Source organism: Panthera uncia, chromosome B1, assembly GCF_023721935.1.
Source record: "Panthera uncia isolate 11264 chromosome B1, Puncia_PCG_1.0, whole genome shotgun sequence".
Lineage (NCBI taxonomy): Eukaryota > Metazoa > Chordata > Mammalia > Carnivora > Felidae > Panthera > Panthera uncia.
The window spans coordinates 67352230-67496408 of record NC_064811.1 but is presented as its reverse complement, the minus strand read 5'-3'; the positions used below and the strand labels follow the sequence as shown (position 1 = coordinate 67496408).

The 144179-nt window shown below is 37.4% G+C and overlaps 1 long non-coding RNA gene across 2 annotated transcripts; it reads right to left on the bottom strand.

Moving 5' to 3' along the window:
• Positions 1–54480: 54480 nt before the first annotated feature.
• Positions 54481–114016, bottom strand: LOC125922893 (uncharacterized). Of its 2 annotated transcripts, none has more exons than XR_007457821.1 (4): positions 113923–114016; positions 107221–107305; positions 104157–104255; positions 54481–54620 (listed from the first exon to the last, which is right to left on the bottom strand). It is a non-coding gene; the product is annotated as an uncharacterized LOC125922893 (long non-coding RNA). The 2 variants fall into 2 exon arrangements; XR_007457820.1 differs by lacking the exon at positions 54481–54620 and adding an exon at positions 93191–93764.
• Between the last annotated feature and the right edge of the window lie 30163 nt (positions 114017–144179).

The following is a 144179-nucleotide window of genomic DNA, read 5'->3' as shown; positions in this document are numbered from 1 at the left end:
TCCCCATTTTAATTAAAGTACATAAACTATGGCCTATCTTGACAGCTACAACCAGGAGGAGATGGTATTAAAACTAGTAATTTCCTGGCACCATTCCATTGAAACTAGTCTGTTTAATAGAGGGTTGGTACAGAGCTTCAGAGCTGAGCGCTCTTCTTAGAAGAGAACTCCCATCTGACAGGTCTCTGAAAATCCAATTAGCAACAACCATCAGGAATTAGTTATTGAACATCACATCTATATAAAACCTAAATGCTCCTGTCCTTGCTAGGTTTGCATATAAAATTAAATCATACTTATTTTCTCCTGGAGCCTCTACTTGCCTAATCTCTAGAAAACATCTCCCCTCAAAATATCCCCTTGCTATTTCTGAATTTCCCAGAAGGCTATGCTCAGGGTCTGCTCCTTCATGTTTTTCTGTTCCTGCCATTCATACCATCAGTGGTTGCCTCTGTTATTAACAAGCATCATAAGATCACTCTCCTGGTGCACTGTCTTCTGCTGGTGATAGCCACTGACATCCCATGGCATAGTCTCTTCCCTGTCCCTTGGCCTTCCCCCATTTAGTGACCCCACTTCACTTCAAGGGATGAGCATGCTCCAAGCTTCTTCTGAACTAAAAGTCCAGCCCCTTTCAGAACTCCCATCCCCTCAAGCTCAAATAGAAGAGAAAGGCCCTCCTGAAGCCTTTCCCTCCACAAGTCTAAGCCACTTATGATGTCTTGTCCCAGTGCTAGCCTATTCACAAGATAACTGACAATTTGCAGATATATTCCTTCCAAGAGTAAACTTCTATTCATAGACTAGAATGTGGTCTTAGAATAATCACACAATTAAATTAGAATAACTTCCCCAAAGCCAAAATTGTTGAGTCCTAAAATGCTGACATTTGCAATGTACAGAGTCTGGTCTAATTTGTACTGTTTTCAGCTTAAGACATATATTTTTGCATTATTTCTTCTGTCATGAACTAAAGAACCTGAGCCTGTGTGATTTCTTGCTGGTTTCGTCTTGGCTTCCAGACTCTTGTAAACAAAAAAATTAAATACTCTGAGGTGAGAATTGGTTGACTTCTATAACTAGGAAGTCCTGGTATGAAACTCCCTAAAGATACTACACACTCACCCATTGTCATATCTGGGTTCCCTCTTTCTCTACCTTATGTTATGCTTCTTTCTCATTTTAGGAAAAATTCTTGTAGCAGGTAGGACGTTGAGTGTTCATGGCTGCAGACAACTCTAGACCAGTTGCAATCCCATCCTATCCTAGAAACCCCAAAGAGCAGCAGGACTCTGAGCCACTATTGGTCACTTGCTAATTCCTGGCCAATCATTACAGTCTCTCTAGAAGATATAGATGGTTCCTCTAGAACCAAATGGGGTAATAGATGAGGCCAAAGGAAAGGACATGCTGTTCCAAGAAGAAGAAAGCAGGCATGATGGACAAAGAAAAGCAAGGGATTAAGGCAGTCCAAATCAAATTTAGGGACCTAAAAATGAATTTTCTACCTCTTCAAAAGGTCTATACTAAAACCTCCATTTACATTATTAAACAAAACTCTTAATATCTTAGTCTGATAAATTGCAGTTAGGCAACTTCATTGAATTAAAGACCATTTTGGTAAGTATTTGCCTCCTATCTTAAGTTCTAACTTCCCCACCAGGGTGATGCTTACTAAAACAAGGAGAGTATCTGCTCCAAGTCCAGTGCCTGTCTCCCTCCTAGAAGGCAGAAATTGCTTGTAACTCTAGTCTGGAGATTTTCCAGTTTGAGACTATTGGTCCCACTGGAAACCCTGTTATGTATGTGGTATTGGTGATTAAATCACATGTTTTAAAACCAGATAACTCTGGATTTGGATCCACTTTCTACCATGTACTATGTCCATGACTTTGGGCAGATTTTCAGTCCCAGTTTCCTTGCAAATAAAATGGATATAATTCTACTTCACTAGTTTATGGTGAGGATTAAATTAAATAATACTTTATAAGTGGTTGCTATTAATAATGGTTATTATCACAGTGGTTTTAGAATCAATTCAACTTTTACCTTCATTCAAACTGATTCTATATTTTATATCAGGAAGTGAAAGCTCTTTCTAATTAAAAGGCCATGTGGACCATCTATTTCAATCATTTAAAGGGTTAAAAAAACTGATAGTGACATCAATTTTAGATACATCCCATCATTTCTGAAGACAGTGTATTCACAATGAGATTTTGGAATGTATACAGCAAGAAACAACAAAAGGAAAAAGAATGAAAAGAGTGAGGAGTGAATAGATGTGAGACACAGTGAAGTTTGTGTTGTAAAGTCCCAATTCTAAAGGCAGGGGGTTTTCACACTAATTCCTATCTTAGAACTTGGACTAAAGGCCTCACAGGATGTGAAAAATGTGAGTTTCACAATTCAGGAGATTTGGGACTCAGATAACATTCATTATACAGTTAACTGTAAAGATCTGAGTTGACCTAGGTCAAACCCTGTATAAGTAGAGAGCCCACCATGAGAGACCCCATTGAGATTGATTCCTCCTAACTAAAACAAAGCCACTAAAAATGAAATACTATTAAGGAGCCTAACATCCCTGAGAAGGAGCAGCCTGAATTCAGCATAGCAAGGAATAGCTTCACAGGTCCCAGTCCTAGAAGATTTTCAGGTTTCAAAGAATCACGGTTTGGAGAATCAAGAGTGTGGTGCACTAGGAACATAGAGAGAATGTGTTAAAATTCAAAAATTGGGAGAAAGTTTAAAGAGTCTTCAAAGATAACATGATTGTGGTCCAGTAAGTTCTTTCCATGAAAAAGTAAGTTTCTATACTGAGATATGAGTAGTATATTCAAGAGAAAAGCACATGGGGAGAGGAGAGAGAATGAAAAGGAACAGGAAAGGGGAAGGAGAGAGAAAGAGAAAGGAGAATGAGAAGATGAGAAATTAGAAAGTACTATATGGAAAATAAGAAAAGAAGGCTCCTTTACCTGCCACACACACACACATACCCATCACCGCCAGAAGCAAATTTACCGTAAACTAGTAAAGTTTAAATTTAGGGCCTCTCTTTGCTCAAGTCCCCTTCCAAGACCCAAAGGGGTGGCCCAAACTATCTGTTCTCACACATTTTGTTAAATTTGCAAACCTAAGATCTGTATACCACAATCAGTCAAGGCCACTGGCTCTTTCCACTCTACTTTCCTCTCCAACTATATAGTATTGGAGGGACCATGCACATTGGGCATGAGACTAAGGGGAAGTTAAGGTACGAATACTTTTGGTTTGAATTCAGTGGGGTATTTTAGAAAGCTGACAGTCTCAGGGCCAGAGTTCATACTGCCATATGGATAATCCCCCTGGTATCAGCACTGGGAAAGATGTGGCTGGGGAGGAGAAAGGATGTTTAATATGGACAGAGCTAGAAGCTATCTTTGGAGAAATTATACAAAATATTGCAGCTCATTTTGGAAAGAAACTTGATATAGGTTTTCCCAAATTGGACAATTCTAAAATTTTGCATGACATTACCAGTAGCAAATTATGAGTCTGCAGAAAAACTTCTGAATTACCAGTAATCTAAAAGTTCTTTGACTCATTATTCCAGAGGAAAGACTAAAAAGTTTTTCTATTCTTCTGTAGAAAATGATATTACTAAGATTGCCAGATAAGATACAAGGAGCTTGGTTAAACATGAATTACAGAAAAACAAAAAATAATTTTTAGTATAAGTATTCTACATATTGCATGGAATTAAAACTTAACTAAATATCATGTATTTTTATTGGCTAAATCTGGCAATCCTACAAATTAAAAAATCACTAGTATATGAAGAGATGACCAAAACATACACAACCAAAAAATCTAGGAAAATAAACCTTAGAGAGGGTGTCAGGCAATTAAGAAATTATTGTTACTTTTTGTGATTTTATAATACAGTATTTGCCAGCTCTACCCTATAATAAATACATTTCTACTTAAATTTATCATCTTTTCTTGTAAGGGAGCCCATAGACCTGAATCTGCCGCTGCCCCTACCGCTTCCTCTATAAGATACAAAAATCTATCAGGACTCTCAGGAATGGAATGGGAAGGACAGCCAAAAGGAGTAATGAGCTAATGCTGGCCAAATGCATTAAAGGGAGTAAGGAGGTGTTTTACAACTGTACCAGGGAAAAGAAATATTTGAGCATATGTAGAGCCATTAACAAATAAAGAAAGAGTGAAATTAATAATGACTCTAAAACAGCTGAGATAATGAACTCCTTTTTCAACTCTGTCTTTGGCAAGATAAATAGGAAATGGAATTTGCAGAATTAGGAAGTAATGAAGACCTTGTAAAAATTGCTATTAATACAGGGTAGGTAAAAAATGCTTAGAAAACCTGAATAAATCAGGGTGACTTGGAAATATGCATCCTGGAGTTCAGAGGTCAGCACATAATGAAGTTACTAAACTACAGACTATTGTTTTCAAGAATTGTGAGGTCAAAGAGAGGAAATTGAGAGCAGGGGGAGGGAAATGGAATGTAGCAAATATAAATGGAGTCAAGGAAAGAATTTGAAAAAAAAAAAGATCCTAGCCACTATAATGTACATTTGAATTATTTAATAATCCAAAGGAAACAGAGCACTTGTTAAGGAAAGCCAATGAAAATATTTATTAAGCTTCGTAAGATTGTAAAATAAGAAAAGAGTCAATAATTTATATGTACAGTAAGAAGACTGCCAGATAATAAAATAAGCATATATAATATTACATATCATAACAGTTTGTACTCAAAATTATTCTTGATAGGTTGGATAAAGAATATAATTGTGTAATTAACTAAAGAGTCATAAATAACAACACTAAAATATATGCTGGACTAAAACTAGTGGGGACTAAGGGAGTGGATTGAGCAGAAGCTATTCTAATTGCCAGCCAGATTTTTAAACTTCCTTTTAGACATTCCTAGGGCACCTGGGTGGCTCAGTCTGTTGAGTATCCGAGTCTTGATTTTGGCTCAGGTCATGATCTCACAGTTCATGGGATAAAGCCCCTCATCGATGCAGAGCATGCTTGGGATTTTCTCCCCCCCTCTCTCTCTGCCCCTCCCCCGCTCAAGCATGCTTTCTCTTGCTTTCCAAATAAATAAACTGAAAAAAAAACCTTCCTTTTAGAAATTCTTAAAAGAGAGATAAACAAGATCTATAACTGATAATAGTTTCTCACTAAATAGAAGCTTTAACGTAGACCTCATGAAATCACAAGGTCAAAAAACTGGAAGATATCTAATATAAGGCAGGTGAAATCAGTGTTCACAAGGCAAAAAATAAAATCCATAGAAATACAAATCAAATAATTGGTATTATTCACTTAATTAATTTTAGAGATAGGAAATTTGAGGTCCAGAGAGACTAAACTACTCATTCAAGGTAACTAGAGGCAGAGCCAGGATTGGAAACCAGATCTTTCTGATTTTGTGTTTAATAATCATTATTTTATATTTTGTTGTAAGCTCTATGAGGACAGAGACTAGGTTTATTTTAAATTTCTGACACTCAGCATCTCACCCTGTGCCTGGCATTACACAAACTCAATATTTGCTAAATTATTTAATAAGCATAATACAACCACTATTATCTTTACTTTTATTTCTTGAATTTTACTTGAATATTACTTGAATTTCTCTCCATCCCTTTCTTTGATTCCTAAAGTCCTATAAATAAGGGGTCTTGGTACAGTTACTGAGGTGCACAAAACAAATAACTACTTCTTCATTCTTGAAAATGGTGTTAAGACCATTAAAGGCAACAAAGACAAACCCCAAAGACATTGGAGTTTGCCCAAAAGTTTTGCACTGAGAGGTTTGTAGATTCATCTTTGTGACAACTCTTTCAGGAATGCGTGGGTTTATATTCATTCAGAGGGAAAGTGATCTCTAGAGAATTCAGATTATGTATGTAAAAAACCTAGCCAACACCAGGCTTCATATATAGTGGAATCATGGACGTTCAGGTAGTGTCTAATTTCTTTTTTTCATCTTTGAAACAGTAGAGGCATTTACAACCACTACGATCAGATCACTTCTGATGCATCATGGAGACAACCTGGAATACCAGCAGATGTTAATGCAAATGGAGAAGGTGACAGAGAAGGACCAAGAAGTCTCAGTGACATAAATGGTCTCAATCTACTCTTTTTTCTTCTTCCATTTAATTTTATTTTACTTTATGTATGTATTTCACTGAGGTATCATTGACAATTAGTGTTATGTTAGTTTCAGGTGTACAACATAGTGATTTGACAATTCTGTACATTATGCGATGCTCACCACAGTAAGTGTAGTTGCCATCTGTCACCATACAGTTATTAATGGTATCATTGACTACATTTCCTATATACTGTACTTTTGATCCCTGTAACTTATTTATTTAATTTAAAAATTTTTTTAATTAATTAATTAATTAATTTTATTTTTAATTTTTTTAAATTTACATCCAAATTAGTTAGGATATGGTGTAACAATGATTTCAGAAGTAGATTCCTTAGTGTCCCTTACCCACTTAGCCTATCCCCCCTCCAACAACCCCTCCAGTAACCCTCAGTTTGTTCTCCATATTTACGAGTCTCTTCTGTTTTGTCCCCCTCCCTGTTTTTATATTATTTTTGTTTCCCTTCCCTTATGTTCATCTGTTTTGTCTTAAAGTCCTCATATGAGTGAAGTCATATGATTTTTGTCTTTCTCTGACTGACTAATTTCACTTAGCATAATACCCTCCAGTTCTATCCACGTAGTTGCAAATGGCAAGATTTCATTCTTTTTGATTGCCAAGTAATACTCCATTGTATATCTATACCACATCTTCTTTATCCATTCATCCATCGATAGACATTTGGGTTCTTTCCATACTTTGGCTATTGTTGATAGTGCTGCTATAAACATCAGGGTGCATATGTCCCTTCAAAATAGCACACCTGTATCCCTTGGATAAATACCTAGTAGTGCAATTGCTGGGTTGTAGGTAGTTCTATTTTTAATTTTTTGAGGAATCTCCAAAACCTCTGTTTTCCAGAGTGGCTGCATCAGCTTGCATTCCCACCAGCAGTGCAAAAGAGATCCTCTTTCCCTGCATCCTCATCAACATCTGTTGTTGCCTGAGTTGTTAATGTTAGCCATTCTGACAGGTGTAAGGTGGTGGTATCTCATTGTGGTTTTGATTTGTATTTCCCTGATGATGAGTGATGTTGACACATTTTTTCATGTGTCAGTTGGCCATCTGAATGTCTTCTTTGGAGAAGTGTCTTTTCATGTCTTTGGCCCATTTCTTCACTGGATTATTTTTTGGGGTGTTGAGTTTGATAAGTTCTTTATAGATTTTGGATACTAACCCTTTATCTGATATGTCATTTGCAAATATCTTCTCCCATTCTGTCAGTTGCCTTTTAGTTTTGCTGATTGTTTCCTTCACTGTGCAGAAGCTTTTTATTTTGATGAGGTCCCAGTAGTTCATTTTTGCTTTTGTTTCCCTTACCTCTGGAGACCTGTTGAGTAAGAAGTTGCTGCAGCCAAGATCAAAGAGGTTTTTGCCTGCTTTCTCCTCGAGGATTTTGATGGCTTCCTGTCTTACATTTAAGTCTTTCATCCATTTTGAGTTTATTTTTGTGTGTGGTGTAAGAAAGTGGTCCAGGTTCATTCTTCTGCATGCTGCTGTCCAGTTTTCCCAGCACCACTTGCTGAAGAGACTGTCTTTATTCCATTGGATATTCTTTCCTGCTTTGTCAAAGATTGGTTGCCCATATGTTTATGGGTCCATTTCTGGGTTCTCTATTCTGTTCCATTGATCTGAGGGTCTGTTCTTGTGCCAGTACCATACTGTCTTGATGATTACAGCTTTGTAATATAGCTTGAAGTCCGGGATTGTGATGCCTCCTGCTTTGGTTTTCTTTTTCAAGATTGCTTTGGCTATTCAGGGTCTTTTCTGGTTCCATACAAATTTTAGGATTATTTGTTCTAGCTCTGTGAAGAATGCTGGTGTTATTTTGATAGGGATTGCATTGAATATGTAGACTGCTTTGGATAGTATCGACATTTTAACAGTATTTGTTCTTCCTATCCAGGAGCATGGAATCTTTTTCCATTTTTTGCTGTCTTCTTCAATTTCTTTCATAAGCTTTCTATAGTTTTCAGTGTATAGATTTTTCACCTCTTTGGTTAGATTTATTCCTAGGTATTTTATGGTTTTTGGTGCAACTGTAAATGGGATCGATTCCTTGATTTCTCTTTCTGTTGCTTCATTGTTGGTGTATAGGAATGCAACTGATTTCTGTGCATTGATTTTATATCCTGCAACTCTGTTGAATTCATGAATCAATTCCAGCAGTTTTTTTGGTGAAATCTTTTGGGTTTTCCATATAGAGTATCATGTCATCTGTGAAGAGTGCAAGTTTGACCTCCTCCTAGCCAATTTGGATGCCTTTTATTTCTTTGTGTTGTCTGATTGCAGAGGCTAAGACTTCCAATACTATGTGGAATAACAATAGTGACAGTGGACATCCCTGTCTTGTTCCCGACCTTAGGGGGAAAGCTCTCAGTTTTTCCCCATTGAGGATGATATTAGTGTTGGGTCATTCATATATGGCTTTTATGATCTCAAGGTATGCTTCTTCTACCCCTACTTTCTTGACGGTTTTTATCAAGAAAGGGTGCTGTATTTTGTCAAAATTCTTTCTCTGCATCTATTGAGAGGATCATATGGTTCTTGTCCTTTCTTTCATTGATGTGATGAATCATGTTAATTGTTTTGCAGATATTGAACCAGCCCTGCATCCCAGGTATAAATCCCACTTGGTCATGGTGAATAATTTTTTTTAATGTATTGTTGGATCTGGTTGACTAATATCTTGTTGAGGATTTTTGCATCCATGTTCATCAGGGATATTGATCTATAGTTCTCCTTTTATTGGGGTCTCTGTCTGGTTTTGGAATCAAGGTAATGCTGGCTTCACGGAAACAGTTTGGAAGTTTTCCTTCCCTTTCTATTTTTTGGAACAGCTTCAAGAGAATAGGTGCTAACTCTTCCTTAAATGTTTGGTAGAATTCCCCTGGAAAGCCATCTGGCCCTGGACTCTTGTTTTTTGGCAGATTTTTGATTACTAATTCGATTTCCTTACTGGTTATGGGTCTGTTCAAATTTTCTATTTCTTCCTGTTTCAGTTTTGGTAGTGTATATGTTTCTAGGAATTTGTCCATTTCTTCCAGATTGCCCATTTTATTGGCATATAATTGCTCATAATATTCTCTTATTATTGTTTTTATTCCTGCTGTGTTGGTTGTGATCTCTCTTCTTTCATTCTTGATTTTATTTATTTGAATCCTTTCCTTTTTCTTTTTGATCAAACTGGCTAGTGGTTTATCAATTTTGTTAATTCTTTCAAAGAACCAGCTTCTGGTTTTATTGATCTGTTCTACTGTGTTTTTTTGGTTTCAATAGCATTAATTTCTGCTCTAATCTTTATTATTTCCTGTCTTCTGCTGGTTTTGGGTTTTATTTGCTATTCTTTTTCCAGCTCCTTGAGGCGTAAGGTTAGATTGTGTATCTGAGATCTTTCTTCCTTCTTTAGGAAGGCTTGGATTGCTATCTACTTTCCTCTTATGACTGCCTTTGCTGTGTCCCAGAGGTTTTGGGCTGTGGTGTTATCATTTTCATTGACTTCCATATACTTTTTAATTTCCTCTTTAACTTCTTGGTTAGCCCATTCATTCTTTAGTAGGATGTTCCTCAGTCTCCAAGTATTTGTTACCTTTCCAAATTTTCTCTTGTGGTTGATTTCAAGTTTCATAGTGTTGTGGTCTGAAAATATCCACGGTATGATCTCGATCTTTTTGTACTTACTTAAGGCTGATTTGTGTCCCAGTATATGGTCTATTCTGGAGAACGTTCCATGTGCACTGGAGAAGAATGTAGATTCTGCTGCTTTAGGATGAAATGTTCTGAATATATCTGTTAAGTCCATCTGGTCCAGTCTATCCTTCAAAGCCATTTTTTCCTTGTTGATTTTTAAAATTTTTTTTAATATATGAAATTTATTGTCAAATTGGTTTCCATACAACACCCAGTGCTTATCCCCAAAGATGCCCTCCTCAATACCCATCACCCACCCTTCCCTCCCTCCCACCCCCCATCAACCCTCAGTTTGTTCTCAGTTTTTAAGAGTCTCCTATGCTTTGGCTCTCTCCCACTCTAACCTCCTTTTTTCTTTCCTTCCCCTCCCCCGTGGGTTTCTGTTAAGTTTCTCAGGATCCTCCTTGTTGATTTTTTGATTAGATCATCTGCCCATTGCTGTGAGTGGGGTGTTGGAGTCTCCTATTATGGTATTAGTATTGATGAGTTTCTTTATGTTTGTGACTAATTGATTTATATATTTGGGTGCTTCCACTTTTGGCATATAAATGTTTACAATTGTTAGGTCTTCTTGGTGGATATACCCCTTGATTATGATAGAATGACCTTCTGCATCTCTTGATACAGTCTTTATTTTAAAGTCTAGATTGTCTGATATAAGTATGGCTACTCCAGGTTTCTTTTGTTGACCATTAGCATGATAGATGGTTCTCCATCCCCTTATTTTCAATCTGAAGGTGTCTTTAGGTCTAAAGTGGGTCTCTTGTAAACAGCATATAGGTGGATCTTGTTTTCTTATCCATTCTGTTACCGTATGTCTTTTGATTGGAGCATTGACTCTATTGATGTTTAGAGTGAATACTGAAAGATACAAATTTATTGCCATTATGATGCTTATAGAGTTGGAGTTTCTGGTGGAGTTATCTGGTCCTTTCTAATCTTTGTTGCTTTTGGTATGTATGTATGTATGTATGTATTTATATTTTCATCTTTTCTCCTCTCAGAGAGTCCCCCTTAAAATTTCTTGCAGGGCTGGTTTAGTGGTCACAAACTCCTTTAATTTTTGTTTGTCTGGGAAAATTTTTATCTCTCCTTCTATTTTGAATGACAGCCTTGCTGGATAAAGAACTCTTGGCTGCATATTTTTCTGATTCAGCACATTGAATATACCTGCCACTCCTTTCTGGCCTTTCAAGTTTCTGTAGATAGGTCTGCTGCAAACCTGATCTGTCTTCCTTTGTAGGTTAGGGACTTTTTTTCCCTTGCTGCTTTCATGATTCTCTCCTTGCCTGAGTATTTGTGAATTTGACTATGATATGCCTTGTTGATGGTCAGTTTTCATTGAATCTAATGGGGGTCCTCTGTGCTTCCTGGATTTTGATGTCTGTGTCTTTCCCCAGGTTAGGAAAGTTTTCCACTATGATTTGTCACATAATCCTTCTACCCCCATTTCTCTCTCTTCCTCTTCTGGTACCCCTATGATTCTGATGTTGTTCCTTTTTAATGAGTCACTGATTTCTCTAATTCTTAAATCATGCTCTTTTGCCTTAATCTCCCTCTTTTTTTTTCTGCTTCATTATTCTCTATAAGTTTGTCCTCTATGTCGCTGATTCTTTGTTCTGCCTCATCCATCCTTGCTGCCACGGCATCCATCCATGATTGCAGCTCAGTTATAGCATTTTTTTTTATGTCAGACAAACTAGATTTTTTTTTCTCTTATGAAATTTATTGTCAAATTGGTTTCCATACAACACCCAGTGCTCATCCCAACAGGTGCCCTCCTCATTTTTTATTTCATTCTGACTAGTTTTTACTTCTTTTATTCTGAAGAAAGGGATTCTAATCTATTTTTGACTCCAGCTAGTATTCTTATTATCATGATTCTAAATTCTGGTTCAGACATTTTGCTTGTATTTGTGTTGGTTAAATCCCTGGCTGTTGTTTCTTCGTGCTCTTTCTTTTGGGGTGAATTCCTTTGTTTTGTCATTTTGAAGGTAGAAAAGGAATTAATGAGGTAGAAAAATTAAAAGTAAAAAAATTAAAATTAAAAAAATTAAAATTAAAAAATTAAACACACACACACCCAAAATTGAATAAATGATGCTAGATAATAGGTGTGCTTTAGCCTGGGTGTTGAAAGTGGTTTGACAGATTAGAGGAAAAAGGGGGGAAAAGGGAAATCGTTTAAGAATTTGAAAAAATGAATACACTGAAGTAGACTAAAATGAGATATGGGAGTAAAATACAATTTGAAAAAATTTACACAAAAGTAAAAACTATATAAAGAAAAGTTAAAGAAAATTATTTTTAATAGAAATTGAAAATAAAAATGAAGTTTTTCTCTTTCTGCATTCAAGAAAAAGAAAAGAAATGAAAAAGAAAAAGAATGGAAATCATTTGAAAATTTGAAAAAATGAATACACTGAAGTAGAATAAAATAAAATGATGGGAGTAAAGTAGAATTTGAAAAAAATTTACAGAAAAGTAAAAAAATATATTAAAAATTTAAAGATAAATATTTTTAATAAAAATTGAAAATAAATATTAATTTTTACTTCTGTATTCAAAAAAAAGAAAAGAAGTGAAAAAGAAAAAAAAAACAAAGAAAATTGAATAGATGGACCTGCTAACAGATTGAAATAGGACGGAAATTACTTCGTTTTCCCCCAGAAGTCAGACTATGAAGCGCTTTATAGTCCATAAACTAAGCAGATGGTGAAGACTTGTGTTCTTTAAGAGTGAGATTGGCCCAAAGCATAAGAGACTCTTAAAAACTGAGAACAAACTGAGGGTTGATGGGGGGTGGGAGGGTGGGGAGGGTGGCTGATGGGTATTGAGGAGGGCGCCTTTTGGGATGAGCACTGGGTGTTGTATGGAAACCAATTTGACAATAAATTTCATATATTGAAAAAAAAAAGAGTGAGATTGGCCCAGTTGGGTGGGGCTCAGTGTAACGGCTCCACTCTCCACTAGATGGCGCTGCTAGCCTACTGGGGTAGAGTGTTGTGGAGCTCATAGGTGCGTATGCGCTTGCACAGGAGCGGTGAAAATGGCGTCACCCAGCTACCCAGTCTCTAGTATCGGAACTCTGTTCTCCCCGATGAGCAATCACGCACCCATCCTCTGTATTCAGCTTTTGTCCACTCCCTGCTTTTTCACTGTCCGTGACCAGGCCCCAGGCAGAAGCTCTCTCCCTAGTTTTGTCTCAGATGCAGCTGTTTTCCCCGGCCCCTTACTTCTGAAGGACTACGGCTTTGACCCCTTCTGCCCCTCTGCAGAGGGTCTTACCACGCAATGGCCGGAACCCAGGAATGCTTGTTGGACCCTGCTGCTGCTGGTTCCCCGAGACTGTGGCCAGGTGCCAGTCCACCCCAGAAAAAGTTCGTGAGATAGTGTAGCAGCAGCTTTTCAGAGATTATGGAAAATCGCAACGCACATCTGGCACCAGGCTTCACCCTCAATGACCTTGTTCCAGCACCAGCGAATGTGGCCATTCTCTGGGGTCTGCTGGGACCAGGTGGCTTCAACAGTCTCTACCAGATGTCCTTCCAGCAGTGGAATGGCTTTTCCCTGTGTGGCCCAAGAACCTCCCAGACCCCACTCCGCTCCTGGGGATTCGCCTATCCCACCAGAGCACCGCCAGATATCAAGCTGCAGAGTTGCAGACTTTGCTCTCCCCTTGTTTACAGTCTTAATGGAATTTGAACCCTCTCCCTTCTCCTTTCTCCTTTCTCCCTTTTTAGTTTAGTCCCTGCGGCTGTTTCCAATTTTCCACTTTCTCTCCAGCTGCTTTTGGGGAGGGGTGCTTTTCCCGTATTCTGCCCCCCCCCAACTGTCTCCATCCTCTCTCCACCCGCAAAAGCACCTCCCTGCCCACTGCGGCTCCTCTCTCCCCAAGATCACCTCTCTGCTCTGCGTACCTGCTGATTTCTGTGGTTCAGGTTGTGCAGATTGTTGTGCTAATAGGCCAATCAGTTTTCTAGGTGTGCAGGATGGTTTAGTGTTGGTCTGGCCGTATTTCATGGACGCGAGACACACAAAAAACTTCCATGCTGTTTTGCCATCTTGGCTCCTCCCCTCTCAATCTACTCTTAACTGAGCCCTCCAACTATATCAGTACCTGATTTCAATGACAATTAACTTTGTGACATTAATTAAAGTGCCTTCTGTATCTGTAAATGAATCAGAAGACTGTTTGGTGAGGACTCCAGACTTCTGACAGAGAAAAGGCTATGGGAAGAAATGTTTCTCAGAACTAGGAAAATTATGTAGCAAAGACAATACTTTGCCTTAGACTGTGTATTTACTTTTGGTGGCTGGTGATTGGAAGAAGGGTGGCCTGGTCTTGGAGATTTTCAGTATTTTAATGTCCATCTTCCTCCCTAGGCCATACTTTGGGTTCGTGTTGCCTCTGTCCTTAAAAATAATAGAGACTCATCTTGAGCACCTTGAAATGACATAGGGATGCTCTAATGAGTTTGGCATGGCAAAAATCCATGTTCATTGTAATTCACAAATAATTTTTCTCTAGGGAACACTGCACATGGAATAAAGTAAAAAGCAGAAGAAATGGGAATGATTCATACTAACTGCACCACCAGGCTGGGAAGCAGACCAGAGATGATCCTAAATCCAGTACAGCTAAAGAATCTCAACTCTGGAAGTAAGAGAGATAAAAAAAAAAACCCACACTTTTTAAATGTAGTCCTAAGTGCTGCCAGTTCTCAGAGACAAACTCATCATGGTTAAGGATGTTTGGAAAGGAGTCTTGTCAAAATGTTGGATTAGAGGGTCTATTGTGATCTTTTTAACACGGAGATTCTTTGTTTCTTGACTGCAGATGAACAGTAGGTCATATTCCTCATCTGTCATCTAGATGCAAGTGAACAGCTAAATTCATGTTTAAATATTCTCAAGTTACTCAGATGTTTCTTTCACTTGAGTACTTTTCCTAAAAATTATTATGGCAGGCATGTTCCTCTTGAATATCCAATCTTTCTACTCTTGGAAACTAGATTTGGGTCACTCTGCATTAATTCTCAGCATTGTATTAAGAGAGAGCCTTGCTAGGAAGACAGATGAGAAGCGCATACTCTCAGCTGACTTAGAAACTAATTATAGCAAAATGCAGAGACAGTGTTCTTAGAGACTCCAAGATTATCAGAGCTGAGTTCAGACATGTTCCTAAAAGAGCAGAGGCATAAATTCCATTCTATCATGGAGAAAATTCAGTCTTCTTTTCACTCAGTATTTTCAACTCAGATTTAAAGTTCATCTTCTCTTAGCAGAATATTGTTTCAATAAATCCTTTTTTGATAATAATTCAAGCAGACAAAAAAATTTTGTTACTTGATAAAAGAGGCAAAGGTGTAGTTGTTTTGGCTATGGCTTTTTAAGGAAATACACCTTTAGAAAATCACCCCAAGCAATGTCAGTTTGAAAGTGCAGCATTTATGCTCCAACTTACATGAGAGGCACTGTGATGAACAAAGTGATTACAGGGATAAATAATACATGCTTTGGGATAAATCTAAATACTTATAATTAGGAGAAGGGAGAGGCATATTTAAAAATAACCATGATCCAAAGCAACTATAATAAGTCATGGACCTTGAATTCAATATAAGTCAATAGATAAGGGCCAGCAGAATATCTATAAAATATTACACTATATTTAAAGTGGTAAAGATGTCCAGAACAATGAACAGTTTTGTTGTATTTCGTGGTGATTAGATCATATTTATATTATTGGGTTGAGCTCTGAGTATCATATTTTAAAAGGGATATAGACAAACTGAAATACTTTGAAATGAAAAAGAAAGGATGGTGAGGAAACAAACAAAACATGTCCTGAAGAGTAGCTTCAGGAACTGAGGCCGTTTAGCCCTGGGAAGGGCAATAAGGTACATGACAAATATTTTTAACAACTAAAGGACTGTCGTGTAAAGAGGGAGTGGACTCCAGCAGGCAAAGCCAGTACCAGTGGATGGCAGTTGAAACAGACAGCTCTGGAGATATATATATATATAGATATCTATATATCTATATATCTATATATCTATATATATATAGATATATAGATATCTAGATATATATATATCTCCAAGCCATTGGAACTGTCTTTAATTGGAACAGGTTGCTTCTGAAAAGTGTGAACTGTATGCTCATAGAATTGTTAAAGAAAAGATTACCCGAGGTTGTTGAAGAAGGGTTTCTTGTAACAGTGAGGCTTGGGCTAAAAGACTTGTCAAATCTTTCCAGTCTCTAAGATTCTATGTACTATATTAGAAGAGTAAAAGTGTTCAAATTAATGGGCAGGAAAGATTAATGCTGATGACAACAATTTGGGGAACCCTGTACAGGATGTGGGACTTGAACTGAGATTTGAAGAACAGGTAGGATCTCAGGACATATTGATGAAGACAAACTGCATCCCAAGTATAAGAAACAGTATAAACACTTGTGTTATCCTTAGGAAATGGCAATGTGGGTCATAGACAGAATGTGGACTTTGGAGTTAGGTTAACCTGAATGCAAGTCTCGCCTGACCTCCTTTCAATGACCACATCTTCACCATGACTTCAGCTAAGACTTAATACTCTCCCTACCATATGGTTATCCTTTTCCTAGCTCCAGACCAGTCTAAGAGACATCCTCCGTGGTCTTACACACTTTTTAAACTCAATGTGTTTCTAACTAAGCTGGCTGTCTTTCATTTGAATTATGCACCTCTTTCTCTATTCCCTATTTCAGTGAAAGCCTCACTGAATACTCTAATTATCTGGCCAAAACATAAGAGTTAGCTTAGATTCATCCTTTTCCAACTGTTCATACCCATTGCCAATCCCCACATCTGACAATCTTCTAAGTAGATTTAGGTATTTCCTCCTCCTTTCCAGGTCTGTCACCTCTTCTTAGTTCAGAGGGCTGTTGTTTTCACCTAAGCATCTAAGTGGTCTGTCTAACTCTATCTACACACACACACCCCACTGACACTTTTGCTTTCAGCACATATTCCACCTCAGAGTTAAAATTCCATCATAATCACCAATCTTACCTCCTATGCCCTGTGTTTACAGATGTCCTCAAATCTTAGCATCTACATGACAAAACCCAAGCTACTTAATGTGGCACACAAGGCCCTCCATAGTCAAACCTTTGTTGAGTTCTACTCTCAACTCCAGCCTTAGTAAATTTTTTGCAGCTACCTGTTGTACCACATTTCTCCAGGATCCACCCAGTCTTTTGCTCATGGAAACTCTTGGACTAGAAGTCCCCTTATCAGTTATCCTCTTGATTCACTCTTCTGTGAAGGCTTAGATCTGGTATCAACACTCTTGGAAGCCTTCCCTGAGCATATTTTCCTCCTCCCTCCTTTAGTTTGTTGAGAGCTCCCGTAGTATCCTGTAACCACCTTTCTCATAGCATTGCCCACACCCACTGTGATTGTCTGCTTATTCTTCCATTTTCTTTTTTTAATGTTTATTTATTTATTTGAGAGAGCGAGAAAGAGAGTGTGTGTGAGCATGTGAGCAGGGGAGGGGCAGAGAGAGAGAGAGGGAAAGAATCCCAAGCAGGATCCATGCTCAGCATGGAACCCAACACGGGGTTTGGTCTCACACCTGTGAGATCATGACCTGAGCTGAAACCAAGAGTCAGATGCTTAACTGACTGATCCACCCAGGTTCCTCTATCCTGTCATTTTCTATACCAGTCGGTGAGCTCCTTGAGGTCAAGAATTGAGTTTTCTCAGATTGTATCCCTGGCACCTTGTAAGTACAGAGCAAGTACTTGTGGAATGGATTTCAATTTTCCTCACTGGTTCTACAATATTTTTAAACATTTTTTTTAATGTTTACTTATTTTTAAGAGACAGAGACAGAGTGTGAATGGGGGAAGGTCAGAGAGAGAGGGAGACACAGAATCCAAAGCAGGCTCCAGGCTCCAAGCTGTCAGCACAGAACCCAGCGCGGGACTTGAATTCACGAACTGCAAGATCATGACCCGAGCCGAAATCAGAGGCTTAACCGACTGAGCCACCCAGGCGCCCCAACAGTCTTGAATTTATCTTCTATGAACCTCACTTTAATAACCTGTGGAGCAGATTTCACTGGGGTTTTGTGGGAATAAATGAGAAAATAAATTATTATTATTATTATTATGAAAATTTTGTGGTGGGATCATGGAGTGTTTGGAAAGTCATAGCTAGTAATGAAGCTGGTGAAGGAAAGGTGTTAGATGTCAGGCTAAAGAAGCTTGGTTGAAATGTGGAGAAATGAAATGGTTCTCCTCAATATTATTCTTGAGGTTCAACTCCTATACTAGGAACACAATAAAACCAGAGACATAAAGCCAAGAATATCACTTGGTTCTCTTTCAGATGTTTCCCTTTCCCATTTATTCTCTCATCCTCTCAAAGAATCCAAAGATGCTTGCAGGTAACTTGAGTAAGTTGCTGGCTGCCAGCATGGAAACAAGATGTTCACAACTCAAGAACCAGCCAAGGAACTCAGCCATGTGGAGTACAGGTCCATAAAGTCATTCAATGTGAAGCACTGTATGGCTGGGTCAATGTTCATGGGAATATTTACCAGGGAGAATAGCCACTGAGAAGAGGGATGGCTGAGACTGCCAAGTTTGGTGTCTCACCTTTTTAAAACAAGCTCACTCCTACACAGTTTGGGTGAGTGACTTACTACATTCAAATGGCAATATTCTCATTTCAACTTTTCAAAAAGGAAAGCTACCAGTGGAATCAGAGATTGGAGGAATTCTAAAACACTTTCCAAGTAAGTCTGTGTCTTGGGAGAGGTTGTGGGTTTCTCTCTTATGACCAAACAGAGGGTCAACTCCACCAAAGAACAAAAATAATCTATTCACTAAATTGATAGTGTAAGTTTGGTATGTGGGAGAGAGGCCTTTAAAAATAATTTCTCGGAGCATTTAAGAGTCCATCTCTTGTTTTTGGCTCAGGTCATCATCTCATGGTCATGTTATCAAACCTGATGTGGGCTCCGTGCTGGGCCTGCTTAAGATTTTCTCTCTCCCTCTCCCTTTGCCCCTCCCCTGCTTGCACTCACACTCTCTTTCTCTTTCAAAATAAATTTAAAATAATAAGAATAATAATTATTTCTCCTTAAGGATTGTTACTGATCCTGATGATGATGATGATGATGATGATAAGAATAGTAATAATAATAATAAACAGAGGCTACCATATAGTTCCAGGAAGACTCCTAAGCACTTTCTGTGTTTTAATACACTTAACCCTCGGAATACCCTATGAAATTGGTTCTACTATTATCTCTATTTTACAAGTGAGGAAACTGAAGCACAGAGAGGTCAAACAGTTTTGCAAAGACACAGAGCTGGCAAAAAAATGGAGCAATGGTTATACTTACACAGTCGGGTTCCAGGGTATGGTCTTTTAACTACTATAATAGTTTAGTTGGGTAAGACACCCAGCTATCTAAAATAATTCTGCATGGAGGACCTGAATAGACATTTTTCCAAAGAAGACATATAGATAGAAAATACACACATAAAAAGATGTCAACATCACTAATCATCAGGGGAATGCAAATAAAAACTAAAATGAGATATCACCCTACACCTGTCAGAATGGTTAGATCAAAAACATAAGCAATAACAAGTGGGCAATGATGTGGGAAGGATCTCTTGTTCACTGCTGATGGGAATGCAAATTGGTGCAGCCACTGTGGAAAACAGTATGGAAGTTCCTCAAAAAATTAAAAATAGAAATACCTATGATCCAGTAATTTCACTACTGTGTATTTACCCAGAGAAAATGAAAACACTAACTCAAAAAGATATATGCACTCCAGTGTTTAATGCAGCATTATTTACAATAGCCAAAATAGGGAAGCAACCCAAGCACCCATCAATAGTTGAATGGATAAAGAAGATATATATGAAAAAAGAATGAAATCTTATCTGCAACAACATGGATGGACATAGAGGGTATAATACCAAGTGAAAAAAGTCAGACAGACAAAGACAAATACCATATTATTTCACTCATATGTAGAATTTAAGAAAGAAAACAAAGAAAAAAGAGACAGACAAACAAAAAAGCCAGACTCTTAAATACAGAAAATAAACTGGTGGTTGCCAGAGGGAAGGTAGGGGAGGGAATGGGTGACATAGGTAAAGTACACTTATGATGAGCACTGAGTAATGTATAGAAATGTTGAATTCTTATATTGTACATATGAAACTAATATAACACTGTATGTTAATTATACTTCAATTTTAAAAATATGATAATAAAATGATTCTGTTTTCACGTAAATATGTTGTTATAAAATCTAAGTTCCAAAATTAGCTTAGAAAGGAATATAAAAGATGAGTGAGGGGTTTAAATGCATAGTGAAGAGACCATTGTAATGACAATATGTTATATATGAGTAAATTTATACTGATGATTTTCATTCAACTCTACCATCTACTGCCTGTGGGTACTTTTATTTCCTCATCTGTAAAATAGAGATTATGGCACCTGCCTCGTAGCATTATAAAATTATATGAACTTTTGCAGGTAAATGCCAAGTGCATAGTAAGTATAAATAAATGGTATCATGGTGCATATTCGGTATATTGGTAATTTATCTATTGTCTATCATTCTATGCTCACTTCTTTTATTCTTGTGATTACATTGGGCACATCCAGATAATCTAGAATAACCTCCCTAAGTGCAAAGAGACCCTAAGTGCAATCACAAAGTTGTGGGGATCAGGATGTGGATATCTAGAGGAGAGGGGAAGCATTATTCTGCTTACCACAGAGACCATGATCAGATTCTGACCGAAAAGATAACTAGTGGAAAAATCCAAGACCAGTTGTAGAAGAAATAGAAGAAGAATAATAAAGATCAATAAATCATTAAGTCCTAGGCTTCTCTCTTTATAAGATTATAAATGACATATATAATATGTTTATGATAACAATATTAACCTCAGTGTTCCATTATGTTAAATCTCAAACTCTTCTACTTTATGACAATAGACCATCAATTGGTGACCACCAAAAACAGGGATGGCAACTCAGATACACACAGGGATAGGTAGATAACATAAATGAGTGAAGATTCGGGTATTGGATTAGGCAGATACTGATAAACTGAAGAAGTTTATGGCTTGTCTTAAAGAGTCAGCTTCTACTTGGTTGCACTCAATTGTTGCCATACCAAATGACTCTTCAACAAAATTTATAAATCCATATTTTTATGTGAAGACCTTTTGTTTTAAATAATTATGCAAACATTTTTTTAATGTTTATTTATTTTTGAGACAGAGAGAGACAGAGCATGAGTAGAGGAGGGTAGAGAGAGATAGGGAGACACAGAAGTAGGCTCCAGGATCTGAGCTGTCAGCACACAGCCTGACACGAGGCTTGAACTCACGAGCTATGAGATCATGACCTGAGCTGAAGTCGGACACCCAACCGACTGAGCCACCCAGGTGCCCCACAAACATTTTTAAACCCTTATTCTAGTCAAATTGCTAATCATCCATTTGTAACTTCTGCCCCTATGTCTCATTATTATTTATTTCCTCCCTTGCAGATACCTAATACAAAGTAAACCACAAAGTCCAAAACCCTCAGACTGAAGTCCAGATCTAACTGCTCTTTACTTAAGGTCTAGACAACCTGGAAGAATCACCATTCCACACCCTCAACTTATGAGTCCCTTCTTCACTTTTCTTTTCTGTGTTCCAACTGGAATTCTTACCCTGTCTCCATTTCCTAATCATCCCCCGCTTCAAGGCCAAGCTCCAGTACCACTCTTCTATGAAACCTCCTAGGTGCTCCCAGCTGGACATGAACTTCTCATTTTCTGGTACTCCCCCAGCACATTTGGCCCTCTGCTCTTGTTATCTGATTCCATGCTTTACCCTGCACCTAAACAGTGAACCCCCTGAGGTTAGGAACTGTTCCTCACCTTTAAGTCCTCTACAACTCTGTACAATTGTCCAGCCTACATTTGTTGAATGAGTGGGCCCTGAGAGAATTAATGAGAGTAGGGGAAACTACATTCTATTCAGGTGCTTACTAGGCAGTGTGATGGAAGGTGGCACAGGGGACACAGTGGAAAGTGCACAGACTTGGAGTCAGAGAGACCTGGGTTCAAATTTTGATCTGGACACCTACTAGCTACCTGACCAATTTACGCATGTTGCATAATCTCAGTTTTCCCAAATACCCACCTCACATTGATCAAATAAAAGACATAACATGTAAAGTACTTAGCATAATGCTCTGAGCACCCCATATGTATGTGCACGCATGCACACACATACACACATGTGGGTCTAATCAGAAGTTTCCAGAAACTTCTTTTCTATACATAGCTCTCCTAAACAACTTTGTGAGACAAATTTGTAGGCAGAACTTCCTTCAACCAAATAGAAAGATTGGAAAATTCTAGCAGAATTCCATGAACCTTCCTGGGAATTATGAAAGATCCTTTTTCATAGGATTCTCACATTTTTTCCATGTCTCTTGGGCATTTTCATGTTATCCTAAGAAAACCAACACATCCCCCTCCAGCCCCCCTCACCCCAAAAAGAGACACAAAGACACAGATCAAGTTTTGTGATAATCTTATTTGGCCCATTTCCTTGAAATCTTTATGTCCAGCCTGTGCTTGTTTTTCCTATCGATGACATCAAGGATCAGTTCCTGAACTATGAAGTATTTCAAGGAGACTTGCAATTCTGACCTCTGAATGCCAGGCTGACTTTCACAATTCATAGGCTGGCTTTGTGGAAAACAGCCTTTGATCATCTCAGCTGGGGGGAACTTTATTAGGAGTGCTTACTGAAGACTGCACATGCTGTCATTTTTGCCCACCCACTGTCTATCCAAGGCAAGGTAGTGGCACATGCTCTCTTCTGACTCACAAGAGTAGTGCCTAAGGTTTAGTTTATTTCTTTTTAAAGTCCAGCTCCCTTCATAATGACTTGTCAGGGAGCAGTCCCCATCACTTAATTGTCAAAAGAACACCATACCAAGATCAAAGCAGCTGTGGAGATGGAAGGGAAATATAACAGAAAGGAAAAGAAATAAAGGAAAAGGAAGGAAAGGAAAGGAAAGGAGAAAGGAAAGGAAAGGAAAGGAAAGGAAAGGAAAAGCAGAAGGAAAGGAAAGGAAGGGAAGAAGAAAAGCAGGAACAAAGGAGGGAAGAATGTAGGGAGGGGTGGGATTACAGCATCACTCCTGGGCATCCCCTTCTGCCCTTCTTGTTTATGTCTATTAAATGTTCACAGCCATGCATCTTATGCATCTAGATCTACTGGCAATGTGGGGCTCTGGGGCAAGTTATGCTTCATATTCCCAGAGAGGCCAGTAAACTTTCAGGGGCTCAGCCATGACCGCAGTCTCTGGGCCTTGAATACACATTTCACACTGGGTTCTGTTTGGTCACTGCCTGGCTTCGCAGCTGTGCTGATTGCTCAGTGGGGAACACCATGTCTGTTCTCCAAAGGAATTTAACAAATTAACTATGAACAAAGTCGCTTGGACATGACATAGATTCACACATGCTGTGTCATGCCAAGGAGAAGCTTGTCAGCTTGCTGTTTTCACAGATATGAAAAGCAAATTCCCAGGACCCACCAAATAGATGGAAGTACAACTATGTTTAGAAAAGAAAGCAGGAGATGAGGTGAGGGAACAGGGAAGCACCACAGGCCAAGATGAAAATCCCTAGAAATACCCACATTAACAGGGTCACAAAAGTAGTTAATTACTGAGAGAGAGGAAAGCTTATTTTAAGTAAGTCCTCACAGATTAGCGTGGTATCTATTCACATACAGAAATATATGCAATGCTTTAAAACCAAACAGTGAAAGAGAAACAATTGGACAGCCTGGATGGCTCCAGGGTTTCTGTTTAGTATTTTATGTACCTCATTTTAATTCATACAATGATCCCATAAGGTACATGTTAAGAAGATGGTGGGGGGAGACTGAGGCTCAAAAAGAAGTTAAATAGACAGAAAAGGTCACAGATTGTATGATTCAACTACATGCAATATCCAGCATAGGTAAATCCATAGAGATGGGTTTCCAGGGGCTGGATGGAAGGGGAATGGGGAAGGATCTTTAATGAACACAGGTTTTCTTTGGGGGTGGTCAAAATGTTTGGAACTAGATAGAAGTAATGGTTACACACAATTGTGAAGGCATTAAATGTCATGAAACTCTACACATCAATATGGTTAATTTTGTGTTATGTAAACTTCACCCCAATTAAAAAAAAAGAAGTTAAATAAGTTTTGTCTAGATTGACACAATACTAAGTTGGTAGAGTCTAGATTGGAACCCAGGTTCGACTAAATCAGGTCCATAACAGATGAGTAGTCTGTAAATTCATCAGTGGTTCATATACAGGACTAACTGTATTTGTAAACATACGGTGTTCTCTTTTTAATTCTGGCCCCTGGTACATACTACTTCTTCCATATCCTCTTTCCTTAGTTCACCAGCCCCAGACTTTTTACTTGATTAACTTCTCACCCTTCAGGATTCCTTCTTCACCACTATGACCGTATCAGATGCTTGAACATATTACTTATTATGCTAAATTTTAGCCCTGTTTGTGAGACAGAAGTTTTACCATGTAGTTAAATACAAGAATAATGCTGGTGAGGCACTTTTCTTAAAGAAAGGCAAAGTTAAATGTCTTGTTTAGTTTAAATCAAGAACGTAGGCAAATGTGTTCATAATAAGTATCTCTGGCTGGTGTAAGATTATTTTTATACGTTTTTGCAGATTTATCTTTATTTTACAAATTTCCTAGGCCAAATACAAAACAACATTAGACTCAGAGAAAAAAAAATCTTTCTTAAAACCTACTATTAACTTTAATAAATTCACAGTGTACAGAAATATTCTTTAATTTTGTTATTAACCCCATTCTCATTATCTTTTGTTTTCTGAAACCTCATCACCAAAAACACAAGAGAAAAAAATATATATATATCTTGCTTTCCTTTATTGCATTTCTTTTTCAGTTAATTTCTATTTCTTCAATAATATTTCCCTTTTTTACCTTACAGGTAAAAATATTTAATTCATTAATCCTGAATTCTTATAAAAATATCTTATTTTTTTGCTGTCTTATGGGTTTAAAAGTCTTTGTGAACTGGATTGAAATCCAACTACCACTTATAAATTGCTTATGTGGATAAACATATTCCAAAACTTCAATCCATGTAGGAAATGAACAAACAAACAAACCTCTGAATCTAAACTGTCTCAACTTAGGAACTGCCTTTCCTGCCCTTCTCCTAAGGACCCACTGATGCTAATTCACTTATCCACAGCAAGATGTTGACAGCCAGTGGCAGGCATTATTTCCTCCATGTTCTAGATAAGGAAACCAAGCTTAGAGGGGTTAAATGATGTATGCAGACCTCACCCCTAACATTGCCAGTTTAACTCTCAATCAGTCAGGAGTGCTGATTTCCAATCAAAAACTTAAAACACACCCAATGTGGGGAAGTGACATTTCTTTTGTTTTTAAGAAGAGTCAGAACATCTTCCACACACTAATATCCTAGAAGCCTAGTCCCATGGAACTGTGGACAGTCTGCCACTTTCTAGTCATATTTAAGTTGAGCCCAGTCAACTTCACTGATGCAGAATGCTGATCTCCTATAGACCAGGAATGGTTTTTCATGAAGCAATGATGGTGGCAGGTTACAGATACACTAGCTAGAGATCACAGATGACATTGAACTGTTTGTGGGAAACTGCATAGCCACAGTTAATACTCTGCATAAATCCCTTGATTCGGCACAAATAGAATTTTGATTTATGACATTAAACCTTTAAATGAAAAAGCAGTATGTTTTTGTTTGACTTAATTTGAAGCATACTAAAATTGTACTCTATTTCTAGAAGGAGTGGATAGCATGAATGTTCAAGGGGCTCAGCCTATTTTTTAAGCTGTCATTAGAAATGATTAATATTTAAGAGAAATCAATAAAAATTGAATTTGAAAAAAATCAATATTTAAGCAAAAGCATTACAAATCACATGACTAACATTGACACCCTTCATATATTAAAAAGGTTTGTTTTCCTGTGGCATATGGGTAATGCTACAGCTGTATGAAGCAAAATTTTAAAGTGGTGATGTATTAGTATGAGCCATAGGGATAAATCATTTTGAAAATCAACCTCAGTCCTTTAAGACAAAGAAAAACATTGGAGTAAATGCCAGCAAATATTAAATCTCACTGTCAATTATATATTAAATGTAAGTACATATGGATTTGTATATATCTATTTTTAGCAATCTTTATTCAGTCCCTTCTTGCTCACACAGTAGCTATATCAAAAAAGCAGACATAGCTGATTGAAATGGCAAGTATAGTTGTGTCCCATTTTACTTGTGATAGATGAAAAGAATATCAGTATCCTTAAATTCAAAAATTCTGCTACAATCACAATTCCAAAGGATTCTCCAAAAAAATATGTACTCTTTGTAACTAATTCTACATTTATCTCCAGTTCACTGTAGGATTTTCTCTCCTGGTGACCTAGGCCAGAGCATGCATGAGATTTACAGGCTCTTCTTGTCCCCTCTAGCATGGCTGTCCTCAAAACTGGACCCACCTCTTCTTCCTACTTGGTTTTTCAAGAGCAGCCTAAGTCTCATTCCAAGAGACATGCTACTCTAGTCATGTCAGACTGTGTTAGCTACAAGTGCACTGAGTAAAACAGTGGAAGAGAACATTTGCGTAAGTCTTCTATTTATAATTCTTTTCTACACTTGTCGTTGAAAGATCAGTCTTATCCTTTCACTCAAATACTTTCCCAACTCCATGTCGTGTCACACTTGCCCATGTTCATTCTATTTTAGCCAAACTGGCCTGAACATACAAATAGTTCTCTGTGGCTTGCACAAAAGCTGATCAGTCTACCTCCTTTGTGACATGTGGAGGTTTACTAAAAGGGTTAGAAATCCAAATTTCTCAAGCATTAGCAATGTACAGGTGTTACTGTTACTATGTATGAGTCTTTCTGTTAATTAAATATCATCTGTAGTTAAATGCAAATCAAAATCGCAATGAGATATCACCTCATACCTGTCATAATTGCTAAAGTAAAAAACACAAGAAGCAACATGTGTTGGTGAAGCTGTGGAGAAAAAGGAACTCTCATGCACTGTTGGTGGGAATGCAAATTGGTGAAGTCCCTATGGAAAGCAGTATGGACATTCCTCAAAAAATTAAAAATAGAATTACCGTATGATTTAGTAATTTTACTACTGGGTATTTACCCAAAGAAGATGAAAATGCTAATTCAAAAAGATACATGCACTCCTATGTTTACTACAGCATTATTTACAATAGCCAAGATAAGGGAAGCAACCCAAGTGTCCACCGATAGGTGAATGGATAAAGAAGATGCGGCTATATATATCCAATGGAATATTACTCGGCCACAAAGAAGAGTGAAATATTGCCATTTGCAGTAACATGGAGGGATCTAGAAGGTACAATGTTAAGTACAATAAGTCAGCTAGGAAAAGACAAATACCATATAATTTCATCCATATGTGGAATTTAAGAAACAAAACAAATGAACAAAGTGAAAAAGAGACAAGCAAAAAACGGACTCTTAACTATAGAGAAGAAACTGGTGGTTACAGAGGCGAGGTAGGTGGGGGGAAGGGTGAAATAGGTGAAGGGGATTAAGAGTGCACTTAACTCTGATGAGCACTGAGTAATACATAGAATTGTTGAATCACTATATTGTACACCTGAAACTAATGTAACACTGTATGCCAATTATACTGGAATTAACAAATAAATTTCAAAAGTGTGATCTCTATTTAACAAGTGGGCTAGGTCTTGACAAAATAAGAGCTGAAATACATACTCAATTTAAAGAAAGCATAAAGATACTTCTAATATGTTAGAAATTTTACTATAATTGAATAGTTATACAGAAAGAATAAAAGGGATTGGAGCAAATTTTAGGATTGTGAATAAAAACCCATAAATTGTCTAACATTTCTTTAAGGTACTTTCTAGAAGGTAGATTTATATTTGCTAATTTTTCTTTTTATTCTGGAAGCTAGTTAATTCCTTTCAAATACTATACACAGTTGGGTTAGCCCAGTTTCTTTTTACTCAGAAATTAATCTTTGAGCCATCAAATGGTTTGTTCAAATGGACTGCTTTTCTAAGAGTTTGTATAATTTGGAATGAATAACAAAATGTGAAGTTGGTTAATTCCTTTGTCAGGAACAATATGATCAACGTCTATTTCCTGAAATATTGTTGAATAACCTGCTTACAGTTCTGCTCACAGAAAACAATGTAAACTGAGATCTTTTTCCTCATGGCAAAGTACACCATATCTAAGCCTTCAATTAAGGAAGATCACATGTAGGATTGTGGAAGGGAAGGTACACCTATCCAACTAGCAAAATCAGATGAATCAAATCATTCAGACAGCAGAGTTTCCTGCTCATCTCTTATACAGAATCAAATAAAATGTATTTCTGTTGTGTCTCTGTTCTATGCCTGTTACTACTTGTTAATGCACTCCTTCATTAATGAATTTCGTGAATTTATGCATTCATTAAACATATATTTATTGAGGGATTACAATATATCTTAAGAAGATGCACATTTAAACAGATAACTAGAACAATGTGGAGAGTAAAATGGGAGAAAAACCACAAGATATTTGGGAGGGAGGGAAGAGATATTTAATTCACCCTGGAGGCTCCCTGGAAGCCTTTTCAAAGGGAAATACCTGATACTATGAAGTTTGACAATGAAGAAGGGGCAGAGGAAGCATTAGCAAAGACATACATGTGAAGCACGGCATACTGTGTGTGCTAGAGAGGTTTTGTGCCATCAGAACACCTATTTCAAAGCAAAAAACTGCATGCAGCAGATGAGGCTAGGGTGATAAGCCAGGACCAGGGCACCAGGGGCTTCTTGATCACCCCAAGGAACTTGGATTATATCCCGTAGGTGATGTAAAGTCATCAGAAGGTTTTAATTAAAGGAGCATTATAGATTTGAAATGTAGATTATTCCCTATGGTGCCCATGGGGAGGGATGGGATGTGAGGCAGACAAAACTAGAGCAGTTAAGTGATTCAAAGGTTGTGGTAATAATTCAGGGAGAGATATGGGGAGAGTCAGGACCTGGACAGAGACAGTAGGGTTGAAGAACATGGGGTGGATTCAGCAAATATTTAAGCTCTAAAATGTGCAAGACTTGCTGAGTAATGAAAAATGGGTGTTGGGCTTGGAGGATGAGGAAAAGGGCAGAGTCAAGAATGGCAGGTTTCTAACTGGGGTATCTGCTTATGTCACTCATATAGAGAAATACAGTCCTCAATGGGAGACAGGTTTAGAGAGAAGGAGTTCTTTTCAATCAGTTTGGACTGTGCACAGTATGAATTGTGAAAAGATAGAGTATGTCACCTGAAAGATACCAGAGGATCGAATAAGTGGACTCTAGGAACTTGGAATAGAAATTCTGGGCTAGAGATAAAATTGTGGAAATAATGTCATAATAGTAGTTTAAAATATAAAGCAGATGAGATCCAATCCTCTACTTTGACAATGAAAATATAGTCTTGATACCATGAACACAGCTACCAGTAATTGTTATTTTATCTGACCTTTTAGAAAACTCTCTGGGTCCTGGAAAATATCAAAGGCATTCTCCCTCTCTCGTGTGTGTGTGTGTGTGTGTGTGTGTATGTGTTGGGTTGTAGTGTTTGGGCTATGGTCAAAAACATTTGAAATCCCTGGACCAGACTGAGAGAAATTAAAAATGGTCTCTTTTATATAGGGATGAAAAGACAAAATAAAGATTACTCTAAAAATAGCAAGCTAACATTTAACAGTCTGTTCACATTTGTATTGAGGGAAAGAGCTAGAATTAAGGCAGAGGCAAACAAGTTATGGGTTAAGAGAAGGGCCAGGAATTACATAAAGGTAAAATAAAGAATATGCCTAGGTATATAGAGTTTGGCATTAAAGTTTAAGTAAAAATGTAGATATCAATTAAAAATATGGTATAAAAGGGAAAAAGTATTGGATTCAAGATGAGGGAAGAGAAGTACATCCAAAAAGAAAAATATATTGGTGAAGCACGGAGTGTCCACACAGCAATTTGAGAAGGAATATTTAATGAGGTACAAGGAGGGGCGCCTGGGTGGCTCAATCAGTTAAGCGTCCCACTCTTGATTTCAGCTCAGGTCATGATCCCAGGGTCATGTGATCGAGCCCTGAACCCTTATGCTCAACATGGAGCCTGCTTGGGATTCTCTCCCTGTCTCTTTCTCTCTCTCTCCCTCTGCCCTTCCCCACTCATGCTTTATTTCTCTCTAAAAACCAATTTTTTAAAGGAGATATAAGGAAAGCCAGGAGAGTGGGCTGTCATTAAAGGGGTGAAGCATTTCAAGATCCCCAAACTCTACAAAATTCCCACCTCTAAAATTTCTTGGGGGAGATTGCTACAAAAACTTCAAAAAAGGAGAGGTCTAGTTTGATTTCCTCCTCTTTTGTAAAGCCTCCCTTTTGACCTGTGTTCTGTACTTTAAAGTAAATTAAAATTAACTTTAAATTTAGAACTTTGCCAATCTGGGACAAATAAATATTGCAAAACTAGGATGAGTAATCATGCTCTAAGGTCTGGATTTTCCTCTGATAATGAAGGAGTTGAAAAAATCATCTTTCTTTTAAAATTCTTTACTGTCATATCAGAGGATTTGATTCAGCTTTGTGGAACAGGAAAACCTCAAATGACAGCAGCTTTACAAATCAAATATTTACCTTCCTCTCTCAGTCAAGAAGTACAGGGGTAAGCAATCCAGGGCTAATATGACATTCCACAGGGAGGGACAATGACCCTGGATCTCCTGGATGTGACTCTCTTCCCCAACATTACTTCAGTATCCAATATGGTTGCAGGTACGGTAAGTAAGGCACATTTCTTCCTTTTAAGGACACTTCCCAGAAGTTCCATTTGTGACTCACATTTATGTCTCATTGTCCAGTCCTTAGTCACATGACCACACCTAGCTGGAAAGGAAGCTAGAAGACACAGTCTTTATTCTCGGCTGTTTGGTGCCAAGCTATAAATTCTATATACTTTAAGAAAGTACAAGAGATTGTAAGATCAATATCATCCAAATAAAAATACAGTTGACCCTAAACAACACAGGTTTGAACTATATGGGTCCACTCACACATAGATTTTTTGTAGCATAGTATTGTAAATGTATTTTCTCTTCCTTATGATTTTCTTAATAAGATTTTTTTTCTCCAGCTTACTTTATGGTGAAAACACATTATATAATATGTATAACATGCAAAATAGGTGTTAATCTAGTTTTTATGTTATCAATACGGCTTTTGGTCAGCAGTGGACTATTAGTTAAGTTTTGGGGGAGTCAGATTATATGCAAATTTTTGAATGGGTCAGGGTCAGCGTTCCTAACCCTTGAATTGTTTACAGGGTGTCTGTAGTTCCCTTCCTGGGGTGGTCTGTCTGCTCAGTTTTCTTGGGACTGAGAGGTTCCCTAGGATGCAGACTTTGAGTACTAAAAGTGAGAAAGTTCTGGGTAAACCAGGATTAGGTATCACCCTATCTTTGACATAGTCAAAGATTATACACTTATTTTTAATAATAGTGCCAATCCTAAAACCATGCTTGGAATGCCTTTTTAAAATATAGTCCTCAAAGCCTGAAGTTGATTTATGAAAATGTCCTGTGTGGTAGAAAATCTTCATCTTTGAGGGCAGATCTCATTTCTCCAAATAGTGAAGACTCATTCAGAGAGAAACTTGATAAGGAAGATCAAGTAGGAAAATTCTGACAATAAACCAAAATATATTTTAAGAAATATTGTAAGCATTGATAACATCGTTGAAATGAGACTCAAGTCTTACCATGGGACTACATTGAAGGGAGATAATTGCAAAGGAAAATAAGTTACTAGTTTACAGGCATAACCAAAATTTTTAAAATCAATACAGCATAAAAAATTAATATAGTATAATTGACATTAATTAACCAAAGTCCCAAAATACTAAGAAAATATATTTAATTCCTTTGAAAATAAGATTTTTTTCAAGTATATCTGTATTTGAATTCTTTTAAAGGGCATTTCAATTTTCAGTAAACCTGCATTACTTTTTAATCGTGATTCTGCACCAGTATTGTCCAAGAGATCATTTCCCCTTACAGTCTCTTGAGTTGTCCTTAGCTGCTTTTATAACAAATGATACAAGCCAAAGAGTGCTCAACAGGTGGGGAAATCATTTTGATGGCTTCTCTAATAAGAAGCCCTGTAAAGCCTGCAGTGTTGTGGGGTTCTCTTCAGCCATGAGGGGAGCGGAGGCCAAGGACCTGCTCCAACTTAATCTTTACTTGTCAAATCTAGACCATATTTTATTTCAGGGAATCAGAAGCAATGTCTTAAGACACTTGCTGCAGGGGAGGACTTCCAGATTTGAGCAGATAGGGCAATTTCATAGGACATTTCAATCAGGCAACAAATTTGTACTACAAATGAAGAAGTTAACAAAAACAAGTCCCCCAAAAAAGGAACTCGCTCTGAGTCAGTATTTTAAAACTTCTAGCACTGAAGAGTTTGCTGTTTTCATTGACAGGTAGGCAAAGAAAAGTCATTCTGCCTTTGAGAAAGGAAAATGCATTTTATCACCCTTATCATACATGAATACAAACTTCTTCTAGAAGTGAAAACATGAGAAACTAGTAAGCAGCTATTTGGCAAAGAAAGAGGAGGCAACATTTAGGCCTTAGAAGATTTTGCTCCTAAACTAAATTTCATCTAATATTCTGCTTTGCATAAAATGGATGTCTTCCAGGGCACCTGAATGGCTCAGTTAAGCATCCTGTTCTTGGTTTTGGCTCAGGTCATGATCTCACAGGTCGTGGGTTGGAGCCCTGCATTGGGCTGTGTGCTGACAGTGAGGAACCTGCTTGGGATTCTCTCTCTCTCCCTCTCTCTCTCTTTCTCTCTCTCTCTCTCTCTCTCTCTCCCTCTCTCTCTCCCTCTCTCTCTGCCTCTTTCTGCTCACTCTCTCTCTCTCAAACATTTAAAAAATGTATCTGTTTCTGTTATCCACTTAAATTATTCTATTTATCAAAAATGAATGAAGACCTTCAGCCTGACTTCCTGGTTTCTGTGATGTGCCCTCATCCACCTCATAAAAGAGTTTGGTTTGGGTTGGCTTTGCTCTGATGAGAGTCAGTGTGGGGAATGCTGGCAGGGCAGAAAGCCTAGAAACTAAGTTTCTTAAGGCACAAGAAAGGTGCTTCCTACTTCATCCATTTGTTTCCACCACAACATGAATTAAGATTTTCTCTTTCATTTTTCACATCTCTTTGCATAAAATATAGGTAGTAAAGAATAATTACCATTATATAGCAGTTTATAATTTGCAAAGTGCTTTCTAAATCAACATCTCATTTTACTCTCTCAATAACCCTCCTAGATTAATATTTTTCTTATTTTAAACAGAGAAAGAAATTGAGTTGTGATACATTTAAATATCTTGCCTGAGATCTCACAGCTATGGGGTGGCTAAAAATTCAGTTTTTCTGAGCCTAAATTCAAAGCTTTTTCCCCAGTGCCAAAAATTCTGCTTGAAAGGTTGTCAGAATTCCTTCATGCTGCTCATCAGAGGACAAAACAAAAACAAAAACCAGCTTAATGTTTATTTTCTGCTAATACGAGGAAAATACACTAAATATCAGTATTCTTCAGCAAAGATCTGCAGGAGCCAGAATCGAGAAATGAACTCACACACGCACACACACATACACGCACATACACACATCAAACAAGAGGAAGAAGACAGTCTACCCTCTTGGAGAATATATAATGAAATCTGTTGAGTCCTTTCCACAGAAAAAGGCACTTGCCTACATATAAACTTTACAGACAATTTCTGGGAATTTATTGAGTCCCCTTAGCTCATCTGTTGAATGCCCATTACACTGGAGCTTTTTATTTTTTTAATGTTTGTTTGTTTGTTTGTTTAGAGCACGAGTTGGGGAGGGGCAGAGAGAGAGCAAGACACAGAATATGAAGCAGGCTCCAGGCTCTGAGCTGTCAGCACAGCTCAAACTCAGGAATGGTGAGGTAATGACCTGAGCTGGCCTGTCGATTAACTCAATGAGCCACCCAGGCACTAGAACTTTTTAGATGCCATGAACATCTAAATCTGTTTTGCCAATACATCAGATAGGCATTTTCTAGTTCTCCCATTACTGGGTTCCTCAATAACATTAGACACTGGTTGCCATTCCTTCATTTTTGAAACATTTTCATTCTTTGGCTTGTGTGATATCACGGGAGGTTTTCCTCCTACTTTTCTAGCTGTTCCTTCTCAGTCTTTGCTAGCTCATTTCTTTCTATCTTGTGTCAAAATGCTTCAAATTTTTCAGCGCCTAATATTTTTCAATTTTATTAATATCCTGAAAGAACTAACTTAAACTCTGTTGATTTTACGTTTTTCATCTGATTTCTATTTCACTGATCTTGACTATTAGTATTTCCTCCTATTTAATTTAGGTTTCATTTTTTTCTTTTCTACCTTCTTAAGGTAGAAGTTTAGATTATGGATTAAAAACCTTCCTTCTTTTATATACTAAGCATTTTAAGATTATTTCCCTTCTAAATAAAGTTTTTGCTGCATCCTACAAATTTTGATATGCTGTTTTCATTTTCCTTCAGTTTGAAATATTTTCTAGTTTTCTTTATAATTTTTCCTTTGAAATTTAAGTTATTTAGGAGAATATTTTAGTTTCCAAGTATTTTTGGATTTTCTGAAAAAATTATTCTTATTAATTTTTAATTTAATTCCACTGTGATCACAGAATGTATTCTGTATGATTTAAATTCTCTTAAATTTATTGAAACATATTTTAGATCCAAGCATATGGTCACATGTGCATGTGAAAAACTGTGCATTCTGTATTGCTGGATGGAGTGGTCTACAGATGTCCATTAGGTCAAGTTGGTTGATAGTGCTATTCATGTCTTCTGCATCCTTATGGATTTTTTAGGTTCCATCAATGTCTAAAAAAATATGCCTATTTTTCTGCCTAGTTCTTTCAAATATTGCTTCACATATTTTGGAGCTGTGTTGCATATATACTGTTTATTTCTTCTTAATGAATTGAACTTGTATTATAAAATACCCTTATTTATCTCAGTTAATGCTCTTTTTTCATATTTAATGATATGAATACAGCTATCTTACAATTAGTATAGTATATGCACAGTACATCTTTTTCCATCTTGTCACTTTTAACTTATCTGTGTCTTTACATTTAGAGTGAATATCTTATAAACAGTGTATATTTGGATCTTACTCTCCTGTTTAGGCTGATGGTCTCTGCCTTTAATTGGCCCTTCTTTAAAGCAGAATGAAGTAATGGAACAATATTATTTTAGGGTTTGTACATAACATGTGAAGTGGCATAACATTATTTCAAATTAAGTTGTAAAAGGTTTAGAATACCTGTTTTAATACCTAGAAGAGACTCAGAAAATAAGACAAAGATGTATAGCTAGAAAAGATCAAATGGAATATTAAAAATATATTTACTTAGTCCAAAGAAGAAAAGAATGGAATAATAAAGAAGTAGAAAAAATAGCAAGACGGTAGACTTAAACTCAACTACATCAAAAAATTATATTAAATTTAAAGACTATTTCTAGATACATTACAAACCCTACAATACAGTTTTATTACTTTTGCTTTCGGACACTCACATATCATTTAAAAGAAATTTTAAAATAGGAGGGGTGCCTGGGTGGCTCAGACGGTTAAGCGTCCAAGTCTTGATTTCAGCTCAGGTCATGATCTCATGATTGATGAGATCGAACTCCCTGTCAGGCTGTGTACTACCAGTGCAGAGCCTGCTTGGGATTCTCTCTCTACCTTTCTTCTTGTCCCTTCCCTGCTTTCTCTCTCTCTCCCTCTCTCTAAAAATAAATAAATAAACTAAAAAAAAATAAAGAAATTTTAAAATAAGAAATAAAAGACACATGTTTAATTTAATGGTATATTTACCATTTTTAGTATTCTTTATTCTTTCCGGTAGATCGAGATTTCTTTCTGGTTACATATCTTTTCAGCCTAAAGACTTCATTTAGTCTGGTAGTTCTGGTCTGCTGGTATTGAATTCTCACTTCCATTTGCCTAAACTATCTTTAGTTTTTGCTTTCATTTTTGAAGGCTATTTTCACTAGATTCAGAGTTCTAGGTTGGCATTTTGCTTTCTTTCTCACTATAATGATGCTACTTTACTTGTTTCCTGGCTTGCATCATTTCTGAGGAAAAGAAAGTCATTACCTTTATGGTTGCTACCATCTATATAATATGTCTTTTTTCTTCCACTGCTCTAAGAGTTTTTCTTTATTTTTGGTTTTCAAGAATATGGTTATGGTGTGCCTCAGTATGGTGTTCTTGATATTGATCCTGCTTGAGATTTGTTGAGTTATTGAATCTATTATTACTTTGTATCATATTTGACAATTTTCAGCCATTATTTCTTCAAGGGATTTTTTGCCCCATTTTCTCCTTCTTCTCCTTCCAGAATTCCAAAGACTGCTTATATTAACTCTGAAGATTTGTTTGCCTGTGTTTGTTTTCAATTTTTTCTTTTCTTTTTCACTTAGGTATTTTTTATTGATATGTCCTAACATTCAATTATTTTTTTTCTTCTCCTGTCCAATTTAATGTAAATTCCATCCAGTAAAATGTTGATTTCAGATATTATTATTTTTCACTTCTAGCATTTCCACTTATTTCTTTATGGGAATGGTCATTTCTCTCTGAAATATCTCATATTTTGACCATTACACCCTTCTTTTTTCTATAAATGTTTTAGTATTATAATAGTTGTTTTAAGGTCTTGTCTGCCAATTCAAATAACTGGGCCATGTATAGGTCTTCTTCAGTTAAATGTATTCACTTCTGAGTAGGGTTCATATTTTCTTACTTTTTAATATATATTATAATTTTTATAACATAAAACTGGAGACTAAAACATATGTTTTCTTTTATTTTGCTTATTTTGCAGAAATTGTAAGCCATTTTCTCTGTGGCTAAAGTCAAGTTGCTTTAGAACTGAACTTCAACTCTCATTACATTGAGTTCATCTAGATTAGCCCCATTTCTAACCTTCTATGGCAAAAATTAACTTTGTTATCTTGTCAATATTTTAGCTGGAATGAAATTGGGATTTAGTTTCAGACACTTTTGTTTTTTCCTTTGATTCAACTTAAGCAGTGCCCTCAAATTCAAACCCTAAAAATGTATAGACGTCTGCAATTTTTGTTTTCCAGATCTTCACTTATTGCCACCTTATTGGCAAAATTTGTAGTGGGGAGAAAATTTTCAGATTAGGTAATTTTGGCTTTTTTCTATCTGTGACTCTTTCAGCTTCCAGTCTGTTTCCCTATTTTTTTGTTTTTTTTTTTGGTTTTTTTTTTTGTTTTTTTGTTTAAGGCTCAGCTAATCTCTCTTCATCCCTACAGAGTGTCTGTGTCAGGATGGTTCTTTTGTTCATCCCACCCAGACCAGGAAACTGCCCCCTGCTCTAGAAGCTACCATAGTTTTCTGCTCACCTGTAAAAATCTCATTTCCTTCTGAAATTCAATTTATCAGGGCTTCCCATGACTACTGTTCTTTCCTAGCTCATAAGGGAAAAAAAAAGAGTTTTTATATATATCTATGGGATTCTTGTTACCATGAGAGTAAAGGTCTTTTGCATCTTTCTACATTTTAACTGGTAGTAGAACCAAGATAATGTATTTTTTCTCACCATTAAATCTCTAGTGCCTAACGCAGTGACAGAAACACATAAAGCTCTCTAAAATATCTTTAGTGCATAAATAAAAATGGAATGAAGGTGATTCAGATACGTGGAGCAAATAAAATATGATATTCACTGTTTATGGGATAAAATAATACATGGTAGTTCAGAACCGAAATACTTTTAATGATATTTTAAACAAGGGCGTTATTGTCTTAGAAAAGTCAAGTGATGCTTGGTGATAATATCCATGACCTCGCACTATTCCTAGATCAAAACAAGTAGGTAGTTGGAGGAATTCTCTGAGGCAACAAACAACCTTGGATACAGAGATAAAAATCTAGGTCTTGGGAAAAGAGGCAATTACTTTTGAAATTCAACAGATTAAGGAATAAAAAATATCATTTGGGAAATACTCTTAATGGAGCATTTATTCAAAGGTCTCCACTGGCATAATCTTTGTCAATAAAACAGATTGTAATATCCACAACTGGATGGGGTTCTTTGTTTCTTGTCTTGCTTGGGTCCCAGCTCCTCTGTGTTTATCCAATTCTCTTGGAACACTGAAAATTTTTGGATTAGACCTAAAGGCTGAGAAGAGATCTAGCTTGCAAATGAAGATCAAGTGTCCTCATGATGTGTGGCAAGAAGGTCTGTAAAGTCTGGGAATCAGGCCAAGGTTGGCATCTCACTAGGCACATGGAAAAGGCATTAACCTACTGGTAGCAATGCCTAGAATTATACTCCTTATTCCAAGACTTCTCAGGTCTCCAAATCTAGAAAGCACATGTGGATTAAAATAACAAAAGAAATTCAGTCTTTCCATTACAGTTTGCCATATTATTTTATTAAATACATTTTTAAATATTAAATACATTTATTAAATATATTAAGTACATTTTTAAATACCTGCTAGCAAGAAAAGGTATAGAATATGGATACCATCAAATAGTGTTGAAGTGCCCATTTTTCTCCCACTTATGAATTGTGCCACATGTTCTGACCCCCATAAGGCATATTATGAGTGACTCTGAGCCAGCAAGGGGTCTAATGGCCTATATTAGGTCCATTTTCCACTAGTGCCAATGATATTACTCAAATACTAAAATGCTGATATCAATGGCGTTGTGTTGCAGTTGATGTTGTTATATGACATTGCATCATTTTGTTGGCATTAAGCCTGTTGACCTAGCTCCTCTATACACAGTCATTTTTGCATCCAAAGGATTTATTCAATGCCTACTTCATTGTATTTCTCTATTAGACCTGCCCTTTAAGATGTGACAACATGTGATAAAAAAATAGTGTCAGCCAAAGACTCAAGTAGTGAAGTAAACTTTGAATAAATATGTGTGTATGTGGATATGGAAATATGTTTATTGCAAAGGGATGGTTGAATATAAAATTATGCAAGGAATGGGGTCAAATAAAATATTCTACTTTCCAAAGGACCCAGAAAGTTTTCTCTGAAGTAGGAAGATATCAGAAGCTCTTAAGAAGAAAGGAAAGTGTGAACATGTGTGATGATTCATTCCTAAGCAGCTTAGAAGTTTAATGTTTAAAGGTTATATTTAACAAAGAGTGTTCAAGTAGTATAAAAGGGAGAGTACATGATTTATGGATAATGGGGAACAATCACTCCATCTGTAAATGATCACCCCAACTAATTAATAGATCATAAATATGTTTCAAACGCATAGGTCCTTACTAATTTATCATGATCTTGTATGATATGATTCTAGCTGACTGATGAGGCTAGATATAAGTTATTTTTGAACATAAATGATGCAATTAGACCCATTTCCATAAGACAACCTTCTTTGCCCCAACTCTTCAACCCTTACTCCACACCATGCCCTCAGCTTTAGGCATTAAGGATAGTCCCCTGTATTTCTTAGGTCAACTCTCCTTTCACAGGCCTTACTCCCTTTATTTAATTGACAAGAATACAAATTTTAGTCAAATGCTTTGTCCAGGGCTTTGATTTAATCTAAAGTTCATGTAACTATAACAAAATATTAAGTACTTAGGGATAATTCTATTAAAATGTATAAAGGATATATATGTAGAAAACTACAATGAAAGAAATAAAAGAAACTTTTAAGAAATGGAGATATGTTCCATGTTCACAGATTGGAAGACCCAATATTGTCAAGAAGTCATTAATTCCCCCACTGACTTATATAGAGTTACTGAAATCCCAATCAAAATTCCAGTAAGTTATTTTGTGGATACAAACTGATTGTAACCTGTATATATGGAAAGCTGAAACACCCAGAATAGGTGTTTCTCTTCAATACTGAAGAGTAAGACAAATTTGGAAGACTAACATTACCCAACTTCCAGACCTGCTATAAAGCCACAGTAATCAGGATAGCATGGTATTAGGGTAGGGCGGCAGGAGACATATAGATCAATAGAAAAGAATAAAACCCTAGAAAGACACCCACACAAATATAGTCAACTCATCTTCAACAAAGAATGAAAGTTAATTCAATGAAGGAAGAATAGGTTTTCAACAAATGGTGATGAAACAATTGAATGTCCATATGAAAAATAATGAATCTAGACACAGACATTACGCTTTTCATAAAAATTAACTCAAAATGGACCAGAGACCTAAAAGCAAAACACAAAACTACAAAATTTCTAAAAGATATCGCAGGACAAAATTTAGGTGATCTGCGCTTGGTGAAGAACTTTTTAGATACAATATCAGAGGAATGATCCATGAAAAGAAAAAGGTGGACTTTATGAAAATTAAGTTTCTGTTAGGAAAAAGACACTATTAAGAGAATAAAAAAACTAACCACAGCTGGGAAAAGATATTAACAAAACACATATTTGGTAAAGAACTTGTTTCCAAAAAATATAAAAGACTCTTAAAACTGAACAATAGTAAAACAACCCAATTAAAAAGTAGGTAAAAGATCTGAATGACACAGCTCCAAATAAGATATATAGATAGAAAATAAACATATGAAACAAATGCTCAATATCATATATACTGAAGGAACTGCAAACTGAAGCAATGAGATAACATTACATACCTATTAAAATGGCCCAAATCCATGGGGGACCTGGGTGGCTCAGTCAGTTGAGCATCTGACTCTGGATTTAGGGTCAGGACATGGTCTTGTGGTTGTGGGATTGAGCTCCACATCAACCCCGCGCTGGACTCTCTCTCTCTCTCTTTCTGCCCCTCCCCCTCTCATGCTTTCTCTGTCTTTCTCAAAGTAAATAAATAAACTTTAAAAACATTGCCCAAATCCAAAAAACTGACAATATCAAATGTTGACAGGATGTGGAGCAATAGGAATTTTCATTTGCTGTTGATAGAAATGCACAACAGCACGGCCACTTCAGAAGACATTTTGACATTTTCTTACAAAGCTAAATAAAATCTCACCATACAATCTAGCAATCATGTTCCTAAGTAACTATTCAAATGAGTTGAAAACCTAGGTCTATACATTTTGTATGTTTCACATTACGTGAGTGTTTATAACAGCTTTATTCATGATTGCCACCAAAATGTCCTTCAATGGTGAATGGGAAACAAACTGTGGCACATTCATACAATGGAATATTACTCAGTGATAAGAAGAAATGAGCTACCAAGCCACAAAAAAATCATGGAGAAGCCTTAATTACATATTGCTAACTGAAAGAAGCCAATCTGAAAAGGCTGCATACTGTATGATTCCCATTTCGTGACACTCTGAAAAAGCCAAAACTATAGAGACAGTAACAGTATCAGTGGCTGCCAAGGGGAGGGAAGATAGGGAAACATATTTCCCCTGTGAAGTGCAGGGGATTTTTAGGGCAGTGAAACTATTCTGTATGACCCTGTAATGGTGGATACATGATGCTATGCATTTGTCAAAACCTATAGTATGCTACAGCACAAAAAGTAAATTTTAATGTATATACATTTTAAAAAATCACTTAGGAGGTCAGAGGATCCCAGGAAAGAATAAAGATTGTGGCAAGAGAATCTAACTGTATGAAACAGGTTGGGAAACAAGGTGCCGACTTAAGTAACTTTGGAAATCAATGGGATCTATAAGACTAAAGACAAATGAAACTGCCCATAAGTGTAACTTACTTGATAAAGTTATTTTCCACAGAGGTATGGGTTAACAATCCTGACACTGCTATACGTACACACAGGAATTGAACAAAATGGATAAAACATGGTGTAATATAGGTTTTTCACTGTTGGCATGAGAATTTACAGAGATTCACAGAATGATCCATGTGCTAATTGATTAGAGCTGGAGACACCAGTAAGACTCATGTTTAACTTAATATTGAGATTGTTACATATAGGGAAAGATTTTTTCTGTGTGTGTACGTGTATATATACACAAGCTAATATTTGCATGCATATTTTTTACTGAATTAGCTGAGAGGGTTGAAAAGAAACAACACCCAGTAACAACAAGCATACTTAGAACCCAGATTTTGGTTTTTAATGCTATTCTTAGAAAACAAAACAAAACAAAACAAATCAAAGCAAAACAAAACAAAACAAAACAAAACAAAACCAGAATCTATTCTCCTTGGCAAAATGGCTGACTCTAGTACTGGGGCAACAAATATACAAGATGAGCCTTGAGCACCTTGTAGGGCCAGAAAGTAAGAAGGTGCTCAAAAACAAACAAAAAATTGATGGGTGTATGTCAAAGAGCCATGGGAACCAACTGAAGGAACTCCCAATGGCCAAAGCTGGAATAATTTGAGCAAAAATTGAATTAAATAGTGTTGGATTATACCTCAAAGCATAAAATAAATACCCATGAGTCTTTAGTAACATAAATGATTGAATAAATTAACAAGTGGGGAAGAAGAGACAAATCTCCCTTACACAAGCATTCCAAATAAATTATATAGAGACTCTACCCTAAAGTAGGGGTGCCATATCTTACCACCCCTTAAGTATGTGCTGTGCATAGTGACTTACCTCTGAAAAGTAGATTATAGGAAAAGGTATTTAAAAAAATAGTAATTTTACAGTGGAAAAAACTGATGAACACTCTTTCAGCCAGGTGAACAAGGTCAACATAAATAGTCACAAATCACATTCGCAGTAGGTACACTTGATATTGTTAAAAGTTCAGAAATAGCCAAAGTAAAACCAGTGAAACACCAAATTAGCGATTAGTAAAAGTTTATTGTGCACACAACCAAAAAGACAGTTTGCAAACTGGGTGCCCTCCAACCAAAACATGGATCGAGGCTCAGGATTATACTGTTATAAAGCACCTTTATATAGTGGGAAGACAGTGACTATTTATTCTTCACGGTGATTAGTTAACAGTGGAGTTTTCTTAAATAATAAGGAATTGGTCATTGGTTACCTCATATCAACCTTGGGAAACAGTTCAAGTTTTGCTTAGAATTTTCAGAAGCGTAAGGAAGAAAAGACCCAGGTCAAGTTAGTCTTGCAAAATAAGAAATTTAAGTTTGGTTTGTGTGACCAAACTAGTTTTGTCCATGTAGGGAATTCTCAATGCTGTTCTCCATCTGTTTCTGATTTCAACAATATGATGTGATGTAAATGGCAACTTACCATTGTGGTCTTCCTCTCTAAAACCCATAATCCCAGTCTAATCATGAAAAGTCTTCAGACAAATTCTAATAGAGAGGCATCCTACAATATATTCAACCAGTACTCCTCAAAACTGTCAAGGTCATCAAAAATGAGGAAAGTCCAAGAAACTGTCATAGCTAAGAGGAGCCTCAGATATGACAAGTAAATGCAATGTAGTGTACTGTATAGATCCTGAAACAGAAAAAAGAACATTATGTAAAAACTAAGGAAATCTCAATAAACTAGAGATTTCAATGAATAATAATGTGTCAATATTGGTTCGTTAACTATGCTAAATGTACCATATCAATATAAGATGTTAATAATAAGAAACTGTTGGGGGAGGGATAGTGTTATATATAGGATGTCTCTGTAATATCTGCTCAATTTTTCTGTAAGTCTAAAACTATTCTAACAAAGTTTGTTAATAAAAACTTTATATTTTATATTTAATATATTATGTTTATATTAAAAAGTAGAAATGAAAATATATTATCATTTACATAGCATTAAAAACATGAAATATGGAGAGATACATAGTTTCAGAAATACTGAAAACTATAATACATTACTGAGAGAAATTTTAAAAGTCCTAAATAAATGGAGATATATTTTGTTCTGGGACAGAAGTCCAAATGTTGTTAACATGTTAATTCTCCTGAGATTGATCTACAGATTCAATAGAATACAGTCAAAATCTCAGTTTTTTGTTTTCTGGGTTTTTGTGTGTGTGTGTGTGTGTGTGTGTGTGTGTAGAATTTGACAAGCTAACTTTTATAAATATATGGGAATGCAGTGTATTTAGAAAAGTTAAAACAATTTTACAAAAGAAGAATAAAGTTGGAGGACTGATTTTAAGACATACTATAAAGCAACAGCTTTGAGGCAAGAATAAAATTTAATGAAATGGAATAGGGAGTCCAGAATTGACCACACACATGTACATGGTTAATGGATTTTTAACAAAAATGTCAATGTAGTTTAGATCAGAAAAGGACACTCCTTTAAAAAAAAAAAAAAGAAAAGAAAAAGACTTTCCTTTCAACAAAAGGTGCAGGTAAAACTGAATAGCCATATACAAAAAAATATGATGTTTGACTCATACCTCATACCATATGCAAAAGTTGATTCAAAATGAATCATAAACCTAAATGTTAGGTATAAAACTATAAAATTTCTAGAAAAATAGGGTTACATAAAAATTTCTTAAGATACAAAAAAATAAACTATAAGAAAAATTAATGTATTGCATTTCATCAAAAATAAATTTTTCTTTCTAATAAACATTGTTAATATAATAGAAAGCAAACCACAGACCATGAAGTAATATTAGCAAAAAAAAAGTATTTCATAAAGGATATCTTCTTTTTAAAAATTTTTTAAAATGTTTTATTTATTTTTGAGACAGAGCATGAGCATGAGCAGGGGACGGGCAGAGACAGAGGGAGACACAGAATCTGAAGCAGGCTCCAGTCTCCGAGCTGTCAGCACACAGCCTGACACGGGGTTCAAACCCACAAACCGTGAGATCATGACCTGAGCTGAAGTTGGACGCTTAACCAACTGAGCCACCCAGGAGCCCCAATAAAGGATATCTTCTCATTTCCAGAATATAAAAAGAACTGTTAGGAAGGCAAACAACCTGACTTTTTAAATAATAGGAAAATATTTTAACAAACATTTCACCAAAACAATATACAAATTCATGTAAGTTCATGAAAACATGTTCAGTATCATTAGTTGTTAGGGATATTCAGGTTCAATAAGATCCCAGCACACAGCTTAAAGAATGGCTAACATTCAACAGACTGCCAATACCAAATGTTGGTGGGGATGTGGAGAAACAAATTCTTATACACACTGATAAGAATTGAAAACTGTACATCTACTTTGAAAACAATTAGGCAGTTTCTTATAAAATTAGACATACACTTACCATGTGACCCAGCAATTCTTCTCTTTGGTATTTACCCAAGTGAAATGAAAACATATGTCCATACAAAGACTTGCATATAAATGTCCATAGGAGCCATATTCACAATAGCTCCAAACTGGAATATCCAGACAGGTGAATGAACAAATTATTGTACATAAAAAAAAAAATGAAAACTAATCAACAGTTACAAAAAATGGGCTTATACAATATCTCAAAGTCATTATGCTAAACAAGAATATCAGATGCAAGTGTATGTAATGTAGGTTTCCATTTAATGAGATGCTAGAAAATATAAATCTAATCTGCATGGACAGCAGATCAGTGGTTGCCTGGGGCTAGGGTTTGGGGCTAGAAACTGCATGAGGTGGGGCACAAGGAAACTTTTCAGGTGATGGAAGTATACTGTATAATGATTATGATGGTAGTTACGTGGATGAGTCATTTGTCAAAACTCATCAAATGTACATTTTAAAATGAGTGCATTTTATTGTATATGAACTATACCTTTTAAAGTTAGTTTTTTTGAAAAATACAGAAAACCCCTTTCTATGTGTTCCTTTTGCATTTAAAGTAAAAAAAATGGAGGGAGGAAAAAATAAGGAAAGGCTAAGAGATGCACCAAATACTACCCACCCAACACTCCTCCACAACTAAGCAGGACATTTTTTAAGAATCAGAGAAATTGTGTTTAATTGGTTACATTTGTCTCATATGGTTCACAGGAAAAATTTTCAATTAGAGCAAGAGAATTTGTAAATGTAACCCAGGCCCAGGAAAGAGACAAATTGCTATTTAGTATAATAAGGCCAAGGTTTTTATTTTGGAAGAAATAACATATAAATTTCAGGATTCTCGAGACTAAGTAATCTTGAGAAAAGAATCCATTTTTTTTTCAGTAGCTAAATGTATGTGTTCTTAGACTATTAGACAGCAAAATGAGCGACAGCCATTGCTGATGGAGAATTGGAACCAGACTTGAGGTACCCTTTTCCTCCTCTGCATCCTCCATTAGTGACACCCCAGAGCACATTCCTTTTTCCTCCAGAGCCCACTGAAGCTTGGGCAGCTGACCATGTTTTGATATCCAAATACAGCCTGAGTGGGCAAAAGGAAGGAGGTAACTGGAGTTAAAACTTTATTTTAGAATGAGCCAGAAATGACAACATGCCAATAAATCATGTGACCACAGGGCAGGAACCCAGCCCACAGAGGGAGGAAGGACACTGCAAAATTTGATGGTGAACAGGGTGTGGATCCAGGGAGTGGGGAAGAATTGGGGCCATTAATAAATTCATTGCAATCAGCCCTCGTGGGTGTAGTTAGTCATGTCCCTCCCATGTGCAAAATCTGCTCAGACCCTTTCCAAGACATGTAAGTTTTTATCAGGTATGGCCTTGGGCTCAAAGTTCTGACACAAATCATGTCAGTTCCCTGAGCAAAAACTTCTAGTCACTTCCCAGTGCATTTAGAATGGTGGACCATATTCTTCACAATCTGGCCGCAACCTCCTTTCCAACATCAATCCCTACTTATATTCAGCCTCCTCCCCAGAGAGCCAATATCTAGCATTCCTTGATTACTTAACCATCAACTTACCTAACACATCATGCTCTTTCGTGTGTTCATGCCTCACACTGGCTCTTCTCACTTCCTTTACCCCCTTTGGGCAAACAGCAGTTCATTTCTATCGCTATACCATGAGCTCTGTGAGGGAGAGAAATAAAACTGATTTGTATTTGTATCCTTAGTGCCTGGTACAGAGTAAATACCCAGTAGATGTCTGTTAAATGAACTGAAGTGCTCAATCATAAAAAATGGAGGCTTTTGTTCGTACAGAATTTAACTGAGTCACATGTCATAACTCTCCCTCCCTAGGTCATCTGGAAATCTGGAATCAGAAATAAAATTCTAACGTAAATATTGCTTAGTAAGTAAGCGATGGCATTCAAGTTATAATTTATGCAACTAGATATAGGCGTTCTTTTGCTGGACTATCATATCTCTATGCCTGTTGTTTCTACTCACTGTCTGTTTATCCAAGAGGACTGAGAATCAGTTTTTAGAAGCCCCAATCTTTTTGGTTTGTACTTCAGTGTACCAAGTTTGGGGAAAGAAATGGGGGAGGCTTAAAACACAGTTATAACATGACAGAGAAAGAAAGGGAACAAAAGAATGTGTAGGGGATGATTAAGTGCTTCTGAATTTACACAGTGAAATATGGACAGTTTAAATGTCTTTGCTATTTGCTTCTTTTCAAACTGTGAGCGGTTTCAAACACCCCATGCTGCTCCAAGATTAATTGAGTTCTGCATGCTTTTGGCTTGCTCCGGGTACCAAGGAGAAAGGATTTCCACAGAACCTCTATTTACCATAGCAAAGAGATTATCTCATTAATGTATGATTAATAGCCATTTGTGAAGTGATTAATTAGTCATTTTGACAATAAATGGAGCCTCGGTATGCAGCTTTGCTGGACTCCAAGTTTCACATGTAGAAGAAAAAGAGGGAATGTCTTGCTTCTCCTTGTTTCCTTCCTGCACCAAGACTGGAAAAATCCAAAGGCCTTTGCATATTCTGGTCTTGTCGGATTTCATCTGGTTTGTCTTTAAGAACAACAGCCCTGAAATGGAAGCTCTCCAGCATGATTGATGGCTTCTTTTTCTATCTGCAAGTTGGAAATACAGAAAAGGATTTTCCCCCCGTAGATCTTACTGCTTATTGGTACAAGAGTTATTTCCACTTTGCGGCAGAATTGATTTGCAACATTGGTGTATGAGTTTGTATATTTTTCTCACTGGCCCGTCACAAAGTATAAGTCAGCAAGTCTCCTGCAGTATGATGGATTATGTAGCCAGGAGCCTCCTAGGAATGTTTCCATTAAAAGGATGAGCATATTGTCATTAACTTTTTGGGACTGGTATCATCCAAATTCTGTACCTTGACATTTCACAAACTATATCATTTACTAGTGCTCATTTTCCTCACATCCAATACTACTCGTTGGATTTTGGGTAGATTCCTACATCTCTGATTGCACACTCTGTAAAATAAAGACATTAGAAAAACACTAAAGGATCAATAGCAGTAGGCCTAAGTTTGCTTCTTGCTTCCTTCCAAATAAAGCCATTTATTTGATGCAACAGAGGAAAAGAAAAAAGAGAGTGGGGTGGAACACCTGCTTATCTAAACCGTTACAAAGAATCACTCATTTCATGGTAAACTGCAGCTTCTTAAGAACTTAATTAACCAAAATTAACATAGGAGCAGAAAAATCAAACCTAAAACTCCTGCCTTCTAGTGTATAGTTAAAACCACTTGATAGCATAAAAACTCTCATCCCCTCCTTTCTTTCTATCTTACCTTTCTTCCATCTGTATATAATTTGGTGTAGGATGATGTATGTGTGAAGGAGGGAAGGTGCACTACCAGAACAAATTTGAGTAAAACTAAATAAATAAAACAATGTAATGGAATACATATAAAAAATAAAAACGTGATGTGTCTGAGAGAGGCATCCGAGTGATTAAAAAAACAACAACTATCTTTGGATGATGACAAAACTTGGTTGGGATCTTGGGTTCACCAGTTTCTAATTGCATAGCACGAACACGTAAGGATTTCTTAATCCTCAATTTCATCTGCAGACATACTAGTAGTATCTACTTCACAGGTTGTCATGAATATTATGAGATTAAGATTAGGGGCGCCTGGGTGGCTCAGTCGGTTAAGCGTCCGACTTCAGCTCAGGTCACGATCTCCCGGTCCGTGAGTTCGAGCCCCGCGTCGGGCTCTGTGCTGACAGCTCGGAGCCTGGAGCCTGTTTCGGATTCTGTGTCTCCCTCTCTCTGCCCCTCCCCCGTTCATGCTCTGTCTCTCTCTGTCTCAAAAATAAATAAACGTTAAAAAAAAAAAGATTAAATAACTTGTATTTAATTTTGTAGCAGTATTTTGCATCATTTAGAGACACAACATGCCTACATAGCTTCTTGTGCGACCATGTAGATGTAGTTAAATGCAACAGTCCAAGGGCTCTGGGGGCCTCTCGGGACTCCTGAAGAAAGATCTACAGCCTCTAAACAACCAAAGTCTAAACTGGCGACAGATGGAGAAAAGTCCTACTGTTCAAAACATCTTATACACAAGCCTGACTTTAGTCAACACCTTTCTGGAAAATATTTCAGACTGAAAAATGTATTTTTAAGTAAGTGACCGGTTATTTTTTCCAGGTTAACAGTTACACAGAAAAGCACACTCTACATCGCCAGTTATTCCAAATACACATGGCCATATTACCATTTTCCAAAACTGTATGACTCAGGAGGGGAAGTGAGAGGCCGTGGGAATAAAGAACTCAAAGACTATAGCTAATAACTTTCCCTATCATTTGAAGATATATTTTCTTTTCACGTTTTAACACATCTGACTGAAATCAGAAATGCCTTATAATCAGTGGCGGGTCTTAGTTTAATTGGCAGCATCTTTTATTCCTTAATGGAACATAAACCATTAGTGTGGTTTATAATTGATGAAGTATTAGATTTGATGAAATATATTAAGTGGCTTGCATCTACACGAGCTGATACTGCCACAGAATTCTCAGGGGTTCCATTAGGTGACCTCTGAAGGGCACTATCTGAAAGGACCACCATGGGACAACAGAGCACATGTCTAGCCTCTGCAAACCACTTGCCTTTTTGTAATCAATATTTTAAGGTGAAAGAGCTGTTAAGGATTTTGGTGGCAGAATATGCCTCAATTTAATAACAATCTCATTGGGAAGAGTGTTAGATAGAGTAGCAACTTTTTCCAACATCTAATAATAGCTTCTATACAAAGCCCCAATGAATATGTATTACAAAGCATATACTATCATGCCATCTTCTGAGATAGGCATGGTAAACTTAATAAGAATTAATAGACTATTTCATTGTCACTTGACAACTTCCATTACCAAATTTGCCATAAAACTACATTATATATCTCCAAGAAAACTCAATCAAAATCATATCCAAGTCATGCTGTTATTTTATGTAACTCCAAGCCAGCAATAAATATCTTTTGATTTTTTTGACTTGCTCTAAGTGTTTGAAATCAAATGAAGTAAGTATTGCCGGTAAAGCATCTACTTGACATCTTCCATTTTATATTTAACATTTCTTAAGCCTTTGAATTCAGTCCTCCAGGAATTTTTCTTTAACTTAAGAAATTTCTAGCTGTATTCTTACTTTTTTTTTTGCAACTGATACAGATGACATCATGACAGGATCACATACACTATTTATAAATGGATAAGAAAATGAGCTTTATCTTTGGCATGAACGATTCCTGCTTTGTTACAAGGAAGAATTTTATAGCAGTAAAGATTTTCTAATAATGAGACAAGTTGGTGAAGAATGTGTTCAATCATCTTTTCTTTCAAATAGAATTTACTTTTCATATCTAGTACTTAGGATTTATCTAACTATAGGTAGAGAGTAAAGCAGGTTTAAAATCTCTATCTAAATCATTACTACGTTTTAATTCAATGAGAGACATTCACTTACCAAAATCTCTAGTAAGTAGAACTCTCAGAAAACAAAGAATAAAATTTGTCTTTCTTGCATTATGTAACTTAAATAAAAACTGGGAAGATCAAATAGACCCCAAATTAGTAATATATTATACTCCTTAAAAATGTTCAGAGATGGGACTCCTGGGTGGCTCAATAGGTTAAGTGTCCGACTCTTGGTTTCAGTCAGGTCATGATCTCATAGTTGGTGAGTCTGAGCCCCCCCATCAAGCTCAGCACTGACTGCGTGGAGCCTGCTAGGGATTCTCTCTCTCTCTCTCTCTCTCTCTCTCTCTCTCTTTCTCGCTCTCGCTCTCACTCTCGCTCTTCCTCTGCCCCTCCCTGCTCTCTCTCAAAATAAATAAATAAAGTTAAAAATGAATAAATATAAATATGAATGTTCAGAGATGGGAAATAAAGAGGGATTCTCCTGTTAAGCTAGAAAGCAATGATAAAACACAATAAGCCAATTTCAGTCTTATATTTAAAAGGCTGTCCTTAATAATAGTAAAACTAGCAGGATGAGTGGAATTAAACTGTGCTCAATCAACAGCAAGAGGTTGCCACTCCAAAATCAAGATCAAATTTAGGAAAATGGGAATTCCAGAGTCATTTGTAATTTGGATAATTATCTACAATGGACTTGAATTATGTAATTACTCTATGGATCACCCTAATCTTAGTCATATTCACTCATTCAGGTATTCACTGAGAATATTTAAAATCACTGGAGTGGCATTTTCAATATTTGCTATGTTTGTTTGTTTGTTTGTTTTTTTTCATTAGAAAGTGTATTTGTGGGATGCCTGGGTCAGAGCATCCGAATCTTGATTTCAGCTCAGGTCATGTGCTCACAGGCTCTGCCCTGACAGCATGGAGCCTGCTTGGGATTCCCTCCCTCTCTTTCCCTCTCTTCCCCTCCCCCATAAATAAACATTTTAAAAAAAGAACATGTATTTGCAGGGTGCGGTGTGTGTGTGTTTAGCTACATCAGTCATGTAATGATAACAAAACTCTATCCACCACTCAAAACCCACTTGATTTCCCACCCAATCACTCAGAGTCACTGACAAATGATGAATCTCGTTCACTTATGACTTTATGATCTGTTTTATCTTAGTAATCTTCTCTTGGTTCAATAGCATTCAATGTGCATTTTTATCCAAATAAGTTCACTTAGTTTTAGCCTACTTAGGCTCATATCCCTCCTTGGAATTCTGAAGAAATCTAAGGACCCTGTCCTTTCAGAAATGCTTGTGAGTTCGCACGGACTGAATCTCCACACAATCTCAATGGACATGAGGCTTTTAACACAGTGGGAAAGCCAGGTGAGATGAGAGGGGTAGGTCTCTGGCACATGGGGACAGCACATGTCCATCTGACTTTTGCCATGTGACACTGTGGCACCACCGTGGATCTTCTTCTCTAAAAGATTGTAATTCACATCTTTATGTGAAATCTTCAGATTTTTAATGTTAATAACTAATTCATTTTTTTAAAACATAGGATAGGCCAAATGAACGCATTTTAGAGCTCTTTGTGACTAGTGAGCCTTCAGGTAAACAGTGCCTGCCCGGGGACTCCAGCTTAAGACCCCTTATCTCAGCAGTAGAATTGCTACAGTTATTGCTAGAAGAACCGTTCCCACCTAGCCTTTGGAAATGTGGGGGGAACTAACAACAAGTTTCAATTCAGTAACTTGCGGGGTGATATTGAGGGATTCCTCTGTTCATACGGAATTTCCCATGATCTCAAATACGTAGTCCAATATTTCTTTTTTATATAATTTTTAAATGATTTTATTATTTATTTATTTATTTATTTATATTTTATTTTATTTTTTTAATATCTGAAATTTATTGTCAAATTGGTTTCCATACAACACCCGATGCTCATCCCAAAAGATGTATTTATTTTTGAGAGAGAAAGAGAGAGTGTGTGAGCAGGGGAGGGGCAGAAAGAGAGGAGCACGGAGTATGTGAAGTGGACTCTGTGTTGACAGCAGAGAGCCTGCTCCTGGGGCTGGAACTCACGAACAATGAGACCATGACCTGAGCCGAAGGATGTGTTCTGTTCCCACAGCCATGGCACACACAATATATATATTTATTTAAAACTTATTGTTTCCAGACTCTGTGCTAGGGCACTGGAGATGCAAAAACAATAAGCACAGTCTTTCTCCTGCAGGCAACCATAGTCTAGTAAGATTAGAGACATATAAAGAATTTACTGTAGGAGCGCCTGGGTGGCTCAGTGGGTTAAGCGGTCTGACTCTTGATTTTGGTTCAGGTCATGATCTCCGGGTTCGTGAATTCGAGCTCCACATTGGGCTATGTACTCTCAGTGCAGAGCCTGCTTTGGATCCTCTGTCTCCCTCTCTTTCTGCCCCTCACTCTCTCTCTCTTTCTCTCTCTCTCTCTGTCTCAAAAAATAAAAAAAAGAATTTATTGTATGATGTAAGTGATTTTCAAAGGGATTTGTTCTTATTATCAGAAAAATGGGTTAGTAAGTAATAGGCACGAAGCTACAAAGGTTTAAGAAGTCATACAGCTTCTCAAGGTCAAAGTTCCTGATGCATTTTTTTTTTTTCTGTTTTTCAGTGTAAGTGACATTTTAATACCTATTCTATCAAGGTAAAACAGAAACATGGAAAAGATAGAGGACAACTCCACATGGGGATTTATGATTTCACAGAAGAGCAAATTCCTGGAAAGAAGTCACCAAGCAGAGGAGAGGAAATGTGTTGCAGACTGAAGGAGGAAATTGTGTGCTGGCAAAGAGGAGGGAAACAGTACAGAGCAAGACAGTGCCTTGGAAAGTAGCAAGGAGCTTTATGTGTCTGAAGTGAAGGTACAGGATTGTGTCTACAAAGGTGGGCTGGGGCCTTGAATGTTCTGCATGTGGTCCCAAGGAGTTTGAGTTTTTCCTGTTCAAGATGGTTAGGAGTAGGGTAGCGAAATGATGACTTCAAGATAATTCAAATGACTCCATATGTCCCGTTTCTTCATGGCAGTTAGGCCACTGAGTCTCATCATAAGCCACCCCACTTTCGGGGTGGCCCATCTCTATACACAGCAATGTGTACAAGCAGCTTGGCCCTATTCCCCATGAGGTTTTACTTTCTTGAGCCTGCTTTCAAGCTGGTGGAACCAAAATAGCAGCGAACTGCATTTTCAGATTAAACCGAATTAAGGGAGGAAAAAGAAAGAAAAGTAAAAACAGGTGTATTTGCTGTCAGTGAGAGAAGAAAGGAACAAGTTAAGTGAGTCCACATGGAGAGACATTTGAAATGAAACTCAAGAACTGGCCTCATATAGAGAGAGACACAAAAACCTGAACTCCTTTGCTCTGTCTGATTACTTCTGCAATAACTTGCTAGTTTTATTTAGGAATCTCTCTAGCTGGGGATGGAGTCTCTTATATCCGTCAAGTGCTGGCACTATATAAATGAAATAGCATTATAAAACAAAAGACAGATATCTGCACCTAGGCATATTAATGAGGCGCTAACATCTTGCTGCATTTTCAGAATTCGTAACGAGCTTTCTCGCTGCCAAGTGCACAGTGGCACAGCATAGGTAACGTGTGTGCAATCACACCTTTAAAATAAATGCAGTCCATTAATCAAATATGACCCAGGGTAGCAGGGAAGAGAAATCTTGAAAATATGATTTTTATTTTATTGCTCGCCCCTCGGTGCAGGTTTTGGCTCCCTGCCGTCCACTGATGGAGAGCTATTCCATGTGACACGGGGCCAGAAGCTGATTCCAAGGGAACCTGCTGTGTTTCTTCGGTTCCTTTAAAAAAAGAACACAGTATTTTGAAAGTCAACTGAGTTCAGACTTTCTCCCATGCACTTAGCTGCATAGTAGTAGAGCCCAAACCTTATCAGAGAGAGGCTGTATTACAGGGTAAAGGGGAAGGAAGATCACCCTAGGAGCCAAGACCATTCCTGTAGTTCCATTCATACCTGAAAACTTAAGGATTGCCCCCTCCCCAGCAGGTCAGGGCTTTCTGCTGCCTTTCCAAAAGCATGGGCCTTCTCCATAATTTTTTCACCTTGATACAAGGGAAGTAGCCACTTCAGAAATCCCAAAGCTTTCTGACTGTTGTCTCAAGATCATGCCTGGTTGATATCTAGGCTAAAGTTCACAATAAACCTATTACAGAGGGTAACCGTAGCCTCCCCAAAACTTGGCTTAAAATTTGTATTGTAACTGTATACAGTTAATGCATGATGACATAAACTTTTTTATGTTTATTTATATATATTTGAGAGAGAGAGAGAGAGAGAGAGAGTGAGCATAAGTGGGGGAGGGGCAGAGAAAAGGGGAGAGAGAATCCCAAGTAGGCTACATTCTGTCAGCACAGATCCTGATGTGGGGCTTGATCTCACAAGCTCACCGTGAGCTCATGACCTGAACCAGAATCAAGAGTCAGAGGCTTAACTGACTGAGCCACCCAGGAGCGCTGATGACATAAACTTAATCTTCCCACTGTTTGATTTAAGTTTTCTTCTAAGAAATAGAATTATAGTAAAAAAAATCATAGCTAAGCATTAATAATATATGATATAATCACATAATGTGTATTATATGTAATATATCATAATATATTTACATATTATTATATATTATAACTATACTGGGATACTAGAGTATGCTTCTCAGTAACTTATAGCATAAGTAGACAAAAAATGGTAAGGGTATAGAAGATTGGACAGCAAGATGAATCAATATGAACTAATTGGCACAAGAGCACTGTATCCAACAAATACAATTTACACATCCTTTTCCACACTTATGTAGAATACATTTACCAAGTTCAACCGTATGGTTCACCATGAAGTAGGCTCCAGTACATTTCAAAGACTTTTAATCATTCAGAATATATTTTTTTACACAACAAAACTGAGGCAGAAATCATTAACAAAAAAATAACTTCTAAAAACCCAAATGTTTGGAACAGATACATATAAGTAACTGAGGGGTCAAAGAAGAAATTACAATGGAAATTAGAAAATATTTTTAATTGATAAAAAATATGATATATTAAAACGTGTGGGTATAGTTACAATAGCATATACAGGACATCTTACATCATATCCTTTTTTATACTTACTAGAAAAGATGAAATTTAGTGATCTAAATATCAGTCTCAAAAAAATGCAACAAATTATGCTTGAAGGACGGAAATAATAAAGATATCAGCAGAAGTTAACTAAACAAAAACATATTTGCAATAGAGAAAATCAACAAGCCAAAAATTAATCTTTTGAAAAATAAACCTATGTAAGATAAATAAGCCTGATAAATCTCAAGAAGATTGATCAAGAAAAAGAAGGTAAAAATTATCCACATGATATATGAAACCAGGAGCATCATAATGTACCCTACAGAAAGTAAGGATAATTAAAAGGATATTAAAAATATATGTATGCCAACAATTAGTAATTTCAATGAAATGTATAAAATCCTAGAAAAACATACCTTACCAAAGCTGACACAAGAAATCTACAAAGTAAATACACACATATAGACACACAGTAAAACCTTGTTTTGAGAACATAATTCATTCCAGAAATATGTTTGTAATCCAAAGCACTCACATATGAAAGCAAATTTCAAGAACCATTGGCTCAGTTGTAATCATGTGACATTCAGCATCATGTACTACTTGTATTGCAAGACATTGCTCATTTATCAAGTTAAAATTCATTAGAAATGTTTGTTGGGGGGGGGGGTGCCTGGGTGGCTCAGTCAGTTAGGCAGCCGACTTCGGCTCAGGTCATGATCTCATGGTCTGTGAGTTCTAGCCCCGCGTCGGGCTCTGTGCTGACAGCTCAGAGCCTGGAGCCTGCTTCATATTCTGTGTCTCCCTCTCTCTGACCCTCCCCTGTTCATGCTCTGTCTCTCCCTGTCTCAAAAATAAATAAACGTTAAAAAAAAAAATTAAAAAAAAAAAAAAGAAATGTTTGTGGGGCACCTGGGTGACTCAATCAGTTAAGTGTCTGACTTCAGCTCAGGTCACGATCGCTCGGTTCATGGGTTCAAACCCTGCATTGGACTCTGTGCTGACAGCTCAGAGCCTGGAGCCTGCTTCGGATTCTGCGTCTCCCTCTCTCTGTGCCCCTTCCCCCACTCGCTGTCTCTGTCTGTCTCTCAAAAATGAATAAACGCTAGAAAAAATAAAAAAAAAATTGTTTGCTCATCTTGCAGAACACTCACGGAACAAGTTACTCACAATACAAGGTTTTACATTTTAAGCCTTCCCAAAAAGAATCTTCAAACTCAGATAGCTAGCAAGGAATTCTTCATTTAGGGAAGAAATAGCACCAATCTGAATAAACTCTTCCGAAGAATAAAAAAAGAGGAAATACTTTGCAATTAATTTTATGAAGCCATCATAAACCAAACATTAGAAGATATCCAGGATTTTTTTAAGTTTTTATTTAAATTCCAGTTAGTTAACATGCACTGTAATATTAGCTTTAGGTGTACAATTTAGTGATTCAACACTTCCTTATGTCACCCTGTGCTTATCACAAGTGCCCTCCTTAATCCCCAACACCTATTTCACTCATGCCCCACTCATCTCCCCTCTGGTAACCATCAGTTTGTTCTGTATAGTTAAGAGTCTGTTTCTTGGTTTGCCTCTTTCTCCCTCTCTTTTCTTCCCTAAGCTTGTTTGTTTTGTTTCTTAAATTCCACATATGAGTAAATCATATGGTATTTGTTTTTCTGTGACTTATTTCACTTAGTAATAATACTCTCTAGCTCCATCCACATAGTCGCAAATGGCAAGATTTCATTCTTTTTGATGTCTGAGTAATCTTCCAGTGTGTGTGTGTGTGTGTGTGTGTGTGTGTGTACCATATCTTCTTTATCCATTTGTCAGTCAATGGCCATTTGGGCTTTTGTTTCCATAATTTGACTATTGTAGATAATGCTGCTATAAACATCAGGGTACATGGACCCCTTTAATTTGTATTTTCGTATTCTTTGGGTAAATACCTAATAGTGCTATTGCTGGATTGTAGAATAGTTCAATGTTTAACTTTTTGAGGAACCTCCATGCTGTTTTCCACAGTGACTGCACCAGTTTGCATTCCCACCAACAGTGGAGGAGGGTTGCTCTTTCTCCACATCCTTGCCAACCCCTGTTTTTTTTTTTGTATTATTTATTTTAGCCAATCTGATATGTGTGAGGTGATAGCTCATTGTAGTTTTGATTTGTATTTCTCTGATGATGAATGATGTTGAGCATCTTTTCATGTGTCTTTTCATGTGGCCATCCATATGTCTGTGGGAAAATGTCCATTCATGTCTTTTGCCCATTTTAATTGGATTATTCAATTTTTGGATGTTGAGTTTTATAAGGATATTATAAGCACAAGACAATCTGTCTCATAAACATAGATCCTAAACAAATATTAATTAGCAAATTGATCCAAGTGACTCTTTTACCAAAGGTTTAATTGCTTATTTTTGACAGAGAGAGCACAAATGGGAGAGGGGCAGAGAGAGAGGGAGACACAGAATCAGAGAGAGGCTCCAGGTTCGGAGCTGTCAGTGCAGAACCTGAGGCGGGGCTGGAACCCATGAACTGTGAGATCATGACCTGAGCCAAAGTCGGATGCTGAGCCATCCTGGCGCCCCAGCCAAGTGACTTTTTTTTTTGAGTTAATATGTTATGATTAAGTGAGTTTCTTGCAGGAATAAAAGGTTGCTTTGTGAAAATCAATCAACATAATTCATCATAGTTACAAAATGAAGGAGAAAACTCAAATGATCATCAATAGGTTTTTTTAAAAATGTGATGTCATACTTCTTTAAACTACCATAAGTAATGCCTAGCATCTAATAAGCACTTGAAATTATATTAGTTTGTTTCCTTTCCTCCCTGTCTCCATGGTTGTCTTCTTCCGATGTTACTCACAGATAATAGATTAAACTCTACAGGAGATCAGCTATAATCACTTTCATTTGATCCTCAAACTCCATTTTTCCCATTGACCATGAAATGAATTCTAAAGCTCTTACCCTGTCACCCAAATTGCTTCACCATATGGTTCAACTTATCTTTTCTGCCTCTGTTCTCAAGACTCCACCAAGTACTTTACATACCTTGATTTGTGCTTAGTTGAAAACAGCATCAGAACCAATGACGAGGCGCACCTGTGTTAGTTGGTTAACCATTCAATTCTTGATTTTTGCTTAGGTGATGATATCACGGTTCGTGGGATCAAGAACTGCCTGTGTGCATTCTCTCTCTCTCTCTCTCTCTCTCTCTCTCTGTCACACACACACACACACACACACACAAATAAACAAATAGATATTTAAAAAAAAATTTTTTTTAACGTTTATTTATTTTTGGGACAGAGAGAGACAGAGCATGAACAGGGGAGGGGCAGAGAGAGAGGGAGACACAGAATCGGAAGCAGGCTCCAGGCTCTGAGCTGTCAGCACAGAGCCCGACGCGGGGCTCAAACTCACAGACCACGAGATCGTGACCTGAACTGAAGTCGGACGCTTAACGGACTGAGCCACCCAGGCGCCCCAACAAATAGATATTTTTGAAGGAACCAATGATGAATTCCCTGTAGAGAATTTGATGGGGACATCATCCTTTACATCTTCCGTTGTTCCACATATAAATATTCACATAAATAAATTCTCTCAAGGAACTGGCATGTTTTCTCCAAATATGAAACGATGCAATTAACCAGCTTTCCTTTTTATTTTGATCACCAGGAATTTGACAGTCATATTCAAATCTGGTGACTGTGTAGGATTTTATAACTTTCCCACGTGTGTCCACTTTCCTTCTCTTCAACATCCTTGTGGAGGTATTGAACTTTCATTATTTTTGTATTTTTATCTCTCATGCATCTTATTCTTTCCCTTTTTATAATTATTTTTTAACAATATCTCTCCTATATTAGGGTCTATATCCCTAATAGAATGAAGTGAAGCATGCATGAAAAAATCAGATTCCAGTCTGGATGAACATACTTGAACGCTTCAAATCTCTGCGCCTTTCTTTTGATTTTTTCTTAACCTAAATTATTCCCACCTCACTATCACCACCCCATCACCTAATATATTTTATTGCCTGTACTCTAGTGATCAAAATTGTATCTGTTCTTCAGTGCTCATAAAATGTTTCTTACCCCCACTAAGTGAATGCAACTTGTATAAAGTTCACCTTCAAGTAACAGAAGACCTCACTCAAACCTGCTGAAGTTCTCTTACAGTGTGTTGCCCTATGGGTTGGCTTTTTCTTCAGGCTGATGTTAAGATGACTGCAGCAATGCCAGGCATCTGGCCAGGTCATGACGACATACAGAGAGAAAAAAAGGATCCATTCTCCCTCTTGCTAGAGAGTAAGGAAACATTTCCCAGAAACCCACTAACTCCCCACCCTCTCCCCCACAATCATTATTGGCCAGAATTGGGTGCATAACCATTATGCACAGGAAGAATAATAGGATTCCCATGATTGGCTTAGACTAATTAGCTTAAATCCTCTGAAGCTAGACAGGAAGTCAGTTTCCCTGGAACCTACAATTGTGTGAAGAACTGTAGATAGTAAACAAAATCAGAGATCTGTTAAAAAAGAAAATAGAGGGGAATGAATATTGGGGAGACCAGCAGTGGATTCTGTAATTGTGATCTCTCCCTCCAAGAATTCCTGGGGCATTTTATTTGTACCTTTCATAACCCACCTTATGCTTTCTGTGTTATAGTTTTCTTTGTACCTATTTCACTTCCATTTTCTACCAACGTTAAGTTTTTTGAGGACAGAGGCTCATCTGAGTGTCCCACTCAGCAACCTAAAGAGGGGTTGGCCATATTAGGCACTCGATAAGTATATGTTCAGTTAAATTCTTCATTTTCCTTCTGGACAGCATGAGTATAAAAACCATGTCTCCTTTGTGTCCATAACAGGTACTTTTGTGTAGCTTTATATTTTGACACAAAATGCCTGCCTCCTGTTAATTACCACGTACTGGCCCACACGTACAAAGATGTTACTATAACCTTCGGAGGTGAAAGTCCTGTGCTTTTGATTTTCCCAGAGTGGAATGAATTCCTCATTCATCAGCATATGTTCACTCACTTGGTTCCTTTTCTGACCCATTTGTAGAATGGCTGGCAGAGGCTAGATGTAAACTGAGGCTAATGGACAAAGCTTTTCTCTGTGAGAAGCTGACTGGCCCACACCTGTGGCTCAGGCCTCATTAGCACCATATTCTAATCTTGCAGAGGGTTCCCAGTCAGACCTCTAAAAGCAGCAAGAACAGCAGACACTGGCCCAGCCTGGAGGCGCTGAGGAACATCTGGTAGACCATAGAGTAGTTGCAAAATATTCAGTGTTTGAATGAAAGAATCCCTCCAGCCTTGGCAGGTCTCAGACATATAGCATTTGAAGAAAGATGCCTCTTCATTCAAAGCTGCTCTCCCTGCCACCCCCCCCCCACCCGACAGCAATAGCAAAACTTCAAATAATCCCACTGGTTCTTTTCCTCCCACAGCATGAAGACAATCTGAGTATAAGCAGGCTGTTGTTTGCAGGATCTGGTGAAATACTTTATTTATTTCAATTAGAAATCATCCTAATCAGCTCTTTTGAAAAGGTATACCCTGGAATGCACAAACACCACTCCACTCCCTATCAGGGAATAAAAGATACATTGTCATGTGGAAGAGAGGCGAAACAAATAAAAAAATTCCTAGCTAAATTCCTGAGAAGCAAAACTGACCAAATTTCCAGCAACTGCTCTGAATAAAAATACCACTGATTCCACGTTTAAGATATTGGAACATGTTTCAGCATTAATGTCTGGCCAGTTGGTAGAGGGAAAGTAATCATTACGCATTCCCCAAAAGTGTTTGGGAACTCAAAAAAAGAAGAAAGCTCCTCTGGGATGCCTACCCCAAAAGAGATCATTTCCGGGATTATCAGACTAGGGTCATGATCACCAAATTTTTATGAGTTGGGAGTTCAAATCTACACCACTGACTTCAGCGCCCTCTCTGAAGTTGAAGATATCTGTTTTCTTTGACCCAACACAGTATAGGAAGTCAGAGCGTCAGCATGGGAAGTGTTTTCAAGGTGGCTCCATCAAGCAGGACTGAGGGTGCATCACTAATTGGTTTTCTTTCATTTCTTTGTATTTATAAGTATCGTGGTTTCACTGCTGGACAAGCAAGGTCCATATAAAAGACCTAAAGCAAAAAAGTTTTGAAAACTATGGAGTTTGGGAGAAGGGGAGTCCTTACAGTTCACGAATATTAGTGCTTCTTTGAATCTAGATGTGAAATTAGGGAGTCTAGGTATCAGTACTCTAATGATGAGTGAATGAATGAATGAATGAATGAGAACATGAATATAATTTAGACTCTTACTGGAACTATGACATTGGACAAATTACTTAGTCTTTCTGAGCCTCAGTTTTCTCATTTATAATTTCAGGAGATCGCTTCTCGGCCTTTGGCTAAGATCAAGTGTAATTTCAGGAGAGCCATCATTCCTTCTTTGCAATGTGAGGAGGATCACTCCTGTATTTAATGCAATGCTTGATATTTTGTAACAATCAAAGAAATGTCCATCAGTATGATTATTACAATGGCTGGACTTCCCCTTTCCATGATGATAGGGTTCTGCAACAGGAAAAGGAGTGAAGAGATGGTACATAACTTTAAACCAACTGACCACAAAAATATGTCTTGGGGACTGTGTTCTCAGTAAAGTTATTTCATACCAGGTAGACATTATTAATTGGGTCATGGCAAAAAAGCATGCTTCCAGCCATGAGGAAACCAGATCGCCACTGCAGACAGAAGGTAGCCAGTCCACTGCCCCTTATCTTGACAGACTTAATTGAAAGCTGGATCTACTGGCTGGACATCAGAGCTGACTCTTGAGGAAACAGTGAGTGACAGTAGCCTGATGGAAGGGGAAGAATCTTCACAATAAGACATTAGCTGAATGTCACCTTGACCTTGGAGAGGGAGGCACTCAGCTGATAGTAAAGCCCCATCTAAAGACCTGGACTGAGGAGGATTAAAAGAACATTTGATTTGCAATTTGCCCAAAGCCAGTTTGGGGGGAGAGAATCCTAATTCTCTGTCTTTTCTCTCATGCTCCCCTCTCTTTCTAATATCTCTGCTTTTTCCATTCTTGTTCCAAACCTTCCCATACATCATACAGAAGACATACATATACACATATACACTCTAAAACAGCTAACATTTGCATACTGCTTACCATGTGTTAAGCACAATCCTAAATGTTTTATGATTATTAACTCATTTAATTATAAGACTAATGCTTTAAGGTAGGTACCATTTATAGCCCCATTTTTATATAATAAAACTGAGATACAGAGAGTTTATTTAACTTGCTTAAGGTCACAGAGGTAATAAAAATCACTATTGGAAGGTGGATAGTCTAGCTCCAGAGTCTGTGGGGTTTTTTTTCTTTTTTCTTTTCCAATCTGGACACATTTTCTTTCTCTTTCTTTATTCTTTTCTCTTTCTTTCTTTCTTTCTTTCGAGTGTGACAATAAGCCAGTTTATTTTCTCATAAAGCAATTTGTATTTATTTATAGCTATAGCTACTCCCTAAAAGTATTTTTTTCATCATCATAAGTGTGTGCTTTAATCTCCATCAACTATTTCATCCACCCACCCCACCCACATCCCCTCTGGTGACCATCAGTTTGTTCTCTACAAACATACAGGTAGGTGCACGTATCCCTTCAAATTAGTGTTTTTGTATTTTGGGAGCAAATACCCAGTAGTGAAAAATTACTGGATCTTAGGGTAGTTCTGTTTTTAACTTTTTTGAGGAACCTCCATTACTGTTTTCCAGAGTGGCTGCACCAGTTTGTATTCCCACTAACAGTGCAAGAGGGTTCCCCTTTCTCCACATCCTCACCACCACCTGTTGTTTCTTGCATTTTTTATTTTAGTCATTCTGCCAGGTGTGAGCTGATACCTCATTGTAGTTTTGGTTTGCATTTCCCTGATGGTAAGTGATGATGTGAACATTTTCATGTGTCTGTTGGCCATCTGTATGTCTTCTTTGGAGAAATGCCTTTTCATGTTTTCTGTCCATTTTTATTTTTTTTTCTTATCATATATCATGTTTAATAGATGTATTTATTTTATTTTTTCTTGTCATATATCATGTTTAATAGATGTATTTATTTATTATTTTTTAATATAATTTATTGTCAAGTTAGCTAACATACACTGTATATAGTGTGCTCTTGGTTTCAGGGGTAGATTCCCATGATTCATCACTTACATACAACATCCAGTGCTCATCCCAACAAGTGCCCTCCTCAGTGCCCAACACCCATTTTCCTTTCTCCCCCCACCCTCCCATTAACCCTCAGTTTGTTATCTGTATTTAAGAGTCTCTTATGGTTTGCCTCCTTCTCTGAAACTATTTTTAACCCCTTCCCTTTCCCCATGGTCTTCTTTTTTTTTAATGAAATTTATTGTCAAATTGGTTTCCATACAACACCCAGTGTTCATCCCAACAGGTGCCCTCCTCAATGCCCATCACCCACTTTCCCCTCCCTACCACCCCCCATCAATTCTCAGTTTGTTCTCAGTTTTTAAGAGTCTCTTATGTTTTGGCTCCCTCCCTCTCTAACCTCTTTTTTTTTTCCTTCCCCTCCCCCATGGTCTTCTGTTAAGTTTCTCAGGATCCACAGAAGAGTGAAAACATATGGTATCTGTCTTTCTCTGTGTGACTTATTTCACTTAGCATAACACTCTCCAGTTCCATCCACGTTGCTACAAAAGGCCATATTTCATTCTTTCTCATTGTCAAGTAATATTCCATTGTGTAAATATACTACCATTTCTTTATCCATTCATCAGTTGATGGACATTTAGGCCCCATGGTCTTCTGTTAAGTTTCTCAAGTTCCACATATGAATGAAAACATATGATGTCTATCTTTGATTGACTTATTTCACTTAGCGTGATACCCTCTAGTCGCATCACGTTGTTGCAAATGGCAGGATTTCATTCTTTCCCATTGCCAAGTAGTATTCCATTGTATATATAAACCACATCTTCTTTATCCACTCACCAGTTGATGGACATTTGGGCTTCTTCCATGATTTGGCTATTGTTGGAAGCACTGCTATAAGGTATAAGTGCCCCTATGATTCAGCACTCCTGTATCCTTTGAATAAATTCCTATTAGTGCTGTTGCTGGGTCGTAGGGTAGTTGTATTTTTAATTTTCTGAGGGACCTCCACACTGTTTTTCCAGAGCAGCTGCACCAGTTTGCATCATTGGCGAGGATGTGGAGAAACAGGAACTCATTTTTAATTGGATTATTTGGGTGGGGGGTACGGGGTTGGTGTTGAGTTGTGTAAGATCTTTGGATACTAACCCTTTTTGGGTGTGTCATTTGCAAATATCTTCATCCACTCAGTAGGCTGTTTTTTAGTATTAGGCTATCTTTTTAGTTTCTTGATTGTTTCCTTCACTGTGCAGATTTTTTATTTTTGTGTAATCCTGATAGTTTGTTTTTGCTTTTGTTTCCCTTGCCTGAGAAAACATATCTAGAAAAATTTTGCTATGGCCAATGCCAGAGAAATTTCTGCCTGTGCTCTCTTCAAGGATTTTTATGGCTTCAGCTCCTACACTTAGGTCTTTAACCCATATTAAATTTATTTTTGTGTATGATGTAAGAAAGTGGTCCAGTTTCATTCTTTTGCATATTGCTGTCCAGTTTTCCCAACACCATTTGTTGAACAGACTGTCTTTTTCTATTGTATATTTATTCCTCTTTTGTTAGAGATTAATTGACCATATAATTGTGGGTTTATTTCTGGATTTTTTTATTCTATTCCATGGATCTATGTGTCTACTTTTGTGCCAGTACCATACTGTTTTAATTAGTACTGCTTTGTAATATAACTTGAAATCTGGAGTTGTGATACCTCTAGTTTTGTTTTCAAGAGTCTGTTTTCTTAACATGGTCACTCTGTTACATAAAATATGAGGTGGATATTGCAAATATTCACAACTCATTCAATAAATATTCGTTAAGGCCTACAAAGGTAAGGTAAAGTATTTGATCTCAAAGACCTTACAGTCTAGTGAATAAGATAACTAGATACATAAATAACTATAAAGCAAGGTAACAAGTGCTAAGTAATCATGATAGGGGATTTTAGGAAAGAGGAAAATATGCCTCTTGGATGAGAAAAGTTTTCATGGAAAAGTGGGTATTTAAGTTGGGGCCTGAAGAATGCATAAAATTCAAATATTGAGAGTTGCCATGGAAAGACCTTATAGGATAGTCATTTTCATCCCCAGCTGACACTAGAATCACCTGAGAATGTTTCTTAAAATACAGATGCTTGATTTAATGTTAATTAAAAATACTGATATCTGAGATCTCACTACATATTCACTTGAATGACTAAGGTTAAAAAGTCCCAAAGCCCCAGGTGTTGGTGAGGATGTGAAACAGCTGGACCTCTCACACATTGCTGGTGGAAATGTAAATGTACAGCCATTTTGAGGAACAATATGGCAGTATCTACAAAGGTAAACACGTACTTACCATTTGACCCAGCAATCACATTCCTAGAAAAATGAAAACACATATCCATACAAAGACTTGTATGCAAATATCCATGGCAAAATTATTCATAATAACCAAATAACTGAAAATCATTCAACCTTCCATCAAATGGTAAAAAGAGAAGCAAATTATGTCTTATGTCATGCTATGGAATTCTACTCAGCAATTAAAAAAGGACAATATGGTTGAGTCTCAATCATAGTAGAATTAGTCAAGCCTAAATGACTATACACTTTATGACTCCATTTATATGAAGTTCTAGAAAAGACAGAACTACAGTGACAGAAAGAAAATCAGTGGTTACCTATGGTCAGCTGTCAGGGAATCAACTACAAATGGGCACAAGGACACTTAAGGAGATAGAACTGTTCTAAGTCTTGATTGTTCTGGTGGTTACATGACTGTATACAGTTAGCACATTTTCAGGCTGCATAGTAAATGGGTGAATTTTATTGTACATTAGCTATATTTCAGTTAGCTAATACCGTAATGTAGACCAATTAAATCTGAATCCCTGAGAATTCTGGGCATTGGTATTTTTTTAAAGCTACCCAGGAACTTCTCATACACAACCAGAGTGAAGAACCATTGCTCTAAGAAAAATAAACACCATGCACCAAGTATATCTTTATAGATAAATGAATAATAATGATGATAATAATGATAATGATGAATAGATAAATTAATAATAAATGAATATTATTTTATAAATAATTTTTTTAATTTTTAAAAAGAGTAAAAGTAGGATCTTCAGGGAGCAATGCAACTAGAGCACCGAGTCTACAAATATGAATAGTGCAAATTGGTCTAGAAATATAACTTGGGAAAGATCATGGAAGGTCACATTTTTTTCACAGTAATGAATGTTCCAGACTATCCATCAGAAAAGCAATATTTTCCTTTGAGATCCTATAGAGAAAATACTTTCAATCCTTAGAAGTGGAAACTATCATTAACATTCGTACCTCTGCAAATGATATCATTGATATTGATAATAAATTGGACTAAGAATTGTAATCAAGATAATAAATTGGCTAAGAATTGTAACAAGAAGAGAAGTTATTGTTATGTCCCTATGTGATCTTGAACAAGTTTTATTTTTAACCTCCATAAACTTCTATTTGCTAATCTGTAAAGTCAGATGCTAAGCTAATGGATTTCTCAGAGTCCATCAAGCTCCACTTCTTTGCATGCAAAAGAATTAAACCTAGAAGACAATGCCATATTGAAAATAATGGAACAGAGTCTCAGGGGACCTGGATGTGGAAATCAGTCAAACACATGACCAATATTCTTTCCTTCTTTTTTCTTCAGGAGCCACATAATGCCTGCCCTTTCATCTGGCTATTTCTCTTCATTCTACAGACTCGTTTTCCTGCTAACTTCTCTTGTATGTTTCCAAAATGGTAGCTTTATCTCCAAATCTAAAGGATGTTTCAACTTAGTTTCCAAAAGAGACAAAATTTTAACTCTGCTTCCAACATAAAGATGGCCCCTCTTCCTTTATGTCTGGTGTCAATTTCTGATTAATTCAGCTCTGGTGGGTTTTTTGTTTGTTTGTTTGTTTGTTTGTTTCTGGAGGTGCAGGAGGGGATGGGAGCAGGGGGAGTGTAATCTATAAGACTGCTCTTTCCTACACAAAGCAGACATGGAACTACCTAGTACTAGTACACTAGCAAACTAGTTCTTTATTTCCTATAATTTTTAAAAACTGTTTATTTATTTTTGAGAGAAAGAGAGTACATGCAAGCAGAGGAGGGTCAGAGAGACAGAGAGGATCTGAAGTGTGCTCTGTGCTGATGGCAGAGAGCCTGATGCAGAGTTCAAACTGTGAGATCATGACCTGAGCCACCCAGGTGTCTCTCTTTATTTTTCACTTTGCAATATTAATCATGGATTCTGCTATCCTTAGGGATTCTCTACTTTTATTGTTTGAATATACCTTCTAGAGATGTGTGTGTGTGTGTGTGTGTGTGTGCATGTGTCTGTGTGTTTCAGGCAATGCTCTTCTACTGTTTATTTCAATTTCTTCTGAAAACAGTTGCCAAGTTATTAAACATTTTAGGAGTATTAAATTTTCCCAAATATTAGATATGCATTTCTTCAAGGTATTTTTACATCTACCAAGAAAGCAAATTTTCTGCACCTAGCTGTCTGGCTGTATCAGCAACTCTTTTTGATTTGTGCAACAAAATCCCAAGAAAGAAGTAATTACATGGTCTAAACATAGTAAATCATGCTAGAGGTGACATATGATAGTTTAATACTTAAAATAGCCATTGCCTGAGAATACTGAGAAATGGAGACAGACTTTTGAGGTAACAATATGCCAAGATGGGGATTTTTTTTCAACCAAAAAACCAATGCATCATTGATAGAATAGACAACTAACTAACAGAAAAAACTCTCTTGCTTTACCAGAGATGTTTTTTTTTTTAATTTTTTTTTTTTAATTTTTTTTTTCAACGTTTTTTATTTATTTTTGGGACAGAGAGAGACAGAGCATGAACGGGGGAGGGACAGAGAGAGAGGGAGACACAGAATCGGAAACAGGCTCCAGGCTCCGAGCCATCAGCCCAGAGCCTGACGCGGGGCTCGAACTCACAGACCGCGAGATCGTGACCTGGCTGAAGTCGGACGCTTAACCGACTGCGCCACCCAGGCGCCCCACCAGAGATGTTTTATAACATTTCACCCAGTAGGATTTTTTGCAAGTCATGCATTACATTAGAATTTCAGCTCATGAAGTTCTTGTAAATACACAGATTGACATAGCAATGCATGGGAACAAAAGAGCACCATGAAGATACAGTTGCCTAAGACTATACACTGTATTCTCAACAGAGAGACTGAGCATTTTCCAAAATTACTTCTGACACATGGATGTGAACATAGAACCAGGACTAAGAAAAAAAATGATACAGATGAGACAAAGAAAAGACACGGGTCTCCCATGACCTTTACAGTGAATAAGGATTTGTAGTTTAAAAAAATGATTTTTCATTAACAGTGTGGAGGTTCTTCAAAAAATTAAAAATAGATCTACCCTATGACCCAGCAATAGCACTGCTAGGAATTTACCCAAGGGATACAGGAGTGCTGATGCATAGGGACACTTGTACCCCAATGTTTATAGCAGCACTTTCAACAATAGCCAAATTATGGAAAGAGCCTAAATGTCCATCAACTGACGAATGGATAAAAAAAGATGTGTTTTATATACACAATGGAATACTACTTGGCAATGAGAAAGAATGAAATATGGCCCTTTGTAGCAATGTGGGTGGAACTGGAGAGTGTTATGCTAAGTGAAATAAATCATACAGAGAAAGACAGATACCATATGTTTTCACTCTTATGTGGATCCTGAGAAACTTACAGAAGACCATGGGGGGAAGGGAAGGGGAAAAAAAAGAGAGGGAGAGAACCAAACCATAAGAGACTCTTAAAAACTGAGAATAAACTGAGGGTTGATGGGGGGTGGTTGGGAGGGGAAAGTGGGTGATGGGCACTGAGGAGGGCACCTGTTGGGATGAACACTGGGTGTTGTATGGAAACTAATTTGGCAATAAATTTCATATTAAAAAATATAATAAATAAATAAATAAATAAAAAATGAGAACCACACCTTAGCTCTAATACTATGGTGTAACGCATATGGTAATTGTGTGTACATATATGCAAATACACACAGGTATATGTGTGCAGTTAAGGTGACGGTGTAGATCATTCCAGAGTATATATTTGGTCTTTTAGCTAACCCTTTTTGTTGTTTTTATACAGGTAGAGAACTCCTTCTAGCACCAAGAAGAGAACTGAGTGTGCTACCTATTATGTACATCTGTTGGTCTGTGTTCACTTCTGTCTGTGTTTGTCTTCTTCTCTTTCCATTTGTTTCAGGAGTAATGCAAAAATATTTCCTGGTATCTCCATGTTAAATAAATTCTCCGTGACAATATTTAAACTTTCCTTGAGAATAGATTATGCTTTCATGTGAAAACTCACACCAAATCTTTTGAGCCATTAACCCTTCTTCAGGCCATGATGCAGAACTGTCCGTATGAAATATAAAATTGCTCATTAGAAGCTAGCAAGAAAAAAAAGTCCCCAGTAGACAGAAGTAAAATCCTGGCATCTCTAGCTTCCATGCATCATCGCAGCATCAGCAGCTGCTTCCTTAGGCACTGGCAGAACAGTAAATCTGAGAATGTAGTATTCATCTGCAGTATGGTTAGGAGGAGGCCAGAAAAGAACAGAAAGACATAGGGTAAAAAATGAGTTGCTGATCAGCTGAGGTTACTGTTCAACTCCAAAGTTTATGGCAACCTAATCATCCTCTGTCGCTCTACAAGAGAAACTCGGTATTGCTTTAATTACTTTGCTCTTATCCATTGTGTTTCCAATCCAGCATTGTAGCCACCAAATTAATGGGCAGACCATTCACTTATTATATACATGAATTTATATTATCTAAGATGGCATCCATACTTTGATCTCGTAAAGAAAATATGGCAATTGACCGAGTTTTTCATCTAAGTCTCAGAGGCCTGGTCCAGAACACAAAGGTAAACCATTACTCATAAAATCAGCCTTAACTATTCCGGTGAGAGCAAAAGAAACAAATTCTAAATACTATTCCCCCAAATCTGCAGCCAGTGGGATGTTGATTCATCAGAGAAAGAATTGACTAACTTGACATTGAGGTGATACCGCTTCTTCTAGGAAGGACCTTTCAGGAATTTCCAAAGACTGGCCCCTAGAATTTCCCAAAGGGCACTACTTTACCTTATAAATTTATATCCTTTACCAAATGGTTCCAAATGTTTTTGCTCATTTAGGTTCATAACAATTGTTAGGCTCAAATATTCTGCACTGGTCCATTCAAGAAGTATGTTATTTTAACTGACAAGAACAATTATGCTTTACTTGATTTTCATTTGATGATAATGAGATAAAGAAAAAAAAAGTAGTCATTCTTTAACCTTGATGGCACCAGAAGAAAGCCACTAGGTCAGTTAAAGACTGATGGATTAGAAATGGAACTCTGGTGGCCCATTCAGTATTTCTGTTCTGAAAAACACCATTTAATCTTATTCATTAATGAATATTTAGATAATCAAAATAGAAAAAATCTCCTAATAATTCCAGTAAACAGAGATAACATTATTAATATGTTAGGATATCGGTATCTATATCTATATATCTTTATCTACATCTGTATCTCTAATTGGTTCTTGGTAGCTGGCTTGGGAATATTAATATATAGACATGGAGTACATGCAAATGAATAAAGAACTCAGCCCCTCGTCCCTCTTTGCTGGTAACATCATTTCAGGCCATGAGTCACCTTCTCCAACACAGCTTTCCCCACTTGGAACCCTATCTTCCAAGCCTGGAAACTCAATACGTTTTTCTGATAAAAGTCATCACTCCGAAAGAGTAAAAATAAAGAACAAATCCAAAACAAAAGAGAACAAAAAGGTAGGCATAGGCTTAGGGGATACTTTTCTTCACCTACAACTATCAATCACAATGTTAAGCACTCACAACACATTTCTATCAAACTCATGTGAAACTTGGCACTTCCGAGCCCTGCTCCTCTCACGATCATATGCTCCTGCCTCCCGTCAGTCTTCAGCTTCAGGCGAGTGACATCTGTACCTCCAGATGTTTATGTGTCATCAGGCCTTTCTCGGCCATTTTGATCAGGGTACATGTACACAAATTATACTATAAATCTTCTCACACTTCATATACTATATCAAATAAGAAAAACCACTAAATTTACACCAAGCTATATTGAGCTTAGGAAATGTAACTTGAGATTTAACACACTATTCATAAGGATGTGCTATTATTCTTAATCCCTCGATTAATATGAGCTAGCACTACTGTACAGATTTATTACGGACCATATGCTCTTTAATTATCATTGCCTCCCAAAGTTACCACTTCGCACATCTGCAGCCGGTGTTGGCTGCTGTTCCTCTGTCCCTGCCTCAGCAAGATCCGATAACCATTTTTCAGCTGGACACCTTGACGAAGACTCACCCCCAACAATGTCGCAGAAGAGTGATTAAAATAAAATAAAAGGAAAGGAAAGGAAAGGGAAACAAACAGTGTTTCAGGGAGAACACTGGGGATGAGGGAAACACACTGTCAATTGTGTACCTCATCTGTCTGGTACAGCCTCCAAAATCTGGCTGTTGTAAATGGAATGAAGGAGGAATCTTCTTTTCTTGAAGCAAATGAGAATGCAGAGTGCGCAAACACTAACATTGTTCTCAGATCAAGATGTGCCTTGCTGATTTAAAATCTTTTGGACTGCACAATCAGGGGAAACATAATTCATGGGGACTTGGGTTAATTTTGAAAAGATTTACACCACAATTTTCAATGAAGTTCTAGTTAATTAAGCATCTCTCTACATCACAAAGGAACAGTTCTTATAAACTGTTTTCCCCTTTATTGAAGTTTAACATTCTTAAGGTCACACATCCCCTTCCTCCAGTAGATGCAAGAGATATATGTATGGAGACAAGAGCTTCCTGAAATATTGTTGGCTTGATTAAAAGATGGCAAGCTTTAGTAGAAGAAAACTGGCTTATGAATTGAAAGCAAACGTTGGGAAAGTCATCTACCCTTTTTCATTTGTTATGAAGAGCTTGGGCTAGATAATGCTCCAGGTTCCTTCCATCCCTAAACTAATGTCCCTAATTCATTAGTATTGAATTCAATTTACAGTCATTTGTGTTTTAGCCATACAGCAATCCAAGGAACTTGGACAGTTTTTAGTCCTGTTATATCTGACAGAAACTGAGATCTCAAGAATTTATTCACTCACCAAATATCTTACAATCACAACCAGTTTGAGAGTAGGTCTCCTGCTTGGGGAAAGCTTCTTATTGATTCCCCAAAATCTCTTTAAAAATCATTCAAAAGTAAAGATTTCAAATACCTGTTTACAGAAATTTCTAGAATAGTCGAGAAAACCTAGAAGATGAAGAAGAACAGAGCTGCAGGACTTGCTCTCAGAGTGCAAGACTTACTATAAAGCAAAGATAAGGAACATAGTGAGCTTTCGGCCCAAGGGTAAAGTAAACCAAAGAGACAGGATGGAGAGCCAAGAAACAGATCCACCTAGATATAGTCACCTGATTTATTATAATGATGCCACTGCAGTCCAGTGGGGACAGGACAGGCTTTTCAATATATGGAAAAAATAATGAACCTTGACCTGTACCTTACACCATGGACAAAAACTAATTTAAGATGAAGTAAAGACCCACATAAAAATATACAATAAACTTTCTGGAAGAAAATATAAGGGGATATCTTCAAGATCTTAAGATAAGCAAGTATCTTACATTTCTTAAATTGGAAAAGAGAAAGAAATGGAAAGAAATTGGAAAAGAAATAAGAAAACAATAAATAAATTGCTCTGTATGACATTTGAAACTTCCACTCTCTGAAAGACACCATTTAAAACATGAAAGGCAAGCTACAGACTGGAAAAAAATAATTTCAATACATATATCCAACAAATAACTCATACTTGAATATATAAAGAAGTATAAATCAGTAAGAAAAGACAGATGAGCCTAATTTTTTTTTAATTTTTTTTTAACGTTTATTTATTTTTGAGACAGAGAGAGACAGAGCATGAACAGGGGAGGGGCAGAGAGAGAGGGAGACACAGAATCTGAAACAGGCTCCAGGCTCTGAGCTGTCAGCACAGAGCCGGTCGCGGGGCTCGAACTCACAGATCGCGAGATCGTGACCTGAGCCGAAGTCGGCCGCTTAACTGAGCCACCAAGGCGCCCCGAGCCCAATTTTTTTTAAGTGGAGAAAGGACTTGGGCCCTGGGTTGCTTAGTCGGTTGCACCCCCAACTCTTGGTTTCTGCTCAGGTCATGATCTCATGGCTCATGGGTTCAAGCCCCACATTGGGCTCCATGCTGATGGTGTGGAGCCTGCTTGGGATTCTCTCTCCCTCTCTCTCTCTGCCCCTCCCCTACATGCTTACTCTCTCTTTCAAAATAAACTTAAAAAGACTTTTTTTAAATAAAAGGAGAAAAGACTTGATTGGGCACTTTATAAAAGTGAAGTGTATGGCCAATAAACATAAAAAGAAGCTCAACATGCTTTGTCAACTGAGAAGATTTAATGCAGATTAAAACCTCACTGAAATACTACTAGGCACCATCCAAACTGGTGGAAAGTGAAAGAACCTAGTGCTGTAACATCAAATGTTAATGACAGTGTGAATTTCTCATAGGGGAGAAATTTCTCAGATGGGAGTTCAAACTGGAGTAGCTCCTTTGGGAAGCTTTTGGCCCATCTATGAAATCTAAACATGTATTTATCCTGTGACTCAGGTGCTATGTGCACCAAAAACACTTGAAAGAATTTTCATAGCAGCATTATTTATAATAGCTAAAACCTGGAAACACCCCAAATCTCCATCAACAATAAGTGGTAATACAGCTATACAGTGAAATAGCTCACAGCTGTGAAAAAGAACACTATTGCTCCCATAACCACAGCATGACCAAAATTCTCACTGAAATAATGTTGAGAAGAAAAGAAGCCTCACACATTAGTATGTATTGTGTGATTACACTTATATGAAGTTTAAAAATAAGCAAACTTAATTTATGGTGATACAAAGACAAATAGTGGTTACCTTGGGGAGGGGGTAGGAGTAGGGGCTGAAAGGTGCAGGAAATCTTCTGGAAATCTGGATGGTGGTTACAGAGAGATATTTATATGCAAAATTGTCCTCTTGTAATTTGTGCATTTTATTATTTGTTTTTTTAATTTTTTTAATGTTTATTTTTGAGAGAGAGAGACACACACACACACACACACACACACACAAAGCATGAATGGAAGAGAGGCAGAGAGAGGGTGACACAGAATCCAAAGCATGCTCTGGGCTCTGAGCTGTCAGCACAGAGCCCGACGCGGGGCTCAAAGTTATAGACTGAGAGATCATAACCTGAGCTGAAGTTGGACACCTTGACAACAGAGCCACCCAGGCACTCTTGCATTTTATTATTTGTAAGTTATACCTCAATAGAAAAAATGTATATGTGTATATATGTGTGTGTACGTGTATTCCAGAAACATGCATTCATCTTCCAGAAAATAGAAATGAGATATATTCTATTAATATCATAGTTTTTATTCTTTGTTTTTAATAAATTTAAAACATTTTTTCTGAATGTAAATTAGAAACTTCGATTTGTAAAAAAAATAAATAAATAAATGATGCATTGAGTTTCTTCCATAGATGGATATATTCTTCCTTGGACAGATTACCTTCTCAAATGGAGTATTAATGTAGAGTTCTATTCTTATTTAAGCTGCTTAAAACATTGTGAGGTGAAGGGAAAATTGAGACAGGACAATACAGGTAGGCATATGTCAAGGTAGAAATTTATCTCATTGTACGTCAAGTGAGCAATGAATTTGCTGACATGGAAACATGACCAGTGAGACTAGCAGTCAGTTTTAGATCATTCTTTTTTCCTATGAACTGAAGTGAACATGAGACTGAATTATAGAAGACTCAGACCTAAAGCTCTCCTCTGCTGCTCTCCAAAACAGAAGCAAAGTCCATTGAACATTAGAAGGTGTAGTGGGCTCCACTGTCTTGAGGCTTTAGATTTAGAAGAGGCTGATACTTACCATTTATTACTTTTTTTAAAAAGCAGACTTAAAAAAATTTGCACTTTGCTACTTCAATTTTGTTGGGCACATGTACCCCAATGTTTATAACAGCACTTTCAACAGTAGCCAAATTATGGAAAGAAACTAAAGGTCTATCAACTGACAAATGGATAAAGAAGATGTGGTTTATATATACAGTGGAATACTACTTGGCAATGAGAAAGTATGTAATCTTGCCATTTGCAGAAATGTGGATGGAACTGGAGGATATTATGCTAAGTGAAATAAGTCAGTCAGAGAAAGACAGATATATGTTTTCACTCATACTTGGATCTTGAGAAACTTAACAGAAGACCATGGGGGAAAGGAAGGGTAAAAAAAGTTACAAACAGAGAGGGAGGGAGGCAAACCATAAGAGACTCTTAAATACAGAGAACAAACTGAGGGTTGATAGGGGGTGGATGAGAGGGGAACGTGGGTGATGGGCATTGAGGAGGGCACTTGTTGAGACGAGCACTGGGTGTTGTATGGAAGCCAATTGGACAATAAATTATATTAAAAAAATAAAATAATTAAAAAGTAAAATAAAATAAATAAATAACTGGTGCACACCCAAAATGGCTAAGAAAATGGTCCCCAAGTCCCAGCTTTCCATTTACTAGACTTGATGGGAGAAATTTTCACATAGGCTGTGAGAAAATTCCTCACTTTCAGTCGTCATCTCCATCTTTAATTCTCTTCCACAGCATCCCCTCATCCTCATGTGTTCTGACCAGATATAAAATGAGTCACAAGACAAGTATTGTTTATAAATGAAAACATCAAAGTTTCTTTTTAAGAAAGTAGAGCAGATTTAAGTATCACAATTTCATTTTAAAGCTGAAAAAACTGGCATCTGAGAGGTTAATGACTTGCCCTAGGTTACAAAGCTAGAAAGAAGTAAAGTTTTTACCATGAACCATCTCATCATGACACAAGTGCCATGGGAGTGCTATGGTTCATCTATGGCACACATCAAACAGAGAATCATCAAGTTATCAAGGCCCCACGGTGTTATTTTTCAGAGAGTAGATGAATTCACCTCTGTGCTACCATATTCAATCCTCCATTTTTAAATCCAGAGATTGCAATTACATATTAAAATGTCATGGTCATACACCTTAGGCATTGGAAATTACCAGGCATTGGAAACTACCTTACAAGGCTTGTGGCTCACAGGGGTGATATGGAAGGTCTCTAGAAGAAAAAATACTTACAAATCTGTGCTGTATAAGAACTTTTCACCATGTTCTACAAAAGGCAGTGAAAATGAGTGTGTAACTGCTCTGATATTGCCTATACCACTTTTTAGTGTCCTCTAAGTTTCTTGTTGAAACTTAGATTTTCCTTCTTAAGAAACTTACTTTGTGTCACAGCCAATAAATGGGAAATCATAAACAAATGTTTAAATATGACAATCAACTTCTGGACTAAACAAAATAACACCTATTTCTGAATAGAAACAACTGTTTTAAATTGGTAAGAAATACCATGTAATATATTTATTTATTCAATGTAAGCTAGTTGACTTAGCCAGAGGTCTCGGAACAAACATAAATGTTTTCTATCTGTCTGAATTTTGCCGATTTCCCTCACTAAAATCTTTTTCTTCTTAATTAAATCCAAAGCTTTATGAGCCTAATTGGCCCAGAGAGATATAAACCCCCAGAACATAAGATTTAAAATAGAGCCAAGAGTCACTTACAGTTTGCCTCTCTCTGGAACTCTTAAGTATAGAAAACAAACTGAGGGTTGCTGGAGGGGAGGGGAGGTAGGGTGGATAGGTTAAATGGGTGATAGTCATTAAGGAGGGCATTTTTCCGGATGAGCACTGGGTGCCATATGTAAGATGAATCACTGGGTTCTACTCCTGAAGCCATTACTACACGTTATGTTAACTAACTTGAATTTAAATTAAAAAATTTTTAAAAATAGAGCCAGGAGATGATCCAATCCAACTCCTTTATTTTGTACATGGAAAATACGAGGTCCAGAAAAGCGATACGGCCAGGTTTACAGATTGAAAAGCGATTGGCCAGTCCAAAAGTTTTCTATTATGAATGTAATCTAACTAATCCAGAAACCATCCTTGTTTGATTTGTAACTCTCTAGACCGACCCTGATAACCATTAGTTTTAGAAAATAATTCTTTGTAAAGATCAATGTTCAAACATAAACATATTCATATTGTTTCCTCTTTGACTTGCTGCTAACTATATGGACATTGCTACTGACAACTCTGAAGAAACTGGGAAACCAAATTGAAAACATCCTCACAATTCTAACATCTACTAGATGTTGTCAGGGAATCCTGCCAGCTTGATTCCAATTGCATTTATGTCATTTCTAATAGCAAAAATCTCAGGTCCTGGAGGTAAGTCTGACTGTCCTTACTACCTGAGCGACCCTAGGCCAGTTACATAACTTCTCTGTTCCTCAGTTTCTTCATATTAAATGGACATAATAATAACACTTGCTCTATAGGTTATTATGTACATGTAAATACATAGAACAGTGCCTAGGGACATACATTTTAGCTATTATCTTTGTCATATGGTAATAAGATGATGATGATAATCGTGCATTGCTGCAAATATAAAAAAGAGACAATGAGTAAGATTTATTTATCCATCCTTAATTAGTCATTAATAAATTTCATTTTATTATTTTTAAAAATTATTTTCAAAATTGATTTTGTCTTAAGTTCATCTAGGTATGTTATCTCCACTTGTAAATCCTAAACTCTATGCCTTAGATATCTTTGTGTGTGTGTGTGTGTGTGTGTGTGTGTGTATGTATATATATTGGTGCCTGGCATCTTGCCTTATATATATCAGCTGCTCAATAGACATTTGTTGAATTAATGAATTAAGGTTTAAATAAACCAAGCTCAAAGGAAAAAGAGATTGCTGCCCACCCCCTTCCCCCAACACACATCAACCCTACCCAATTTATTGGAAGGCACCCAAATCACTGATGAAACATTTGGCTCAAGTCTTCAAAATAGTACACAAATAGATAAATGGTCTTTTTTTTTTCTTATAGCTTTTAATATCCTGTTCTTTATAAATGACTTTCAGACTCATTTTATATTATGGTTATCTTTTGAAAATGTATTATATCCTAATAGCCAAGCCTCTTTCCCTACCTCCAACCCTAGCTTTTTGGTTTGGTGCTGATTTTTTACTTTGAGACATTAATTTAAGTATTCTGCTTGTCAGTGGATGAGTGAATGAATTATTCATTTTATTATGAAACATAAATTTTAAAGAACAGCATTATAACTTCTTTTTATATGCCAAAAATAATAGATCATTCCAGAAGCCATTATGGCACCCTTTATCTAACAGAGGGTGCACTTTTGAAAGCTGTGCCAAACTAATATGTTTTAGTATAACTACAACTATGAAACCTTAAAAGAAGCCAGCTCAGTTTAGTATCTAAATAAAAATATAAGCCATGGCTAAAATCATATATAAGTCAATATTGGAATTTCCTGATTACTATTACCATTACCAGAACAAATGATTAAGGCAAAGGCCAATATGGCAAACACTGCCTCCTATCTATAATGATAACCCTCACTTCCCTTATCAAAATGTTATCTTCATGCATATGTGACAGATATAAACTAACAAACAGGGATGACATCAAACAAACTTAGTTGCAATTTATTTTAACCGAAGCCCCTACCATACTCTGTACATATGTATAAGCATGCATAACTAAGCTGAATTGTACTACTATATTAGGCATTCCATCTAATGTTTCTGATTTTTAAGGTCACTGTTAGGCATTAATAGTTCAAAGATGTGTCTGAATAGCCAAGCATTTATAACACGTTATAGTAATAATTGGTTTTCCCTATATGCTAGAGGCTCTGCTCAACATAATGACAAAAATGACCTTTTATATTTTATAAATTTGTGTCTACATCCTACCTTTTCCAAAGTTATCTCATTACTTGTAAGAGCCATAGGGCTTAGCTGATTGGCACCCTGTTAGACCGAACAGATTATACACATATTACTTTCTGGCCTATCTTTATTTTAAAATATTAATAAAAAGTAACATGAAAGATAATCATAACAGACTAAGAAACAGTCATTACAATGGAGGAGATAGATTTACTCAATGATAGAGAAGTGAATGGACCTAGGCAGTTAAGACTACTCAGGAGCATGAAAAGCCATACTGATTATTTTAATTTCCTAAACTCTTTAGTGTTCTGAAAGGCTCTTTAAAACTTCATATTCTTTCACATTTGTCTGTCGCTATTATCTTGTCCAAAGCTCTCACTCACCTTCACGCTACCCAGAAAGACCGCTAGCATCAAACTGGCAAGATTTAATCACACTTTATTGCTTCAGATAAAAACACTGCCACATTTTTTATCTTTTTATTAAATTTACAAACTTGGGCACCCACATTAGGGATCAAAAGGTGATTGCCCGTTTCCTCTACTAGAATGCAACGTTATTCTTCTCATATAATAAAAAGCCCTTTCTTTTGATTTGGTAAAGAGAAACAAGACTTTTTCTCACTGAAGCAGGGCCCCAGAACTTTCCTTGAGATTATATTCAGGGATGATAATCTTTTTAACACCAATAGCAAAAAAGGTGAATTTAAACATCTGGCTTTCACACTCGGATATATTACAAAAGCAAAATAATCACACGATGTTCCTGGAGCACAACAGTACTACTGCTGATTCAAAAGTCAATTAGGAAAGTCTTAGAGTGCCCATGTATACACAGACACCTAACAGAAATTAGAGCTTTTCTTAACAAGCTTTCATTTTAGCCCATTTTAGATCTTAAAGAAGAGTGCTAGATGTACCTTCTCCAGGAAAAAATATTTTTTCCCTAAAATGACAAGCAACTGCCACTTTGGAGATCGGGTAGCCTCATATGTTATGATTTGGCAACCCACGGATTTCAAAACTGCTGGGAATATCATTTGACTATCCACCAGCACCGTTGCAGGCATTGGTGAGAAGAAAGCAAGTTATGGTTGTCTTTAAAATTCCATTTAGTAAGTATTAACAATTTTTTCTTAATTATAAGGAAATTATGAGTAGTAAAATGTAATTGCTATATTTCCCTATCATCCCTTAATAATAACCACCATTCATTGAGCCCATTAGATGTCAAGCACATTATACATATACACATCGGTGGGCATTACTATATATATATATATATATGGTAATATATATATATATATATATAATTTAAACAAGAAAAAAAATTGTCTGAGGCCGCAGAAAGTTAGGTTATGTTAAAGTAATATTCAAACTTAGGCTTCTCTACCTCCAGGGCCAATGCCATTCTGTTTTATCATTTCCTTCTAGTGAATCCAATATTAATTCAGCCTGAGATAGCTATTTAAGGTTAGTTGAGCAGTTCATTATGTATAATTCACCAATGCCCCGACTTACTTCCAACATTTTATATATAACCCTGATATATAATTTAATAATAAGGTGTTTTTAATAAGTTATTTTATATATAAAATTTCAAAACTGCTAGCTATAAGTGCCACAAGAAAATGTTATATATTTTAGAATTGAATCCTAGCACATTCTCAACCTAAAAGCAACATATGTAGATAAGCTATTTTTACACTGTAAAGACAAAAATCTACAAAGAAATATAGTTCACTTATTTTATAAGCTGCTGCATGTGCATAATACACATCATGCTACCAAGTAAACTATCAGACAATGCATATTTTTGGAACTTTACTTTTGTTGCCTTATTATAATTCTCTCTAGTAGGCAGATTTTTAGTAAACATATACACACTTATATTCAAGTGATTGTTGTTCTTCAACAATCTTAGAGGACCATTCATGAATATTCTTGCATACCAAATGATCTCTTGGGCTACTCTTTAACAATTATCTCCAGAGCTGGTTAACTACAGACCCACCCTCCTGACTATAATTGTAACTGCTCTGGGACAGCAACAAACTCATCCCCCCAAACAGTAGTACCCTGTCTTATTCAATAGGCCCGGAATTTAAATATGTTTGGCTGATTTCAAGAAGTGAATCTTTCCTGCACAAGTAAAAATGTTCTACCACTCAAAATATTCAAAAGAATGTGTGATAGGTTTGGAAAAGGAAATCCAGGGCTATATTCATTGGAAACAGTGAGAAAAAAATATCATCTCAAAGCCACTTTCAAATTAGATATGAAATAAACTATCATTAATTTCTAGATGTTCTGCCATTATACTTAGAGCTTTAATAAACAAAAATCAAATGTGTATAGACTTTATGAACCCTAGACCTGGTTGGAGGAGGGGTGACCTAATAATAGATAATGTGCCTGGAAACCAGCAGCCCATGATTAGAAATTGTGGATAAGACAAGAGTTACCTGAGGTTGAGAATACAACCTTGACCTCTAGCTTGTCCTACTCAAATGAGTTTCACTGACCCTCAGCATATGGCTTTGATAAATCTAAATGCCAAGGAAGTCTAAACCCCCATGCTTATTCATGATTTGCAGCTTTGACCCTCATGATCACACTAATCCTCTGCACATAGTTCCCAGTTTTACACTTTACTATACTATTTTCTAGGACAGTAATGGTGAGCCCCATGTAATATGCTTGCATTGTGCACTATACATCATAGGACCTCACACACTTTAGGTAATTACTTATTTAACACCCCCAACTTCCATGAGTGCAAAAACCAGGTCTGTCTGGCTTTCCATTATATCCCCAGTGCCTAGCAAGGTCCCTGGTGAATGGCAAATGACTATCAGAAGGAACAAAGAAATGAAGGAAAGAGTGCAAGGAGTCAGTGATTTTGTTTCTTTGTAGAGTAAACCTCGACACATAGTGCAAGTGAATGTCTTTAAACAATACAATTTCTCTATCACTTTATCACTGATTATATTGTTTTAAGTATTTTGCTAATTTACTAAATATATATTTCACTGATTTTTTTTGCTTACTCTTATTCCATCTTTTACAAAAAATGAAAACAAAGTCTCAATCACAATCCCTTTTATTGATAAGAAACTCATACATTTACACACACACACACACACACACACACACATTTTAAGTCTTCAAAAAAGAAAAGTCTGTCAGAAAATCTCATACGCTCTGGGGGAATAACACATTTCAACAAATCTTTTCACTCAATTAAGGATAATTACTTTGAAAGGGACGTCTGCCTTCATAAATAGATCTTAACACTAATGAACCCACAAGAAGGAACGAGGAATGCATTGTACTTGAAAAAGATCAAGAGGAATATGGTCACATTGAGAAACCACACTAAAAGTTTGTTAAATAGCCTGACCTAAAATGCTACGTGAACCCAAGCAAAGGAGCATTTGTAGTACTGTTTTTCTTTCTGCTTCTTGACCTGCCTTGATATCAGGTAACATGATAAAGCATCCTCCTATAAAGGAATAGGTGAACACTGTATCTCCTTCATATGGATGGAGCAGCTATCACTCATCTCCAGCTATGGTTGCCACAAAATTTAGGCATCCTTTTTCTTGCTAGAGCATCTCTTACCAAGAGAACCAGAAATAAGACTGTTATGGAAATCTCTTAATGTTTTAGTGTTGATAAGTAAGAAACCTCAGTTTTTTGAACACTGGAGAAGACTTCTACTTCTGGTTAGAACATTAGAAATTCACAAGACACCCTTGTTCCTACCCTAATAACTAGAACAAGATGGCTAAGCGATAAAATCACGTTTTTTGTTTTTTTCTTTAACTCACTGGGGCGTGGAGAACACTAAGAAACCTAAATAGGATGAGTTCTTCCTAGAACAAAGGACAAGCACAGCTACTTTCATCCCTGATAAGGTAGCAGGAAAAGGAGCTACCTGCCATAGACAGCAGTAAGGAGAAACAAGTCAAAATTTTCACAAACTCTTAATAGTTGTATATGGGTTAGGATTACGGATTAGATTTCCAAGGAGCTCCAGTCACAGAACAAGTCTGCACCCCCCATCCCCCCATCCCACTCTGTGTCTTCAGCAAGGGCGTGCAAGTATTACAATGAATACTGTGGTGGAGTGAGAGAAGTAAGACAGGTTGCCGGAAACATGCAGACCTTTCCCAAGCACCACAGGGCAAATCACTGAGACTGGGGCAGGGAGAGGAATGCCAAAAAAAGTACCTTTGAGGTCTTCATCCTTCACTGGCTCTTAGAAGCAGATCTCCAAAGATGGGGTCAGATCAGCAATGGGTTGAGAGACTTCCCAGAGAGGCAAAAGCTGAGCCTGGGCCCCGTGGAAAATGGCATATGGCTTAGCACACATATGTATGGGTTGGAGTCCCAAAAGAAAGGAGTGAAAAAAAATGTCCTCGAACTTCCCAAATTTGATGAGAAAGATGAAAGCAAATAAAGATATTTTTAGACAAAAAAAAAAATAGACAAACCAAAAACACCTACTGTGAATGTCAAATAAAATACCTACAGGCCAGTAATGACTACCAGTTTTCAGAAATTTCCTCTAAACTAAATAGTGTCTATAATTCTCAAAATAGCTAAATACCAATCCTGTCACACTAATCAGCAAGCAGCCAATAAACAATTTAGCTCAAATTTACTAGTGTCATCTTCAAATAAGATGATCTGGAGACAAGATAACCTTAGTGTCTGGAGATGAGAAGCAGTCCTAAAGCATGAATAGACTGAGAATTCTTTGATGGAAGGGTCCCTGCTTCTTTGATCTTTAAAGCCCCAGTCGCTGGGGCACAGAAGTTCCAAAAAAATATTTACTGATCAGAAGAATGAAACATATTTTATGAGCATTATGGAGTCAATAAATTAACAAAATGCTGCTCAGTTGATCTTGCTTCATTCATATTTTTATTTTTTTATAACCTCTGTCACACTTACAGAAAAGCATATACCAAGACACAATTACATTGGTTACAATGTCAACGGGATGTGGTGTCATTTCTTATCAATTTAACGTCATTATATAGACTTGGGTAGTTACACACTGCTGATGCTTTGGGGAGTGTAAGCAACACTTTCCAACATTTAGTTTCTAAACAAGTTTACAAGGACAATGTCTATTTGTAAAATTAGAGTCAGAAAAATTGAAAGTGAGTTGAAAGTATTATTTACTTTTAGCTGGAAATGATACAGAATGTCCAACAACCAGAAAATCAAACTCCTAAAGACAGGACACTGACAGGAGAGCATACTTTACTGAAGGCTCCTTTAAGGCACCCACAACCCCATGTATATTTCAGCCAAGTAGAGGACAGCCCAGATGCATTGTAGGATGGCAAAACTTAACTTGGAGAAGCATAATGGTTAACTGGAAGCACAAACAGAGCTGTAAATGCATAAATGAGACATAATCTCAGTATTTTCTAACTATTAGGACCCACATGGGGCACCTGGGTGGCTCAGTCGTTAAGCATCGGACTCTTGATTTCAACTCAGGTCATGATCTCACAGATTCATGAGATGGAGATCCCAGTCTGGCTCTGTGCTGAGAGCACAAAATCTGCTTGGGATTCTCTCTCCCTCTCTTTCTGCTCCTCCTGTGCTTGCTTGCACGTGAACACTTGCTCTATTTTTCTGTCTCAAAATAAATAAAATAAACTTAAAAAAAAAAGAACCCACATGTCAGAGTGAGTTTTAATTAACAGAACACTATAAAGCTTTCTCAGAAACAACTATAAAATATAAATTGTAGTTTGTGTAAAACTTGTGAAGATAATTTTTTTGCCCATGCAGTTGAAAATCTAGCTCAATATTTATAGTATTTATGGCAATTATATCTGCTCTGTCTTATTTAGCAACAAATAGAATAGAAGCTCTAGGAACACTCTATTGCAAAGATGTTGTCATAAATAGGTCAAGCCTTAAACATTTTTACACTAACTTTAAAAACAAAACAGGGAATTAAATGAAGCAAAGAAAAATCAACCTACAATACCATTGTAAATGCGGTGTTTGTTAATCCTCCTATAAGATGAATCTTTTATAATCCTCAGAGAAAATACCATGGTAAAAATCAATGTCAAAACTTGTCAAACAGAATTTCTAAGATTCTAAAAGTCCTCCTAAGAGAAAAAAAATAGGCATACATTTTTACTACATAGAATGTTTACTAGAAAACATCAAAATAAATAAAGCTGAGCACTGTTGACAAGGATGGAGAGGAAGAGAGCATCACTGTAAAGTAAAAGTCAGAATTACAGAAAAGATCACAGAGTTCTATGGCTTGGAGTTGCTATAATCTGTAAAACGTGAGCTCCACCGATTGCGTGAATAAGACTACAGAAGGAAAATTATGTCTGGCACCTAGGGGTGGCATTGGAGAACTACAAATCAGCATATTTCTATCAGAAGCTCACGGAACTGGCTTTACTGAGAACATGTTCTCTGAGCACAGTCATTCTTAGGGGGTTGCTCCAGACCCTTTTCTAGGGTGATGGAGGGGCTGCACTTTGGAGGTTTTGTGCTTCCATTTGGAGGGTAGTTACGGAAGTATTCAAATGGGCTGCCCTGAGTCTTGTTCCTCCCTAGAGAGGAGTCTGCTCAGAGAACAAATTGAACCCCCGTTGCAAGGTACCCCTTGGAAGCAGCCAGGCATTCCTCCCAAGTAATGCCAATCAAATGGCCATCCTCTGCCCACTGGTTCTAACTCCAGCTTTGGGGAAAAGTTTCCTTCCAACCTTCCAGAAGGCTGCATGCTACATTTAAGCTATCCTGTCTCTGGTCCATTTACCTTTCCACTCCAGAAAAATACCCTCTGAAACCCTCTCCAGTACCTGTAGAAAGAAAGCAGTCAGCACCCCAACTGTAGTGTTTCTTTCCTTCACATAGTGGTTTTAGTTTAGACAGGAGCATCACCTGCTGCTCTTACTGGTTGTTGGCAAGGACTGCTCTGTCTCCTAGTCTTCCGGTCCCACCTCTGCCTGTATAGCAGTTTTACCTTCTTGTTACATTCATTAGGGAACAAAAATTAAAACAGGTCTCTATTACATTGTATCATAAAAATGAAAGCATAGTGGGCGCCTGGGTGGCTCCATTGGTTAAGCATCTGACTTCGGCTCAGGTCATGATCTCACAATTTGTGAGTTCGAGCCCCGCATCGGGCTCTGAGCTGACAGCTTGGAGCCTGGAGCCTGCTTCAGATTCTGTTGTCTCCCTCTCTCTCTGTCCCTCTCCCACTCACGCTCCATCTCTCTCCCTCTCTCTAAAATAAATAAACATTAAAAAAATTTAAAAAAAATGAAAGCATAGTATGAGGAGATAAATTACTAGTAGTTGGAGACAAGTTGACAGAATTGTTAATACTAGATTTTTAAAAATTTTCAACCAAATTGACATTATTTATAATGTGAGGGAAGAAGTTATTTTGTTCCATCACAGAATCTGAGTTACTTCTAAATTAGTGGAGTGAACTCTAAATGAGAAGAATCTGAGCTAAAGAAACTTCATTTTTGCCATTTATCACAAGAATATTCTCACCCCTGTCCATAGGACTGGATCAATCACCAGAGCTAATCAAGTGTAGGAATGTTTTATCTGCATATTACATGTAGTTAATACAAAATCAACTCTCATGAAATATTTGGGGGAATAATGTCCATAACTCAACTTTATATCCTAAAATTACTGACAAATTTTAATTTTTTTAACATTTATTCATTTTTGAGATTCAGGGAAAGACAGAGCATGAGTGGGTGAGGGGCAGAGAGAGAGGGAGACACAGAATCCGAAGCAAGGTCCAGGCTCCAAGCTGTCAGCACAGAGCCCAATGTGGAGATTGAACCCACGAACTGCGAGATCATGACCTGAGCCAAAGTTGGATGCTTAACCAACTGAGCCACTCAGGTGCCCCTAAAATTACTGACACATTTTAAATAGAGCCTTGAGTATTGAACACTGTGCAAATGAAGATGGTATTGAAGAAAATTGTAGAAAAAGCTTTGGCTGTATGATCTTGAGTGAGTCATTTATCTATTTTGGGTCAGAATATCCTCATCTGTAAAATGAAAGGGTCAGACTGGATTATCTCAAAGACTGTTTTTTTAAATCTTCTTCTTCTTCAACACTTATTTGGACTCTTGTCTTCAGTCCTCCTCTTCATGCTTGTTGACACATGACGATGAGATTATACACAGAGCAGTGCAGTCCCTTACTCTCCACGTCAGGTTTTAGCTTCTGCCACAGTCTTTTTTCTGTTCATTCCAAAACATTTCCCCTATTCTCTAATGTGGGTGTTGACATGTAATGTTGCAGATGCCCAGCGTGTCAGACCTCCCCTGTCAAGGTCACTCACTACCACTGCCGGGAACTGGTTGCCTCGTTGGAAAGCTACAGAATCTCTCTTCAAAAGTCAGGAAAGACCCAGCACTCTCCCCGATGTCCAAGGCACCAAGGAAAAGGTGATGGGAGCTCTGCATGCAGCTGGTGAATATCTCCAAGATCTGCTCTGGCAGGCTGGTTCCTGTGCATATATTAGAGCTGCATGGAGCAAAGACTGCTACTGCTGTGAGTGGTGACCACAGAGGGACAGGTTTCAGTCTCCCTCAACACGGTGAGCTGTGTCCATTTTCTCGGTACATGCTATTTTCTGCCTTCGAATAAATACTAGTACGACCTGCAAAAAGTTTCAGGCGTGCCTTGGTGGTTCAGTCAGTTAAGTGTACAACTCTCGATTTGGGCGAGGGTCATGATTTCATGGTTTGTGGGTTGGAGCCCCGCATCAGATTCCGCACTGACAGTGTGGGGCCTGCTTGAGATTTTCTCTCTCCCCCTCTCTCTGTCCCTACCCTCCTCCTCTCTAAATAAATAAATAAATAAATATTTCAAAAAGTTTCAAACTATGGTTCTTTTCAATTGAAGGGGAGAATGAAAAATTCTCACATTATAGCCTCATAGGCACTTATGGCAGTAGGCTTTGGAAATAATATTAATGACCACCTAAATAGTTTTGCTATATCCTCTATTCATTTATCAACTCTACAAGTACTTTCCTGAATATCTACCGGGTGTAAGGTCTTATAGTAGGCACTGGGGATACAGAGATACAATCTCTGCCTTTAGGGGTTCACTATCCAGTGGGAAGACAAGCAGGTAAAGAGACAGAGGATGCAGAGAGATATACTCAAATAAATCTTGTCTATTAACTTGAAACTTGTCACCAGTTTTATGGGCTTACTAGTAAAAGGCCTCTGAACTGAAATGAACCAAGCAACAGTAAAAGATCATTACTGAATACACTGCTATGCTATTGATTAGCTCCTATTTGCCATACACATTAATGATGAAAAGCAACATGTAAGTGCTATGTATGAGTATTTTTACCATCGAGTTAATAACTTAACTGTGACATTTGGGTTATATGTCAAGCTTCAGGCAACATTCAAACTATCACTAAAATACAACAGCATGGTGTCATCAAATATAGCGATCCAAAGATGATAAAATTTTATGTATGTTTTTATGCATTGCCTATGTACAAGTCAGCAAATCTCCAGCAGTAATTTGTAATAGACATAAATTGATATTAATATAATAGCTGTATATGTAAGGTAACGGTCCATTTTGTCTCAGTCCACAAAATGTATAATAATCATGAGATGGATAAAGTCTCCTATGGGAGCCAGGAACTTGGGTCAAATAGGCAGCTGACCCATGGGAATTCAGCAAGGAAGGAGCTAGGAGGAAAAAAATACCCTGATTTCACTCCTCTACCTCTCTCCTATTTCCAGCCATCACCCCATAGGCTGAATTCAAGAGGAAACTAGAGAGCTAGGTAGACATTGAGGGGGTCCATAAAAGCCAGCCTGCTGGGATGCAAAATAGGGTGGAGAAGGATAAGGTGTGGAGGGAAACATAGACAACACAGCAGTAGCGGAGAGGAATGTGGGCTGGATGCTAGCAGCACAAGGTAAGTGCCTATTCAACCCCATGCCCAAGGGTGTGAATTTTGAGACAGAAATCAGAAGGAGTATTACTGGTACTGCACACCATGTTATAATAGTGACTAAAGAAGACTAAGCTAGGAAGATAATTATGCACATAATGAAATACATATCCGAAACGATGTTAATAAATTGGAATGATAGGGTGAAATCAACAAAATAACATCTATTTGGGGAAAATAAATGTTACATTTTACATGCTACGAAATAATCAACCACCAAAAAAGAACAGAAGTAGATGTGATAAAAGCCTGAGACTTTTAACCAACCAGAAACACAATGGAAATCTTGACTTCAATCTGTGAAGAGAAATGCAGAATCAAAACCATGGAGGGGACCAGGTCTATTGTCAGAAAAAAAGTCAGAGGATAGGGACTGATAAAGATGGTGATGATCAGAAATACCCAAAAACAATCCAGCTGTAGCCTGTGAGCCCTGCTTCAGGCATTTGCCTCTACCAGAGAGGCTGATTTGGCTTTGTGTTAAGAATCAATTAGAGCTGTTGGTCATTCCACTTTTAGACACAGTTTGAATCATTTCTTTATGTAACTTCAATTTTTCCCAGGTGAGAAATTTGAGATATTTCAGAGGACTGGCAATATCCCAGTAATTTCCCATTTAAATCATATGCATAAAAAATATCTGACACAACTCATTTATCCTGAGACTCTTTTTTCTTTTCAATTTAAGATTTTAAAACGGAACATTCTAAAGTAGAGATTGACATGAAAAATGTTCTCACAGTTTCTTTAAACATGGGAGGGAAAAGAAAAGAAAGGTAACAACTTTGGGCATTCATTATGCACTGAATACTTTACATATATTACCGAATTGAATCCACAAAACTATCCCATAATGTTTACAAACTTATTTCCATTTTGTAGATGTAAAAAACCTTGGCTTACAGAGGCAAATTGAGTAACCTATCTGTAAATGGCAGGATTCAAACCCAGGAGGAATAATTACGTTGTTTTGATCTATGATGTTTCAAATTTTATTTTTCTTTGCAAATCTCCATTATAATTTTTGCTCTAATTAGCTTGCATGAACCGTAACTGGGAGACAAAACACAAAAGATATTCAGAAATGTTCAGTTGAGTAATAATCAATAGTGGAGAATAACAATGAAGTGCATAAGACGTTAAGCTGATCAGACCTCTCGTCAAGCTTGCATTTGTCAGTGCCAAGTTATTCCACTCCTATATCTGTATTTCCAATCCAGGTGTTTACAAAACTGGCTAACAGATCATATTGTATCATCTCTAGTCAAATGTGTTCACCCACCCCACACAGAATGTTCTAAATTGCTAAGTAATTCCTAAGAGGAAAGTGGGATGGTACTTAATGTAAGCCATATTAATGACTTATTATTTATGATCAGATATAAGCTATGCTGAATCTTTTTTGGATCACCAATGAAAAAAGATTGTGCTACATTACAATAGCTCAGATCTATTTGAAAAATATAATGCTTTTATGTTTTAAAGCTTTGGGGCAACATGAAAGCAATTGATAAGCCCATTATGAATCTCACACTTAAAATAATAATTTAAGAACTCCTACCAGACGATGCTTGGCCAACCCAATTCAAACATTTGAGGAAATAATACAACTGAATTTTTAAAGGGTGTGGTACCATTGCTTGAACTGCTTCAGATCTTGTATTTTCTACTAGCTTGAATTTTGAGCCTCTTGGAGATACACAGTGACTCACTGAGGTGCAGTCAGATTTCTCTGAAGCCCTAGGCTGGGGCATGAAAACAGTCTTCCTGCACAGGAAGTCAAATTCACTCCCGAAGGACACCAAGAATTTTCGCCAAGGGCAGCACTTAGCCCCAGCCCGACTGACTGGCTGCAATGCTTGTTTTCAGTCATCAAGATACAACATTTAGTTACTCTATTGTCGTGAACCTCTTGTGCCTTTGTGAGAGAATTATAGTCTGCCTTCCAACCACATGACCCAGAGCTTCAGTCACAAAGCTACTAATGTTGATCATCTGACAAATAACTAAACCACCCTGCTAAATGCCTTACAGGTGCCCATTCAGAAGATAGAGCCAAAACGAAGAGAGATGAGCAGCGAGTGCTCCCCACCTACTTCTCCCCCTTGCCATTCACGGCTCCTTGGTGTGCAAGAGGCAGCCCTCAGTCACTTAAGACTGTCTTGATGAGGGAGATACTCATGGTGTTTGACTTTATTACAGCCGAGCCAAATCAAATGCACAGGCACTGCTTCCTTAGATGTCTATATTTCACTTAAACTGGGATAAAGCAAAGAAACTGGAATATTGTCTCATCATGCATTCTAAATCAGCCAGGGTAGAAAATAATGGGGAGTTAATCAGATCACTGAAACTCTAATTCACTTGGTATTGATCGGGCAGATTCCTAATGGGACGGCAGACCAATTTCAAATTACAGTAAGCTGACTTGTCCTGGAATACCAATGACCAGGCTGGAGGATGAGCCAAGAGGACCGCGAGCTCTGCTCTCCTGATGCTACCGCCTGGCTGGCAGGCATGAATGCATAATCTGATGCGGCATTTAGCTAATTAATAGGGGATTGATGAAAGGTTTCGTTTTGAAAGCAGCCATCTCACTTGGATAAACGTGGGACCAGAGCCCCATGGGCATGGGTAGTCAGGTCCTTGGAAGGTAGGTACACAATGAAAGCTAATGGAAAGTAATGCAATTAACTCAGGCTTTTAATTATATTAGTCAGTGACTTCATATGAGCCCACTGCATACAGAATGCACTCCTTAACTCACTGCTAGCACTTTTTGATTCATGTCTGAACTGAACTTAAACAGCAATTTGGAGAAATAGATGCAGGCGTATTTTATATTAGTTCATTTTCCCTGTGGCTAGCAGTTATTCTGGTACAGAAGAATAAAAAGGAGAAAAGGGGAGGAAGGAAGAAGAGGGGGAAAGGAGGCAATGGATAATAATGAACATTTTCTAAACAAGTTAGCTGGAAACTGGTTCTATTAAGATCGGTTGTTACCTTATACTTTCTTTTTTATTTAATTTTAAAAAATTTTATGTTTTTATTTTATTTTGAGAGAGAGACAGAGTGTGAGCAGGTAAGGGGCAGAGAGAGAGGGAGACACAGAATCTGAAGCAGGCTCCAGGCTCTGAGCTGTCGGCACAGAGCCTGACGCGGGGCTCAAACCCACAGACTGTGAGATCATGACCTGAGCCGAAGCTGGATGCCCAACCGACTGAGCCACCCAGGTGCCCCTACTTTATACTTTCTTACACTTTCAGATTATTTGGCTTGGGTGTATGACCGTTGTATTTATATGTAGGGAGAACAGCCTAAAGACCTAACTGATTAATTTTCACATTTTAGAAACAACCTGCTATACTGTTAGGTAAAATACTCAAATGGATGAATTTGTTCTCATTAAAAATAACTTTTTGGCTTAACTTCCTTCTTTGACCATCTTTGCCTCTCTCCTGTATGCATCTGTGTGTGGTGTGTGTGCTTGTGTGTGTGCACGCGCATGCAGGTACCTGCCAGGCTGTTTCTTTTCCTGAAGTCGCAGAAATCAGAGCTCCAGGCAGACATATGATAGAGGGAACCTCTGGTGAACAGCTTCCATGCAGTGAGTCACAGACTCTAAACTAGATGCAGACTGATGGACCCCAGACTCCTTGCAAAGAAAACAAAGTTATCTTGTTTTGCCTTATTTTTCAGTCTCCCAACATATCCCTCAAGTAACTTGCTTTAGGAAACGAAACCGGACTTTTGACAACCAGAGCTTTACTGCTTAACCAGAGCAAACTCTTGCTTTCTTATTGAAGGATTTTTCCAAGTATTGACTGAATGTCTTATTACCCCCATTTTACAGAAGAGAAAGCTGAGACACCAATTTTCCAAGTTCATGTATCTCACAAGCCAAGGAGCCTGTACACAAACCCATTCCAAAGTCCAGATCTGTTACCACTCTAACAACCTGGGCTCTAGGCTGAGTTACAGGAAGTGAATGAGGAGAAAAGGGGGAGCATGGACTGCTGTTAATGATAATAGGGTAAATAAATACGGCCTGTTTTAAGTCGCTCTGAACGTTTCAGACATACACTCCCCATGATAATATCACCTTGGTCAAATTCAGTCCTTATTTCTAATATAGGTGTCATGTAGGTACTCATTTCTGAAATAAACACAATTCCTGAGGGATTCGATAAGTAAATCATAGCATGTGATATTGTGTAATATTAATTGCTGTTTAAATGATAAAATTATCGCCTATGTGATTATGTGGCGGTAATAAAAGATCCAAGAAGGCCAGGATCTTGGTCTCTGTTCTCTGGAGTTACACTTGCTCATGGGAGTCATTAAGTAAGCATTTATTGTGTCAAACAGGTGAGATATTTATATGCAATTATGTTAAGTAAAAAAATAAAATAAAATAATACGTGCACCCATTCATTGATTATAACTGAGTTTTCTGCACAGACTGAAATGTAGATGGAATAAAGATTATCAAAGCATTGGTGGTTTCAGAGTAAATTTTAATAAAATAATAATTAAAAAATTTAGATTGATTATGACCCTCAGCTCTTATTTTAAATGTACAATTTTAAAATTACAAATGCACAAGTTTCTATTATAGCAATGTCACATCTAGGTGCTATGACCTAAAGAAACTCTAACACACCTGTGTGACTCAACAACATTTTAGCTAAAACAAAACAAAACAAAACAAAACAAAAACAGTACCTAATAATCATCAGTAAGAGAATGATAAATACTGATGTATAAAAGAGAATACTCTTCAGAAGTTGAAATAACTTGGGGCGCGTGGGTGGCTCAATCAGTTGAGCGTCCAACTTCGGCTCAGGTCATGATCTCACAGTTTGTGAGTTGAAGCCCCACGTCGGGCTCTGTGCTGACAGCTCAGAGCCTGGGCCCTGCTTCAGATTCTGTGTCTCCTCCTCTCTCTGCCCCTCCCATGCTCATGCTCTGTCTCTCAATAATAAATAAAAACATTATAAAAATTTTTTTAAATAAAAAAAAGAAGTTGAAAAAACTTAATTAGGTTTACATGAAGCAACATGAATATCAAAACCAGTGTTGATTTTTAAAAATCTACAAAGGTATACATACAGTACATAACATTTATGTAAAATTTTAAAATGCTCAAAACAATACTATTTATTGTTTAAAGATAAGACATATGTAGCAAATGTTTTAAAAGATGGACATTAAAGTTTTTTTAATGTGGTAAAATGTTAATACAGAGGTGTGAGCTCCCATGTGTCTATTTTACATTGTTCTCCATACTTTTTTGTGTATGTGAATTACATAATGTGTATAGTTGAATAATCTTAATGGGTGAACATTCAGTATTTTAATATAAATAAAATAATATTTTTGACTTGAACATTACCTTGCAAATCTTTAAAAAATTTATTGCCTTTCCAGATACTTTACTCACTTTTTTTGAGTATGCATTTAAAAATATCTGTGAGGAGAAGATATTTGGTGGAAATTATACCTAGAGTAGTCCGTACGCTTTTGCACTGGCTTGTATAAATATAATATGTCTAATAGGACTGAATGAGGACACCAGAAGCAGTGATCACTAGAGAACCCAAGGTAGTGGACAGAAGTGAGAGCCAGAACCAAGAAGGTCAAATCAGTTTCCTAAGAACATATCACCTACATGAAAATCACTGGGATGATAATTAAAGAAATTCTTGGGCCTAACCCCCCATGTCTTTAATTATAAAATTAACCAGGGTAGAGCCCAAGAATCAGCATTTGTAATAAAAATTCTCCAAATGATTCCCATGCACACTGAAATTTGAGAACCACTGAGTTAAGTCAATTCAGTGGCTTCAGGGCATTTCTCTGAGGCACCTATGAACTGGTGGTTTCCCTTGAATTAAGAACCAAAACTCATTGAAAAGTCTAAGAAAATGTGTGAGCTTTTTGAATGAGGAAAGGGACAAATCTGCAAGCATTATGAAAATGAGAAAATAGAAGGCAAGCACAAAGCCTATAAAACTGATTTTAGGATGATACAGCCAACCAAAGACGATGCTCAGATGTTTGCCTGGAATAATAGATGGGGAAAGTCTGCTTATATTAAGGGTACTATTAGCGTTACCAACAAGCTGCTGGATATACAGCTAACAAAATCAAAAGGACATTTTAACTGATGTAAAATGCCTAGCCCTATGCTTGGTTTACACTACCTAGCCAATACATTATGCTGTGGTGATGGCCAGTTGGTCAGGCCAAAGAAAAGGATGCTATGGAAGCTTAGCAAAAAAGACAAAAAGAAAAAAAAAGTCTGGATCAGCGTAGGATGGTCTGAAACATAGGAGAAGAACTTCTAAAGAGAGACATGCAAAAGAACAAGGGCTTTCTTCAGCTCTCAGCTAATGAAATCCCGCAGAAGAGCAAGGAGGCATTAACATGGGCTGCAAGAATGGCTGAGAACATTAGAAGCCAAGCCCACAAGGGCCTTTATCACAGAGCAGAGCAGATGAACTGAGTGGGTAGGAAAACTGGGATGCAGATCCTGAAACGGACCGAAATGGCTCTGGAGTGGTACCAACCCACACCTCGCTAGGGCTACAACTGACATTCAACCTAGACAGGCAGATTTTGTAGACCATCAAGAGGCTTCCAACACCAGATGCTTCTGCAATTACAGCAAAGAAATCAAGTGTAGGACTGTAGACCGGGAACCAGTGCTAGGAAGGTTTTATAAGATTTAAAGATAAAGATATAAAGATTTAAGGATGCCGTGTTTTGTCCATGTTTGTTATGTTTCTTCACAGTGATTAAAAGTAAAACCCTAAAAGGGGCACCTGGGTGGCTCAGTTGGTTAAGAATCCAACTTTGGCTCAGGCCGTGCGTGATCTCACGGTTTGTGAGATCCAGCCCCACATCGGGCTCTGCACTGGCAGCACGGAGCCTGCTTCAGATTCTCTGTTTCCCTCTCTCTCTGCCCTTCCCCTGCTCACACTCTGTCTCTCTCAAAAATAAAAAACTAAGTATTTATAAAACAAAAACAAAAACACATACTTTACTCTGTGGGAAACCTTAGGGAAAATGAGTGTTTTTCCCCACAACACAAAGGTTAGGAGAAGCTCTTGTTGGAAGAATTCAATTGATCAAATAAAGACTTGCTTACAGAAATCAGACTGAGGAACTGAGGCTATAAGTTGTTGAAAGATAAACTGAGGCATATTAAAAATTGTAAGAGTTTATCTGAGCAAAAATCAATTTGAATCAGGCAGCACCAAATGGGAACCGGTTGGCAGTGTTCCACCAACAGGAGCTGGGAACAAGACTTTTATAGAGAAGAGATGGGAGTTAAGCATGGAAATTATTTGATTGACTATAGCCTAAGTGGTTGCATTATTTGGGAAAGCCGAGTTGGCTATTTGTGATTGGCTGTACTTAGGTTTCAATTTCTTAACTTTGAGGCATTTGGAGGCTTTGGTTTTGGCTTGGTTATGTAGACTGCTAAGGCATTAAAGCTACCTCAGTCTAGGGGCGCCTGAGTGGCTCAGTCAGTTAAGCCTCTGACTTCGGCTCAGGTCATGATCTTACGGTTTGTGGGTTCGAGCCCCACAATGGGCTCTGTGCTGACAGCTCAGAGCCTGGAGCCTGCTTCAGATTCTCCCTCTCTCTCTCTGCCCCTTCCCTGCACACACTCTCTCTCTCCCTCTCTCAAAAATAAATAAATGTTAAAAAAAAATTAAAAACAAAAAACAAAAAAAGCCACCTCAGTCTAATGGCCTCTTTGTTTAATTAATTTAGCAATGTAAACCTAGAAACCCCTTTATAACTTTTGCTAAATGTACTCAACTAAGATGGTAAAGATAGTATAGTTTCAAATACATCAATTATTTTTTTAAGCTTAGATTATTAATTACTTGTATTTATCCCAAATCCCTTTTTTCTTACCTTGAAACCCTCCAAGATCTCACTCCCAAATTACAATAAAATATTGAAAATTAACTTTTGGTTTTCGTTTGTCTGCTGTAGCCTATATTCTTATACTGCTGGAGGGAGGCCTTCCAGCACCCTCTGCTCCACCTCCCCACCTCTCCACTCCCACCCCCTGCCTCTTAAACACTGTAGATCTTTACCTACTGTTCACAACACAGGCCCTAATGATTTTCTTAATTTTTTTCTTTGTTGTACAAATTATAGATTTAACAAAAAACAAACTCCTGGCTCAACTTTGAGGAAGAGCCTACAGTGACCACCCTCCTTGTTCTCCCAACCAATGCTCGATTCACTCACCCTTGAGTATATTGTACTTGAGATCCATACAACTTTAGACTAATCTGTAAGTATTTACAATTTGCTTTTCCTGGGTGGTAGGCAATATTAGTAACATGATGTTCAAGCACCAAGAGAGAAATTCTAACTCAATGATTGCTGTAAATGTGTTTCAGTGAGACTTAGCATAATGTGACCACTCGAATAGGGAGTGACACCAGAAGAACGAGTTAAAGCAAGAGCCCCAGAGGACTATGAATTCTAATGCATTCCAATTCCTTATTTCAAGGTCCTTCATGAGAAGAAAGAATATAGAAGTAAATGCACATATACTGCAACGCCCTGGGTCTCTCTCATGGGGAAGGGGGTAGAAGGAAAGATTACTGCATCACTTCCTGTCTTCTAAGTCTTTTTCCTGTTCCAGAAAATGGCTTTAACTTTTCAGCAGGATGAAGTTTTAATTGCCACGGGCTTTCTTTTTTTTTTTTTTTTTTAACGTTTATTTATTTTTGAGATAGACAGAGCATGAACGGGGGAGGGGCAGAGAGAGAGGGAGACACAGAATCGGAAGCAGGCTCCAGGCTCTGAGCCATCAGCCCAGAGCTCGACGCGGGGCTCAAACTCACGGACCACGACATCGTGACCTGAGCTGAAGTCGGACGCCTAACCGACTGCGCCACCCAGGCGCCCCATGCCATGGGCTTTCTTAATCATGCTATATTCCATGTCTCACCCATAATGGAAAGGGATTTTGTGAAAAAGAAAAACAGTTTCTCCTCCATCTCTTTTCCTGCCTCTCTTTGTGAGGCAAAAATAGAACGATTACTGCTACATAGTATGTTTTTTTATGAGCATGAACCTATAAAACTGTCTTTTCACTTATTATAAAAGTATTTTTCTCCACTTGATTGCCTCTGACTTTTTATCCTTTTCCATTCTTCTATTGCAAGGGAATCCACTATATACTCTCAATGTCCCTCTGGTAAATACACTCTTTTACTGGGTCTACTGTGAGTTACTTCTCCTAGTGATTTGCCAAACTGGTTCTTTAGTTACATTCCCACATGTCCAGTGCCTCTTCCAAAATAAATTCTTTTAAAACATCTGAATATTTGCTGATAGTAATGTCCATTTTAACAGTACAAAAGAGATTTCACCAGCTGACACAGAAATTCTAGAGTAAACTATCAGGAAATGATATCAATAGGGCCAAGAATTCATTTTTTTAAAGAAATTGGACCCTGTCCGTTAAAGATATAATGTAAAATGGTAAAAGGCAACAAAGTAGTGATAAAGGTAAGACTCATAGAACACACAGATGGCAAGAAAGGGACAAACTAACAGGCTTCAACTTGAACCCTAGGATTCAAGTCAGTGGATAAATTCTCTCCTCTGTCTTATATGTTCTGTGTTATTAAGGGGAGCACTCAGAGTTTTATATTTTAATCTAGAATTCAAAGATCTTCAAGTGAATTCTGCCTCTGGTGAAGGCATCAGTATGTAATCTCATAATGTCCCAGAACCCCTGGATAGTAAGAACATAGCAGGAATGACTATTCAGGTTACTGTTGCCCAGTCTCTCTCTTCTAAAGTATGAATTACCAAGAAGAAACTCATCACCTGAATTCCTCTTTTATCAACCATGCCTACTAGAATAGTGTGTTTATCAAAATCCATACTCTCCAGGGAGGCAAACTTTAACGGATCCATGGCCATTAAACTCTGAAGATTTTGAAATCATGGCAACATATTGTATTAGTCAGCACAAGCTATGTCATACTATAGTAACAAGTAACTCCCGCAATCTCATTAGATTAACACAACAGAAGTTCATTATTTTGCTTGTGCTACATGTCTAAGGCAGTTTGGTAAACTACATCCTAAGCAGTCATAGAGTGTCCCTGGATGAGAGTGGCTCCATCTTCTTGTGACATTGCCATCTCAACATGTGGCTTCCTGTATTTCTGAGGCAGAAAGCAAGAGAGCCAGACAGTCGTGCAGAGGACTTTTTCCTGTGCACATGTCAATTCTGCCACCAATTCACTGAAGTGAATCAGCTACAAGGCCCTACCTAACTGCAAAGGACCTGAGGAGGGTAGATTTCTGAGTACCCATAAAAGACTAATCATTCTACCATCTGTGTATGGTATGTTTCACCTAAACAATATTTCATAAGGAAAGCTCTCGTGTACTTATAGCTTTTTAAAAAATGTCCCCTATGGTACTCAGTTTTCCAAAATCTTCATTCTTTAACTCATTCTAGATATGGCAAATTCTTAACTACAATTAAAATTTTTGAATTTTTATATTAACTTTTTAACAATTTTAATGTTTATTTTTGAGAGAGAGTGAGCAGGAAGGGGTAGAGAGAGAGGGACATATAGGATTTGAAGTGGGCTCCTCACTGAGAGTGGAGGGCCCAATGCAGGGCTTGAACTCATGAACTGTGAGATCATGACCTAAGCCAAAGTCGGACACTCAACTGACTGAGCCACCCAGGTGTCCCTATATTAACTTTTTTTTATTAACTTGTTTTATTTTATTTTTTAATTTACATCCAAATTAGTTAGCATATAGTGCAACAATGATTTCAGGAGTAGATTCCTTAGGGCCCCTTACCCATTTAGCCCATCCCCCCTCCCACAACCCCTCCTGTAACCCTCAGTTTGTTTTCCATATTTATGAGTCTCTTCTGTTTTGTCCCTCTCCCTGTTTTTATATTGTTTCCCTTCCATTACATTCATCTGTTTTGTCTCTTAAAGTCCTCATATGAGTGAAGTCATATGATTTTTGTCTTTCTCTGACTAATTTCACTTAGCATAATACCCTCCAGTTCCATCCACGTAGTTGCAAATGGCAAGATTTCATTCTTTTTGATTGCCAAGTAATACTCCATTGTATATACCATACCACATCTTCTTTATTCATTCATCCATCAATGGGCGTTTGGGCTTTTCCAGACTTTGGCTATTGTTGATAGTGCTGCTATAAACATGGAGGTGCATGTGTCCCTTCGAAACAGCATACCTGTAACCCTTGGATAAATGCCTAGTAGTGCAATTGCTGGGTGGTAGGGTTGTTCTATTTTGAGTTTCGTGAGGAACCTCCATACTGTTTTCCAGAGTGGCTGCACCAGTTTGCATTCCCACCAGCAGTGCAAAAAAGCATCCTCACCAACATCTGTTGTTGCCTGAGTTGTTAATGTTAGCCATTCTCACAGGTGTAAAGTGGTATCTCATTATGGTTTTGATTTGTATTTCCCTGATGATGAGTGATGTTGAGCATTTTTTCATGTGTCTGTTGGCCATCTGGATGTCTTCTTTGGAGAAGTGTCTTTTCATGTCTTTGGCCTATTTCTTCACTGGGTTATTTGTTTTTTGGATGTTGAGTTTGATAAGTTCTTTATAGATTTTGGATACTAACCCTTTATCTGATATGTCATTTGCAAATATCTTCTCCCATTCTGTCAGTTGCCTTCTAGTTTTGCTGATTGTTTCCTTCACTGTGCAGAAGCTTTTTATTTTGATGAGGTCCCAATAGTTCATTTTTGATTTTGTTTCCCTTGCCTCTGGAGATGTGTTGAGTAAGAAGTTGCTGCAGCCAAGATCAAAGAGGTTTTTGCCCGCTTTCTCCTCGAGGATTTTGATGGCTTCCTGTCTTACATTTAAGTCTTTCATCCATTTTGAATTTATTTTTGTGTGTGGTGTAAGAAAGTGGTCCAGGTTCATTCTTCTGCATGTTGCTGTCCAGTTTTCCCAGAATCACTTGCTGAAGAGACTGTCTTTATTCCATTGGATATTCTTTCCTGCTGTGTCAATGGTTAGTTGGCCATACGTTTGTGGGTCCATTTCTGGGTTTTCTATTCTGTTCCATTGATTTGAGTGTCTGTTCTTGTGCCAGTACCACACTGTCTTGATGATTACAGCTTTGTAATATAGCTTGAAGTCCGGGATTGTGATGCCTCCTGCTTTGGTTTTCTTTTTCAAGATTGCTTTGGCTATTTGGGGTCTTTTCTGGTTCCATACAAGGTTTGGGATTGTTTGTTCTAGCTCTGTGAAGAATGCTGGTGTTATTTTGATAGGGATTGCATTGAATATGTAGATTGCTTTGTGTAGTATTGACATTTTAACAATATTTGTTCATCCTATCCAGGAGCATGGAATCTTTTTCCATTTTTTGCTGTCTTCTTCAATTTCTTTCATAAGCTTTCTATAGTTTTCAGTGTATAGATTTTTCACCTATTTGGTTAGATTTATTCCTGGGTATTTTATGGTTTTTGGTGCAACTGTAAATGGGATCGATTCCTTGATTTCTCTTTCTGTTGCTTCATTGTTGGTATATAGGAATGCAACCGATTTCTGTGCATTGATTTTATATCCTGCAACTTTGCTGAATTCATGAGTCAATTCCAGCAGTTTTTTGGTGGAATCTTTTGGGTTTTCCATATAGAGTATCATGTCATCTGCGGAGAGTGAAAATTTGACTTCCTCCCGGCCAATTTGGATGCCCCCTATATTAACTTTTAATTGAGATATTCATATATAATGAAATCATTCACACTAAGTCTATAGTTTAATGACTTTTGGTAATTACATATACCACCACCACAATCAAGGCACAGAATAGTTCCCTTACCTTTCGTGCTGCCCCTCTGCAGCCAGTCTGAACCCCAACTTCACCTCTAACCCCAGGTAACCATTAATCTCTTGTTAGTCAATGTAATTTGGAATTTTTTGAATTTATTTTGTAGAATTTGTTTTATTATCCAAAAGTGAAAATGAGAAGTCTTTTGTTACCTTTTGGAATTCAGACAGGCAGATGGATAAATATGCAATGCTACTTATTATTCAGTGTTTTCACCATATGATTCAATAGCAGTCCCTTGCAGCCAAATAATAAAAATGTACAGCCCAACACACTTTCAGAAGACAACATCCTTGGGACTTATTTGTTTACAATATGCCCATTGGCTTCCCCTATCACATGCTCTGTCATGGTGTTGAATAGAAGAGCTCCTTCCACTTTGTGTCTAAAATACTATCAAAATTGAGTTAAAAGGAATAAATAGGGGAGCTTAGGGGGAGATCCTCCAAATTTGCTCTGGGATGTATAGAAAAACTATTGTCTTCATTGATGACAGTAGTTAGGGATGGATCAACACATGTGACTCTGTGTGTCTGTATGTGTGCTTGTGTGTATGTGGGGGAGGGTCACTACAGGGAGCTACGACAAGGATTCATTGCACTGATAAAAATTCCCTTTCCTCCTCCCTCATCACAGAGCTGTGACAAGGGATCACAGTAAATCCAAGCTTGGGAAATGAGCTGTGTCAGCCCTCCAGTCAGCGGGCACTGCAACAGGAGGCTGTCAAAGCCCCCGAGACCAGGTAAGTTACCCATCCCTTTCAAACCCAATTGTAATTTGTTCTTCCCATATTGCAGCGAGAGGAAAAGTTGTCAGGAAGGGATTTGCCACAGGGCTTTGGGCATGCACAGTAGTGGTTGGTGGCTTTGTATTAGGGCACCGTAATGGCAGTCGACAGGGAAATTGCTGAACCAGCACAAGTGCAAAGGGCACAAGTAATATCATGCTACTGTATGCTTCCTTGAAAGAGAGAGAAGGCAGCTGTTTATGCTCCTGGAGAACCAAATAACTAGGGGCAGAGTGCAGATGGTGCTAGTACAGGAGCAAGGCGTGAGAAGCAAGTGTCTTCTGACTTCAAGTGAAGGTCATTGTGTGGAGATTTGCTAATACTCAAAGCACTGTCTCCCAGAAATTTTCATGGAAATCATACCTTTCTGTCAGCAGCACTGCCAGTGTCAACAACATCCCATCCTGATTAAAGCATTCATCTTTTCCTTTAATGGTTCAACAAATATTTTGTGAGTACCTGCTCTCTGCAAGGCAAAATATAGGGGTCAAGAGATGAGCGCCACATCCAATGGTTGTGTTTTGCCAGGCAGACCTATAATATTATAATAATATAAAATAATAATATGTAATATTATTTGCCTTCACCTTTCCTTTCCCTTTTCCTTCCCTTGCCTGCTGCAACATTATTCCATTTCCCTTTCTCCCATCTTTACCTTTCCTAAGAACCTTCACCATAGCTCCTACTCATGATGTGTTCTAGACCAGCACTGTCCAAAAGAACATCGGGCAAGGCTGGAAATGTTCTATTTCTGCGCTATCCAATAGACCAGTCATTACCCACATTTGACTACTGAGTAATACTGAAACACTGAATTTTTAATTTTATTTCATTTTAATTCCTTCAAATTTAAGTAGCCACAGGGGGCTAGTGGCTGCTGCACTGAACATTACTGTTCTGAACATTTTCTATTTCCCTGTCTTTGCCTGTGCCCCAACACTCACCTTGTCTATCTTTCTTCTAAGCAGCAATGAGTTAATATGTTAACTTGAAGCATTAAGGAGTATTTCAGTGAATACACAATACTCTCGGGTACGGGATTAGATGGCATCCCCTCCCCCCGACAAATTCATGCCTTTCCTAGAACCTCAGATTGTGATCTTATTTGGAAATAAGTTTATTGAAGATGTAATTAATTAAGATGAAGTTATACTGGAGTGCAGAGAGCCCTCAATCACATATGACTGGTGTCCTTAAAAGAAGAGGAGAAAACATATAAATAGACAAACAAACAAACAAACAAAAGAGAGAGAACACCATGTGATGACTGAGGCTAAGACTGGAGTGATGTATCTAGAAAGCAAGAAACACCAAGAATTGTGCGGCAACACCAGAAGCTAACAGAAAGCATGGAACATATTCTCCTCTAGAGTCTTCAGAAAGAGTATGGCCATGCTCACACCTTGATTTCAGACTTCTATTCTCTAGAGACAATGAATTGTTGTTGTTTTAGAACCCCTAATTTATGGTAATTTGTCACAGCCACCCCAGGAAACTAATCACTTAGGATGGCTCACTTGCCTTCAACCTTTTATCATTTTTTTTTTTTAATTTTTTTTAACGTTTATTTATTTTTGAGACAGAGAGAGACAGAGCATGAATGGGGGAGGGTCAGAGAGAGAGAGAGGGAGGCACAGAATCCGAAACAGGCTCCAGGCTCTGAGCAGTCAGCACAGAGCCCGACGCGGGGCTCGAACTCACAAACCGCGAGATCATGACCTGAGCCGAAGTCGGATGCTCAACCGACTGAGCCACCCAGGCGCCCCAACCTTTTATCATTTAATAAGGGCTTTATGGCCTTAAATTCACTAAAAAGTGAAATGGCAAAAGTGTAAGACTCATGGTAGAGTGACCAGCAGTCAGGATACTTAAGAAAATTGAAGGCCAGATGGTGCCTTGCTAAAATGAGAGCTTCCCATTTCTTCCCTTCTAGGTTTTCTTTCTAACCAGACTTTACCTCAGAAGTCTGTTTTGCATAGTGTAAGACTTCTTTTTGAATAAAACATGTGACTTAAGTCTTAGAAGGAAGCCTGGCTTCTGTCTGCAGCCCATTACTGAGCTAGGCCGTGATGATCACATTAAGAAAATAAAGCATCATTCATCCAGAGAAAGAACATGACAAGCAATGATGTATTATTCCTAAAATGTAACATTCCTGAAACATCTTTCCTAAAATCCATGGAAATACATACACACATATGTGTATGGATATTATCTGCAAGCACAAATGTGTGTATAAATGTGGGTATGTATGAGTATATACTATATGTGTGCATCATGGAAGTGAAATCTATTTTCCCTTAATGACTGAGTGTTCCTTTAGGGAAGCTGGAATCCCATAATGACTCCTCGAGGGTGAACAACAGACCTACCTCTCAAAGAAACAGCTTTTCATAAGTTAAGTATATATTGAAGTCAACTTTGAGGACACGATCAAGATGAACTAGAAATGACCCAACAGATAGTCAAAGGTCTGAAGACCCACATTTCTATACCCTACCTCTACCCCTGTTGAGGAGGCCAAAAATTTAGAGAAAACCCATATCCAGCATACCACAGTCTGCTCCTCTCCTACAGAGCCTTGGATTATTTCCATAAACATGTTTTGACCATAATATTCAATCAGATATGTCCATTTCATAGGTTTTCAACATTCAGGAAATACAGAATATTTTGCAGACAAGGTTTTTGTTGTTGTTTGTTTGTTTGTTTGTTTGTTTTTACCTCCGGGAGATCTCAGGAACTAGTGACCGGCTCTTTAGATTCACTTGAGTGAACATACCTGGTGAGGGAAACCAGAGATTTACCAGAACCCACATAAGTAGGTTGAGGAAGCCAGTAGAAACCTCTCTCTCAGGAGACCACACTTAGACTAAAGAAACAGCTACTTTTATTATACAGGTACACCTGGGAGAGGCAGTGAAGGAATGAAAACCTTTTCCTAAGGCAGGAAAGACCTTATTAGACCATAATTGATGGGCTCCAAGAAAGGTTGCAGAGAATGCCACTGCATCTCAGAGGGTTTCATGGCGTTCCCATAAATTTCACTGATGACATTGATCCCAGGCCTGGAGTGAACCTTTGTGGGAGCTGCGTTGTTAGGCTTCAGTGGATTCCTTCTCTTTTCCAGAACGCTATATATCAGCTATAAATTGTTATTGATAAATGTTGGGGCCCAATTCTAGTGTTCTCAGAGCTTGTACAGCCCGAAAACATCCCACATTGTGCTAAGGACTGAAAAAGAACAGATCATCTGACAGGTTTGTCCACATCTATTGGGAGCTTGACAAGGAGCAGGGTATTCAGTCTCCCAGGATAAAAGATCATCTATCCACATAGCTGATACACATTTGCCCCACACAGCGCTTCTATTTCAACCCTCTGATAACCATCAGCATGCTCTACAAGGGAGCTTGGGCTTTGTTACTTGCCTGTTTTTGGTGAGTTTCGAGCTTTGGGGGTTCAGTGCCCAGTCGTTCTGCTATTATCAGACTCCTATTGGGGATCTGCCACTGACCAGAAAAGAGATTTTCATGAGAACAATTGTACTGTAGACTGAGAAATACCTATAATTCTAGTTGGAGGTGCAGGGATGTGATGAAGAATTATATGAAGAAAGTGAATACAGGGTAGACAATCTTATTTCCTAGAAGGCCCTGATTTTTATTCAGAAGGCAATGTCTATCGATTCTGTATAAAGACAGGGCAACTTTTCCTTTATTGTGTGTGACTAAGATATATAAGGCTCTTTTCGTGCATGTTGCAACACTACGACTGCAAAGGAGAACCAATGCACTCCAAATAGATGGATCTCAGTGCCGTGCAGACGATGGTGAAGATGTGCACGGGGATGATGTGTTTATTTAGCAGGACCCTGGTCAACATTCTGCTTTAATAGCTTTTCTTTACTTACTGAGGCTTTGGCTGTGAATTAGGCATTTGGCCTCTGAAGTCCTATTTTCCAACAAATATACCTTTCTCTCTCCAATCCACATGAGGGGGCACATTTTTAAGTCAGTAAATTTAAAAATTCCCCATTTTCATTACTTGGATTTATTTAACTTATCACTCTTCCCTAAAACCTTTTAACTTCTGCCATCGAAAATCTAAATCACAGATTTGAAAATACTGGGACCATGTTGTAGATACAACTGAGCTATTTTAGAACTTAAAATGGGGTAAGGCGCACAACCATGATATTACAATGTATATTAAAGTGTATTTTGTGTTTTAAAATCTTTTTATCGGAGAGAATCATACACATGGTAATATAGATAACAACAGAAGGAATTTAGAATTTCCTGCTTGGAAAACACTAGTAATCATTATTTTGCTCCTTAAAATATGTGAATGTTTTGATTTTGGAATTTGACTTCCAGAATGTTTTAATATATCATATAATGCTCTACCACTCTTAGCTTGGCATTTCAAAAAGTAATAGGGTATCTAAGATTGCTTAATAAGCATCTCAATTATTTATTAAGATTAATGGAGATGTATGCACAGTTTAAGAACAAATTGAAATTACTTATTATACTTGAATTTATGATTGCACAGCTCTGAAGGCAGAATAATCACAAGTCAAGCACCACAACTTAAAAGTGTAGGGAATAATATATTATTAACAGCTGATCCTACAAATAACTAAGGAGTAGTATAAACAGTGGTTAAGAGCAAGAATCAGGACACCAGAGACATCCAGATTTGAACCCTTGTTCTGCCACCTAGTGGCTGTGTGAGGTAGAGCCTCAGTTTTCTAATGCATAAAATGGGGATAATAACACCTCCCAGAGGTGGTTGCTTTTGTGTGAGAGTCAAATAAAATAAGCTATGTAATGTACTTATCATGGTGTATAACACATAGCAAATACTTAGTATTTTGTAGCTAGCCCTTTTCCAATATTCATGATAAAAATATAACATTTAAGAGTATCTCTAGGTATACAAACTAAACTTCAGGGATTAATGGATGATGAAACAAACAGCTTAGCCAGAATCCGTGGAAGCTACGGAAGTGAGGAATGACCAACTACAGAGGAGTGCATAGCAACAGGACCAGTTGGACGGTGGGGGCTAAAATGACACACCATCCATGGAATGCCACACACATATTGCAAACTTTTGCTCCTCAAACCACTTTGATTTTAGCAGGCAAGATTTTCAAAATTCAGTGAAGGTTTTTGTTACAATTGCCAAAATAAAGCGGATCAATCTTTCTTACCAAATTCTTTCCTTCACTCTTAATATAGGGAACATGACTTCACCATCCCTCCCCAAAAGTGCACTAACTTTGGAGGAATGTTGAAAAAGGTGGATGAGAAATATCTTAGCTGAAAATGTGGGTTCACTTTGGTAAAGAAAGTTATGAGTGCAAACAGCTGCCATTTTTTTTAAGAATACCCAAGCAACCTTATAATGACCTAGACTTGGAAACTGTTTCCTACAAGGATAACAAATTACCTCCTGAGGTCAACCCAGTTTTTTAATTCTAACCCTGCCTGACTCAACGTGGCATTTAGTGCATGCAATTTCCATAACACTGCCACTCGCACCAATACGGCTTTCTCGATCTTCTTTAAATCCCCTTATCCTTACTGTGGCTGTTATTTCTCAAGATTTTGTCCTTGGTCTCAACTGTATTACTAATAACCTCCCAGGGAAATCTTAACCATGCCAGTCACTTCAACTTGTATCTCTATGTTGACAAGCCCCAAATATGTAGTTCCTTTTCCTCAACTCCAAATACATATTCTTAATTTTCTTTTGACCTCTGTATCTAGAATACTGGCACTGTGTGGGAAAAAAAATAGTCTCTTGTTATTGTTGATGTTAACTTTATTGTCTAGTGTATTGTTATGGAATTATCATACTTTGAAGAAAGATGGTCAATAACCATAGTCCTAACAACCAGCCATGACTGAGGAGAATCTCCCAGACAGGAAACCAGAACTCCAGGGAGAAGAATTTTTTTCTGGTCTTTGAACCAGGAAAAAAAAAAGTGTTACCAAGAAGCAGTTCTTGGGTGGTGGAAATTACAATGGCGTCCACCAGGTAAATATAAGTTAGCAGCTAGAAAAACAAGAGTCAGAAAAATTTTAACTGAAGGTCCACCTGCCCTCTATGACTAGAGGTAGGTATCTTAGAAGACAAAGTATATATTGAAGCAAAATCTACAACTAGGGAACAAGTTAGCAGTGATGGGATGAAAATTCCTTCTTTTTAACTCAACTTTCTAAGTTCTCTTTATTTCCTTTTGTCTTTAGTATTTAGTAACCCTGATTTTTAAAACCAAGAGTTTCTCATCTTGATTAGAGGCAACCAAGAATAAGAGTTTGTTCATGCTTGGGTGGCAGATTTTACAGGCGTTCTTGGCCTATAAAGTGGCAGAGAAGTTCAGCATGATAAGGTCAAGTCAACTCTATGAGTCAGGTCAACTCCATGAGAAGGTAAAACTCAAGGTGAAGTCTGTGCCCCAAATTCTTCTTTCAGTTCTCATAGCTGCTAAAGACCTGGGAGGTTCTGGATTAAAGTTACATTAAAGAGCTTTTTCTTTTACATCGAACATTCAAAACATCCAAAAGAGAACCTATTTGCTGCTGCTGGTTACCAGTTCCCCCAAATCTGTATTTCATGTCTCTGTTAATACTGTTACATGGCTTCTGTGAATTTGATTTCTCATTTGTAAAATTTCAGTGTCAGTACTTGACCTAACTACTTCTCAGGATTTACCCTGTGTAGGTCAGGACTTAATCTGTGCTCTTTCAACCATGTCACTCCAGTATTTTCAAAAGCAACAATCCGGTTCAAATATATTTTTTCATTGGGTTCTTCAAGGGTCTCTAAAAGTATTCCAGCTCTACATCTCCACTCTCTTTTACCATTATATAACAATGAACAGCTTGTTTTTATTCTCATTATATGTATTCCATCCTTCTAAATTTCGAGTCAGCTGTCATAAATTCATGGAGCATAAAACATATGCCTTCCTTTAAACATAGTTTCTTGTTTACATGGTCTTGATAAATTAGTGTTGATTGACCCTCTACATGCCTTTTTCAAGTCCAAATGCTTAATTTTAAAGTATTTAAAGACAGGGTCCATATTACCTTATTTGTATTACCAGCCAACTCTTACTCAAAATAAACTTAAAATTTCCTAACATTTCTGTATTTGTGCCTTCATAGACCTAAGATATGTATTCTAATTCTCTAATAAATTGCTAAGAGTTAGCTAGGATAAATGAGAGTCACTTCCTGGGCTCTAGAGAAGGAGGAGATAGTCTATAAATGTAAATACTACAAAAAATTTTCTTGTTGCAATTATGGCTAAGTTAGCCTTTGTATCTGTGCTCCTAATGTCATGTAAAGCATACAAAGAAATAAAAGTAGCTCCTTTATGTGAGTTCATAATATAATTTGCTTATTAAAAGAGAACTCAGCAAGTAGAGGAAGTTTTCTTATCCCTCCAGAACGTTTAAACCTACACTATGCCCAGAATACCCAGACACTCACACACACACACAGACACACACACACACACACGCACAGTATTGATTTCCAGAATTTCTCCATGGATGCCAAAAATAATAAACAAAAAATAAATCAAAAGCAACAGCCTCCTTCCATTATGTATTAAATATCTTCCCCGTGAAGTTAGGACAAATAGAGATGTATATAGAGAGCAATGGAAACATAAATCTAGTGTCGTAGTAATCGATTTCTGCCTTGTTCCTTTATTTCTAGTAAATAATGATCTTCAGATCTTTCGTGGTGGCACTATAGTAAAAGTCAGCCCCAAGATCTCTGGAAGTGTTTCATCTTTGATAGAGCCAATGATGCTGCTTCCTCTCCAAAATCATTACACTCACTCATTTTTTGTTGTAGAGTAGAAACAATATTTAGTAGAATCAGAAGAAATTGACAAAGGATATTCACTTTAAAAGATCTCTGCCCAGTTATGTATATGATTAATAGAACACTTTATGTGGTTCTTTCTATGTTGAACCAAAAAGATTTCTCTAGAAAATGTGGTCCCTGCATATTACCATTTAGTTATTAAAATGAAAATAAAACATTGAAATCACCAGAAAAAAAAAGAAAAGTCTTAAATATTAAGTAGACCTGTCTAGAGCTGAAATTCGGTGCAAGCTGAAAGTCTCATCAAACAAGATAAAAAGGGAAATAATTTAATCTGCTTAGATATGTGAATTCACTAAGCAAAGACTACTACTGCAATCTTATACAGACCTCCACGTTCCTTCCCATTGCTCATTTCTCAGTAAAATTCATAGGATGATGCATGATCAAGCCAGATCATTAGATTTTAGAGCACAGAGGAAGATGTCGATTTATTTACAAGATAAACAATTGAGGTTGAATTCTGAGTCTGACACTTAATTATCTATATGCTTTGAAAAAAAATCATGTAACCTTTCTATATAATTAGGTAGCACAAAGATAATAGATGAGAAGTAATAGATAACTGTCAAGCACCTATTTAAAACATGCATTTTGTACATGTTGGTTTGCAACCAAGACACTTTCTGGGATCTAGCAGAAGAGATTCCAAGAGGGAAGGCTAGAAAGCAACATGATCCAGAGGTTAAGAGTTTGACAGTGCAAAGCAAGTCCTGTAACTTGAGCCTTTCCTATTATTATCATTATCATTATCATTATTCTCATTTATTTGCTGCTGTTGTTGCTGTTATTTCCAAAGGCAAAAATCTCGCGAAGTTGGCACCATGTCCTCAATGGCCCAGTCTCCAAAACTCATACGTATTTTAATAAATCCAATTATTTCAGTGAATCACTCTAAGTCACACTCATGCTTTGTTCCAGCCCCTCAGCTGAGGATACACACCTTGTATAAAGGACTATATTTCTCTGACCCAGAGCTGCAGGAGCTGAGTTTTTGCAGGACCTTGTAGGTGGATGTCAAAAATAAAATAGATGCTGAATGAATCTTATAGAGAAATCAATTGTGTCAACCACAGATTTTCTGGGTCAGCAGGTTGGATATAATAGAAGTAGTGACAGATGCCTGTGATGATGACTCTTGTAGTCACCAATCAAGCCAGTTACAAATAGTGTTTAAAAGAAGCTGATACCCTACAACCAAAAAATTTAGAAGAAACTATGTATTTCATGCAAACAATTAAATCTGTGATGTCATTAATGAAGAGCCCTCACATTCCTCCAACATTCTTCTCCTGTAAAATGACACCCCTCACCTTTGGGTAATTGTACCATAGAGTCTACTGAAGCCCGCGGACCCAAAGATACATTAATACCAGTTTGAAGAGTTTTTTTTTTCTTTTAATGAAATCTTGATATCAGTGCCTCACATTCCCACTTAACCTGATGGTCATTGTGTGAAAGAGATGCTGCCAGTGACAATTCAATTTGCTTTTTCAAGAATTTGCAAATGTAGGCAAAGTCAACTGGGAATGATGCATCCTTTACGCAACTTTTACATTAAGAAGTGAGCTCTACTGGATTACCATCATAGAGACAAGAACAGTAAAAACTAAAAATGACATGTTACCTAATCATTACTTTGACAATAATTGTCACGAACAGAGTTTCTTTATAGATTTTGGATGTAGCCTTTGAAACAAAAAAGACTGTGTCGGCCTGAGCTAAAAGGATTTTTAAAAATTTAATCTTTAAGAGAAGCTCCTGAGATACAGGCTAAAAGAGTTTATAAAGGTCATAAAAAAATTAACTTATCTTGCTGACTGAAGCTTTTTTAATGCACTCTAAGTTACAAAGGAATCGCATCTGGAGCCTTTAGGCCAATGGTCTACTATATTTTTCTCTCATTAGTAAGGACAGCAAAAATCTGCATTTGGATTTTTACCACCGCAATCATCTCTGATTCATTAGTCTTCGTGATTGAATATGAGGAGAGCATGGAGCCAGTGGCGTAGGAATATTTCGTACTTATCTCATTTGCTCACACAGCAGTTCAGGAGGCAGCCAGAATCGTGAGTGGAAATGGGCCTGCTAGTGGGGCTAAACACGGTTCAGAGACAGACTGACGGACTTCTATCAGGTCTGTCTGGAAGAAGTAAATATAATAAAAGGTCTTTAAGGCAAAGACTATTACTTATGTAAAGTGAAATTCATACCTCTCTTCACATGCGGCATCAAAAACAAAACGGGAGAGGCCTCTGCAGATGTCTTGGTCACGGGGTGGAGCTCCTTAAGGAGAGCTGGATCCAGGATACCCGAGCGAGGGGGATTCCACCTTGTGAATATCAGCTCCCTCAACCACAACGGAGGGGTGAAAAATTGACCCTGTCCACCTCATAGGGGATTGTAAAACACAGATGAAATAACGTTTTCAAGACATTGTATTGTGACCAAACTCCATAAAAACGTTGGGCATTGTCATTATGTTGACCGTGAAGACCATGATTATACCCAAAAGACAGATATATGAATATAGTTGTATCTTAGTTCAAGTTAACCCAGTAGACGGAGGATTTTCTAAAGTCAGTGTCCATATCTTATCCTTTATCTGCTTAACATCAACCGTGCCAGGCACACAGCAGATGCTTAAATAAATACTTTTTAAATGAATAGGTAATAATCATTTTATAAACAGATTAGCTTTAGGAATCTCTTAAGTAAAGCAAACAAAAACCAGTATCTCCCGTGATTAAAAGACAAGCTTCAATTTTTTTAAATCTCTCTACATGATTTGTATTTAAGGAGGGGTTAAAGCATTAACAGTTGGGAAAACAAGAATGAAAGACTGCTGGAGTTTGGTGGCCAAATCCACCACATATCAGCCAATGCATATTACTCAACCGTTTTCCTCTTTCGTAATACAGAGGTAGTAATAACATCGACCTCAGTTGTTGACGTCAGCAGTAAAAGAGATCATTCATGCAAAGGGTCTAACATAGAGCCTGGGACATGGTAGATCCTTAATAAAAGCTGCAATTGATCTTTTAACTTCAGTTGTCCTTCTTGTTGCTCATTCGACTCATCACTGTTAAAACATGGGCTTCAGCAAAGGGAGTTTCTCAGACAATTCTGTGAATAAGTGGGCTAGATGGGATGTCTGACGTCACAGTGACACTCTCTCCTGAGAACCCGGCTTTATTATTTTTTTAAGCTTTTTTTTAAAATGTGAAATTTATTGTCAAATTGGTTTCCATACAACACCCAGTACTGATCCCAACAGGTGCCCTCCTCAGTGCCCATCACCCACCCTTCTCTCCCTCCCACCCCCCATCAACCCTCAGTTTATTCTCAGTTTTTAAGAGTCTCTTATGGTTTGCCTCCCTCCCTCTCTTTTTTTTCCCCTTCCCCTCCCCCATAGTCTTCTGTTAAGTTTCTCAGGATCCACATAAGAGTGGCTTTAATTGCTATCTTTTGGCTCCTTCTTAGGACTGACCCAATGAACACTTGTCAGGCCTGTTCAAAAAAAAAGAGAGAGAGAGAGAGAGATCCTTTAACCCACTGGCACTACAGTTTAGGCATTTCATCTCATGCTAAAATCTTCTCTTTGCTGGGATTTTGACTGCACTGCCTCCCTCAACTTAAATTATTTTTCAAATTAAAAAACCTCCAATAAGCCAACCTTGAACAAGGAGGTCATGTGGGGTGCTTCTCTGAAGTAAATTGCATTCTTGTCATTTGTATTCATAACAACATCCCCTAACAACTGAAAATATGGTGTGGCTGAACCACAGAAAGTACTTTTTGTCAACAAGAAAATCTAGCATCATTTGCTTAGCAACTTTTTTGTTTGGAGATCTTGCTAGGGCTTTTATTCACTTTGGCTAAACTCTGATTGGATTAGAGGTTCATGGCATCCTTATTATTTAATACAACTCATCTCACATAGAGGTCACTCTCTTCTACCCTTTTTAATCATGATGATGACAACTGAGAATTGACATCGTGCACTATTGTGTACTGTCAAATGCATAACAAATACCTTAATCAGGCTTAAATAGCTTGAGAACCACAACTATTTATTGCGGGTCAGAGGCAAATTTCTGGAGCTGGCAAGTGAAGATGTGAGGACACTGATTTGAAAATGCCCTGCCCCAAATGATATCACCCAATTTGATCAAACAGTTGCTGCTTCCTTTTATATGAAACCGTGTCTCTTTTACAGTAGCAATAACCTGGATCAAATACTCCAGGCAGAGGCATTAACTAGAATTAACCACCAGATTATACTAGCTATTTTATTGGTTTCATAAATTTACCAAATCAGAAACTTGGCAGACAAATTAAAATAGGCCAGTTCCTCAATAGGTTGAGGAAACTTAAGAGAGAACAAGGGCCTCTGTTGCACCTGTTTAGCAATGAGCAGACTACCAACTGCACCAGACTTCTAAGAGCAGAGAAGAAATGTTCAAAATGGAGTCCTCTTTCCTTCCACAGCCACTGTTTCCAGTTCCCATGCTTCTCCCAGACGAGAAGTAACACTCTTTAAGGCTGGTCTGAGTCAAATGTTAGAAAACGACATCCTAATGACACTAAAGTTTCACTTTGTGTTTCCCATTAAAACAGACTTATTTCAAATTCAGAAGGCAGCGATCATAAGCAGCACATTCCACGTTGGCTGACAGGTAGGATTCACTACATAAGACTTTCTAAACTGAAAGGGAGCTTGTTGCTCCTTAACACTTTCAAAGCAAATTCTTTGTGTCTGCTCTAAGCACGCCAAGGTGGGAGGGCATTTATTTCCGCAGCAGGAGTCCTGTGGCAACACTCAATCTCTCCGACTTCACATTTATTACGCTAAATGACCGATGCACAGTTAATCACTTGGCCTGAGAGTTGGTGTGGGGGGTGGGGGAGAAGCACAGGTTTTCTCTGTATGAGTATTGACAGGCTGGCTTAGAGATCAGCCTGCTTGGTGTTTCAGTCAATTAGAAAACACCTTATCCATGAAGTGGACTGACTGTACTTTCAAAATAAACTTGGATTGGACTAGATGCTGCTCTTTTCCAATAATCCTTAAATCATGATCAACGAGGTCAATGTACCTGAAATTATCCATTTTCTCTATTTGGGACATGCTAAACTCTGACTCTCTGTGATGATTTCTAAAAATATTAGTGGACTAATCAGAATGAGAAATGCCAAAAACTTTTATGCTGATTTTATAACCACAGCAACCATTTAGAAACATTTTATTTCTCTTCTTTCCCTCAATTCAGAAGAAGCCACTCAACTTTACCCAAATTACTCTGTGGAATGGGTAGCCTACAATGGCAGGTGATTTCAAATTACATTCTGAGCTCAGGTAAAAGATATGAAGCAACTATATTACATTCTGTTTTACAAAAGCATCGATATTTTTAAGATAAAAATAATGTCAAGTTTTTGAGTTTTTATTGTGAATACCTATGATTTTTCTGTTCAAAACCTCAGCAAGTTTCCCTCGACCCTTGTCGGGTCCCTGGATGGGTGTAAAAAGTGCACTTGACAAAGACAGATTAACAGGAGAAAAGCATATCAATGAATTTAACATAAATTTTATATGGCATGGGAGCTTTCACAAAATAATAATAATAATAGTAATAATAATAACCCCAAAAGACAAACCTGAGTATTCTATGCTGAGTTTGATAAAAAGTGGAAGAATAAATATGATACGTTAAGAAGTATGAGGTAATGGTAGTAATAGGGGAAATTTAGCAAGGCCTGTTTGTTCTTCTTGGCGGTCCTATGTCTTCAGAAATAAGGGTTCAGGTATAGGAAGGGCACCTCTCACATTGGTCTGTTTCATTGGAAAGGTGAAGAAGGGAGAGGTCACAGTTACCTTCCTGCTTCTGCATTTTGTCAAACTCTCTCAGCTTAAATACTCAGTATGGTAAAGTGTCATGTTCTGGGGTACCCTGTACTGAACGCTATCAACCTTCGCTTCTTGCTCACCAATCTGCCAAGTCTTGTGGATTCTACTTGTATAATACCCTGTCCTTTCTAGTCTATTCCCACTGCTACTGTCCTGGTTTAGGTCTTCATTACTTCTCTCCAGGGCCAACTGGTTTCCTTAATACCAGTCTCTCTGCTCTTTAATCGACTTTACATGCTATGATCACATTAATCTTCCTAAAGCATAGATTAGATCATGTCATTTCCTTGCTCAAAAATCTTTAATGGCTCTATATTGCTTAATTTTAAAAGTCTAAACTGCTTAGTCCAGGGTTCAGTGACCATCCCCCAGCCCATCTACCTTTCCAGTCTTATATGCCTCTACTTGTCTTCATTCATTCACTTGTTCAGTAACATGGAATCAGTCACTATTCATTACTCATGGTCTCTTGGTGGAATTTCCCCTTTCCAAGTGTTTGACCGTGCCCACCCCACCACCCCCCACATGGGATTTCCCTTTCCTGCCCCTATTTATTTTGCATGGCCAAGTTCTGCTCAGCTTTCCCTAATTTCCTCCAGTTAAAAATAATGTATCCTTCTCATGCCACGTAGAACTGTATCTATATATCTTATGACACTTTTACCTTGTACAATAGTTCTGTATATCTCATATGCCTTTTTTAACATTTACATAAATTCCTTGAAAGTAGAATCTAATTCATGTTTACTTCCCCTCATAGTACCTATCACAGAGACTGGCATATTGTATCCATTTAATAAATATTTATTGATGTATTCCATTCACAAATAAGTGGATGAATCCTAATTTACTATCCTTAAACAATCATAAATTTATTTTTTCAGACACCTGCTTTCACCTATTCAGATCTTGAAGCATTCCAAATTCTAACAGATGTTTGTGGACAGCTGGGAGAAATTACACTGCAGACACCAAATCATCAGTTTAGCCCTCAGGCTCACATCTTCACCTGGTTATGTGTTCCAGACAGCTGTGCCTTCTTGGAAATGCACTTGGCTTTAGGAGCAAGCTCTGTTTGTAATACCTCTATAGCATTCCAGAATAAACATGACAGGCCTTGATGTAGAGTAGAATAAGTGTGAGTCTGTGATCTATTTATGTTCTTTGGGGACTTACAGTGGACTCATTTTGCATTTGTAAAAATGCTTCTAATCTTAGGGCCTCCCTCAATTTCAGATCACAGTAATTTTACTTTTAGTAAAGATAGTTCAGGTACCCTGTGATGAGGAAAATACAAGTAAGGAAAATGTACAACTCAGCATATGCTGGAGGCCAGAAACGAGACCAAATGATGCATATTTAGGCTCACTCTTCCTGAATTGGATGCATGTTCTGCTTCTGAATGTGTATTAACTTTGGCTATTCCATCACTTTTAAGACTTATCTGCTCGGAAACTGTTCTTAGCATCCTTTTGGGACTATGGCCAGAGGTAGAACATTAGTGAATATCCATGTAACCTAATCTCCCATGGTGTATTTTATTCCATGCCCTTTGTTTTGTTTCTTTCCACCTGATTACTCACATGTAACCCTTGCTGTACTCTATGCTGGGTCGGTGTAGATGGAGGAAAAAAAAAAAAAGAAACATGCCCATGATTGTCACGAGTAGACACCAGTTTATAAATAGTACTGGTTTGACTGTGCACTGGTTTTCTGAATACAGGAAGGTCAAGAAAAACATTTTCCTTTGAAATGAAAAAAGGAGGTTAAAACAAGAGTTTTAATAACAGGCTTGACACAGAGCAGTGTAATACCAGCATGAATTACACTTGGTACCAGACTTTTATTGGAAGTCCTAGATTGCTTTGTTCCTGTCCCTGACATAATATTCAGAGTTGGGTTTATATTTATCCAGAAGAGAGCTGCTTGCTATAGTCCATGCAAATCAAATGCTTGATTTATGCCCCATTCTACTGGAGGGTGTAACATTAAATTTAATTTTGTGAGGAAAGCCTGAGGTGTTTCAATGCCTGGGCTTGACATTGTGAACTAGGCAGAGAGGTGCACAAGAATTCATTATGGTTTCCAATATGCGAAATGCAGCATTTGAATGAAACATTTGTCTCTTGTCAAAAAGGCGTAATGTCTCTTCTTGGTAAAATATTTCCACCCCCACCCCTCAGGACACACCAGCACATTTTTGGCCTTCATCATAGATCTTGATGAACGATGAGTGACTACGGCATTTGAGGGACTGTGGAGACATCAAACAACATGTGTCTGTGAAATGATCAGTTATCAATAATATCAACCCAACTGACTTCACCTTGACTGTTGAATGTTGCCGCTGTTTGTATAACCGTGTTAATTAGCTATATGACAACTTTGTGATTTTTTGTATTTAGCTGAATGTTACTTGCCAATCCTCTTGCTCATGACTGGTTGGCTTCCTTTCCCATCCCCTACAGCAAATATTCAACATTTAACTACACTGTCCACAGTATCCCAGCCTCAATGCCAAGTGCTCAGGCTCAGCAGAAATCCTACCATTTGCTTCCTCAGGAGACTCAGGGCTGTCAGGCATCCATACCTTCTCTGTACTCAACACTCTTCTGTTATTATCATCATCATTGTGGCTCCTCCATTGCTCATGGAGAAGAGTCTACACCCTCTGACATGCAGATAAGGCCTTTAGTAACCTGCCCTGCCCTTACCTTCCATCTTCTTCTCTTTCCCATCCACACACTCTAAGCTGCCCAAGGTGTACTTTGGCTCACTCTGCTCCCTCTGCCTAGAATGACCTTCCCTGTTTTACCACCAGCAAAATCCACTTCTCTGTGAAGCTTTTCTCCGTCAAGAGAGACTTTCTTACTCCATTCATAGCACTACATTTAGTTGTACTACATTTAGGTTCAGTTGTATTGGGCCTATCTTGCTACCAATTTTAAATGCATCCTATTTGATTTTGAATCATCCAGAGCACATGGCACAGAATATGGTACCTAGTAGGTACTCTAAATGTGTCTAGAATTAAACTGAATCCAGTGATCACTATGATGGCTGGAGGAAAATAAATGTGTGGGAGGCAAAGACAATATATATCCATATCATCTCAATTTTTTCTACATTTTGCCAAATTCATACGAGTCAAATCATTGACCAAACTTTTATCTTTAAAAATTCTAGGCTTGGAGCCCAGCAGTGACATAAACCAGCTATACTTTGAACTTTTTCTTCAATTATTATTTATGCATTTGTCTAATCTATGAAGTAAATATAGATGCACAAAGTCTTAAGCATATTTTAATTCCCCAGTTTCTTCACAGTTTTCATAAAAATAGGATTTATTTTATGCAAGTTTCCTGAAGAATCTCTCCTTATATGTATGCGTCTTAAAATATTCTCATTGTCTAAATAGTCGTAAACACTAATATTCATTTTTAATATTAAAAATTAAATTATGAAATTAGGTGATATTGAATTACAAAATTAAACAATATTAAGTATTCAAATAAGTCCATTAGACTCAATTATGTCAGTTGATAGGAGTTAGTTAAAAATAACTACATCCTTATATGCACTATACCTAAATACTATGCCTGGCAAAATTCCACTGAAGTATGTTTATTTACATTTTATTGCCTATTACTGTGAAATGAGGGAAGCATACTTTTTTTTTTTGTTAGGACTTTTTACTTTATTTTTTTTTTCAATATATGAAATTTATTGGCAAATTGGTTTCCATACAACACCCAGTGCTCATCCCAAAAGGTGCCCTCCTCAATACCCATCACCCACCCTCCCCTCCCTCCCACCCCCCATCAACCCTCAGTTTGTTCTCAGTTTTTAACAGTCTCTTATGCTTAGGCTCTCTCCCACTCTAACCTCTTTTTTTTTTTTTTCCTTCCCCTCCCCCATGGGTTTCTGTTAAGTTTCTCAGGATCCACATAAGAGTGAAAACATATGGTGTCTGTCTTTCTCTGTATGGCTTATTTCACTTAGCATCACACTCTCCAGTTCCATCCACGTTGCTACAAAAGGCCATATTTCATTCTTTCTCATTGCCATGTAGTATTCCATTGTGTATATAAACCACAATTTCTTTATCCATTCATCAGTTGATGGACATTTAGGCTCTTTCCATAATTTGGCTATTGTTGAGAGTGCTGCTATAAACATTGGGGTACAAGTGCCCCTATGCATCAGTACTCCTGTATCCCTTGGGTAAATTCCTAGCAGTGCTATGGCTGGGTCATAGGGTAGGTCTATTTTTAATTTTCTGAGGAACCTCCACACTGTTTTCCAGAGAGGCTGCATCAATTTGCATTCCCACCAACAGTGCAAGAGGGTTCCCATTTCTCCACATCCTCTCCAGCATCTATAGTCTCCTGATTTGTTCATTTTGGCCACTCTGACTGGCGTGAGGTGATATCTGAGTGTGGAAGGGAAGCATACTTTTAATAGAAGTGAGAACACATCGGCTTCCAATCCTTGCCTCTATTCAGTGAAAACAGGTAAGAGAGACGACAAAGCCCTGTCCCTTCAAAATGGCAGTCAGCAGTGATAAAATGACCATTCCAAACCATGGGGCCACTGGCCAAAAGTGACAAAAGGGATATTGATGTGGTATGCAAGTCTGCGGACTGAAGAACCCAGGTTAAAAGGGAACGACTTACTGAAATGCTATATTCTCAAATACTCATTCAAAACAAAATTACCTCTGTCAATTAAATATTTCTCTTGGCTTTATTCTCCACCCTGACTTCCCAAGAAGACACGTTCGCGCATACGCGCGCACGCGCACAGACACACACACACACACACACACACACACACTTGACTCTCATTGAAACTTACTTCCAAGAGTTTTTAAGGCTCTTGTCTATTGGGAGGTAAGTACAAAGCAGGTCTCAGGTATAGAAAAACCTGTGAAGGAAGGAAAATTAGCTACATCTGCATTCTGAAACTTAATTGCAACAGTTCCTCAGAATAAAAGCCCTAGATTAGAAATCGGAATTCTGCGATCAGCTCTGCCATGGAGCAAGCTAAACATGACAACCTAAGCAAGTGATTCCACTTTCTGAGTCTCAGTTTTCTTCATCTTAGGCTGAGAGACTTAGAGAAATATTCCCCTGTACTAAGGAAAAAAGGTACTAGAGGTAAAGAAAAGGAAAGGCTTTGGAGAAAGAATGAGCAGGTACAGTAAGGGTACTGTCTTAATGGGTAAGTAAAGAGAAGTACGGTACAGTGGTAGTGAAGCTAGATTCTGGAAGCTGTTAAAAGCTGAGCTAGAATTAAGAAACTAAAGCCCAGGGAACCCCTTTGAAACAAAGTTTCAATCTGTTGACCCTACTGGTTAACTTCATTGTGAGAGGTTCTTGAACAGAAGTATGAGAGGATGAAAATAATTGGAATACTAGTCATCAGGATGAATTGTGAGGCAGCAAGTTCAGGGAAATCAAATATTTTTCATCGTGCAAATCTGATAAGGGCCTCCACTTGGGTGGTGGCAAAGGGTAATTTGAGCCCTTACAGAGGTCCGGCTTCCCTCAGACTCAAGTCATTCCTTATAATTGAGTTGCTTCCATGGATCTTCTTGGGAATTTGAGCTACTATGCAATTGAAGGTACCTGTCATATGAATTCAGACCTAATCCAGTCTCCTGTGTGTGTAAATTTAGAATGATGTATAGATGGCATAGCACTTTTTAAAAATACCACAAATGGGATAAATCCAGCTTTTACTTAAACTAGATTTAGATCGGTCTAAGAAATAAGTTTTTTATGGCATTTGCTGAAACCCATGAAAGAATTGCCTTTATTGATTTGCACATTTCTATCATGCCCTTAATGACCATTATACAAAAGAGTGTGTTCCATGCACCACGTACTGTTTAAGGCACTTTGCATGCACCATCTCATTTAATCATCACAAAATCTCTGAGGCAGGTACTGTTATTACTCCTACTTTACAGATGAGAATACACTGCAGAGAGAGACTCAGTAACTTGCCCACATTTGTAGCACAAACCAGAGACAGACCTGGGAATCCGAGGCTGGGATGCAGTCCTTTCTTTTTGCTTCTAAACACACTGCCTCTGATCCAAAAGGATTGGTCTGTAGGGGCAGCACAAGTTTGCCCTCCACACCCATCCCACCTCAAAGAAAACAAGTGTTAATGATGGGTCACTTTAGGACCAAGAATGTTATCGAGGACAGAGTGTTCAGATTTTTGTTACCCTTGTAGCAGAATGCCCTTGGGAGATGAAATTTATCATAGCACAGCTCAGATCAGTCAGTGCTTCAACTATCGACATGCTCCCAGTGGTGTATCAGGGGTGGGAGGTGCCAGTGGTCCATCCTAGTCAACAATAAATGCTCTTCTTGGAAAACAGTTCTGTTGCTCTGAGCTTAAAACAATTGCTATGGAGAGGGTTGAGTTTTAATAATACGTATAAATTTCAAATCACTACATTTGTATTTCTTATCCTTTGATAGTTTATATTCTACCCGGAAGTTAATTCAGAGAATTCCAATGATACAATCCATTCAGGCTTGCTTGTTTTGGCTATAATTTGTGTCTCTATTCCTGTGGTATTACATATGGCTGTCCTTAAATGGTAGATTCTAGGAGCCCCTGAGTGGCTCAGTCAGTTGAGCATCCGACTTCAGCTCAGGTCATGATCTCCTGGTTCATGAGTTCGAGTCCTTTGTCAGGCTTGCTGCTGTCAGCCTGTCAGCTCAGAGCCTGCTTGAGCCTGCTCTGTCCCCCTCTCTCTGTCCCTCCACTGCTTGCACTTTCCCAAAAATAAATATTTTTTTAAAAAAAACCCAGTAGATTCTAAATAATAATAGCACCATGTTTGTAAACCGAGGAAATAGAACTGGAGATAGTTCAATTACATAGTTCATTCTAAAGCAATGGATTACATCATGTCAATGTTCTCTATCATTCAGCCAATTTCTGATTTTTGCAGAAGATGAAAAAAACCTCAGAAGTTTTTACAGTATATATAACAGAAATTTATGATAAATTGTTTCCTGAAGATATTTTAGTGAGTTTTTTTTTACTCTTCTAAAATTGATCCTGAAGGAACAAAAAATGGACAGTACTGAAATTCCTGAAACTTTTTATAAAATCGGATTATTGAGGAATTTCTGATAAATATATTCTCATTTTTAAACCTTTTCCTAACTATTTTAAATATTCATTACTTCATAGGAAAAAGTATTTCAAATTTCAAATGAATAAAAATGTTCATTAAACTCTGATCAAAGATGATTTAATATATCTGACTATACTGAACATGAATATGTAAAGATCTATTTTTTTTATTTTATTTAAATCCAAGTTAGTTAACATGTAGTGTAATAATGGTTTCAGGAGTAGAATTTAGTGATTCGTCACCTACATATAACACCCAGTGCTCATCCTAACAAGTGCCCTCCTTAATGCCCACCACCCATTTAGCCCATCCCCCTCCACCCAATACCCCTCAAGCAATCCTCAGTTTGCTCCCTGTATTTAAGAGTCTCTTATGGTGTGCCCCCCTCTCTGTTTTTATCTTATTTTTCCTTCCCTTCCCCTATGTTCATCCATTTCATTTCTTAAATTCCACATATGAGTGAAATCATGATATTTATCTTTTCCTGACTGACTTATTTTGCTTAGCATAATACATTCTTGTTCCATCCACGTTATTGCAAATGGCAAGATTTCATTCTTTTTGACTGCTGAGTAATATTCCATTATATATATGATGCATCTTTGCATCTGCAAAGATCTATTTTAACAAGGTCACTGGCAATTTTGCAGAAGGTGGCTTGAAAACATGCAGAAACTGTAATACTATTGCTTACCACTATAACAAATACGTTTTTCTTTTTTCAAAAAAACATGTTAACACAATTAATCTACAGGTTTTTTTCCTTTTCGACTATAATATTCATTTCATTCTTTAAGTTTTTAATGTTTTTTTTTATTGGCAGGACTATATATACCAACTTCAATTTTGAAAATGTCAACATACATATTTCTTTTCTGGCTCTTATTATTTTTTGTTTCATTTCATAATTGCTGAAAATACTTCTGTCATAGAGGAAGATTATTAAACAATGATTCTCTCTGAGTATCAAGTATGATAGGTACTACCCCACCTATTTGAGCTCTGAATGTGGGAGTGAAGGCTCACACCCAGACAGACTGCCACTCTGCAGTTGGATCCTGTGTATTTCTATGCTTCCAAGATTCTGGTGCAAAATTCCTGGTCATGCTGATACAAGCACCCTGGGATGTTAACACCCAAGAAAACTTGGAGCCTAGAGGGTCACCATACATCCAATGCAGATGGGGGTCAGGGTCCAGTTTTGATTGAGCCTATTACCTGAAGGACACATGTATGTTATTGCATCGGGATCTTTGGCACTGGGACCACAGAAGCCCTTCCTTTATACATATGTAAGGATTAAAAGCCTTGGCTTTGGTGAAGGTGGGATCTCCTTGGATTCACTCTATTCAGTGCACAAATGTATTTGGCTGGTCTCCTGGAAGTTGTAGTAGTCCAGTAGCTTATGTCTTAATTGGAACCCAAAACTTCCTTTGGTTAAGTGGAACCCCCCCCCCCCCACCTTGGGACAGAGGACAGCAGCTCTGCTTTAAGCCTTAAGAAAAAATCCTTCCCTTTCTCTACCTTTTGTTTCCTTTTCCTCACATCTGTCATTTTGGATTGGCTAGAGGATGGTGAGGGGGCACTTTAGCCCCCTCATAATTTAGGGAGATTATGCCCCTTACACACATCAGATCATCTAGAGATAGACATGCATGTGAAGTTTGACAAGTTTCCCTGCTTGAGAACAATTTATTTAAAGTATAGGTTTTTAGGGGCACCTGGGTGGCTCAGGCAGTTAAGGGTCCAACCCTTGATTTCGGCTCAGATCATGATCTCACAGTTTGTGGATTCGAGCCCCAAGTCAGGCTTCACTCTGACAGTGCAGAGCCTACTTGGGATTCTCTCTCTCTCTCTCTCTCTCTCCCTCTGTCTCTGCCCCTATGCCACTTGCATGCATGTGCACTCTCTCTCTCTCAAAATAAATAAACTTAAAAAAAATAAAGCATTGGTTTTTAAACTACACTATTGGTTCCATTAGTGGAACATGAAATTAAATTTTGTATTTGGTATAAGTAGCAATCAAAAAATAGAACTGGATAGAATTTTTATAATTTTTTAAGAATTAGATAGAATTATTTTTTATTTTTTATTAAAAATTTTTTTAATGTTTATTTATTTTTGAGAGAGAGACAGAGTGCAAGTGGGGGAGGGGAAAAGAGAGAGCCAGAGACACAGAATCCAAAGCAGGCTCCAGGCTCACAGCTGTCAGCACAGAGCCCGATGCGGGGCACGCACTCACATGAGATCATGACCTGAACTGAAGTCGGACACTTAACCGACTGAGCCACCCAGGTGTCTTTGGATAGAATTTTTGAAAACTCAGAGGGCCTTACTCATCACATGAAAAATGTTTTTTGTTTGTTTTGTTTTTTTAGAGAAAGAGAGAGCGTGCGACCACAAGACCAGGAGGGGAGAGACAAAGGGAGAGTGAGAGAGAGAATCTTAAGCAGGCTCCGTGGTCAGCCCAGAATCCAATGTGGGGATTTCACAGCTATGAGATCATAACCTGAACCAAAACCAGAGCTGGGCACTTAAACAACTAGGCCACGCAGGCATCCCGAGAAATATTATTTTTGAAATTTGGGGAGACTTCTCCTTCAGGGGGTTGTGTATATGTGTCTCTGTTGGACAGCGATGTAAAATATATTTCTAACTTGGGAACATGGTCAAAAATGTCTGCAAGTCATTGACATGGAAGGCCAACACTAGATGGTAAGCTCAGGGAATGTCTGAGAAAATCTCTCTCCTGCTCTTTGAAGGCCCCAAGCTTTTACCTGCCTTCTCAAAGGACACCTTGTAGCTCCTCAGGGTTCCAACCAGGTTTCCAAGGCCCTATCCTTTGACCTCTCCTTCAGAAACCTAAGAGGATCAAAGGAGGTGGAGGAACATTCCTGGTCACACCCAACACTGACAAAATTCTGCACTTGTTCTAAAACCATTAATGAGGATTTGTCCGTTATACTATTTCCTGTTCCTTATTAACTGTCCAACATGAAGAATTTCTTTATGAAATTAGAAAAAAGGGGGGGGGGGCGCCTGAGTGGCTTAGTCGATTGAGTGTGGGTTCAAACCCCACATCAGGCTTTTTGCTGACAGTGTGGAGCCTGCTTCAGATTCTGTCTCTCTGTCCCTCCCCCACTTAACCGCACTTGTTCTCTCTCTCTCTCTCTCTCAAAAGTAAACATTAAAAAAAATTTTTTAAAGAAATTAGATGAAAGAAAACCCTCTTCTCTATAAGTTGGTAGGTGCCCTCCCTTTGACCCTGAGTGCTGGAAAGCTCCAAAGCTTCTGGCGTGTTTGACCCTTGTCACTGTAATGTGGTTCAGCCTCCTCCATTCCTTAGTCCTGGCTTTCTTTCAAGTGTTTGCATTGTGTTTACTCCATTTTAATGACAGATGCCCAAATCCCTTCTGAAAACAGAAAGAATGTATGTGGAAAATATAAATGTCACTCCACTGGGCAGTGAGGCTTTCTATGGTTAGGACTGAGTCTTTTCTCCATATACTCCTTAATGCCTGCCTCACCAAGTTTGGTGAGTAAGGCATAACTGAATTCAATATTAAAGACATACAAAATGCAGGAAAAAGTGAGCCAAAAAAGAAAGAAAGCTTAATTTTAATGTAGGCTTTAAATGCCTACTTACCGCTAAATGATAATTTTCTCTTTTCGTTTCTTTTTTTTATTCACTCTCAAATCCATGCCATGTTGATGGCTATGTACTCTGTCCACACCGATGCAAACTTCAAGAACTGTTCTTGCCTGGAAAAAAAGGAAGAAAGCATTGGAAAAGGAGAACCAGGACAGTCTAAGAATTAGAAGTTGACACACTGGGAAGTTGAATCATGAACACCGACCATGGGCCAAAGAAGAGGGATTAATAGTATCCTTGTCCCTTTCCCTGACTGATTTTTGTCCACAGCACAAATAACCTTCTAATATACTATATCGTTTACTTATTTATTTTATTTTCCCCTTCCCCCTAAAATGTAAGCTCCATGAGAGTAGGGATGTTTTTCCCACTGCTATATCCTCAGTACACTGCACATAGTAGCTCTCAATTATCTCCAGAAACCACACTTAACCAATATTCTATTCTACTTCTTGAAACAATCATTAGTTTCTGCCACTCTATCTTCCCCAGCCCCACCATAGCTAATCAGCTTACTTGAGTCTATCAGGCATGAACTTCTATCTAATATAGGGAAGGGCGGGGTAAGTTTTAAGGTTTAAGAATCCTAAATTGAGTACGACTTCTGTGTATCTTCTAAACTCCAACAAATCCTCAAACGCTCCCAAGGGAAGGTGTGGCGTTCTTAGGACCTAATGTACTTAGTGACCAGGAGACCAGCTCAGGGTCTCCCTGCAGCCCTGTCTGCATATCAACAGCTACCGACACAAACACAGCTGTCAGGCTTAATGGGCTCTTTCTCCATTTCACCCACAAACAAACTGGAGAGATCAAAAAAATAACTTAAGTGTACCAGCATAAAAGCCACTCATTAAGCTAAGCTTCCAGTCTCCTTTCCTTTGTGTTTCATTGAAAAGAACAGGACACAGAGATAAATAAATGTTTTGGTTCATTTTAGAAGTCCTGATCACTGAGAAGGCAACGGGACAGAGTTTAAAGCCTACCAGATTCTAAGTCAGGAGATCTAGATTCTAGTCATACTTTGGTTACTGCTGTAACTCTTGGTCAATCAAATTCTATCTGGGACTCAGGTTTCTGGTCTGCGAAATGTGGATGATAGCCTTAATAATCTCAGGTGGTGGCTATGAAGGTAAAAGCAAACAATGTTTTGTAGAAACAGGGAATCATATTAATATAAAATAATATCAAATGCTACCCTCCCCTGAAATTATATATATATATATATATATATATATATATATATATATATATATATATATATATATATATGATTCAAAAGGTTACAAGTATGTAGAAAGGGCAGTAAAAAATGATAGGTGAATATCCAAGGGTATGTCCGTAGACAGCAAATTAATTTTCTACTTTCTGAGTTTGCCAAGTAGGGTATTTAACGACACTGCTAGATATATATTATTTTCCCATTTAAAGATGATAAAGTGAGGTTTAGAAACCATTGATTCATTCAACATACATTTATGGAGCACCGCCAATTTAGGCGCTGAAAGTTAAGTTACTTTCCCAAGGCAACACTACAGCCAGGCAACAAAATCAGGATTCATACCTAGGTCTGTCTGAGTCTAAAACCCACTTTAACAAAAATGATCCAAAGTCTCTGGAAGCTGTAAGGAACCCTAGAGCTCATTCATTCCCAACCTTCTACTCCATGAAAGATTAAATTCCATGGAAGGGTCTTTGCATCATTAAAAACTAAGATGAGAGCATCAACAGGCTGCTTACCAGTATTCCCAGATGACATCGCCAGCATATTGGACGACAAAGCAGAATCCAGTAATTCAGTTTAACAATTATTTACTGGTCACCAAGGATGAGCCAGGTAACATGCCAGGTGTTTGTGGAGACACAAACCTGAATAAGTATGTTCCTTCCCTGGAGAAGCTCAAAAGCTAATAGAGAAAACAGACATGGGGAAGGACAAAGGCGTTGAAGGACAGCTGGAGATCCCTCTTGACAAACTTGTTTCTGAGTATGAGAGACAAACAGCCCCTGGGTTTAACTCTGTGTGTTTCATTGTTGCTTTTCATGTGAGTGTGGAGGCTGGGAGGACACTGAGGTTTTACAGAGGTGAAGCAGGTAAATGTTAGGCACCCTGCAGGTAGGTTATGTGAAGTATGGGCGAAATTCAAGTTTCGTTAAAAATAATCAGTCTTTGGCTGTACTAACTAACTGTAGTAACGTGTGATTAGTATTTCCCGATTCCCAAAACATTTCTTCAAAAAATTATCCCTTCCAAGCAAAAACATTATGATTTGCCAAAAAGCCCTGATAACTTTTCTTTCAGGAAATGAAGATGCAGAAATTCTGCTCTTTCTACTTTTCTTTGCCATACAAAATTAACCCTCATTAATCCATCCCCTCAGGCTCATCGGTATTAAGAGTTTTATGTTAAATTAGTTTCCATTGCAAGCGGGGGGTGTCAGGGAAGAATATATACCCTCTTTTTTTTAATACTCTGAAACATATTCTGAAACATATATGGCAGGCAAGCATCTCAGAAAAATGAGTCACATTTCCATATGAAGATACAGGATTATCAGTAAACTTGATGAAATCTAAGTTCTCTTTCCCAGACATAATTGCCATACGGGAGCGTTCTCTCTCCCTGTTCTCCATCTTCATTAATATGCATGCAGCAGCGAGCGCTCTGCAGAGCAGGGAGGCACAGTGAATCTCTGAAGTTTAAAGTTTGTTAAAATGCACATAACTGTACATATTAAAAATCATAGCTTCTTCTGTCTCCTAGATGCATAGGGGAACTAGGTTTGAAATTAAAGATAAAAAAGGAAAGTGCAGAAAATTGTTCTGTTTCCCTCTCTGTCATATATTCATCAGGATAGAGCTGCACGACACATTCAATGAAATAAAATTAGTTTTTATAACTCAATGGGAGTTCTAGGAGAGCACCTGAACACAGTATTTGCAATGAACATTTGGAAAGACCTAGTCTCTCAGCCCCAAAGCAGTGATGCAGGTTCTATGAATATTAATGAAGAATAACCACACCAACAGGCAAATAGTTCTCTAATGTTCATATCCTCCTTTTTTTCTCCTCCAAAATGTTCCTTTCAATGCCTCTTGAACATCTCAAGCAAATGTCTCGTGCTTTGTGCCCTATACTTAGAATCATACTTGCTAGCTTAATTTCATATAGAAGGCTTTAGAACTGGAGTTGGCTCAGAAGCCACTCATTTTTCAATGGATACTTCCATACCCAGGCTGAAGTGACCTGATCCAGGCCTAGCAAGAATAGCTGGTGAAGATTTCACCTCAAAGTAAATGCCAGTGACCAGTGAGTGTCAAGGATGGATATGCGAGCAGCACATATCAGGAAAGACGTCACAATGAAAAGAAGGAATGAGCCCTCATGGGGTTTCTGCACGGGGTCTAGTGATTTGCTTTATTATCTCATTCAGTTTTTATAATTCTTTGAGGTGAACGTTATTATACTCTCTTTACAAATTCATTCATTCATTCAACAAATATTTTGCAAGCATCTATTACATACCATGCATTGTTTACAAGTAAGCTAGACTGTAAGGTCCTCTCTCTTATGGAGCTTCATTGGATGATATAAATTTGAAAAGCTTTAAACCTACAGATAATTTATGCATAAATATTAATAAAAGGCTACCAAATCAGTTACTAGACATTTCAGATATACATTCAATATCTTTGAAGTGCTTTGTCAACTGTAAAGCAAACATAACAGCTTCACTTATAGGATATTTTATATATTTCATTTATACGACTGAATATTTCTGATCTGGAAAATGGTGATAAAAATACCTACTCCCAGAGTTGCTTTAAGGGCTATAGGAAATGGTATATATACGTTTATAGGCTGAAAACATGTTATTTGCTTCTCTATTTCACTTCCTTTCCCTCCAAATTATTCAAACATAATTTACCACTAGCTGAAATGCAAAATGAGGAACATTTATACTGGATTTCCATGAGGGGAGAAGTAATGAAAAGGTTTCTTCAATGGAACTTACCTATGAGAAAATCCCATTGACTGACATCTGAGGAAGCATTACAGAGAAATTTTGTTGAATGTGAACAAAACCAAACCAAACCCATATTTTTGTGCATCTATACCATTCTATAACCTGTAACAAATATATATAAAATTATAGTCCAGCTTAACTGCAGCAAATTTTATGATAGTCTTCTCTACATTCTTCTTCTAGTATATCTAAAACTTACAGTTTTGAGAAATATATGAGAAGGAAAACAACAATACTTGATAAAACACCAGAAAGGAGTCATCAATGCTACCATGGAGAAATGTTTAATAATAAACCTATGATGAACATCCTAACATTCATGATGATTTCATTTCTCTCATTCTCTCTCTTTCTCATTTGTCTCAAATTTCTCAAAGACAGTACAAAATTTGGAACAATATATTCTCAAAAGTCTCCAGAAGATGGTGATAAAGGCATTACCAGATTGGATTTAGGCTTTCTTTCCACCAGTTAAAAAGATGTTGGTGACACAAACTTTTTTTCTTCTTCCTGAAAAACTCTGTTAAGGAAAATTCCAAAACAGAAGCAATCCCAAAATAATCCTTTTACTAAAAGTCAACAATCCAAAGGATCCTATGATCCAAACTATTTTCCAAATTTCTCCAAAGTCCAAAGACATGCCTGGAAAGTTTTAGTTTTCATCTCAAGAGCCAACATTGAATGCTTTTTCTTCTTACAATAAATATTTGCAATAGAGGTGATCAAAATAATATTTGGGTCCAAAAAAGTTTTTATCATGATTTCCAAAATCTTTTATTTGTTTTTTTTTTCAAAATCTTTTAAATATTCCATTTCAGAGATTGACCATAATTAGGCATAATTATGTTTTGTGATGATGTCCTCTGGGAGAGTCTAGAAAACAGTTTTGACATAGTCATGTGACCTTATATAAATGACTGCTCCTCTCTCTGCCTGCTCTTCAACCGTAGAATGAGAGAATTATGACACCCGTCGTTCTCAAAGGAGGTGATCTCCACCCCAATCCCAATCCTCCCTCTCTCTGAGGTATTTTTGGTTTAACAACTGGGGGGTGCTACTGACATCTAGTGGGTAGAGGCCAGGGATGCTCCTAGACATCCTACAGTGTGCAGAATAGCCCCCACAACAATGAATTATCCAGCACAAAATGTCAATCGTGCCTAGTGAGAAACTCTACATTAGAGGATCCATGAAGATGCTTTCAACTTTGAATTTTACAAAGTTAATAGCTATGTTATATGAGGTGGGATATACATTATACATTATATACATAATCTTGAATTTGCATTAAAGCCAAACTTCAGCTTAAATAAATCTCAAGTTTGTCTTAAAGTTCTGAACAATAAGAAAGAAATGAAAGAACTCAGAAGCCAACTAGTTAAGCAGTACGTGTTACCTGTCTACAGTAGACATATAGCATGTAGTCTGGAACACATTTTAAGATGTATTTCCAAATGAAATACAAAGCCAACCATTGTGGGTCACACCTGGAAGAAACTGGCTGGAGAACTGCTGGATGACCTGCATGGTCTACTAACAACTTTTTACTTCAAGCCAAAACCTGATTGAAGCCCATATACTTGGCTCAAACTAAAGCAAGACAGTCGTGAAGAGCTAGTTTTTTTAGCAGAGAAGTTTACAATGATTTTCAAATAATTTATTCTTCAAAGGAATTGATGGCGAGTGGGTGGCCAGAGGTGGTAATGGCAGTAGTAGCCAAGACTTAGAATATGCTCAATTCACCCATTAAAATAGAGCAACAAGAGAGCCAAATTAAAAACTTAGCGGCGGGTGGGGGGGCACATGGGTGGCTCAGTTGGTTAAACCTCCGACTTCAGCTCAGGTCATGATCTCCTAGTCAGTGAGTTAGAGCCAGCATTGGGCTCTGTGTTGACGGCTCAGAGCCTGGAGCCTGCTTCAGATTCTGTGTCTCCCGCTCTCTCTGACCCTCCCCTGCTCACGCTTTGTCTCTCTCTGTCTCTCAAAAAAAACCAAACATTTAAAAAAAATTTTAAAACTTAGGACTACATTTACAACAAAATGAGGTGATATGAATCCAAAATATAAGTGGGGACAAACAACCAACAGCCACAAATTCTGCCCACTGCCATTCCTGCAGGAAGTAGGAAAAAAAAAAAAAAAGAGGTCTGTGGTCTTGAGAACAGGAGAACCTCAAAAGAGTCAAGTGGTATTATTGAAAATCATGGAAGGCCAACTTGAGAGTCATGACTGACACCAACATGGTTTTGCTCAACCTAATAGCACATCTGTAAAAGTACCTTAAAGAACAACCGAAAAGGGCCGGAGCAGTTCAGCTGCTGTGCACACATGAAACTGGCCAGCCAGGGATCCCTTCCAGGACAGGGTCTCCTAATGAGGAGAAACTGCTGAGAGTGGAATCAAAATAAAGAAGGATGAGGACAACAGACACAAAGAAAGGAAATGGTCCAGATAAAAGTGGATCCCGGGAAAATTGTCAAGAAATCTCAGAGATCAAGCTAGGATTGTTTTTAAAATCATGCGTTTTTAGCACTACATGAAAATAAGCAAACAGTAAAAAGAAGAGGGACTTCTGTGAACTTAGGAAAGCTGTCTAAACCAAATCTCCATCTAATGCTAATGGATGGAAAAAGAAAGTTGGAGTAGCCATACTTATATCAGACAAACTAGATTTTAAAACAAAGACTGTAACAAGAGATGAAGAAGGGCATTATAGCATAAGCGGTCTATCCATCCTTCTAATATTTCTGAAAAGTCAAATGCATTTAAAACTGAGTAGCAAAAAGGTTTGAAAGTCTACATCTTAGACAGTGACTATAACAGAAAAAATAATGAGGAGCAGAATAACATCTCTGTAGTCCAGGGCTGTCCAATAAAACTTTCTCCCATGATAAAATTGCTCCATATTTGTGCTTCCAATACAGTAACTATTAAACACATGTGGCTCTTGACTAGTGAGCTCAATGAAACAAATGTTTAATTTTATTACATTTTAATTAACTCAACTTTAAATAGCCACATGAGGCTAGTAGGTACTATGTTGGGGAGCACAGCTACAGACAACAAAAGCATGCCAAAAGACTCACTCAAAAACAGATCAAAACTGAAACAAAACATTTCAAAATAAGCTAAAGGCACTAAGAAAATCATGCAATTTGAAAGAGCAACAGGAGTCAAATGTATAATGACTTAGAATTGAGATCATAACACTCAAGAAATAATTAAAAATGAAGAAAATGATTTTAGGAAGTAAGACTAAATTAAAAGAAAACAAAAATAAACAAGCACCACAAATGATAAATTATGAGAAACTGGAAGATAAAAAAAGAAAAAATTTAAAAATCAAAAACAGATGAAAATGATTTGGGAAAGAAAACATATTAAAGACTAAGAGGACCCCATATATAGATAATAAGAATAGTTAAAGAAGAAAACCAATGTTAATAAGTACTAAAACAAATTCTAGAGACTATAATTCAAGGACAAATTACTGAAATAAAAGAGACTTGAAATTACATATTGAAAATTCATACCATATACCTGAAAATACAAATCCAGAATGACCAAAAACAAGAGATGCATATTCTAATTAAAACACACACACACACACACACACACACACACACAGGAATTTAAAGTAAAAGAGTTCTTTTGGAAACTAGACTAAAGAGGACTTAGTAATAAGATATCATCAAATTTTTCAAATCAAATTTTTCAAATTAGATATCATCAAATTTTTCAAAAACACTGTATGCCAAAAGTCAATGTAACTAATTTAAAATACTTAAGGAAAATAAAATAGGAAGCAAAGAGTCTATGTTCAGGAAAACAGAGCTTCAAAAAGCAAAGGATAGACAGTAAGCATAATTTAGTTCCTGCTGCTTCATGAGTGCTTCTTGAAGAATCTACCAGAGGCCAAGCTTACAAACAAGCCAGATGACTAGAGACTGATGGCAAGTATTAAATATATAGCTACTTATAAAATTAAGATTTAGTGAAGATTAAAAGGAAAAAAATTATAACATGTAATGGCTATGTGATCTAATAATGTACATTCAGTACACCATTAAAAAATGTTGGAAGGAGGTGCCTGGGTGGCTCAGTTGGTTAAGCGCAGGTCATGATCTCGCAGTTCATGAGTTCGAGCCCCATGCTGGGCTCTGTGCTGACAGCTTAGAGCCAGGAGCCTACTTCAGATTCTGTGTCTCCCTCTCTCTCTGCCCCTCCCCCACTCACGCTCTGTCTTTCTCTCTTTCAAAAATAAATAAACATAAAAAAACCCAATTTTTAAAAAATGTAGGGAGTATAAAACTAAGCACATTGAAATAATAATAATTATTATATTTAATTATTAACCAAAAAATAATTAATTACTTTTAGTTTTTTGGAACTGGAAGTACATTGTTATTATGTATGTATAAAGAGGGATAACAAATAATTATGGGAATTTTCTAATTCAATTAACCCTAATGTCCTTGAGAACTAAGATTCTTCATATGGAATTAAGAATATAAAGATATAAAATAGCTCCAGTTAAGTAAAACCACTATAATCCTGAATATAAATCGGAAATATTGGTATAAATTTATAAGCATTTTATGGTTATATACTAGAAAACTTATTTCAGTTTTATTTTATATCTTTATATTTATATAATAAGATATACAATTCATGTCATATATTATTCATACTATAAATCATTTATATAGTGTAATATATACACATATGCATACATAATATATATCATACATACATGTGGTGTATATCCTATATATTTCTAATAAAAAGTCTACAAAAATAAATATAGCAGAAGGCTGTGGTCTTGAAAAATCATCTCCACTAAAATAAACCAGAGCTTTTAAAGATATGGCTGATTCAAGTCAGTACTAGGAAATGTACAAGATGACCTTAAAACATCTTGACATATCAAATGGATAGCAAGGAATCTAAGACTACCTGGCTCATGTCAAAAAAAGAAACAGATTTATGAGGACCCCATTGGCCAAAGATGAAACTCCAATAAGTATAAGCATTGCAATGGACTGAAAACCATCAAATATATTTAAATTATGTTTGAAACCCATGAATTCATAAAACCAATTTATTTTGAAGATTGAGTAAATAAAAATACAACATTATCATCAGATAACCAAATGATATATATAAGGGGAATTTTTTTTTAATATTTTTTAATGTTTATTTATTTTTGAGAGAGAGACAGAGCGTGAGTGGGGTAGGGACAGAGAGAGAGGGAGACACAGAATCCAAAGCAGGCTCTAGGCTCTGAGTGGAACCTGAGTTCTATAAATGTCAAATGAATGGTTGGATGTATAAACCAACAAGACCACATAATAGGAATTCTAAGATTCACAAAGGAACTCTTAAAGTCTGAAGGACTTTAAGCTTTAAAACAGTGCAATTCTCTTTCAACATTAGTTAATTAGCTGGGCCTTTGGTGAAGTGTGTATCTCCTGGTACTTATAAATTAGTATGGAGAAAAGATCTCTTAGTGCTCCTGCCTTCCCTGAAGAACCAGGATGCATCCTTCTTAGGGACAGTGCAAACTGATCGTGCATCCCTTTGAGGCCTTATCATAACACAATGACAAGTTTATTCCTTTTATGTGTGTGTGTCTAACTTGGGCCACCGTGGCTTCCTTTTCTGCTTCATGGGCATAGTGACCAACAGAGGGTAAAGAATGAAAGATCAGAAAGGAAGCTGGGATGAAACCCAAGACTGGGTTGAATACATAGATACAGTGTTAATCTTCATACTCAGAAGAAATGAGTTTAGGAGGAGCATGCAAAGAATGGGAGACGGAAGCTGGTTTACATTTACATGCATTGTCTGTACTAGTCACCCGGTCTTTGCTTCTCCCCACCTACTTACCCAAATGCAGTGATGCATAAATCTTCTTCCATGAAAAATACTGCCAGTTTTATGTTACTATCTTCATCCAAAGGACCCGTAATTAGTGCCTGTCAGAGACCATTATATGTAAAAAGAATCATGCTATTTAGACAAGAAAGACACAACATTTTGATTTGGATAAAGACCAAATTTCCTTCAATAAGAAGTAATACTATTCCCTCTGCTACATAGAAACTACATTTAAAATTCTTCTTCTGCCGAGGTATAGTATATCACATGAACCTTATAATTCATGTAGCATTTCAATTGTTTCCTTATTTTTCTGGCCTTTTCTTAATACTTGTTTAAAAATCTCTCTGCCTTGGCCTCCTGAGCCTGTTGGAGTAATATTATGAAACAAATGACCAGACATAATGACTTTCCAAGGTCCTTGTGCTTCCTTATTAACATTCAGTTAGCATAAGTCCTGACTTTATTATTGACTACATTGAATACACAAGACACTGACCTCTGCCATCTGTGACTAAATCTCTTCCTGCAGATCTATCAGAATGGTTTCATATATGGAGGAAGCAAGAGAAAACAAAGCAGCAGCCACTTATCTTTTCTGTCCCTAGAAACTTTAACACACTCACATTTGCAATCCAAAAAAAGAAAAGAAAGCCTCCTTTGCATTAATTACTGTAAAATCTGGAGTGAGGATGGAACATAACCGAGAAGAAAAAGTCACGATGGCAATCCCAGAGTTATCTTTTAAAACTAAGACAACACCACTGAATAAACAGAATCAGATATATTCACCCACTACAAAGCAAAATGACCAGCATATATAACTTATTACTGAGACTTAACATCGACTGACAGGATCCAAGGAATGCTTTGATTGGTTAATGATGACTTTATCACATTTGAATATTGGAAAATCTGCCAATTGTTTCCACATTCCACTTTATTCCCATATACAATCATACTCATAGAAAAACTGATGGCGTTTTCTAAGTATAAGATGGCAAATTATGTTCTCTGGTCTTGAAGCTTTTGGTGAGTCTCAGAAATGGAAGCCAGGAGAAAAGTGTGATATAACGTACTAAGCTTTGTTCTGAAGGCCTGGGCTTGAGTCTTGATTCTGCTACAGGCTTTGTGATAGAAAGTGACTCTAACTCCCTGAATCTCCATCTCTTTATTTGACAAATAAGAGGATTGTAGATGATCTCATGCCAACATGAGGCATTTATGTAGAAATTTATCACCATCCTTTTCTTTCTTTGCCTCTACTAAATTGGATTATGCTTTTCTGGCATTACAGAAGAGTATAGTCTCATACATCTCTGCTACCAGAGGTGAAATGATTTGGTCACATGTTAATTTTCAGAGATGGTGAAAAGCAAACTGTGCCAATTTAGGCTATTTAAAAAGTGAAAGCTTTCTCTTAGCATATTTGAGTTTTTAATGCGGAGGAAGACAGAAGGAAGGACAGAGGCAGAAGAAGTGAATAGGAAGCCAGGATATGAGCAAATTGGTATACAGTAGTCCCCCTTTATCTACAGGGAATACATTCCAAGACCCCCAGTGGATACCTGAAACCACAGATAGTACCAAACGCGACATATACTATAGTTTTTCCTATACATACCTATGATAATGTTTAATTGATATATTAGGCACGGTGAGAGATTAACAACAATAACCATAATGCAATAGATCAATTATGATGATAGACTGTAGTAAAAGTTATATAAATGTGGTATCTTTCTCAGAATATCTTATTTTACCGTACTTAACCTTCTTGTGATGATGTGAGATGATAAAATGCCTACATGGTGAGATGGAATGAAGTGAGTGACATAGGCATTGTGACATGGCATTGGGCTACTTCAACCTTCCAACAATTCCTAGGAAGAAGGATCATCTGCTTCCAGACCTCGGTTCACTGTGGATAACTAAACCTGAAGAAAGCAAAACTACAAAGAGGGATGACTGTATACTAACATCATGCATCCATAATTCTGAGTCGTTAGGAAAACTAAGGGTTCTCAGCTTCTCTGAAGCACCTCCTTCTCCCCCATGTCTTTGCCAATCTACTTGACAAGAGAACAAACACAACTTAGATTTGTGGTGTTAGAGTACTTTGGGGTTTGCAAAGCTTTCTCAAATACATTACCTCATTTAGCCATTAATACAGCCCTTTGACATCAATTGGGTATGTATTATTATTATGATTATACTACTGTTACCATTTACAGATAAGAACACTCAGTTTGTGAGAGATTAAAGATTAAAAATTTATATAACTAAGAAAAGACTGGTTCTCAAACGAGGTATTCAGAATCTAAGTTCCTAATGTCTTTTTATGCCACTGATTACCCCAACCACAGTGCACATACAAACTGTAGTTTGGAAAAAGAAATCTCCTTCCTAAATTCATGTCAAAGAAAACCAAAACATGAGAGAGAGAGAGAGAGAGAGAGAGAGAGAGAGGTTAATGTCTTCAGAAGTAAGTGTCTTGGGTACATAATACAATACCAAAAGAGAATCAATGAAGCCAAATAAGATGCAAATTAGGAGAAAAAAAGAAAGAAACTTGCATTGGCCACATGTAAGAGGAACTTTAGAAAGATCACAAATTATGTCAATGTTCTGTATGGAAGATGATCAACTATACTCCATCTCATTAAAACTTGGAAAAGCAAGGGGTGGCTGGGTGGCTTAGTTAGTTGAGTGTCCAACTCTTGATTTCAGTTCAGTTATAGTCCTGGGGTTATGGGGTTGAGCCCTGCATCAGGCTCAGCATAGGTGTGGAGTCTCCTTAAGATTCTCTCTCTTTCTCTCCCTCTCTCTCTCTTTCTCTCTCTCTCCCTCTACACCTCTCCCCTGATCATGCTCTCTCTCTCTTTCTAAAATAAAAATAAAGATATATAAATAAATAAACTTAGAAAAGCAAGAGGAACTGACATCAGATGTAAACATAATTTTGACAGTTTGTTTCTTCTCTTAAAATTAATACAGGGACGCCTGGGTGGCTCAGTCAGTGAAGCATCGACTTTGGCTCAGGTCATGATCTCACGGTTCATGAGTTCGAACCCTGCGTCAGGCTCTGTGCTGTCAGCTCAGAGCCTCGAACCTGCTTCAGATTCTGTGTCTCTGTCTCTCTCTGCCCTTCCCCCGCTCGCACTCTGTCTCTCTCTCTCTCAAAAATAAATAAAACATTTTTAAAAATTAAAATTAATGCATGTTTACTCTTTAAAACCTAAAAAAAAGCCCAAATAAACAAAAAAAAATAAAATTACAAACTTTATTTTCTCTTCACCCAAAGGTAACCAGTATTATCATGTTGGTAAATGTTCTCTTTGGCTTTGCTTTCTGTGCATACATTTTTTTTGTTCCCTACATATAACTTTACAAGGTTTCTTTTTTTATAGCAATCTCATGTGAACATTTTTAAATTATATTTTTGAGTATTCTACAATATGTAAAAGAATCATAGTATCCCTTACATGAATATGCTAAAATTTAGTTAGCCAATCCTATAATTAATTACATTGTCTTCAATTTTTGGTATTTATAAATAATGCTTCAATAACACACTTGTAAATACATTTTTACACTTTTTGATAACTAGAGGGTGGCAGTGCACCATAGAGGGAAGTTCTAAAACCAGAACCAATTAGTAGAAGTATGCAATTGTAAGATTTTTTCTACCTATTGCCAATGGCCCTCCAGAAAGCTTAAACCAAGCTTTCCCCACTAGCAACACATGAGGATACCACTGGCTTACCAGCACTGGCTAATTATTGTATTTACTAACCACAATATGATACATGAAGAATGATATTCTGCTGTGGTTTTAATTTGCATTTCTTTAACTATCAGTTAGCATGATATTTTTTACACACGTTCGCTGGAAATGTGTATGCCTTCTTTTATGAATTGCTTCTTTACATCCAAGAAAGCAATTTTTGACAATGACTTATTGCAGTAAGTCTGAGTCGTAGGAATTCTTTTCTCTGGAGTTCTTTACTATAATCATCTAAACTAGTTCTAAGAAAACCCTTCTTGAAAACAGGAAGGATGAATTAAATGAATTCTTAAGATCCCTACAAATCCTAAGGTTCATTTATTTACTTACTTAATTCTTTGCTCAGTGCCATCTGGCTTCATATAATATTTTATAAGCTTATGTAGAGCTTTCCCATTCAATATTTTATCAGGTACATATTTATGAATATATATTTTTTATCTCATAGCAACTCTTAAGAAAGGAATTCGGGGCACCTGGGTGGCTCATTTGCTTAAGCATCCCACTCTCGATTTCAGTTCAGGTCATGATCTCACGGTTCATAAGATGGAGCCCCACGTCTGGGATTCTGTCTCTCCCTCTCTTTCTCCCCCTCTCTCTGCCCCTCCCCTGCTCACTCTCTCTCTCTCTGTCTCTCTCTCTTTCTCTGTCTCAAAAGTAAATAAATAAACATTAAAAAAAAAAAAAAAGAAAGAAAGAGATTATTAACCAAAGTCCATGAATGACTTCAAGATATATAGGAATCCAGGGGCACCTGGGTGGCTCAGTAAGTTAGGCGTCCAACTTCAGCTCAGGTCATGATCTCACAGTTCGTGGGTTTGAGCTGGCGTTGGGCTCTGTGCTGACAGCTAGAAGCCTGGAGCCTGCTTCACATTGTGTGTTTCCCTCTTTCTCTGCCCCTCCCCTACTTGCACTCTGTCTGTCTCTTTCTCTCTCAAAAATAAACATTAAAAAAAAAAGAAGTGTAGGAATCCCTTCAACTGTGTAAATAATTTGTGTATTTGTGTACAAGCACATTTTGTCACCAGAGAAAGTCCTATAGTTTTCATCGTAATCGTAAGGGCTAAGAACCAATGCCTGGCAAGAAAGAGAAAGAAGGTATTTTTTAGCTCTATTTTACAAATAAGGAAAAAGGTTTCCCCTAAAGTTATTTCCTCATCTAAAGTCTCAAGGCTAATAAGTGGTGGGATAAAGACGGACTCTGCTAGTTCCAAGTTCAGTGTGTTTTCTACCAGACCTGAAGTGGATACAGGAGTCATAGAAATACAGAATGTCATCTTTGTTCCAATTAATCTATTGGCTATTGGAGGAAGACTTCTGCATGAATAGGTAAGCAAGTAAAGAAAAAAATACCACATTCCAATATGAGTTTTCATAATACCAATTGCCAGTTAATAAACAAATGTCAAAATTTTTCCAGAGAGTTCAAACTAGATTTCATAGAAGAGAAGACATCTGGACTGAGATTTGAAACTTAGATGAATAGAGGGACAGGGGATTCATGAAGAGGAGAGAGAAAAATACAAAAGTATAGGTCCAAGAGTGGGCATGTGCATGTTCCAGAGACACTCAATAGACACTGTGACTATGGGAGAGAATTTGCACGTATACACATGATGCTGAGCATTAAAACCACTCAGTATAGGTTTGGATCTTGGGTTTACCATTGGTTTGCTCTTTTACATTGGAAAAGGTATTTAACTTACCTAAGTTGCCATTTGCTCATGTGGAAATAGGTGTTATAGTACTTAGCTTGAAGGGCTGCTAAGATTTAATGAAATTCCCAGTCAAGCACATAAGACTGCACCTCTCATATGGTAAATTCTCAACAAATTACCCACCTCCCCCAAAGGATATAAACTTGAGAAGATAGATTGAGACAATATTTTAGAGAACACTGAATGCAAGGCTAAGAGTTTAGAAAAATCGTTTAAGATATGTTGCACTAAATTGCAGTAATACAATAAAAATAATAATTTATGAGGATAAATTGGCACCTGGGGCATGATAAATTAAAGAATAGAGAGAAATGGAGTTGAGAATGGCCAAG